This window comes from Halichoeres trimaculatus, unplaced genomic scaffold, assembly GCF_033239565.1.
Source record: "Halichoeres trimaculatus isolate MK-OKI-2021-1 unplaced genomic scaffold, fHalTri1.1 fHalTri1_scaffold_2, whole genome shotgun sequence".
In the NCBI taxonomy this organism is placed as follows: domain Eukaryota; kingdom Metazoa; phylum Chordata; class Actinopteri; order Labriformes; family Labridae; genus Halichoeres; species Halichoeres trimaculatus.
Window position 1 is genome coordinate 19,672,624 of NW_027437180.1, and position 144,179 is coordinate 19,816,802.

The window sequence follows — 144,179 nt, forward strand, 5'->3', positions numbered from 1 at the left end:
GCATCATGCAGCCACATTTGATATGACACCAGCTGTGAGTTTCCTTTTGAACAGCTACAGGGCACCTGGCAGTCACATGACCTGAGCTGTGTCTCTGATTGGGCAATCAAAAGATCCTAATAACTTCTAAACCACCACGTTAGAAAAAAATCACTCACCATACAGTGTGTGCTGATAGTGACAGCAGCATTTAAGACCCAAGCCATTATTTGAACCAGGCTCTAGTTATGTTTTTTAATGCTGTAAAAGTCATTTTTGTGGCTGGCTGTGTACTTTCGGTCTTTCTGCAGCCAGCCTCCAGTGGATTCTCGGTGAAGAGCAACTTTTAGCACTTCCCCATAGGCTTTGTTTTTTACTAACCGGATGTTGCCCCTTGCTCAGGCTAGACAAAACTTGCCCTCTGCTTGGTTCAGTTGCTGCATTCACATGGGAAATCTGATGATGCTGTAAGACAGCTGAAGCTGTAGGTTTTAATGCTGCACATAAAGTCAAAAGATTTATCAATTCTAATCTTCCTCTACGGACCTGGCATCAGAGTACCAGGTAGCCCCCATCCCCCATTTGAAGCACATTGTTTGAGCTGTTGTCTCTGAGAAATGTTCTGGGTTTGTGAAAATACAACAGGCAGATATTTTAAATATTTAATAGTATTTAAAATATGCCAAACAAAGCCACATTTTAACACAAGCAGCTATTGAATAGAAGGGCTGCTGCTTTGTCTTAAAGACCCTGGTTCACTGCTATGCAGGCCTTGTATTTGCCTGTATTTCCACAGTGAAACACTTGTGTTAAAACAAACTGACAAAGGAACATACAGTTACAAAGAGGAATGGCATTAACGACATCAAACCTCTTTGATATTGTCCATATGAGAGCTTGTGTGTCTCCAGCTAAATGTAAATGCAGCATCATCATTAAAGAGCACCACATGTTCACCTGCCCTCCTTCAAAGCCCTCCTCTCCTCACATCACATCTCTTATTCCAGCATTTTCCCATTTCTCTCTTTGCTTTTCATTTTCTCTGTTCCTTTTCACCTTTATTGCTCTGTGAAGCTGCAGCACAATGGCTCCTCACTCAGCTTTCAATTTGGTTCCCCTGCCTTTCATTTCATTTACTGCCTTGGCTGTTTTTCCACCTTCTTTTATTTGGAATTGTTTATCCTTTATCTGTTTTTGCCTCTTTTCTTCTGCCTTCAATGACGGCCTGCCTGTGATTTTCACATTTTGAAGTGTTTTTCTCAGGCCTGTCTAATGTTTAGAGCCTAATATTCTTTTCATTGCTGCACTGTGAAGTGCTTAAGAACCTCTCATATGGCCCCAACACTGGCAGGTTTGGGGCCATAAACTATTAACAGTACATGACAGGAGAAAATATTTCAAGGTTTCTGAGTATAGTTTATTAACCTATTCCTAATATTTCTCATGTTATCCTGACATGCACTCTCATTGAAGACCCCACTGTAAACAATAGGAAAAAAATAAGTCAAGAAATAATGTCATCATGATCAAGCATCTGTGGTTTGGTCATGTTTTAAATACCAAGGTGAAAAAAGAGAAAAGAACACCTTCTTCCAGTATTAACTTTAAGTGCATTCACCCAGAGACATCCTTATCTTTTATTAATTAATTCCTTTATTCTTTTCACAGGGACCATGCATATTAATCAAAGATTCTGTAAATATGCCAGTATTAGCCCAAAGGCTAGTTTCCAATACACAGGGTCAATGAAGGGTGGTAAGAAGAGGTGATGAGAAGGGAAGAGAAATTAATGAAGCTAATTAATTTCTGTGGTATCAGGTGGTACTCTATCTGCAGGTTTAAGACCCAAGTGCTGTTATCAGTACTGGACTAAACTAGGGTGATGAGTTCATAGCTAAAAACAGCTGCAAACATACAGGTCTGAAGTGAATGACCTGGAGAAATTTTTGATGAAGTTTTTGGACAGCCCATCATCAGGACAGTTAGGATAATCAATTCTATCTGGATTTGGAAAAAGAGAATGTTGATAAACCCACAGAAAAAAGCATCCCCTCCAAACAAGCTCGATGAGAAGAAAGTCCGGCCATTTTTCAAGACACAACATCAGCTCTGCTGGGCACATGCTAAAACAAAGTCTTTCATCTTTGTTTCCCAGAGGAAAATTTAGCCATTACATGCTAAGCACATAAGAGTGAATTATTGATGCTGTATGGGTAAAGTGTCTGCCTCCAAGGCCACGTCTATGCTATGACAGCTATGAGAGTGAACTTCCTCCCTAAAAGTTGTAGGATAAGTCACAGCTAAATATAAAGCTTGGCATCACTGAGGTAGGGACGTAGATTCAACAGATTATTCTCTGTGGGTCACAACTTCTTCTATACAGTCATGTTACATTGTTATTGTAAAGAAGATGTTCAGATTCCAAGTTTGCCTATTCAGAGGCACAGCTCAGGGCAAGTAACTGACAGGTGCCCTATCGCTGTTAGTGCGGAGACTCAAGGCCTGCCCCACTTACAACATGGCCGCACCAGGCAATTTGCTTCAAAAATCCATTTCAGAAACAGACAGGTGATGCCAGGGAGACTAAGGCCATTTATTATACAGTCTATGAACCTCAAACATCTGCTTCTCTCTTTGTTTCAAGGGGAACTTGATAGGACTTGATTTTCTCTGGCACTTAAGAGGTCCTTCACCCTTAACAGCTGCCCACTTGAGGAGCGAAAGGGCCAATATCTGTCACATTCTTTGTCCACAGTAACATGCTGTGTATATTCTGATGATTACTAAAGCTTCCAGAAGAAGAGTCCTAAAGCTCTAATTTTATGGCGCAGCGCAGGGGGGCGCAAGCCTGGCGCAGCCTGCGCAGTGCTAATTTTGTGCAGCGCACCACTGTGCGCTGCCAATTTGACAATTTGGTAGACCGTCTGCGCAGAGATGGGTGTGACTGCACACCAGGGGGAGTTGACGGCGCAGCAGGGGGAGGTGTCAGCAGATTCATGTTGCCGCAGTGACAATTTCGTGCCAAAAAAATGCGCTGAGAGCTCGCCAGCTCCAACCTGGTCTATCCACGGCGCAAGGCGGAGCACACGATCCGCAGCTGTAATTTGGTGACAGGCGCACATGTGCGCTCATGTCATCAAAGCCTCAGAGGCAGGTTTCCAGAGTGTCAGGCACATTTTAATGCAATTTAATGCTGGTTCTCTCATTTCATTTAATTCAAAGAAAAGAGGGAGAGAAAAGACGAAGAAAAAAGAGACAAAATAAATGTATGTCACTCAGGATTTACCCATGATTTCCCATATTTCTCTGTTTTAGTCTTTATTTTTAACGTGATCTAAAAAGAGTCCATTATTGTAAGGAGGATGAGGCGGAGACACTGGGAGAGTATACAGCATATCACCAAAGGTTCTGCTATTTGGCGATGACAAATCAGGAGTGCAGGGAGATCAAAAGTATTCTGAATGGATAAGCCAGCTGTGTTACTGTTTCTTAATTTTGTACTCCTATTAATGACAAAGGAACAGATTACATCTGTCCTGGGAGCTGGCCCACACGATGACGCGCTTTGTGTCCTCCTATGAGCCCTGCTGTCTGTTTTCCTGCTGCAGGGTCAGCCGCTCTGACCGTCTCCGCTACCTACACTGTTTCCGCGGTGCTGGAGATCAGTCAGACCAATCAGACGCTGCGCCTCGGTTGCAGGGTATTTAAAGGCAAGGAGAGGCGCTGATTTGATTGGTGAAAACAGCGCTCGGCTGTGTTGAACCCACTCACAGCTTTTCTCCTCCCTCTCTGCCATTTGCGCGGAGGGAGGTGTAGACGCGCAGCTCTGCGCCTTGACTGCGCCTCTCTTGGCACTGCAGGAAACTTGCAAAGTGCGCCGGTCACACCCTGTGCGCACGGGGAAGGCCGGCGCAGGGCAGGTGCGCCTGTGGTCTACGTAATTAGAGCCCCTAGAATCCAGAACAATACTCTCTGTAACCTATGTGACTGCTGTGTTCAATTTTTATTGACCACAACATTTAATAGCTATTTATTGGTGATTTTCTTTTGAAAAGGTAGAAAAAAAGCAATTAAATCCCTGTTTATTTATGTACTTATTTTTGAAGCATCCATTTTTACAGTTATTGCGTCTTATTTGCAAAATGATGGGCATTTTAACTCGTAGGCACATGAATGCATTTGGAGACCTTCCTTTTAGAGGGCCCTAAAACAATGAAGCTGCATCTTCAGATGACTGCCATGCAAACCTGTTTTTAACACTGTGCATAATTAATATTGTATAATTTCCAACAATTGCTGATCACTGTAAGCTGTTTTTTTTCCTGTTGGTTTTGATGAAGATATCAATTCTTCAACTTACAAATGTCACCAGAAAATCTGAATCACTTGTATTTTTCAAGCAGCTTATAAATGTCAGCTGATGAGCCAAACAACCATCAACCTCAAACAAACAAACTGTAATGCAGTCAATAAGCACTGATAAGCGTCAGCGACCATATTGTTGTGACAAAACAGAGATAGAAGCAATGCTAATGAAAATGATAGTTGAGAAAAATGACTCATGTAATTGTTCAGCAGAAAAAATCAATTTGCATTCTGTCTTTTTAAAACCCAATCACCTGTTTCCTCATAATTGTTGGTTTCTGCAAATCTGGGATATCTGTCTGTTACTGCTCACATGGTTCATCCTCTCCAATCTTAAAGCTGTCCAAAATGACAACACACCATCTCAAGTGATTTGCATGGATAAAAAAAAATCAGCATTATGTTGATTAAGGTTACAGTCTATAGGGAGCAATAGAAAGCTTAAGTTGAATGAAGACTGAATGGTTATACTATCATGGACATTTTAGCCCAGTAAAACAGTCACTTTTACCCTTCTGCACCCATTGCCCCACATTTACCTGACCATGTGTCTAAAAGATTTCTTTTTTTTTTTTTTCCTGTAGACCCACTTATGCTATTGTTTTCAAAAACATTTCTAGTAAAGTTGATTGATGCCAAGAGCTGATGATACAGTGATTGTGCTGTTGTCTCAAAGCAAGAAGATTCTTGGTCCAGGGGTGAATTTCAATGCCTCCCTTAACCCTCAATCTTAACCTTCAATCTCAAAAATGCACGATCCGCGAAGTGCCAGTGCTGTCCCGATTCTAAGAATGTTAATTTAAGGGACAAGTTTGAGGGCTGTCTGGCCCCTCAAATTGAGATTTTCTGGCACCACCCTTGGGAGTAAGGGCTACCCAGAATGCATTGCGTAATTTTACCAGCTTCAACGCAACCAACATGGCGTTCAAAATGTTGAACAGAACGAGCTACAAATTAATTATTTTCATCAATATGAAATATAAATTTATTACGAAAACAAATCATCAACAAATTAAAAAATTAAATAAAACAACACAAAGAAACCAATATGAGCCATAAAATCAAAGAGGGTGAGGCCATAAAGGGACAGAGATCACACAACTCTCATGGTAAATTAAAAGCCAATAAGTAAAAATTAGTTTTAAGAAGCGATTTAAAAGTCGGTAGGGTGGGCAGTGTTTTTATTTTGAGAGATCAGATCATTCCATAATTTGAGAGCCACCACTGGAAAGGCTCAATCACCCCAGGTCAGTAAACGGGTTTTTGGGACCACAAGGGGGAAGTGAACAGCAGACCTTTACAGACTTCACAGACATTTAAATTTTAGTTTGGATAGTAACTATGCATTTCACAGAACTATGATTTGATTTACAGTTCTGATCAGCAAAATACAAAGTTGAAGAGTCATCTATCTATTGATATTCAACCTCTGCAACTGGCAGTGCAACTAGCATGATGAAGTAATATTCATCATGTCTATTCTGGTCAAAGTGAAGATGAACAGTTTTCAAAGATGTTGAAAAAACATTTAACATTCCAACAGATCTGAAGTCACTGATGAGCCATCAGCAGGCGATTCCCTTCCCTGGATCGTGCTGGATCATATCAGATATTCAAACGCCTCTGCTAGAGCTTGATGCAACAGTCTGTGGGAGGAAAACTATGCAGCAGCCATTGATTATCCTGTGGGTGTGCTAACAAGCATTTTTTTTTCTTTTTGAAATAAAAACAATATTCAGTATAATAACTTTTGATCTACACTACCACATTTTAGCTACACAATTGGAAACATGGGGGGAACAAAATTTAACCAGAAAGAAAAGGTAAGGACAAAGTATGTGTTTTCCCAGGGCTTTTAAAATACCTATGCCTGCTTATAAGGTGTGCTACTGGCAGGGTTTGGGAGAAAAACAAGTGAAGCTGAAGCTCAAAATGTGCTCCAATTAATTATGTATTGTGAGCTTATCCAGTAAAATACCACAAAGCTGAGAAAGAATGAAGATAATTTGCAACCTGTCATTTCTGTCAACACATCAAGCATCAGCACCTATAGATGCTGTGTACACCGCATTTAATTAAAGCAGCCATGCAGCACTTCACAGATACCTTCCAGCTGTTAGGTAGAGGCAAAACTATTGCCCTATAAGGTGATCGGATAGTAAACACTGATTTATCAGCAGGTTCTGCAATGACTGCAAGGCAAAGGTGTCCATTTTGTAACGTTATATGTCCGGTATATGGGAAGTTCAATCAGGTTTTTAAAACACATCATTAAATGTAGACAATATTTGGACAATGCCAAACATTATAATGTGTTGCATAACAACCCACTCCAAAGCCGCGTTTCCACCAAGCAGTCTATTTAAGTATGGTTAGGTACGGTTAAGCCACAGCAAACTGTGCCCGCTCATGGTAGGTGGCGTGTAAGCCGAACGCCGAAAGCCACATCTGTTAAATAATGACGTGATGCCATAGCAATATGACACAGTGTACCCCGCTAATAAATCCAACAACAACAAAAAAAACGCCACATAGTAAACAAAGAGCAACTATGGCGACGACCACATCCAGCATTTCGTCCTTTTGTAAATGGCATGTGGCTCTTTGATACAAAGTGCAATCAAGCTTTGTTTCAGAGAAGACTGTGTGCCACCAGGAGAAATACAGCCGCCGTCACATGGTAAATGATGATTCTTTCGACCAGTCAATGGTCTGCTGTGTTGTAGATCCATTGAGATCAGATCGGTTTTGTCTGGCGCCCCTACGGAAGGGTGCCAAAAAGTGGGACTCAGTTATTCTGGGGTCTGTCCCGGGATCAGTCAGTGGAAAAGTCGTAAAAAGCGTGCCATGCTGAGATGAACTGAACTGAACCGCTTGGTAGAAACAGGACTTAAGTAACTGGGGGAAAAAAAGAAAAATGTAGGCGACATTCGTACTTAAAACACTATAATTTTGTCAAAGCAACTCCACAGAGAACACCATACAACAGAACATGACACACTGAGAAATGAAGTCAAAATGTTTCAGTTATGGGTTTAAAAGTGACTGCCAAGCCAAAAAAATATGCAGTAACAATGCTGTCAAAAAAAACCCAAAGCCAACAAAAGTTGCCTACAGCATTACAAGCCAACAAAAACACACCCATTTGGAAAAACTGGCATATACTTTCAGAGGAGCATCTAAACCTGTTCAACACTAAGCCCTTTTAAGTACAAACACACTAAATATTCAATGAATATGAAAATGAACAGAGAAACTTCAACGGACTGGAGATCCCAGCTGAAATACACAAAAGGCAGGAGCACACTGGGCATGTTGGTTCCAGCATTTCTCCCCTCTCTCTTTACTAACTTAAAATAACCAAACTAAGAGAGGAAAATATGAAACTTGGAACATGTAACACATACATTCTGCCTTCACTGCCCTTCATAGAACCTAACTCTGTTGGCTAATATTAGTCTTACTACATACCAACACCAGAAGCAAAAGAAAAACAAAACAAAAAAAAACTAAAAAACATAAACACTTTAAACGGTGTCTCTACCTACACATTCAGTAAAGGGGGAGAAATACTTGATAATGATGAGCCACTCCAGACGTTTTGTCTCTGTTGTTTTTAAGACGCAACAAAGACGCAGGTCAGACTTCAACTGCAGTTTGACATTTAAATGCTACATACCAGGCAGAAAAATACATGGTGTGATATTTAATATCCAGCCCCTCCATACACGCTGTCTCTTGTCCTCCCTTTTGTGCAGTTTTTAAGGAAATAATAACTTTCTGTCATACGATCTGGAGCACGCTTAAAGTTTTCCTTTGAAAGTCTTTTTCTTTGATATTTCCCTGTGATGTGTCTTCTCATATTTATCTTTGAGGATTAGTCGTGCCATAATGTTAACATTAAAGCTATATTTGAAAAAAATAGAAAACAATGTTTTTTTTTCTTACATTCACTACTTTTCTGTGTTCATTGGGATAAATGTCTGTTAGAAACCACTAAAGATGACCTTGTTTGACCCAGTTGTAGCTGTACTTCTGTTGTGTTGTGCCACTTACCTTTGGGTTTCTTGAAGGTGTGGTTGTTGTTTTTTTCTTTTTGCAAAGAGTTTACTAGCTACCGTATGAATCCGAAGAGAATCTGAACACCCGCTTCACAAAATGCATCCTGAATGCACTTGTTTCCTCTTGGTCAGTTGTTTCGTGTGAAGTTAAAGTGGCTGTTTAAGAAGTTTTTCAGCCGCAGAACTTTGTTTCATCTTAAGCACCTTCCGGAACTTTCAGTGTCAGTTAAATTTCATTGGCTCTTGACTGTGTAATACGTGTGCGTAGTATCCTTGACATCACCCATCTGTTTTTAATGCAGAGTTATGAAGTCTATCACTGGCGGAGGCTTTACAAAAGGGCTCAAGCTACAGGGTCTTCACATGTGAAGTCAGGTGGGCTGTGCCTCTGATCGGCAAACTGAGCATTTTAAAATCTTCTTAACTTCTACATATTCAAAGAATAAACCCCTGTGTTTGCTCTTCGACAATGAGGTGTTATTTATTTATCTCCCTCTGATTTTCTGAACATCCATTTCAAGACCTTGTCCAAACCTCATCCAAACATCTGGTTTAAACCTCTTCCAGACCTCCTAAATTACAATCTGCACAATCAGTTATCTTTAAAACCGTTAATGCACAACTTTTGAAGCATATGCATTAATAAAGTTTTTGGAGATAAATAGTTATGTGTTCTAGGTATAAGATTATTACAGTTGTTGCAAGGATCACATGGCTCCTAGTGACAGCTTTAGGGAAAAATATCTTGTCAGTGAAAACAATAGGCATTACACTCCATACAAGTCCAAGAATATGTCACCATTTGGGACTTCTTGGGTCAAAATTAAGATTTTGAGACTCTATTTTCACTGGCTGGCAAAATGAGTCATTATACCCCCCAAGACGAATCAGTTCAAAAAGAATATCAAAGACAACCATGAGAACAATAAAAAGATAAACAGAATCACTGAAAATTACAGTTGTACACAGAAGCACTCAGACCAGAAATAGAGTGTAGAAATAGCTTTACTAATTATGACCCTCCATTCTGTCTAGCTTCGAGTAGACAAAAAAATGTTTGTGTAGGTTTTTGTTTGTGTGTGTGGTAGGGTCACAACCTCCTTTCATTCTTCAGGCCAAAGTCATTATGACAGCTGGATCCTGTGAGCCACCACCAGCCAGACTTCTTGTGCGTGCGTGCAAATGTGTGTGTGTGTGTGTGTGTGTGTGTGTGTGTGTGTGTGTGTGTGTGTGTGTGTGTGTGTGTGTGTGTGTGTGTGTGTGTGTGTGTGTGTGTGTGTGTGTGTGTGTCCTCCTGATCTGTGCTGGACTCCCCATAGCCAATTTTCTTGTAATGTTCCTTCTTCCAAGCGATGCTTATTAGGCCAGCTGCCAACCATTAAAACTGCAATGCAGACAGCAAAGAGCAACGATAACAAAGCCTCATAAAGTTGGTGCACTGGCCAAGGAACAAAGAGGTACGGGACAGGGAGAAGAAATGAATTTGACTATAAGACCACTTGAGTGGGACTGCTGGTTTATCTCAAGCATTTGAAAGGGCTTTGGACTGTCTGACACCTCATATCAAATGACATTTGGCCACAGACTTTCAGAAATTTCAAATTGGGCGCCTCATCTAGAGTGAAACTGGGAAAGTTGTAGGGCAGCATTGCCTTTTTCTGAGCAATGCTTTAAATAATCTGATGTTAGCAATAGTGCTATACTCCAGTGGATCAGCAGTTTCTGAAATACTCAGACCAGCTTTTCTGGCATCTACAGCCATGCCGCATTCAGAGTCACCTAAAGCACCCTCCTTCTCCCGATGTTCAGTTTGAACTTTAGCTTTGAGTTCACATTATTTAATTGGCTGTTTTGATATTTGCATTAACATGCAGTTCAGCAGGTGTACCCAATAAAATAGCCAGTGAGAGTATGAACTGTAAAGCTACAAGACTGGACTTTTTTTTCATTATGATGACTGAGACTAAGCTGCTAAGTTTAATAGAGATCTTAAACTGATGGATGGAAATAAATGAGCAAGCCAAAACTCCAGTGCAAAACTCAGTTGGATGTATTATGACAGAAGAAAATTCTCTGTGTCAGTGTTGCTCGGGGGTCTTCTGATGTGAGGCCAGCTTCAGAAAACAGTCGCTGTGAAGAAAGCAGTGGAATTCATCGCTGTATTCACTCAAGTAAGACATTTTGTGTATTTTAGTTGATGTGTTGCACTGGGTGTCTGTATTCTGTATACCTAATGTCAAGCAAGAATGAGTAAAATATTAGTTAAGCCAAAAAAACAAAGCGAGCAGCTGAGGCTGCTCCCCCTGAAGTGTGTATGTGTGCACAAAATGTGTGTGAGTGCATGCTGAGGAACACTTTCTTCATCTGCAGCGTGACATCCCTGCTCAGCCAGGTCCCCCTTTTCTTCTTCTCAACATTAACAGTAACCACAGTCCCTGCCAGAGCCGGCTTTCGTCTCCTTTTTTTGCTCTCACTTGTGAGATGTGGTTTTTGAAGTGACTTTTCTCTCACAGGCTTTGATATTTCCTTTACTACATTATTTCTGTCATTACACAGCAGAAAGACTACAGTGAAGCTTACACGAGATGTTTTAATGGTGTTATTTTACTGCTCAAGCTGAAAGAACCTTCCAATGACTGCATTCCTTTCTCCCAAGTTTTGGCTTCTTATTTTGGCTACTGCAAGGTTTAAAATAGCAACAGGCAGCTCCAGGCTTGGACTTATTAAGAAGTAAACGGAGATTGCAGAACGTAATGACACCATCTACATTTAAATTGGTTTTGTACAAGCCCCACTTTCATTACACAACTCTATCTGCTGCTGGTTTCAATCTTCTTAGAAAATGAGAGGATAAAGGAATTAAGGAATGAACCTTCTTGGTATCCTGTGAAGCAACAAAATGCCTCATGTACTTGTCTGTCTTTGCCTCTCTTGTTTTCCCTACATAAGCTCACAGCACGACTGTTGTCAAACAGTGCGTCCGCTCAAAATGTCTATTGGGTCCCATTAGCTTCTGTAGGGCTCTAAAGAAAAAGACGATTCGTTCCTTCAAATTGGTTTAGTTCACCCAAAGAGCGCATAACATTCTAAAAACAATGACTAGGACAGATGCAGCTGTAGCTCTTTATGTTTTTACGTAAGTACGCCAAGGTGCACAGACACCGCATTTTAACAGCAATGGGTTGTTGAAGTGTGGGAAAACAGTAGAATTGACACTTAAATGTATGTTGTACACCTCATTCCAACAGCAGAAAGTTTTCAGTTTAATTCTGAGGGGCTGATCAGGACATATGACTTTGAAAACAAATTTATTTTCAGACATCACTGCAAGCGGTTAGCTGCTTCATATATACACTTAATTTTGGGAAGGGTGATCCTGATTTTTTTTAACCTAGCCTGGTTGTGGACATGTGACATCTTTCATCAGGATAAGTGGCTGATTTGAAAAGTAAACTCTGAACTATTTATTGTACGATAATAAAATGAGTACAATACTTACATTACTTAATATCACTTCTAATTCAAAAAATAATGATGGCAGCTATGTTAGTGAGAGATGAGAATAATTTCTTTAAGGAAGTAGTGAAAAGATGAGTATCAACAAATAAAAAAGGTGCTTTTTTATAAGCCCTTTATTGTATTTTGTATGGTTGCTGTTTACAAGCATCTTAATAACCCAATCTCATGCTGTCTCAGCTCAGTCTGATTTCTTAAGCTGCATGTAAACATACAAAGTGATAAATTCAAGATTGAAGCTGATCGTGTGTTGATATTGTTCTTCCCCACAGGAGAAGATCATAAACTGACAAATCTGTCATAAAATGTGTTTATGTGTCACATGTCTCACATCCTCAAAATCTACCAACATTCTAAAAATATTTAAGACTGGATCTGACATGATCTTTCTACTGCAGGCAAAACATACAACTGATTCCCTCAAGTTGACTTGTTTGCTGTACCACTTTGCTGCCGTGAGTCTTTGCCAGTGTGTGGTCAGTCAACAAGTGGCTTGGCCAAGAAAAGTTGGCCACAGTAATCAGCCAACTCTATGGTCATTAGCCACAGAAAGACAGTTTTGTCCTTATGATTCAGTTTCAAACTGGGAATAACAGGCCTGCACAAATCTCTACGTTTTTTTGTTTGGTTGGTTATTTAGTACTTTTATAGAAATTTCAGACAGATGATTAGATTTGGATTAAGAAGCAGGTGAAAGAAAGAAAGAAAGAAAGAAAGAAAGAAAGAAAGAAAGAAAGAAAGAAAGAAAGAAAGAAAGAAAGAAAGACAGACAGAAAGAAAGACAGAAAGAAGAGAGGCACCAGAAATATAGTCAAATGAAAAGACACATCTTAGGAGGTGGGGATTGTTGTGTTTTTTTGGTACAGACATAACAAGGCAACAATTATGCAGACAGGAGGATTCTCAGTGAGGCTGAATTACTGGTATAACTGGTTGTAATGCTCATGCTTTATTGAGTGCCCCACTCAAGCACTGGAATTGCCCCATATCTCAAACATTAGACATCCATTTTCTTGACTTGTAACATCTCCTTTCCCTTCCTGTGTGATTCAGTTTCTGACCGTAAATCATGAGCCACAGTAAGACACTATCACTCTACCTGGGAGCTAGATCCTTTTAAGCTGTAAACGGGATAAAGGAGCAATCTATAATCGCTGACTGACATGGGTTATCACAGAGGCAGGGGGTAAAAGGTCAATACACATGGAGTGAAACACAGACAGGAATAAAAGAGGAGCAGGGACACAAAGATCTCCTGTAAGGTTGAAATAGTGATCGACTCCATTAGGGCATAAAAAGCTCTGCTTTTCCATTCAAATGTAATGTGACACAGTTAGTAACTACGTTTATCCATGCAGCCTTCAGCTTGACCTTTCTTGGAAATCAGCCACTGCACTTTTATTAGCAGTGCTACAACCAGTGCAGCAAAAAACCTTTAACATGCTGCATGAAGAGGCTTGAACTGGGAAAACTCCAATCAGTGCTTTTGTTTGACAAATGGTGTCACAATATCCAATAAAGGAACACTACAAAAATTAATGCTAAGCACCAAAGATGACATCTGATGACAGAATGACTGAAACATGGGCTGGCAAACAACCTTAATATCCTTCTCTCGGTGCATTTGCGTATTTTTTGGTTCAAAACGTCACAGTGCTGTTGACCATGTTGACATTGAGGTAATAAATCAAGTCAAAGGGGTAAATCTGGTTAAGGAAAGAAGAAAGACACAGAACCCTTCAGCAACATGGTTACTGTAACAATCTGAATTTGTAAGCAGCCGCTCAGTAATCGCATTACTCCACTACAGTCAACCCTACTCAGGAACCAGGGTTGGTTTATTTTGCAAGTGTTCTTAAAAAAAAGACACTGTAAGGATTTCTGTGTACACTTGTCTCTTTTTTTTTCTTATTTTGAATTTCCACATTTTTGATACTATGCAGCTGCTATTAGAGGATGAGTTATCAACACGTGAAGTTTTTTTCAATTGTGTTGTCAGTTATTATTCCAACTGACATTGCTTTATATGATCAGTGAGGGACTGGGAACTTTCCCTCCCATAAACAGACTCTGTGGACTTTAAAAACAATCATGAGAACCAGGTCTGATAGCGTTTCTCAGAAGACTCTACACAATCATGTACGCTGGGAAGAGGCCGAATAACATTTCCCAAAAGACTGTGTATGTGATGGGTGCATGATCTGCTTGGCAGAGAAAAATGAGCAGTTCTACTTCCGTTTTACACTTTTCTGAAGAGTATAAAATTCATATATCAACCACAACACTGCCAACAGCAAAAAAAAAGCATCCCAAAGTACTGGAGGAAGCCCTTTCTCTTTGACCTTAAGGATCACTGAGCCTGAGACCAGATGTTAATATGGGAATCAACCATAGACGCAAGGATGTGCCATGCACCTCATGTACAGAGACCTTAAGCTTGGTTGATCTATCACGTTGGCACGGTTCACATGGTTCTGTGTGGGGAAATAACATCATTTTAGCAGCTTAGCCCCCTCGTGCGGTCCTAGTCAAGGAGAAAATTTCCACATTGTGCACCTCTGGAAATTACTAGTTTTAGTGTCCAAAGTACAAAATATTCTGGCATTTTTATGATTCATCACAGAGATCACTGTGATAACAGTATGATTAACAATTTGTAGCCTCAGATTGAGGCCACACTCTGCAGAGAAGAGGAAGTGGTGAAAAATAATGTTGTAAACAGTGTAAACAACTTCTTCTACTCTAGTTTACTACTGTGGTGGACGTGTTTTTCAGGTAAACCGCTCTATACGGTTTGACAATGGATGCTGCGCAGAGTGTTATTAAGTATAAAAGCCACACACGTTTTCTAATGGTGAATCTGCATGTCTCATTTCTGTGCGTCATGTTAGCATAACCCAGCCTGCCAGTTCTAACATGATGCCCTCTGCTGTGTATCATTCTCCACCCCCAAATGATAAAATAATACAAATATCAAAGGAAAAAAGAAGAGGAAGCAATCTCACTGATGTCTGCTGTTATTTTTTTTGTTTTTTTTGTTTTTGAAAAGGTATTAAAGCTCAATAAAGGTCATGGAGTGTTGCCCTAGCCTAACTTTTGATCAGTCTAACTGTACGTAAGGGGTTGCACTGAGGAAGGCTTGGGCCTCCAAATGGCAATAATCTGCCCATCTGTCAGTCAGTTAAGACACCCCCTGAATTTAGCAAATTTATGCCATCATTTGAGTCATAGTCTCTGTCAACCCTTTTGACCTAGAGATAGCTAAAAAGACTAAGTTATGATAAAAAATGAAAACAAATTAATCATCCCATTATAGTGCTATAAAAAATAAGCTTTTGAGGTTTCAGATCATGTACATTCCTCAGTCTCTGCAATAAGCCTCAAGTAGACACTTCAGGTAGAACTTTTTACTCCTCTACATTGGCTTCAGTTTTCAACACTGAGGGTATGCCACGTGTATATTGTATAAGCCCCAACTATTGAAGCAGGTTTTGCACTTGGATAATTGGGTTGGTTGTGTAGAGAGAAAAAAAAGCCTGTGTTACTGCAGCCACTCATATGTCAGCTGATCTTTTAAAAGCCAGACCTGGCCTCCTCTGTAAAAGTCCTGTGTTTGCTTAACCCATACACACAGAACACCTGACACTATACAGACTTTTTCTTGTTCATACTACACCATGCCCCCACTTTACTTTGTGTAACAAACCATAAATATTTATGTAATACGAAATATGTTTCTAATTGAAAGAAAGGACTTAATGACAAGCTGCGTGAAAGAAGAGAAACTGGGATTCCATGACCCCAGTTCAAGAGGCACTATTTTTAGCCATTTTATTGTCCATCCTGAAGCTTGGTTAGAAAACTTGAATGATAGTGATCTGCAAAACTTGTACTGCTTCCCTATTTGCTTCTAAAAGTTCTCATGGGGATTATTTAATACCCCAAAAATAGTTGAGTCACGCCACCAAAAAAGGCCAAGTTCTTTCTTCCTGCTAGTGGAAAACCTTGATTTGACCCAACTATGCAACTAGTACAACCTGGTGGGTTTTGTTCTTTTTTTTAGTCCACTAGATAAAATTACAACTTGAATCATAGACAGCAAGGTTGTGTATAGTGTGCAGGTGAAATGATGCAACAGCTACACAGATGGTTCTGAAGCAGAAGCAGAAATAACAGGAAACTGCATGCCAGTACAGTGGGTGGATTTGGTCTGGTTACAAAGAATGAGAGAGAAAGACCAGGGAAGAGGGAGAGGAACAGAATAGAGTGAGATAAAAAAGGTCTCAGAGCACTCAAATTACATGGTTCAAATACAAATCACCAAATAAATTAAAACCTAAGGCATTTAAACTCCAACATGAGCAAACATTCATTCCCGCTGTCGGTCTCAGTAGGCCGTGTGTCGTTTTTGCTTCATGGCTCCCTTGTTTCCTGGTGTTGCTCACCCCTCTCTTCTGTCTATCTCTCTGCGCTCAGCTTTGCTTTAATTATCATCTGGCTGCCACCGACACTAAGTAACCACTCCTGACAACCAGGTGTGGAATGACAGTGACATATAAACACACACGCACACACAGAGAATCACACTTTGGCAGCATGCATACAATCATGAGCCTCTATTAACAGGAACAATAGGAGACACCAGCAGATAGGACCAATAAAATATGTTTACTCCCTCTCTCTCTCACACACACACACACACACTCTATCAAATATAAGAGGAAGGGGTGGGAGCAGCAAACAAAGATGCTAATATTGCCGGCTGGTTGGGAATGAGAGTGGGGGCGAATGTGGATTAATTACAGGTACAAAAGAAATAAAGAGAAGAGTGAGAAGAGAGGACAGGGAGAAATAGGAGGGTGAAAGGAAGTTCATAAGAGCAGAGAGAAAAATGTTGATCAAAGGACAGCAAAAAGACAGCAAAGAGAGGAGAAATAGTTAAAACAAGCATTGCTTCATGACTTAAAGCTATGGTGTACAATTTGGAGGCTTTGTGCATCTTAGTAACACCATTTATAGGGCTGTTATGGTCCTATGGTCCAATCTACACAATATAAAGACCAAAAAGAACGAAAAAAAATCCATTCAGTATACCCGCTGCAAAGCTGCATACAAGTTGACCAATCCGAACCGCGCATGCCATGTGCGGTTCAGATTGGTCTGTGAGTCCATCCAATCCCCTGTCTCCCTCGCTTTGCACCGCCATGCCCATGGTCCCACTTTGTCCTTCCCCACTACCCCTCTCACGTCAGCTAGCTGCACAGCTACCTGCACAGCTACCTAAGCGTCATGGAGCCAGAGAAGACCGAAACCAGGAGGCTGTTACTGTTACCCTCCACAGGGAAGGGAAGAAAGCACAAAAGTTTCAAGGAACAGGCTGAAGCAAGGAAGAATTATGAGCGATACAGGTGCCAACAGAGACTGAATATTGGAGAAATGTACGACAGGTGGAAAAAGCTGCAGAGGGATTTGGGGCTGAAGACTGACGCCGAGACAGCTGAGTTTCTGTTGAACAGGTGATGACTTTGTTTACCACAGTGGGAGATGTCAGCTGAATAACTCTGGTTAGTCTATGCCTATACTGGCTAATGACTGAACGCTGCTGGTCAGAATGGGTCGGCTCTGTCAATAGATTTTAGCATAAGTTAGCCCCACATCTTTAGCATTGTAAACTGAGCTGGTGAAGACACACCGGGAAAGGTAAAGCCTCGCCCACAGTTGGCTCTGCTCTGATCAGCTGGCAGTGGTGTTGTGCCAAGGTAGCTACCCCCACCAGGATTCCTACCTCCTCCATGGCAGAGACCGCCCCAGGAGAGCGCCTGTGCTGGGTGACGACTACGGCGGATACAACAACAAATCAAACACTTCTAAGCTCACAAACCACTGCGGATACAACAACAAAAGCGCTTCTGCATTGCAAAAGTAACTTTGGAGCGCGCCTGCACTCACTAACTATGGCTACTGATGCATACAAGTTTTGAATTTTCATGTTTTATCATGTGAAGACTTTCTAGAGCCACAATCTGCTTCACATCAACACAAGACTCAGTTCTGCTTTGGATTGCGCCCACCAAGATGATTGTCAACATTTTTTTGATTGAATGCAGAAAAAAAGGGTCATTCCTGCAGCTCTGCTAATTAGATATATCTGCACATGCCTTGACTACAACAGCACAATATGTCGGCAGGTTTAGAGTTGGCCTATTGGCTTCACATCTTAGTGTTGGCAGAAATGAAACTTGTCCCACTTACACCTTATTACGCCTTATTACGCCTGTCTGATGTCTTGATTGAGATTCTTATATCATGCCATAAATGAACCTTCTGCAACCTTTGCCTTCAAAGATTTGCACAGCTGCCTGGTGCAGATGCTATTCTGCATTTCCTTTTTAGAATTGTTCTTTGCCATTAACATCAAGCCTCGATCACTTGGCACTTTCACCACAACTTGTAGTGAGATTACACAAGGCTTGTTATATATGGGAACTAGTAGAATGTGTTGCTAATGAAGACCTTGAAAGGGCAGAAAAGTGCAGGGATGGACAGAGGTTGACCACGTCACTTATTATTAGCAGAGATGTGAGTATTTATACGAGTCGGCTGGTAAAGTTTTGTTTGTATACAAAAACCAACATAAGTTGGATAAAAAAAGTGAAATGAAAAAAAAAAAAAAAACGTAAAACCACTAATGAACTGACAATAGATATATTCATCAATATTTACCTGGGTTTTCAACAATTTTAGTGCAAAAACAGGCCGAGTTAAGACACATACAGAACAATCTAACTCTTTGAGTGCACTTTTTTTTTTTCCAATTGGGTATTTTGAGCACAAGATTGCCCTTTTGTCTTTTTTGCTCGTTGGTTGCATTACATTTGTGTTACAAACTGTCCTCATTGCATTGTGTCCTCATTGTGTTGCATCAGATGGAAGTGCCAAACTTCAAAGATTGTCATTGAGCAACTACTTTGTGAAACACCACATTGAAATAATGAGAAGGAAAGTTCATACACACGTTAATATTAAAAAAAAAAAAGAGTATGTACTGTGATCATTCAAGCCCAAAGACTAAAACATACACAATATTTCAATGATTCAAGACCGCAGCTCAGTGAAAATGTGTATATGGCTGCTATGTGTGGGTGTACTGTAGGTTGTCTCAGGTCAGCTTTTGTTTACAGTTTAAATATCAGAGCTTCATGCATACTGATGTCAAATGAACAGATGCTGCTCTCCAACACTCCACTTTCACAATAGAAGCACTCTGCAGGGGGTTACAAGCAAAACAACCCTCAAAATGAATGAAGACCAAGTCACTTCAAAACTTTTTGTTACAGCAATAGATGGGACATTTAATAACGAAGGAGTCAGCAATAGTTAAAAGTAGAGACAAAGAGATATGTGAAGGAGCAGATACATTAATTCGTTGTTCAGCAACCTCACGTATCCTCTCATCTGGCTCTGGCTATATCTACCAAGTGGACCTAAAATCCCCCAGAGACACACACACAGGGTCCAATCAGTCAGTTAATTAAAGTCTGCTGCTGCCAAGAATGGGCTATGTCAGATTTTCTCTTACTTAAATCACTTTTACATAACTTGAGATACTTTTCCATGCATGCACAAAATTAAATAATCACATCCACACATAACACACATACAGCACTGAAATTTCTCTCTGAATATCATAAACTGTGGTCAACTGCCCGACATCTTCTGTAGATAACAAACTCAGTCAACACTTTAACATCTCATTTCACCCCCACTCCAAAATAATGAACTGAACCTTCGGTATGCCTAATGTAAACGCAGCACTGCTTGTAATCAACAAACTACCAACAACTACACAGTCTTGATCAAAACTTGACACCCTGCCACAAACTAGCGGATGAGGAATGTCCTGAAACAAAATACATGCTGCGTTGTCTCTTCAGCCTGGCTTTAAATGACCAGCAAACCTCGAGCAGTTAGCCAGTTGAGGCACCAGCAGAGCTCTGCCGGTGTCAACTCATCACAATGATTTGTGTGTCTCAGGAGCACAGCCTCCATAAATAAGGAAGACAGAGGCCTAAATATAGAAATGATGGAGGAAGACATATAAACAATCTATGACTGGGTCACAGACAGGACAGGAATAGCATCCCTCGTACACACATACACACACACAGAACCAGAAGCGATCATACATATTTAGACTAAAACTTAGACTAAAAGACAGCGTACATTAAACGAAGAGGCAACAGATATATTTGTAGAAATAGCATCAGGTGTCATTGGTTAGTTATTAAACCTAAAACTATCTATCTGTACTAAATTATTTGATATGAATTAAGAGCTACAATAATCATTTGCTGGTTGCTTTTTTTAATTCTTTTGCCTCATTGTAAATGGCATCTTTATGTTTTGGTCCATCAAAACCAACCATTAGATAGTTCTGCTGATGTGTGGAAGGGGCAGTGTTGGCCTTTTAACCCCCGTTTTCACATTTAGTTTGCTAAGCCTGTCTCACATCTTATAATGTTTGAAAAAGCAAAATAAACCAACCAAAGGGAATACCATTCACATTCAGGGGGTCCCTTGTCTCCTTGTCATTTGCTTTGTTCCTTGGCTGTATTCCCTGACTGCATCTCCTCCACCTGTCAGCCCCCGGCAAGCCATTCTCCCTGCACCACTGGGCTGCAATGCACTCTGTGTGTGAGCATGAGCGTGAGCGTGAGCGTGAGCGTGAGTGTGTGTGTGTGTGTGTGTGTGTGTGTGTGTGTGTGTGTGTGTGTGTGCGTGTGTGCGTGTGTGTGGCCTCAGTTTTTCCTGTGAGGATACTCAAAAGCCTTTTAGGATGGTTGGCGAAATATCGAAGACAACACCTGCGAATGTGTGTATGTGTGAGCCTCGTCTCCAGAGGGCAATAATGACGTGCAGTCAGGGTCAGAGGCCCTGATTTATGAGCACGCATCACTCCCAGCAGGTCTTGGAGTGATTGAGGGTTGTTAGTGCGGACAGTAGCACGCCTCACTGAGTGTTGCAGCTCAGTCAAAAGGTAAAGCCTTAGAAACGGTCTACAGTAAGTCATGTGGAACACCGTCTCATCTATAAGAGCACAATGAGAGCACATTGTTGTGGTGAGAGGCAACATGGCCAACCTGGACAACCGGTTTCTTCAGAGGCCTTCCACCACTGGTCATTTGAGATGATGAGTTATTTCTTTTGACAGTTGCTGGACAGTAAAAAGACAACCTGGCTGACCATTTATCAGCACTTGATACATCTCACATTGTTGGATTAGTATTTACAGGATAAGGAGGCAATGTGTAAAAAACAAAGCAAACATCTTGTGACATCTCTCGTCCAGCTCAGGGAAGCTGTTATTTGCATAATTATGTCTTAACTGATCTAAACAGACACTTGTTAGCTGCAGCATAATATATTCTAATGCTTTTGTCTTAATTTGAGGTTTTGAGTGTATAAAGGTTCAAAGGGCAACAGTAATGGAAACGTCCAACTGTCATCCCTCTGACACAAATATCCACTGTCATCACAACTGATGTCACTTTATCTCTAACTGTCACTTGAATTTGTCACTTCTGCATCACATGTCCCAAGTGCCTTGTATGTTTTATACTGGGTTCTAAATTTTTTATTTGCATCTAAACCTGATATTTATTTTCTCCATTTTAATTTCATTGTATATTTTCCCATTTCTACCACGGCTCTGATATCGGCAACAACCAAATTGCCCCCAGAGGGATCAATATGGTGGCCTGTAAGTATCGGACGATTTGAAAAGACAACACCACAAATGCCAAAGCAAAAGGACATTGCAAACAGAACAATACAAATGCAAAAGTGACAACACAATTGCAAACACCATAACACAACAGAAGTACAGCAGCAATGGAAAGACGCTATCAATCCCAACAGACAGACAAGTTGTGAAAGTAATTGACTTTCATTTATTAACTTCAGCTATGACAAATATTGCTCAGTCGAGGCGCCTACATGTCTTTATTTACCAATGATATGTCATCTTATATTTAGCTTTATGAATCAGAGTATCATATATATATATATATATATATATATATATATATATATATATATATATATATATATATATATATATATATATATATATAAAGTTAAAAAAAAACAGAACAATAATTGACTTATTTTCTCAACCTCTCCGTATCTATTGGAATAACTGTCCTTGTAACTTCTGTTGTGGCTGTATTTCTGTTTTGTTGTGGCTTTTGCATTTGTGTTTTTCTGTTTGCATTTCTTTTGTTGGTTTTGCAAATCAGCTGACACCTTCCGGCCACTGTAGATCAACAATGTGTCGCCTTATTTAAAAATATGTGCAACACCACCAAGCTAAGAAGTGTCATTTTTTCTATGATGGACTGATCAAAATAGAGAAGGTGCTGGACTTCTGATGTGAAATTTGTGAAAAACAGTGGCAGAGGTCAACACTTGGAATAAACAACTTACACTTTTGTTATTAATCTTGAGGTGAACTATAACATGACACATCAACATTGAAGCCTTGGATAAGGCCCAACAACCTTTCTACAAGAGCTTTCAAAACACCTTGAGGCAACAGAGGTTGATGAAAGTCAAATGGATGACTCTCAAACTGAAGATGATTCTGTCACAAAAACTCTTCAATTATTTAACAGCAGTAAAAAAATAAGACCCTGGCAAGGGGGAAAGGAGATTTGAAGGTTATAGCTAGCTAACAGGCAGGTTGCTGTAAGCAGAAATTTACAGGCTCCAGCAGTGGATTGAAGGACTAAATCAAAACCTCTGTGACACAGCCTCAAAAAAACCTCCCCTTCAAGAAATTCCCAAACCTGCTGTTCATGGCAGGGATGTCATTAAAAACTCTAGGCCAGGGCAAAATGACACATAAGCTGCTATCAGGAGTACAAAAGCTGAAGCCTTCAGCCCTGAAGAGATAATATGAAATTCTATTTGATCCTTCCTCCTACTTCAACAGGTTTAGAAAAGGCAAGGGTGCACTCAACCAACAGTGAACTGTTGCTCTATGTTTCTCAATGTGGTGTATTAGTAATGGTACAGGCAGCGGTCTCTTGGGAGCAAAGTGTCAAAACACTTCTGCAGGATCATGCACTCTACAACACACAAAGAGCCAATGATGTTTCCTGATGCAGTATTCCAAGTTCGTGCCCTCTGCACACTGCTGAACAAACCCGGTCCCTTTACTGTGACCACAACATTGAGGTTAAACAACAATCTTGGCTTCCAGAATAACCAGATTAGATTCTGATGGAAAGTTCTCAGGCTCAGCAAGCCAAGTAGATTTCCATCTACTTCAATCTCCCAGAGAGCTGGCAGTGTTTATTCTTAAGAGATGATCTGATGTGTTCTGACAGAGTTCAGGACAGGTATGACAGTCTTTCAAGGAGGACTGACAATGTTCTGGAGAGTGGCTCTGTCTCCTGAGACTTCTGTTCAACACCAGTTTCTAGTGTGTTGAACCAGTGCAGTGTGTATTTGATGGTGGAAATCTTCTTTCATGTTCCCAAACACTGAGTATAGTCTAGTTCCTTTATACTGCTTAATCTGTATTTTCCCATATGTCGGGGTTTAGGGTAGGTATGACAGCGTATGAGTTTTCGGAATGCTCAAATGAATGTTATTTAAATACCTCCATCATAGACAATGCATTATTTGCCTTTTACAAATGTGTTTCAGTAAGATGTAAAACATGAATGGAAACATGTTTGAATTCTGCTTGAATAGCAATTTGAATTATGCACCATAGTAATGGGGAACTCCATAAAGGGCAAATCTTTAGACTATGTACATGTGGACAACTTACGTAGATCCTCAGGTACTGGTCTGCATTTCATCAGATTGTTCTTTTGTGTAACAACTACAAAGGTTTGGTATTAATCATGTACATGTTACCCTGTACCTCAGATTAATAACTAAAATACAGAAGAACAGGTGAATAAAATAGAGAACAATGAGAGACAACTCCAAACTGTACTTTGCACTGTCTGAAACACAAATACTGACACACTTTTTTCAATGTATCCAATATTCAGGTCAGTTTTTCATCCATTATCACTCCCAAAAATTTAGCTTTACACATTTACACATGTGAAAACATTTTACAATAAGGCCTATTTCATCATCCTTTGGCTTACTACTAAAAATCATAAATTAAGTTTTATTCAAGTTCAAGGGTTGTGTGTTTCCATCACCCCAAGTTAAATCCTGGTATCTGTAATATATCTGTAATTTATTTGCAGTTCATTTAAAAGCTTGTGCTTAATGGAGGATTTGTTAGCAGTATGAGTACCAAGAGACAGGATAACTTACAGCACTACTAACTAGAGCTAAAAGTAAGTTGTGTCATTATAAATACCAGGAGCAATCCAAAGCAAAAACAATCTTTCGCTAAATGCACAAGCACTAACAATCCCCAACCCACCCTGGTTACACTTCCTTCAGGACAATATCTCTGCACTGTAGGTCGCACACAGCCTTCTTTAACCTTGATTGGCTCACAGTAATTGGCATGAGATCCCCACCCATTCCCCACCTCCACCATCACAGACACCAGAGAGATGGTTCCCGTCCAGTTTGATTCACTGGATACCCGATTAAATGCGGAGGACGGAGGGTCGCTGACCTTGGGGAAATTCCGGTTTGAGTGTGCTGCAGCTTGATGAGGAGCACAAGAACAAACACTTATTCCTTATTTCTGTAGTAACATCATTGCCAGCATTCCTCCACTCTTTGTCCTCATCCCTGAGCAGCATGTGGAAGGCCCTATTGTTCCTCGTGCAAGATAGTAACAGTGTCAGTCTCGTGCTCCCTGGTCTCCATAACAAAACCACAAACTGTTTCAATCACATTTTGTTCTACTTTTCCAAAAAAATGATTAATATTTCTCTCATATGCTTAGACACACTAGCACAATGTCAGCTTGTTTAAGAAACCACAGCCAGCAGTAAAACACATGATAAACTGTACCTTTCTCTCTGGTTTCCGAATGTTTCCAGCAACATCAAACTGTTGTTTCATAGCAACACCATTTCCTAACAAATCTTTGAATCCAACACTCAAGCAATTCTCAAAAGTGCCAAAAAAATTGTCACCTCATTTTATAGCTATTCAAAAGCACTGGATAAACTGGACACCAGGTGCAGAGAAAGCAACCCAACTGTTTTAGGTGTCTGTTGCTCATCTTGCTTGACTTCACACTAATTTCGACCAACCCCATCTCTCCTGCAGTAGCGAGGCTACCCAGTCTCTCAAAGGAGACCCACGCCAAGAGACTAAAGTCAGCATTAAGCCATAGCAAATCCAAACAAGCCTCAAGACTTAACATTAGTAGTTGTGTCTGACTTATGTTGCCTTTACTTCTGCGAGCCAGAACTTTATCCACAAATCCAGTAGTTGTTTATCATACTCAGGCTACCAACACTGAGAATGTGAGTTCAAAATTATCTGCATTACTCCTGAAGCTCACCTGGGATAACATAGTTTCTCTGAGGCTTTTTGAACTTGCTCCTGTGGTGACGAAATGGCTGGTGTGTTTTCACCATTTCATTTTCAGACTTGCTTCCTCCTAAGCTACTGAGGTTTTGCATCATACCAGACTTCCACCAGATCCATGTCAGGACCATCTTTTTTATTGCTGTGTGGCTCAGTACTCCATCAACAATCGCATCTTAATACAGCACTGAGCCCAACTATTACCCCTAATTCACACATAAAATGTGAGTGCCAAGAACTACGCCATACCAAGAAACCACTCAAGTCAACCATTGCATTCATACAGCACACACTGTGGTCCACCTGCTGCACGAGCCACCAACAGCTGCTCGTGTTTGTTACACTGCCGGTCTACTTTTGCTAGAGAATGCTGCAGAAACCTTTAATCTTTGCAGAGCAGTCCGTATCAAACACGGAAGACGACACAAAAATAGAGTATCTGGTCATTTCAAAATAAAGCACCATTTTCTGGCTCCTGAAAATAAATCTTATCTTTGTATGTTTCAAAAAACTACGTTACTGGCACATGGCCAGAAGTCATTTGCAGGTCAGATCCAGAGGAAATCTGATGTTATGGACGAGGAAGAGTAAGGGCCAAACCCAATTGTCATTCTTGCTCCTTCCCCTTTGTCTACACCTTTCCTTGGCCTTCTGTTATAAGGGCAAAAGGGAAGAGTAAAAAAAAAACATCTCAGAAACGAGACGCCAGTTGATGCCCGCTATATTATCACCTCCAGACACTTGCTGGCGCTGTCGTAGGCAGAGCGACTGTTTATTTACTGCCAAACAAATTGGTGTTAGCTACATTATGTAGCTTCTGAATACCATAACGTTGGCCTTTCATAGCTTGTGAAGTTGATGCAGCTCACTCATGAAACGCAGCGCACAGCAATGAAGTCTGTCCACTGTGAACCCATCACCCTAGCTGTTAGCTATAGTTGTAGCTGTTGCTATAGTGACATTAGGTAGATCGTTATAAAAAGAAATTTTAATATAAAACCAACAGTCCAAAACGTGGCTAATATTAATGTGAAGTAGCAAAGGAATGGAAATCTTATAAAGATATATATACTATATATTGATTTCATGGGAAATTTGTCAAACCCCTTGGTTTCAAGTGAGGTCACGGTTTGTCTTTGTTTCAAGGGCTGTGTCACCCTTCCCATTGGTCTTACGGAGAATTGGGACACCCCTTCACTACACATGCACATGCAAAACCAAGTGCTAACCCCCAATTCATATAAAGTGTGAGCGCCAATTCACACTGGATGCATCTCTGCAGTGCTGCACAGCTGGATACCAGAAATCACAAGATCACAGGAGAACCACATATTCCTGCAGGAATCCCACCCACGACATGTCCTTATAGAAAAGATGTGTTGTGTCATATACAATTATGAAGTTTTTCCCCTCCAAGAGTAACTTTTCCTTCTCAAAAATGTCAGATTTTCTCTGGATCTGAGCAGATGATGGCTTTTGGCCATGTGCCAGTGATGTAGTCTTGTTAAACAAGGATGAGATTTACGATTGGGAGCCAGAACACAGTGTTTTATTTTGAAATGACTGGATGCTCTGATCGCTTTTGTGTCTAATTTCCTGTTTGGTACAACCTGCTCTGCAGTAACTAATACGTTTCTGCAGCACAGATCATACCATACAGGATGTGGATTAGGGATGAAATTTAATGCATTCATAAAGACAACTTATCAGCTCTTTTAAATGTAAAACATTGGCCTCTGCTGAAATAAAGAATTCTTTTTCATTCCCCTAGTACCATCATCCCACATCATCTTCTTCATCACAGCTCGTAAATTCCACCCTCACATGCAGCTTCAGTTGCAATGAGTGTGTTGGCAGATGCATCTAGAGCTGTATTTCAATACCCTATGAGAGTGCATACTAAAATCAGCTTTAATGCTGTGTATTGTAGCTGCTTTCACACCAATTTCTTGAAGGAATATTTCCAACAAAACACTTAGGGACTGATTTGGGCCCACTGCTCAGTGAAAGCTCCAGACCTTCGCTTTCCATCAACAAAGAAAAATGCACATTCAGAGTTTGATTCATGAGTCTGATAACCCATCCACTGCTTTCCGTGCCCCTGAAGAGGCACACAATAGAAATAAAATAGTGAAGCAGCAATCATAGAATGGTGCAACAACTCCACTAGAACAAACATGTATTTTGTCCTTGCACTTAAGATGTCTGACAATTCTTTTTATGTCTAAATAGCCAAATAAATCATCGAAATCTGGTGGCAGTGGTTTTGGTCCACTGGCCTTCTCAGCGTGGAAGGTCATTGCAAATAAAGACAAAGATGTGTGAACTGATCACCTTTATCCAACGAGGAAATATTTCTATCCTGATGGAATTATTTCTAAATGCCTTCATTCATACAGAAAAAAGGTCACTGCCATGACAGATCCATAATTACGAGCATTAAACCTGGACACGCCAAAACAACGATAAGTTTATCATCTCTAAGATCAAGAATCTGAGGAATGAGACCAGTACTTCTACATTACAAGGATGAGGAAGAAAATAATGTGAATCGTATCACATTGAACACCAGCAAGTGATTTGGACTGATATGTTAGGTAACCTTTTTCTTGACAGGGACTAATTTTGGAACACAGCCATTGTTTTCTGTCCTCCCCATACACTGTAACAGTTTATCTACAGCATTTAAAATGGATTACTCATAGGAACTATTTTACTTTAAGTCTGGGTTACATGACAGTCACTTGTTTGCTTTCCCCAGGGAGTAAGGTTAAGTGACCAAAGGTAACCAATGGTAACCAAAGCTAATGGGAATATTTAATAGCCTGATTGAAAATTGGATAGAAGCATGGTGATAGCAATGGTAGCCCTAGCTAATGGCAGGTTGCTGCACTACAGGCTAGTCACAACTTAACACGGGCAGCAGTGCACCATCAGTGATAAAGAAAATCTGATTATGTGTTCAGTGATAATGAAAAAGGGTGACCATGCTTTACCATTTCGTTGACTTGCCACGAATAGCTCAAACTGTAGCTCTTTTAAAGGTGAGTTGCAACCTGAAATCTTACTACCAGTTTCCTTTCAGAAGCTGCAACCAAAATAGCCACATAAAATCAAACAAGAGCTGAATTCACAGGATTTTTTTTCTTTTCCTTTTCCAGGGGACTACCTTTAAAAACACAAACACACTACTTACAAACATTTTTTGCTAGTGGACATAAAATAAATCCTCAGAGAGGTGAGGTATAGTCAGATAAGATATAACTTTTTTGAGATATTAGTAATACAGTGTCGACTCTTGACTCGAGGCAACTATTTGAAATCTGTGCAGCCGTTTAGATGAATAGAAAAGAGCAATGTCAGTTCAGTCAGTGAATGTCCTTTTGATTGCAACATCCAGCCTTGTGTCCAGTGGTACCACAGTGATTAAACTGGGAAGTGGCAATGCTGCAATACCTATTTGTCCTTTTGTTCAAGAATTCTAGATTTTTCTTTATATCTGTGGTTTCTCCTCTAATATTCAGCAGTAAATGTGAAGCGACTTCACTGAGACCTTTGAAATCTAGTGATCTGCTTGAGGCCAGCACAGCAATGGTGAGATGAGAGCATTGGTCTTTTGTCCACCAATCACAACCTCTCTGGGGGTTTGCACAAGGAGCCTCGTGGTCGCAAGCTAAAACCTCCGACCTGCAAGCTTACAGCAAGGTATTAGGAATATAAAGGTTTAGACAGAGATGTAATGCTACTGTCACAAATATTGTCCTTGTTTGAGAAACCAAGCACGCACAGGGGGCCAAGTAATGAGTCAATTACACCACTCCTACTGATCACTCTTAATGAAGGGATGAAACGCCAGCCTCTGGGATTTTAATTGCCTTCTTATTCTTGCATCTTTCTCCTTTAATCGTTTTTCCCCAGCGGCTATGACATACAAAGTGTTGAGCTTACCAGAAAGCAAACTGCTTTCAGGATCTATCCAGTATCAATCCATCCATCAACATTTACTACAAATATGTGTGAAATTCAATAATAAAAACCTGTCTCATTATTAGTGCATCCGCTTTTTCTTGTGTTAATAAAACTGATTCTAGAGGGGAGGGACAAGCAAACAAAAGCAATTTGTTAATGGTAGTGTAACCTACAGCAGTAAAACCTCATGGGATTTAAAGAGGCTGTGCTGCAGAAAACCAGTTGAAACAGTGTCCCCTGTTGGCTGTTATGTCTCCCACATAGATCTAGGGACAGGAGAGAGAGCAGAGATTTGCCAAAAAGATTTGCCAGGGACATCAAAATGTGTACTTTATTCAGTCTTCATTCCTTTTTGCTTTCTATCAGAAAGACTAAATGGGGTGGGGTGGGTGGGGGGATGTGCCCCCGGACCTGTTGACCCAGGGCCTCATAAAAAAATAGAAAATTCATTAGCCACTGCGCGGTCGAACCAATGTGCATGGGCGTCACTTAATTAATAGGCGCCTTTGATTTTTTTTTTTTTTTCTCCTGATGAATTAGCTTCAAAAACAAGCAGAGGTTTGAAATACCATAAAAGTCACGTGACAAGCGCTATACATTCTGTACAATGAATAATTCACGATCTCAATTACGTGATCTTACAGTAAACGAAATATTATTGTTGCTCATAAATGTGATGTTGCTTTTAAACGCCATGCGTAAAGCTGGTCTTTGTAATTACCATATCGTCAAGTCACCAAAGAAAGGGTTTCCTTTATAGCTGATACAAAGAGTGTTAAAAGATAAAACTGGGAACATGTAGGAATGAATGTTTTCTTGAGGTTACGAAAAAAAAACTTGATTGTTAACATCACCATGAGATCGTTTTCAACCAATCTCACTTTATCTGTGCGTTTTCAATAGGAGCAACAGGATACATGAAGGGAAAATAGATTTTACCTTGTCAGACATCAAAGAAGAGTGCGTCTACAGCTGTTCAGATGAAGAAAAAGCCCGATAATCCGTAAATGTGCGCTGTAGTTTCAAAATTCCTTTCTCTTGCTCTCTGTTACTCCAGAGCCTCCGCTGTAACTCCGCTGAAGCAGTTTGATATCCGAACGATCCCCCCTTATACCCAAAGCAAATATCCAACCAGGAGCATTCCTGTGTTCAGACCGCTCCGACTGGCGTGTTGATCATGAACATTTTCTGAGGTTTTCGCAGGAAGCTGTAGAATGACACTTCATGCGAGGAGAGTTGAGAAAAACTAAGCTGATGAATTGGACACCTGCGCGCATCAAAACACGATCCAACCGCGCGCCTTGAGAATCCACGTGTCCATTGTGTCTCTCCTCCTCTCCCGTCTTTTTCTTTTCCTCACTGTGCCTTTCACTGACACAGGGGGTGGGGGGGTTAGTTTTGCAAGAGACCCTGGAACGATATCCAACTTAACCAGATAAGTAACCGCTCCAATCAGCGCGGACTGATGCGCTGCGCACCGGAGGCTGGAGATGTTCTGGGCATTTAAGATGTTTTCGTTTTAACAAAAAATAGAATTCGTCCAACAGAGGAAGAATAATTATTATCTTAGATGACTTGAGGAGTGTCCCTTGGCGAGCTCCTGCGTTCTTCTCTCAATCAATCCCCCTCACAACACCCGCGAGGTTCTCAGAAATTGTGTCGGCTGAGTCTGGAAATTCCTCAACTGCTGCGCATATGCGTCTCATTGCATTATGAAGCCTACTGACAGTTTTGATAAACCTGGCGGGGAAGACAGCCCACATGCATATTGCGAATGCTTGGAAGGTCTACACACTGCAGAGCGAAAGGGGTGATCAACAGTTTGTTGTTTAGTCTCCACAGGAGATCGACGGGTTTCGTTGGTGACTTCATATCAGCCAAGAGACATAAACGTTTAATGACAGAACACCCCCCTGCGATCCATATGATTATACATCAACCATAATATGAAGCCACAGCGAAAGGATGAGTTGATTACAAGGTTGAACAGTAAGATCTGAAAGATAATGGTGATGGATGAGATTATGGTTATGTAACCTATATGCTATTACTTTCAACAGCCACTGACCCCGTGGCTTCGCTGGGGGATCCAGGTGGGAGGCAAAATGGGCCTTTGAGGTCTTGGACATAAATATTTAACGGAGATGTGCGTGCGCGCGCGCGTTTGCCAGAAAGGGTCAGAGAGCGGGAGAGAGCTAGAAAGAGAAGGGGGGGGCAATGGTGAGTGATAACTTGCGGAAAAAAGTCATCACATCAGATGTGAAATGTTTTAGCTCACACTGAAAACAAATGAGTGACAGTTTCAGAGTCACATTTTCATGATTTATGCACGCAAGTCTTTTCCTGCTCCTTTTTTCAGCTGATCATAGGCATTTCCTCTGAAGTTTTCAACCAATCGGATTTTGCCCCGATCTTAACCTAAGGTTTCACCCTGCTGCTAGCATATTCTGAATAGTAATAGTTGTCACTTATAATTTAGATAGGGTCAATGCAGTCTCCATCTGTGTTGTCTCCAGTGTCCGGTTAGAGTTCTGGTGATATCTGTCTCTCATCTCATCCTGCACACTCTCTTTAAAACTACCACAAATATCTCAACTGCATCATGGTTGATATCTTATCCGACTCAGAGCCTCACCACTCCTTTGAAAGTTAACAACTGTTTTTTTTTTTTTTTAATTATCAGAGACATAGCCCATTTCTTATTGTTTTCTTAAAGAGCTTGTGTATATATTACATGTGATCTAAATTTGTCCATAGTTCCTGTGGCAGCCAGGGCCATACAAGGGTAATTCAAACGTACCCTTATGTCTCATACCTCAGCTGTTTAACAAATTTGTTATTTATTTTATTTGCAAACCTCAAACACATTACAAAATTGCATTTCTTTGAGATTAGTTTATTTCAGCATTTAGTCTTACATTGTTGAAATTCAGCATGTACTTTTTAACAATGCGATATTAGACACATTTCTGTTGCAATGATCATTATTTCTTTGTCTTAGAGTTACCTGACTGCTGGGGGAGGGCATTTCCTGAAATGGAGCAAAAAGGCACAGCAATAAGAAGACCCTCTAATGCTGGAGCCAGTCTATTGGAAGACTCCTCTGGTGTCATTGGGGGGGGGGGGGGGGGGGTTACCTAGTTTAGTTTTTGCATTGTACAGTGTCATTTTGTTTTACCTTTGTGTTTGTATTGGTTTGGCCAAACCATAGACTGTATAAAACATGGACGTAGATTCCCTGATGTCACTTGTCTGTTTCTGAAATGAACAATGAAGCAAATCGGGAATTGCAGCCATATTGGAAGTGGCAAGGGTTTTGCCTACAGCTATAGGGCTCTTGTCAGTCACATGACCTGAGCTGTACCTCTGATTGGACGAGCTCACGATTTTAATGTCCTCTGATCCACAGAGTTAGAACCCCCCCCACTTAGCACTTCTGCATTGTCTCATGTTCTTAGACCGGAGGTTGCTGCTTGATGTTGTCCTATTGTTTTATTATCCAATATAGGAGGACTAGCAATTGGCCATGTTTGACCACAGAGTGAGACATTGGTCTAACATTGACTGACACAATGCCATTTCCTAAACAACAGTGAATTTGATTTTTATTGTCAGAGGTGAACTCTGCAGGGAGTGAACTAATAGTCGCAGAGCCTGCAAGCTAAATTCAGATCAATTCATTTACGTTATGGCTGATCATAAATGTCAGCCACTTCATTGTTGTATTACCAACTAATTCAGCTAATTCAAATGAGTGAATCGATCTCATCAAAGACTGAAGTCCTTCGGGTCTTGGCAGAGCATATTAAAACAGAAGACATTATATCAATCCAAACAGCCCTGAGGGACTGATTGTACTCAAAGTTCTGACAAAACTGAATTGAGATGCAAATTTTTGTCAGTCATTTCACTGTTGATGGATAAATGAGCAGTGAGCGATGTGGAAATATTCACTCTGACTTTCGCTGACTTTTGCTCTCACCTTGACAAGGACTGGCTTTGTGTTTGGTGATTGATTCATTCTTTCCTCGAACTTCTTAATGTTAATGCTGAACAAGTGGTATGAGAAATTTCTGATGAGAAACACAATTGAGTGGGACCGAGCCTCTGCTCTGGAGTTCAGATGCTGGCCATCATCATTTTAATCTCCATCATCATCATCATCATCATCCTCATAACCATTTACCTCCTCATGGCTTCCCACATCAGTGAGCCCAGCAGCCCTTCTGTTGCTGCTTTATGAAGCAACTGTCTGCTTCACTGGAGCTTGTTGAGTTTTAAGGCATTGGGAGCAGGTCTAGAAATGGGTAAACCATGGTAGCAGTTTTGTACCTGATTTATAAATATGTTTTGATATTCAGACATCTTGTCCTTTATTATCTAAAGCTTCACCTTTATTATTATCTGACTTGGGTTCTTTGGATTATTTGGGTGAAATTCATCCTTTTCTCTGCAGCAATGGCAGAAAAGTGCCCTGTAATCAAGTTAGCAGAGAAGAAAGTAATTTTCTTCTAATGAATGATTCATTTTGTTCTGTTCTTATCTTCTTGATTTTCCTATCTGTTGCAGTTTCAGACCAAATTGCTGAAAATGATTATTGTTTTTTTTTTTTTCTTTTTTTTTTCTTTTAGCAGAAACCTAATACCTATGCTGAGGTCTTTTTTTCCTTACCTTTTCTTTATTTTTTAACCACTTGGTCAAAGAGTCTGTTGTTTGTGGGGGTGGGGGGGGGGGGGGGGGGGGGGGTGGGTGGGGGGGTTCCCATGGATGCTGTGGTGGGTTAGAAGGGAGAGTTTGTATTGAATCCTGAATGAGACCGGAAGCCAGTGGAGGGAGTGAAGGATGGGTGTTATGTGGTCGTACTCCCGCACCCTCATCAGGATCCTAGCGGCGCTGTTTTGGATATAGGTAGTTTCTTTCCCTTTGCTCACATTAACCTGGATCTGTTGCCCCTGTCAGTTTCCTTTCTTCCAAACTGTGCATCTGCCCTCTGTATGTTAGCTTGTTACTGACATCTCTTTTCCTAACTGCTTCCTTTGCAAGCTTGTCAGTTCTTCTATTTCCCAAACTGCTTAAAAACCCGCTGATACCCACACAAATATAATCTATCGTTCTTGTTTTTCCATTCAAGTTAACATGAACAGGATTCAAATTAACAGCTCCTGGTGTTTTGCTACAACCATTTTAATGTTTGACAGGACTGATAGAGTCACTATTTCCCTGTAACTTCTTTGCTTATCCTTCTGAATGCCACCTCCTTGGCAAACAGCTCACTAGGGTCATCTAGTGCTTTCTTTCTGCTGCCATAACTGAAATGCACCTGTTGAGTCTGTTTGAATCCTTCAACTCATCAAGAAATATCTGAGCCCAGTCCTTGTATCTGTCGCTTATATGAAAACAGAATTCATTAGTTGAATCAGTCTGTCTGCACTTTGCAACCTACCTCGCTCCTCTTTCAGAACTAGTCGGGCCTAACAGGCCTCCTTTTTCCACAGCACATCTGAAACACCGTTTTTAGTAGGATGGCTATTCCCATGCTCTTCCAGGTTAATTCAATAATGGGCCACCAGCTGGCATCCCTCCTGCCTCCACTTCAAGCATGCACACAGGTGAAGTCCTGAACAAATCCTCAGAGCCTGCACCTGGATAACATCCAGCCCTGCTAGTACTGACTTTATCGCTCACTTATACACAATAAACTACACAAGCCAAATGGATCATTATTAAAACTACATAAATCAGCAAAACTTGCTGCACTGCCAGACACCTCATGTTCATAACTTCTTTCACTTATTGATCTCCATGCTCCATTCAGCCACTGCTTTATGGAGGCTTTAAACACCCATGTCCAGATGAAGGCAAAAATGTCTTTATTGCATTTGAAGTCATCACATGTGTATAGTTGTTTCAATGTATCAGTTTAAATTTGTTTATGAAATGCTTCCCTCTCTGTTTTTTCTTGACAGTGTCAGAATCCTTACAACTTCCCATCTAAATGCACATTAAATGCAGGCCACGCTCCCACTCATCCTCTGCTCATCACTAACTTAAAATAAAAATCTTTAGTTCATACTGATTAGACTTTAGTTGTGCAGCCTTTCAGACAGCTTACAAAATGTGGATTTAAACAACATCTCCAGACTGCATGAAAACACTTCCAGCAAATCTCTGATGTTGTTAAATAAAAACTTTAAAGTTTACACTGTATGCGAAACGTAGGATTGACCCTAATACTGTACGGCCACTAAAAATGCAAACGCAGGTGATGAACCTACAGCAGTACCAGCAGACTCTGACACACCTTTCCCTCTTTATCTCACACACAGCCGCTCACAGCAGAGGTGATGGCATACTTTATCAAAATCTTATTGGATTTCAACTCGTCCCTGGCCAGTGCAAACAGAACAACGAAGGTCAAGTGGCCTCTAAGGTGCTGGTGAGCTATTCTACCCCAGAGGCAGAGCGATCCTTGTGCATCTCAGTCACGTTCCCACTGTCCGTTCAATGCCCACTTGTCTCTTTTCACATCAGCCCCTCATCCATACCTGTGATGGAGCACGAGGACCCACGAAGGTAGAGTGCTGAAATATGCCAAGCAGCCTGGCATGGCAGAACACACCCTGATTGATTTTTACTCTAAGCATGCACCCCGCATGCTCGTCCAGGACAGACTAACCAGGAGAAAACAAGCTAAAAGCAACTGAGTGGACGGACTGTGAAGGTCTGAGCAACAGCACCTGGAGAAATGAGTCAGTAGGAGAAATTGAGGGAAGAGCCCTTGCTGGAGACAAAGATACTTTCCAAATGTGTGTTTAGTCAAGGTGGGGTATGGTGTGTCTGGTTTGATCAAACCGTGTTCCTCATTTTTATTTTCTGCCAGTTGTTTTATGTAGAGAGTCTATTTATTTTAACTAAGGGGAAAAAACTAAGACACAACGATGAAGCCGGAGCAGAAGCATAAATGGCTACGGTTTCAGCTGTTTACAGCACACCCCTGAGCCCTTGACCACAAAGGGGTTGATTGTTGATCCCTATGGACCTCTGCATTGCAACGGCATTATTTCTAAAGCTAAATTCACCATTCCTATAGTCTGGTTATAGCAATGGTTTTAGTCGCTTTAGCTATTTTTCTTGTTCGAAAAACATGCTTTATGGGTTGACCAAAACATGGTTGAGGTAGGCAGCACAGCCCAGGGCCCTTGCAATGGTACAGTCTGCTAACAGTACAAAACTGGACGTTTTCCAACCACTCGAAGGTTTTAGAAATATCCAATATTTAAGCAGGATTCAAAACACAAAACAAAAAGTGCAGGGCTGTGCACAGGTCTCTGTATGAGTCATTGCCTGGGGAACATCAATGATAACACCATGTGAACACTCCTGTATAGTATGCAAATGTCAGCACATGACACAGTGAACCTTATGGATGGTGTTTAACAGGGCATTTAAAGGCAGCCATGCATCATGCTCACAATAGAGGTTCAATTCATCTTTCATTTGCAGTTTCATATTACCTTTGTATTTACAAGCTTGAAAAGTGCTGCTGAAGGTTGGCTCAATGAAAAGGTAATAAAAACAAAGACGGTTGCTCGCTTAATTGAGGGTAATGATAAAAGCATGCCAGTTCAAATGAACCATGAAATAAAAGTTTGAGATAGGAAGCATTTAATCAATCAAGGTTGATGCTTCAAAAATCAAAAGAAAGGCGCAAAAAGTGTTAAATGCATGGTATTAAAGAACGATGATTTTAAATGGCAAATCAAGCGGTACATCAGTGATATCATGATCGAACAAAAATTGAATCTCACTCAAATTTGCTACGCATTCACTCCAACTGCATTCTAGTCACGAACAGTGAGGTGCTGATCACACACAAAGAAAGGCCCCCTGAGGAGAAGTGTCATCACTGTATGTCCTCCACTCTGTCAACCTTTCACCCTGCAACTATGTGGCTGTAACAGTCTGACAGTCTGGGACCTCAACTAGGCACGTCTTCTATCACAGAAGCCACTTGAAGACATCATCGCCTTGGCTCAACCAAGCATTTACTGATGGCAAGTATTTCTAAGGACGATGAGTTTTTCAGTTACAGATATGGATAAAACGTAAATACATAGAACAGCCTGCAGAAAAAGGAGGGTGTTTTCTCTTTACCTCGAAGGGTACAGCATCCTCGTGTTGACAGAAGTTGGATGGGGCTGGCCTGATGAGAGCCCATTGAACAGCCTCAGCAGGGAGGGTCTTTGCAGATGAGCCTGTCCCTGCTCCATTACAGCTCACTAGTGGCTCTGCATCATTTGGAGTGACCTTGATGTGGCTGTGAAGTGTCCTCAAGATATGTTCCTATCCATGCCTGAACAAAGGACAGGAAAGAGAAACTCAAAGTAATCACTGATATATGGGAGGACATTACTCGGTGAGAGTTGGAATGCATGATATATTTGTTCATCAGTAACGACAGATAAAGGCTTAGAAATTAGATGCATATCTGCCCATAATGATAGGTTATGATACTGATAATTTGAATATTTCCTTCACCCTCCATGAACATCAGTCAAGTCTAGCACCTCTTAGCAAAGAAATTCACAGACATGTCTACACTAACCTGAAGAGACACAGCCAGCTTACAAGCAATTGTAAGAATTACAGGACGTTGAGGTATTTCTGGCTCAAAAAGTGAGGCAGACATTTGGTCCAAACTGTTGGCAAGGTTTAAGAGTCAGAGTATGAAAAGTACCTCAAAGGTCAGGTGTCTTAACTTGTCTTTTTTGGCAGGTTTTGTAAACTGAGAGACTGAAGGCAGCACATATGTGAGAGGAAGACAAAATAGTCCAATTTAGTTGAGACACAAAAAGCAGTGGAACTGAATTTTGTTAAATTGGTATTAGTGTAAGATTTTTTTTCTGACTTCTTTATAATCAGGAGTTCCTTTATTTTATATGCTAAGATTTTAGAAAAACCTGAATTTGAATAACCCAGATGGTTGAGGCAGGCATTTTACCATTTAGCAGGGTCCATCAGTGTGGTAGCATATCTGATATTAAGTATGCCAATTGATCAGCATGACATGAATATGTTTTGCCTTTGTCTTTTCTTAATGCCTTTAGCTGTTCCACAAAGTCTTTATCTTGTTTCTTTTCTAATCTTCTCTTCCTAAATCAGGGTTAATTTGTCCATTTGATGCTTGCACAAACATATTAAGCATTTGCCTGACTGCATACCAAATGTGTGCGATAAAATGTAACAGGCAGGCTGGATCATAAATATGATACACAACATCAAATAAAAAAGTCAGCAGTGTGAGATATGTAAGCAATGTGGAGTATCCCAGTTAGTTTGATAAAGAATTTTAAAAAAGCTGGCTGGTAACTGCTTTTTTTTTTTACATTTTTACTAGCAGCGTTAATACATTTTGTGAATGTACATTACACATATAAAACCCAGAACTGAGAACTGAAATAACCAACTATGAATAATAAAAAACTAAAGAGTAAACACATAAAAAAACCACTCCAGAGCGGACCACAGACCATCAAAAATATTTCTTTGTTATTACTTTTTTTATCAATAACTGTGACACAACACTGCTGACTGCAGTGCATGTACACACCAACACTCCAAACTTCTCTTTCTGCCTGTGTGTCAGGTCAGTCTCCTGGTTAACACTGCCAGCATTCCTCTATCCACTGTTTGATAGAGGTTTTAAGGGTTCAAACTAGCTATATTTGTTTATTTTTAACCAAAACATCCATTTACACATCTCCTGCCAACTTACCTGTAAAAGGTGCCCTGCATAAATGCTTCGCCATGTTCCACTGGCATCTTCAAAGAAGGAAACAGGGTGCATAGTGAAGACGTCACATGGTTGAAAAAATGTAGCACCCTGACCTGGTAACACAGGCTCAAACAAAAAGTCTGACTTTTGTAGGAAATCCAAAATGTTCAGCAGGAGATGTCAGTGCATCAAACACCACCTGGGACAACACAAGGTAAGGGAATCAAACAGAAGGCTGGGGACACAGGACAACAAATACTCTGGGTAACGATCTACAGGTGTGTGAGGACACAGGTGAAACCAATCAGAGGGGAATGGAAACACACAAAAGGCAGGAAGTAAAACAATGCATGCAACAGAGTGAACAAGACCCAAGATAAAACAGGGAACGCTTCATATAAAGACAGTACAGAAAACAAGGGTGAAGAGCAATACATGATACAAAACTTAACAAAAGCAGTATAGCTAGTGTAGCTAACAGAACAGAGTAGCTATGACACATTTTTGTATTTAGTGAAAGGCAACATAAAATGTCCGTGTTTGTAGATAAAGAGGTGATGAAGAAGAGAGAAGCTGTGTTCAAAAGAGTTTGTGTTTTTTTGTAGTTTGATATTTTCGAAAGAAAAGAGAGCAGGGCAGTGTTTCCACATGGAATCTGACTGGGTTTTTGATTATGTTTCCAGTCTCTACACAAAGCATCTCTTAATGTAAGAGCACTCACTTTCTTACTGTGTGATATGGCCGTCTTTCTTTCTTTCTTTCTTTCTTTCTTTCTTTCTTTCTTTCTTTCTTTCTTTCTTTCTTTCTTTCTTTCTTGTTTTTTTAGTAGTTTTTTTCCCTGTTATTTTGACATTCTTTTCTTCAGTTTGACAGCCTGCTTTGGTTTCCATGATTGTCTGAGGATGACTTGATGACTGCAGCGATAAAGATTTAATGTTCAGCTTCAGGGCTTTAATGGAATTTTATGGAATTTGCATCAGTCCATCATTTGCAGTACAAACTATTTGTAGTGGTTTATCAGAATTTCCTCTAATATTTCCTTTTGGTAGTTTATGATTTAAATAAAATTTTCATTGTGAATGATGTACATCATTATGCTTTGCAATAATTTGATGCTGTATTCTAAAGTATATAAAGACATGTTTCGATCAGGCCATGCCTTTTTAGTGGAATGGCTTCTCATTTTTTAAGGATTTTCCAGATACAAATAAGAACAAAACAAAACATTAAAATATTTTTTTAATGATAATAGTTTAAAAAGTCAAACAGCTGAATGATTTGTGTTTGACGTTCATTATACATGTCTTTGATTTTACAGTTTTTTTAATGATTAAAGATGGCTGTATACCTGTAACATAACAGTACTCATGTCTGTCCTACTAAATCTATGCTCTTAAAGACAGCATAAAAGCCATTAACAGTTAATTAAATCCAAAACAGTCAACTTAAAATGAAGTGCTCACCAACAATCACCTTTAAAAATAAACTTCTGATTTAGGAAAGAACTTCTACTTATCGGTCAGGTGAAATCAGAATTGGCCAGGACTTTTTCAATAACTGGAACTCTAGTTTGAGTATTTTCCCTTTCATCAGTCAAGATTCCCATCTTTTTTATAAACCTCCAAACTTTTTGGGAATAACCACAACATTTTTATCCACATACACACCTTATCTATATTGGACTGTTGCAAACAACTTTTTTTTTCCTTTGCACTGCAAACAAGTGATTCATATCACAAAAAAGACATCTCCCTTTCCTCATTGTTTCTTTTCTCTCACACCTCTCTTCTCTCCTTGCTAATGACACTGCACTGAGACCATGAGGTACATAATTAAATGTGAGACTCATGTTGCTTCCCAGTGCTCTGCAGGCCCTGATGGTAGGCTACATGTTTTGTCTGCGTGTGCCTGTCTGTTCTTTATCCATCTGTCATTTGTGTGTCCCAGCAGAGCCGAGTTGCTCTTCCTTGCAGCATAGGAAGACTGTTGGCTGCAGAGAAGACAGGATGGCTCACAATGAATATTAACCACAAGAAATAATGGGAGGTAATGCAGTGTTACATTCCTTTGCGTGATAACTAGATGGAGTCCAGGTGAAAGTCTGGCCTGTTTAACCACCTAAAGACACCAGTTAAATTAGAGTAAATGATAAAATCAGTAGTTGATCTAAAAAATCCACATATTTAGTGTAGATTCAGTACAAGCATAGTGCAACATTTCAAGAATTTAGTTCTTTTTTATTGTGATGATTATGGTGAACAGTGATTTGGTTAATTCAGAGTTATATTGATAAACAAATAATTTAATACAGAGAAGCTGGCCTTCTAAAAACCAAGTTTTTTTTTCCCTTTTTCTTTCTTTCTTTTTTTTTTTTAACCCACAATACTTTGTTGTGGCTCATTTTGCATGAACCACTGCATCAGTTCTGTTTGGCATCAGTTTGGCAAATGTTTTTGACAATGCGCAGGTGAAAAGGAAGCACAGGCAGCTTTGAAACTGGCCTTCAGCTACTAGGTCTTGTGTCCCTCATTATTCTCTAGACGATGCCCCATACATTTTCATTGGAGTTTAGGTCTGGTCAGTCAAGCACAGTAATATCATCTTTATCTAACAGGGCAGGTGCCAAGACCTGCAGAAAAATAAAGTCAGCGTCTCCTATCCTAGGTGACAGAACTTGGTTTCAGCACTACTGCAGAGTTGTAGTAAGCTGTCTAATGACTTGCTGGTTTCCCTCTTTTTCTCTGAATACTGAAAAGGGGCTCAGCAGATGTGTAAGTTAAATGTATTCTTATGACAATGTGATGGTGTACCTTAGAGGTCAATGATTCTTGTTGTTTTCAAGTTTTTTTATGTTTCTTTATGTATTCATGGCCTAAAACTTTATTGTTATGGTTGGAAAAGGCCGATGAACATTTTCCCTGTATGAAGCATTTTGTTGCAGCTGATATGGATGGATGGATGGATGGATGGATGGATGGATGGATGGATGGATGGATGGATGGATGGATGGATTCAACAGGACCCACTCAACTCACTCATTAATGGATGCTTTGCCCACACAGATACATCACATGCAGCTTCACAAAGTCCTGCCAACTTCGGACTCACCAACACCCACAGATTTGACTTACCTGGACACTTCCACACACACACACACACACACACACACACACACACACACACACACACACACACACACACACACACACACACACACACACACACACACACACACAACTTGCACGTGCAATCTCACACTTCCACGCTTCCTAACACACTTATTCACTGCTCCACACTGTGTGTGTGTGTGTGTGTGTGTGTGTGTGTGTGTGTGTGTGTGTGTGTGTGTGTGTGTGTGTGTGTGTGTGTGTGTGTGTGTGTGTGTGTGTGTGTGTGAGTGAGCAAACCTATTACACAATACACAGTTGATTTCAGCTAAATGTGTGTGCCTGTGGTAGCACGTGTCATTGTGGCATGTGTCCAGCACCATATACTCTTTTACCGTACGCACATTATACTTATTTTTTCTTTGAATTGTCGGAGCTGGCCTGACTTGAAGGTTTGCTTCCTGGCAGTGTAGTCCAGATTAGGGGCTCCTGACTGGTCTGTAATGACAGAATGAGTTATCCATTATCTGGAAGCTTCAGGAATTTGCAGGGCCCTGAGCTCTCTGGAAAAATTTTAGTTTTCTGTCGGGCATACACACGGTCATGCCCTCTTGATGACTAAAGCTAAGAAGCTGTCCCATCTTGAACGTGGTCAGATCGGTCAAGCTGCGTAAGCAAGGTCTCTTGCAGCATGCCATTGCTGCTGAGACTGGACACAGTAAAACATTCATTCTTCATTTTTCAAAAGATCCTGAGCATTATGCAACAAAAAAATTTGGATAGGTTTTTTTTTATCTTAATCTTTTGATCAGCTGATAAACAGCCTATTTCAGTTTACTTGTTGTTTTCAATAAATTACTTTATCAAAGTGCTTGTTTTCATACTCCCCCTTTTTGCTTTTGCATATTGTAGCTCTGCTTAAAACCTCATTATGATCCGAATGTGCAAAAGGTCAATTCAAGCAATTTTTCAACTGGTCTTAGGATTTTGATCAGGACTGTAAGTGTATATATTTCTGCTTTCTGCCGTAATCAGAGAGCAATCTAATGGCTGTGCAGGGGCTGAACCAGTGGACATGGTTAAACAATGGCTGCAACTTTAGTTTTTGGTGAATAGAAAACAGATGAAGTTATTCATTGGTTACTTAGCACAAAGCCTGTTCTTAATGATCAAAAAGAAACACCTGAAAAGAAAACGAACAGATTTAATCTTAAATGATCAGAACTCTAAATGTTTTGAAAAGATCTAGTTCCTTCTTACACAACTTTGTTAAGTTAAGTCTGATTTTTACTTTAAAGTTAATGGGCTCTAATTTCGTAGACCAGGCTGAAGCGCAGGCGCACCTGCCCTGCACCAACCTTCTTTGCGCGGACAGGGTGTGACCGGCGCACTTTGCAAGTTTCCTGCAGTGCCAAGAGAGGCGCACTCACTCCGCGCAAATGGCAGAGAGGAAGGAGAAAAGCCGTGAGTGGGTTTAACACAGCCAAGCGCTGTCTTCACCAATCAAATGAGCGCCTCTCCTCGCCTTTAAATGCGCTGTGGCCGAGGCGCAGCGTCTGATTGGTCTGACTGATCCCTGCCACCGCGGAAAGTGTGCTGGAAAGACCCGGTAGCGGAGACGGTCAGAGCTGCTGTCCCTGCAGCAGGACAATGGACAGCGGGGCCCATCGGAGGACTCGAAGCGCGTCACCTTGTGGGCCAGCTCCCGGGACAGATTTAATCTGTTCCTTTGTTATTAATAGGAGTACAAAATTAAGAGACAGTTACACAGCTGGCTTATCCATTCAGAATACTTTTGATCCACCTGCACTCCTGGTTTGTCATCGCCAAATAGCAGAACCTTTGGTGATATACTGTATACTCTCCCAGTGTCTCCACCTCATCCTCCTTACAATAAAGTACTCCATCTTTTTAGATCAGGTTAAAAATAAAGACTAAAACAGAAAAATGTGGGATATCACGGGTAAATCCTGAGTGTCATACATTTATTTAGTCTCTTTTTTCTTCATCTTTTCTCTCCCTCTTTTCTTTGAATTAAATGAAATGAGAGAAGTCAGATATATACTCAGCATCAGATGTTAAGGCTGTTTATTGTTTAATTGTAAGATGTGCATCAAACTTCCAGCTGCTGTCAGGTTAAGTTTCCATTATGACAAACGGCTTTAATCTGACATCGGATGTGACGGGACAGTTAATATAGATACAAATGTATATGCTGGTTCAGACAGTTACATTAAATAGTGATTGCTGTGATTGTTTATTGCATTAAAATGTGCCTGACACTCTGGAAACCTGCCTCTGAGGCTTTGTTGACGTAAGCGCACATGTACGCCTGTCACCAAATTACAGCTGTAGAGGGTGCACTCCACTTTGTGCCGAGCTGGCGAGCTTTCAGCGCACTTTCGGCACTATTTTTGGCACAAAATTGTCACTGCGCCAACATGAATCTGCCGACACCTCCCCCTGGCGCGCCGTCACATCCATCTCTGCGCAGACGGTCTACCAAATTGTCAAATTGGCAGCGCACAGCAGTGCACCCCACAAAATTAACACTGCATGGGGTGTGCCAGGCTTGTGCCCCCTGTGCTGCGCCATGAAATTAGAGCTCAATGAGTTTTTCATAAGCCACTTGGTAGCGGCACATTTCCTGCATTTTACAACAATACTGGTATTGCACTACCGGCAACCATACTTTCACTGGGTAACTGCTGTGGAATCAAAAGTTGTTAAATATTCAACATCTCCAATCCCAACACAATGCTCTCAGATTTAGTTGCCATCGTTTTTGGTGTACAAACATCAGAATGAAACAATTTGAAGAAGCTACAAGATGTTAGGCACACTAAGTTTTCTCAGGGCAACACTTTGTTGTGCTATGTGAATAGACTTTTTAATTTTTTTTTATTATTTTTATTTTTTTGTGGCACCAAACCACAAACTGTTTCATTGCCTTAGGATTAAAAAATTATAGCTGTTTAGTTTTTGAAAACATTTCTCATACTTTTACCAGTGTTAGACATTTTGCCCCACCTAACAGTTCATTGTAGTGTTCTGCATAAATTAAATGATAATTTGGCGTAAATGATGACTGAACAGCTGGATGAAGCTGAGCATGCTGAGGGCCATTTGCTGTTTGCAAAACAGCAGGATTGGTGGCAAAAAGGTCTAGAGAGTTGAAGCCTCTCTTTGCCATTTAGGAGGAACAGCATGTGAAGTCCTCTCCACATAACTTTTATACTGCAAAGGCCTGAACTTTCTTTTGGTGCTGTAAAACACCATGGTTCAAAGACAATCTGTCTGTTTTCTCTCAAAGCCCAATGATGTCAATGTGCTCCACATTTCTTTAATGTATTGTTCTACCCATTTGTTTCCTCTCTACCTCTCTAAAAAGATAAGTAGGGTCTCTCCTCTTTTGGATGTTCTCTTTTATGTTAAAAACCATTGTTTTTTTTTCCTTTCTCTTGAACTGTTTTTTTTTTCTCTTTTTCTCTTAAAATTTCACAATCCTCACTTACCTGAGCTCAGATTATTGTTTCCTCAAAATACGCTTGTTTTTTAGTGAGGTTTAAAGCTTAGAAAGAGACTATGTACTGTCCCTCTGATAGCCCTGTAGCTCTACATGATTTACAGCTTAAAAAAAAACAAAAAAACCTTATACTGCTGTTTGAAAAAAAAAAAAAAACCTTTTCCAATTTCTGTCACACATGCTTTTTTGCTGCTGTTTTTAAGGTGCTGTTTAGACAACACTGGCTTTAGGTTGAAAGGCAAAAGTATTGTTGCACTTTTTCCTCTCATTGAGACAGAGATGGTGTTTTATCCAACCTAAATTGGAAACTTTGGAGTGGAATTTTTTGTGTAACACTGATTTTTGTTTTTTTTTAGCAGCTAGCTAGACTTCTCCTGGTCTGGGAAAGGTGTGTCTCTACAGTTATACGGCCATGGGGTTTTTCAGTCCTTCAGGGTTTCTGCGTGAACACAGATTGATTTCACTCCTTTTTTGGCATTTTCCAACAACATGTAAGGGGCCCTTAGCCTCTTTTCTTTGATTGGCTGGCCCTCAAGAGGTCTGTAAGGGGCAGAGTTATGGGCAGACCTTGATGCTTGAAACCTGTCCCTCCAATGTTACAATTTAGATCTTTATGTGATGACCTCATCATTTCAGCAGGTACTGAAAAGCTCTCGTGAAATTCTTGCCAATTTTTAAAATAGTTTTGAGCTGTTAACAGATAAATTCAGAGATTCCTGCAACATATGAAAATTTGCTAATTTACATACTGCTTTGTTACTTAATGTCCATGTTTGAAATATGGGGATACTGATGTCCCTTGGTGTAGATGTGCAAATCTATAAGTAAAGGGCATTTTATCCTTTGAGAGTCTGCCCTGTGCAAAGTGCATTGGCTTGGTGACTTGTTGGAGCAGGGTGGGTCTCGGGGTCTGTATTGAAGTAGTACGATGGGGGATGGAAGCCCCATGGGCAAGCACACTCCTGTGGATGTACCATCTGGTGCCCCTGGCAAACAAGGGCAACAGTATGACCTGGACTGTGCAGACAACATAGAAAACATGACGAGCTGATTATAAAGACACAACAGTCAGGGGTTCAGGAAGTGTCTCTAAAGGGGGAGAGAAGTGATGGATGATTTGTGACAAACCACAAAGCAACTGGACATACACACAGGAAGAAGTGAGAACACAGGAAATGTTACCATGTGGACGTAAAGGACTCATGGGGGATACGGATGAGATGCTGCTTAAGGAGAAAGGGTGGAGGCATATGGTCACTGTATCATTATAATGGGACTGGCCCTGCTTCAGTGTTGAGGTTTAGCACATACACTGTAAAGCACTGAAAAAAAATGAAAAAAGTTTAGAAGAACCAATAAGCATCAGTCTTGGTTTATTATGAGCCTGGACTATCTATTCTCAAGAAAAGAGTGGAAAGAAACAGAGCAAAAGCTGTAACATCGTAGAGGCTAGTTAGGTTCTACTAAATGCTGGGAACACATCTTAATATTCATGATATCTTGAACACAAAACACACTGAATTTTAGGCGTCTCTCACAACATATTTCATCTCTTAAAGTTATTATAATTGGTGGTGCTGCTATGATTTTGATCTCATCCCTTCCTGGGTTTCTCTGTGTTTCCATTCCTTAGTCATATCCCAAAGAGGCTGACTTTCTACCAGGCAATGTCTAAGGTTTTCTGCTTGTGAAGAGGATGTTTTTCAAATGAATAGGCTCCTACAATCTTTTTAGTCCTCTGCAGGTTGAAAGTGAAAGTATTTAATCAAACTGCACAGCTCTATTGACCCCTGTTGGTCAACGTGAGTAGTGTCACATAACCCCTTAGTATACACAATATAAAAAAAGTCGGATTATATTTTGTTAGATCACATTGATTTATGGAACTAGATGTGAAGGTGCTGAATGCATTTGAAATGATAAATCTTTAGAAAGTCTCTTAGCGATGTAATGTGCTCTTTTGCTGTTGAGTCAGCAAACCTTAAAACTGAGTCACCTCTGGAATCCCAGTTTCCAGGTCCAACTCCTCAAAATCAAGGCATACGAGTTACTTGGGATTTACCTCTTGACATCAGATCTTGGTGTGGCACATTCAAATGGACAAGCAAAGTCTGTAGTTTACTCAAAGTTACTGAACAGACTAAGGCCCTGCGGTTCTGCATTCTGCTTTACTTTCACTTTCCAAAAGCAAAATTCACCAAACTCACACAACATAATATTTTGAACAGAACATACATGTGCTGTATGCAGTACACACTGCATCCACCATATGTAAGTAGTTTGTTGAAGGGGTTTTGAAAACATCCTCTAGGTTTCCTCCTTTGCATGTTGGCTCATCATCTCTTCCACTGTTCCTCATGATCTCTGTTCATTGTGGATTTTTCTTTTGGATCTTTTGAATATTTAGGGCTTGAATAAGTTTGTCTTTGACTTTTGAGCTTTTGTATGTTTAATCTTCATCTTCATTTCTGCACATTGCTCCTCCTCCATTGTCTTCTACCCAAAATAACATTTATCATGTTATCACACATGAAGTTCAAAAGCTACCATGAGTTTGATCCTCCCCAATGTCAGTAGTTGGAGCTATTTAAACTATCTTTAAGCTTATCCTTGTCTTCTATTCAATATTTATTTGTAATGTTAAACATGTTGCACTGCTTTTGCTTAGAAAGGAAAATATTCTCTCCGTGGCAACTCTGCATTTGAAGAAGATGGCACAAGAATACACATGCAGGTGAGCTCCCATGCCAGCCACTGCTCAAAACTCAACACTTATAGTACAGAACTACTGTAAAAAATACAATGAGAGTCATTATCAGAGATGAAATCCAAGTCCTGCTTCCATCTTTGAGTTCTAATTTGGTTGTCTTTACAAATGTAAAGCTGCTGCTTCGAAGGATCGTGACTATTGTCTTTCACATCATTCACGTGCTGTGCAACAATGTGTTTACTGTCTTGTCTCAAACACGGCTATTGTTTCACATTCCATGTGTTCCCACGCACTGAACAGTCTTCTTTCTTTCCACTTAGATAGAAATACCTACGTGACTGTATTTGGCCATGAGAACCTGTTAGTTGGTGTTTCAGCTGCTTCATGCTGTTGCAATAAATGATAAATGACCTAAAGCAGTCCGAACCCACTCTTAACAATGCTCATCTGTCAAGTGTGTGTTATGAATATCATCGATTACAGATTTTGTTTCTGCACTCAGGGGCCAGAAACTCATTAGTCTTCCTCTCTCATCCTCTTTTATTCCCCGTCCTCCTCCTGTCACTCCGATTTTCATGCCCCCATTTTCCTGATCCCTCGATCTCAGTTAGCTTTCAGTCCGTCTCTTTCTCTTTTCCTGCCAGTGTGATTCACCAACTACTCCAACAAGTGTTAGAATGGTGTAACACACCAGTGGTATCATCCAGTTAAAGTGATTCTGATTGATACAGGCCCAGTGATTTTGCATGCATGTCAAAATGCTCACAAAAGGTAAGTTACTCAGACAGAGTTGATACAAAGTGAAAGTGACAGAACAGAAATGAGAAGCTGATTAGATTTCAGACAGAGAAAAGTATGAAATTTAAGAATTTGGATTAATAAAGAGAGACAGAAGTGAGGATAAACAAATCTCACAAAAATGCACAGTGTTTTGAGAGCTTCACATGTAATCCATGAGGTCAGTGATAACACACTTCCTTTTATGTGGAGAAATCCAATTAAAACCAACAATAAAGTTATTCTATTAACAGATTCCCCTGTGTATTTAAAGTCGCATATTATTCCCTGTGTGCTACAGTGCTTTACTGTTCCCAAAACTATTAAAAACACATCTGTGATCCATCCTGTTAGACAGCACAACAGTATACTTTATTACCAGGAACAAAGGAAACTGCCAACATAAATATTCACTTCTGCTCAGTCCCTGGCGGACACACTTTTACAAGGAATGCACCCCTACATATTTTGAGCAAGCATTTAATCGCCCATATTCTGGTGAATATTTTCATAACCATATATTTGACTAAAAGTAACAAAAGGAACTAAAAAATGATTTCTATTCCCTATATAAAGCTCACATTCAGTAATGTTTGATCATCTGGTATTGTCAATTTTTTTTAACCTCTGAAACCTTTAACCTCTCAAACTTTAAACTTCTCTCTGAACACATTCATTGAATATTAAGTTGTTTTTAACCATGGAAGGCAAATGATGATAATTATTACTATGATAATTCTTTTAAAGTCATTACTTGCAGAGCACCAAACAGCATCTGACTTTCCTGACCACAAGTTCAAATGTTCCTATCAATGTTCCTATCAATAATCCCAGTCTTAACCCAGTCTTAAAAAACTAAGATGTGTGTCTGCATCTTGAACACAAACAGGTGAATGATAAAAAGGATTCTGAAAAAAACACCTCCAAAATTATATCATAGGTAGGGCCTGCAGGATTTTTTGGGCCTGCATGTGTGTGAGTGTCTGTGTCTGCCTTGAATCCTCTCCTCAGCCTGTATGTTGATGTATTGGTTGTATCAGGACATTTCTGGGCGGGGAGTAAGCGTAGTTACCTCAGCCAATCACAGTGTGCCCAGTACACAAGTGACTTTGCATGTTGTTTAGCAAGTGGAAGAAGCTATCCCAAGCAGCTATGATGGTGGAAGTAGCACGGAGCAAGAAATACAACCAAAGTGAAACAAAACACCAATCAGATAAAGCTTTTTCCTAAATGAGGCTGAAGTTTAACTTTCACCTGCTTCTGGGCACTTTTCACAGCAGAAATAAACACATTTACAGCCTGGTACAGCTGGTGAATGTGTTCACGTAATCACAGTTAGAGACTGTGAGTGTGCGCTGGCACTAATCCAAGGAGGAAGAGCCCAGTTTGAATTTGTTTACAGACCCTGTCTTTCAAGTGTTGCATTTAAAGATGGCTTTCCTTTGACCACAGTGTGACCCTATATAGAGTTTGTAAAAAACGTTTTAAATGGAGGACTTCCATAGAAAAAAAATCATAAAACTGATCAAGCACAGAATTGTTGATTAAAAAAGAGGATTTTTGGTATCGTACATTTCTGGAATATTCAACTTATCCCGAAATCTCTGTATTCATTTTCTGAGGGTTTGATTAAGTTTAATTTCTTATATTTAAGGCACTGTGGGAACTTTTTGAGTTAGCTTGAAATAGTCTAACTTTTATATATCTGCTTGTTCACAACACACAGTTTAAAATTATATAATCAAATTTGGTTATTTCTAAATGCTATTTCTGTTGGGTAGGACTTTCCTTGGAGAACACAAATCCGTTGAAGACATGAAGGCTGAAAGTCTTTTTTGACGACAATACACTGTATAGCTGTTCAAAGTTTAACTGTGAGAAGTGAGGTGACCGAATGGAATACATGTCTTTGTAAATCTTTAAGTGTGTCAGACTGTTTACACGTGTAGTTATGACATTGGACAAAGTATTCCTCCATTAATACAGACTTGTCAAAAAAAACATTTTTTTTTTTTTTTTTGTGAGACTGACAGACCACAATCCTCACAGTGCTGCCCTCTGAAAAACATCTCTGCTCTACTGAATTATTCAACTCCCAGGCCTAAAAGGAATCATGGACATGTTCGAGTGTGTGTGTGCGTGTGTGTGTGTGTGTGTGTGTGTGTGTGTGTGTGTGTGTGTGTGTGTGTGTGTGTGTGTGTGTGTGTGTGTGTGTGTGTGTTGCTCCTGTATAATTTTTTTTCCTTTGAAGTATTTTTTACTTTCGTCATCCCTTCTTAGTTTCATATCATCACCTCACCACCCACTCTGACCCGTCCTCTATTTGCATGTCATGCAGAGATGAATATGCATAGTATTGAAATGAAGGTCATTTTAGCAGTGTGTGCCATAGCTCTGACCACATGGGAACAGTGAGGAAGAATGATGAGGGCATTTCTTGCTGACTTCCTCATCAAAAAAACGGACACATTCAGCATCACTTCTGTTGACACTAAACACTGAAATTACAGACAAACATGACAACTAGGCTGGAGTTTTAGGATGCAGTTAGCTCACCCTCATTAGGTAAATTCAGATCCTCTGTGCCTGTTTTACCTGATTATCTGTCTTTGCAGTAGAGATACATCCATTTGTTTCACAGCTGTTCAAACCTAAAGGCATCATCAGTGTTCTGCAGCGTGATGCATGGGTATCAGCTGGTGATGTATGAGTCCACCGGATGAAGGGGAAATATTCCATTGACAGAAACAGACAGGCTCTTGTATATCATCATAGTCAGAGCAAGGACGGGTCACTGGATAGAAAGTGTGGCCTACAAATATATCATGCTTATTGATTCCTGAGGTAACATTATCATTTTGTCTGTGCACACGAAGGTCAGGGTCAGACACCTGGGGAGTTTAAGTTCATTCAGTCTTTTCTTTTAGAAGACTCCCACAGAGACCACGCTTCAGAGTGAATCTCAACTCAAAGCCTCAGTTTCTAAGATGGATGTGGGGAGAACAAAACACATACTACAGTACACAAGCAAGCTCAGGGATAAAAGAATTCACAGTTTGGTGGATATGTTATCAAACAGTTGTCAGGGGTTGCTTCTATATGGTATTGTGTTTATCTATCTATTTTTATCTATTTATTTATTTTTACTTTTTACCTTTGTAAAGTAGCATTGGGTGCCTTAAAATCCAAGTTATTATTATTATTATCTTTTTTGTGTTGTAACATCTTTTTATTTTGTAGTTCTTAAACATTGTGCGCCTGTCTGTTTCCTTTCACTTTGATTGCCCTCATTAGTTTCACCTGTGTCCACAGCTGTTGCTTGTTAACTTGTTTGTATTTAGTCTCTGGATTAATTTGAACAGCTATACTAGCAGTACAATGTGACTAGCCAAAACAGCCCGAGTGTTTTCCTGCTCCCATTGCGCTTTATGACTCTGCTTCTTTTGCTCTTTGATGTTCATTCAATCATTTTCTGAGCCATTTGGACTGGTTGGATTAGTCTTTTGTTTTAGAGGGGTATTTTGTGTCACCTTATAATCACTTTCATTTTCACTAACTCGAGCAGCATTGATTAACATTATTAGGATATCTCTGTCTTAGTGAACTGAACTTCAGAGCTTTCCTTTCTCTCTCCCCTTCTTTCCCACCCTCTGCCTCCCATGACTTGGACAAAACAGGAGAGCATACTGAGGAAAAGTTAAAGAAAACTAAACTTGATATTTTCTCACAGAATATCTCTCTTTTTAGACTCCTTTGTTTTCAAACATCTATCTTGCTTTTGCTCTCTCCTCTTTGAACTCTTTTTCATTCTTCAGAGTTAACAGGCAGGTGTTGTAGCGTTGTAACATGCACTGGCATGCACACAGACCCACATTGAACAGGCTGTTAATGCTGAATGACAGCTCAACATTGTGTCATAAAAGAGTCCTCTCTACCTGTTTGAGAAGATCTTTATGAGCTCTGTCATGGATTTTAATGTCCCTTTCTATCAGCTCAGACCATTAAACACAGGGAATAGTGTATCTCTTGCTCGCACACACACAAACACACAAAACACTTGAATAGTTACACCTGTACCTGTTTTGTTTCCCGTGAAGCTGCATAGTAATCAGTGCACATACTTCTGTAGGTCACCTTGGCAACAGTCGTTTGAGAGGAAAAGGACTTGTGTGGCATTGTAGAAATCAAATAGTAACACACACTCATGAACATCTGTGAGGCAACATAGAGTTCATTCATCAGCCCTCACACGATGGGGTGGCTGATTGCTTCGAGCAACTCTACATTTGTTTTTTAGCCCCATCATAGGACTCGGTCCCCGCTGAACACCACACTGGGATCTGAGCATTCAAGGCAGGTGGCTGCTGAGACTGACTGCAAATGTCAGATGTAGAGTCAGAAAAGTACTGCAGCAGTTGTTGCTTTCATTACCATTCACTGAAGGGTCAATGTGTTGCATTTTTTATTTATTTATTTATCTATTTATTTATTTATGGGGGGGGGGGGGGGGTAAATATTAATAGAGAAAATAAGCTCAAGCCTTAAACCCATGCACTTATATGTCTTTGTGGCTTGTTTATCAGTTTCTCTGACCACTATTCAGTCTTAACTAAAATTATTCTTCTTATTCAACTCTATCTCTGACAGATACAAATTCGTTTTCAAACCTTAGCTTTTATTATTTCCTTGAACTTCTTTTATCAATTCTTATGACACATTTTTTAATGACTGTTGATGTTAATTTCTTGTTTGGAACTCTAAAAAGCCCTTTGAATGCCTCTCTGAGCAACAGGTGCCTTTTTAATACATTTGCTTTGCCTTTACCCAATAACTAAGAAAACTGTACAAGGCTAGGACTTTTGATATTCAAAGCGTATCCTTATAAAATTCAAAATACAAAATGTACCCAACAAAATTGCTGATGTAGAGCCTGTCATGCTTGTTGTGAATTGCAGAAGTATGAAAGAATTGTGAAAGATAACTGTATTTCAGGTTGTAATGAATACAGGATTGACTTTTTGACACGTTTGTATTTAGGACCCAGAAGCAAGTAGTTGGTGATAAACAATGAACAGTCTTGGCAGAAACTTAAAGGCACAGTTCAGAGCGGGGTATGAACCCGCACACTTAGGAATGAAGGATGAGTGTCTCTTCAGTAGAGCCACACAGGAGACGTTTGGGACAAAGGCTCAGACAGTCTTTGAATGCAGGGAGTTGCGGCTTGAGCGGGGATCGAACCCGCAACCAGAGGATCTCTAGACGAGCGTTCTCCTGACTGAGCCACACAGGAGACGTACAGGCAAAGGCTCACGTAGTAGAAGGCCGGCGAGGGTACAGTAACCAGGCAGACCAACACGGAGAAGGATTCAGGCGATACTCAGAGTCGAAGACAGGCAGGGATCAGGTACCAGGTAGACCAACACGGATCAGGACAGGCAGAACTCGGCGTCCGAGACAGAAGCAGGATCGACAGCCGGGGACTCAGGCAGACGGGTGAGTGACGAACAGAAGCTTTAGTCGATACCTTGTAGTCAGGCCGAGGGTCAGGCGTAACAGGCAGAAACTGGGACGGAACTTGTAGGCAACAGGTAAGCAGTCCGAAGACAGGTCTGAAGTTCTCAGCGTGAGTGCGAAGACAGTCTGACAATGAGTGTGGAGCTGGGGTTTATATAGGTGGCCTGATGGCAGCAGATGAGGTGCAGGTGTGAGCAGGAGCACAGGTGAGTGGAGTCAGGCTGATTAGGCTGGAGACAGAGGCTGAGGCTGAGACTGAGAGTGTGACACTTTTGACTCTAGGACCTACTCATACAATATAAAAGCTTCATTATGGTCTAAGTATTTTATTACCACTTATTTAATTTAAAAAAATGCTGTTTAATCAGCATTATATTCAATGGAAAAGGGTTGATTATTACTTTGGTCATACCTCAACATGGAAACGGTGTTTTCAGAGCTGAAAATGAAAACTTTTGAAAACTGGTTTTAACACCCCTTTTTTGGCCATGAAATTCTGAAATCAGTTTCCTTTGGGTTTTACACCAAACAATTATCTGTGACTGTATACAAACTGTTCACCAACACCAACTTGAATCTTCTAAATCATTTACTCAACAGATGTTTAAGATGTACAATAAGAATAAAAGCAAAATGTTGTTTTCATCACTTTCCTTGTCCAAAATCTGACACTGGAAGTTTTCCTCGTCTTATAAAAAAAAAAAATCACAGTTCATATTATGTGATTTCTCAAAATGTTCACAAAATGTTTCAGTACTTGCTTTATATCTTGTACAACACTGCCATCATGTGGATGAAATATTCACTGCAGCAAGACCCAACCTTCTGCCGTTGTAGAACACACTTAAATTGAAACCTGTCAGATTTTCTAGCAATATGCAAGCATGTTTTTGAAAATATGTCCAGCAGACAGTTTAAATTTCTGACAACTATTATTATTATTATTATTATTATTATTATTATTATTGTTATTGTTATTATTATTATTATTATTATTATTATTATTATTATTATTATTATTATTCAGTCTGAATGAGTAGGGACAAAAGTAATTCTGTCATTCACTGTCACCTTAGTGTGGGGTTAAAAGATAAAGACAGACTAGAAACCATTTTTGATGTGCACACAAAGTGACAGACAGCAGAGGCTAGACCCAGTAACACAAATATAGCTAACCACGGTGGTTCTGTCACTCGTGCTGAAGGGCTGATGAATATGAGCTCTAACCGCAACATCTGTTTGTGGACAGGAGGTCAGCTTCCTGGTTTGAACTGCAAAAGTTAAAATGAGTCATTATTGCTCTCATTGGTGCATATTAGTCACCTAAACTTAATATTTACTTGTTTCATGAAGGGAATCTTCTTAAAATGGTTTACTTCTTAGTAATTCATTTATATGAGTTATTGATAAGTTGGATGATAGATTGCACATTACATCTTTTTAAATAAATTTATTTATAAATTTGAAAGGTCTTAACTATCTACACATATATTCCAACCTGTGTGACCAAAATGTAGCTCTCAAGCTCACCATTATCACAAGAGTATTATGAGATTAGTGAGCTTTTTTTTACTCATTATATACAGACTTTATAATTTCAATCTTAAGAAAATATCGGCAGGTGACCGTTCTGTCTGCGAGCTCCTTCAATGCACATTTATTTATACTCTCCAGTTAAACTTTTTTCATAAACAAGGCTTCTTTTTTATTATTATTATTGTTATTTTTTGCACAGTTAAGTAGTGCTTCATATTCTTGTTAGCTTGCCAGCACAAGTTTATTATTCACTGTGAGGATATTTCACTTTATTGAAATTGATATTTTTTACTTGACCATCCGCAAATGATAAAACAGAGCATCAGCATCAATAACAACTTTTCTCATAACATCATTATTTTTCAGTCATATTACTTATTGTTTTGGGGTTAATATACCAATTCTAATTATGATGGGACAATACCTACACAGCATTTTATTGTGGCATTAAGTCTGGTAAAGGTTTCCACTGGATTATACATTTACTTGCTACTCTAAAGCAGCTGAAAGACAACAGGCACTGCAATTCCCACAGGGGGCACCAAAATCAACACAAAACCTAACTTTCTTCACACATGCTTTTATTTTCATTGTGAAGATGTGTCAGATGAAGTTTAGAAGTCAAAACTTCCAATAAAAGACAGGCCTCTGTGTACTAACACCCTGCTCTATCAACTCAGCTACACAGGCACTGGTGATATATTGCTCCAAAATTTGGAACTTTTGCTTGTAGATTTTTGGTTGTTAATTTGTATCATTTTCAAAAGCATAAGAAATAGAAAGGTTCAGAATTGACCCATTCACATAGCACTGGTGCTCCTAATGTCTACAAGTTAGGGGCACAACTAAAATCTTAAGAATAACAACCTAAAACTAAAGAGCTTCACAGGGAGCCCACAATGTCACATCAAAACACTGTGCCTCTTAGTGGGCATTACTAAACAACCAGGATGACTGCAGTTTGATCATGTCGGACAAAAGCAGCTTTCCTCATTTGAGCTGACTTTCCTCACACTGTTTCCCGCCATACCAATAATTCCTTGTTATGAGTTAGTTATTAAGCTCCTCTTCCTGCAAATTTGCCTGTATGACATTTAAGGGGTGGGGCTTCTAAATAGCTTCATAAGAAAGGGAGTATTTGTTTGGCTGTTTAGATCAGAAAATAAAGCCTCACACAGAACCACACAACCCACCTGAGGTGAGTTATAACTAAGCTATAGCACTTTTTTGCCCCTGTACTAACACCTAGGCAGTTGCAACAGATGTTTCCTCCAGAATTTATAAAGTTATTGCAGACCTCAATGCTTTGTGCATGTGAGTACTAATCTGTTATTTTTGCACTTGTCTTTGTGAGCTCCTGTGACTGTGAGCAAGTGGTCAGCAGCTTCCTGTTGTCTGACAGCGGCTGTTGGTCTTTTCTATCTGTTAAACTCTATTTTCCCCGGGCTCTGCAGGGGAAAAAAAAAAAAACACACGCTGAGTAATGCATAGTTTCAGACTTTTTAACGAGGGAAATACAGCAATTTATTATGATTTCCTGATTCTCTGTTTACTGAGATCAGGGCTGTCTGTCCTCCAGATGCACCAAAGATAAATCACCAATCTGTTTGCACTTCCCATGAAAAAAGGGTATCTGGAGTCCTAGTGAATTATGTAAAGATAGCTTAATTGGTTCCCATTTAAAATTCATTTATGTGTGGTGTATATGGAAATATGGAGAGAAATAAGTTTTTTTATTCATTAAAAGGTATTTTTGGCTGCAAATATCTAGGATTTGGTGTTTGAAAATTATAATTATAAATACATCTAAACGTCCACCTTGTTTTACATCTATCACTACTGTGTGAAATAAGCAGATCTGTTAACTGTTTTAACCCTTTTCTTTCTTATATCCTTGTTTGTACTCTGAATACTGATCGATATGACTGTATCACAAGGAAATGTTTGGGCTAGAAAAAAAAAGTAGTCAAAGTCTGTTATAATTACATTTTATAGTTTGAACAGTATAAAGTTTGTTTATTAAATATTATATAATATTAATATGTTGCTCGATTTGTCTTCTTTTAGAGCTCATTTCATATGGAGGCTACGACCAAGTATGACTTTGAGGCTACAGCATCTGATGAACTCAGCTTCAGAAAAGGAGAGCAATTGAAAGTTAGGGACAACACACACACACACACACACACACACACACACACACACACACACACACACACACACACACACACACACACACACACACACACACACACACAGGGGCAGTATTTACATCTTTGTGTGTTACTGGTGTCTGCAGCACTTTTTAATCGTCCACTTTTACTTTAGCACTTTTTTTATTGGTTTTTTCTGCTGATTGATTGATTGATTGATTGATTGATTGATTGATTGATTGATTGATTGATTGATTGATTGATTGATTGATTGATTGATTTTGAGAAGAGGGGTCAAACTGCATCATATACAAATTTAGTACAGATTCATCTCATTATGACTTCTTTTTTTTATAGTTTATTTTGTTTTATCGTATTTTAAGCATGGCCTTTAGAATTCCAAAACAAAGGAAAGGTAATAAAAAATCAATGAACACCACACCTTTGAAAGACCACTCAGGTTAAAGTACCAAAGAGTGTGGATTAATGATTGTTTTGCTGACAGACAAGGATTGTATGCAGTCCTTCAAACTGAATTTAGCAATAAGTAACCTGTGCAAATACATGATAATATGAGAGCACAAACCTCTCAGTCATTAAGGGGCTTTTTACATACCCTAAAGATAGAAAACCACAACCACATACAAGCATTGACATGCATTTACGAGTAAATGTGTGGGAAAATAAATGACACTAAACTGTTTTTTTTTCCCCTTTTACTGCATCAATATTTAGATATTAACATGTTTATTGCTTGTCATGAAAGAACTTGAATGATTATACCCCACTGTTTCAGATTCTAAAGACCACTGGAAACTGGTATAAAGCCGAACTTAATGGAGACAAGGGGTTTGTGCCCAAAAACTTTATCAACATTCATCTGCCCAGGTAAAGTGACCTGAAAACTCAGACAATAAGTTCCTTTTTTTAAGGAGAATAAATGAAGTCAGCCTCTGATGTTAAAGCTCTTGTGAGGAGTCTTTCACTGTTATCGAAACAGGCTAAAAGTTAAAACTGATATTTGAAAATGTAAAACTCTGATGTTTAAAAATATATGTAGCTGAGCAGTGTAGAGCAATCACTCAGAGAAGTCTCTCGATGTGTTCGTGATTATCTGCCTCCTCTGACTCCAGCTGGTATCAGGACTGCAGCCGAGGCGACGCAGAGGAGAGGCTAATGTCACAGCCTGTGGGAGCCTTTATCATACGTGGGAGCCAAAGCTCTGCCCTAGCTGAGTTTTCCATCTCTGTCAGGTGCATTCAGCGTAGGTCTTTACGGAGTATGCAAGTGGTGTTGTATTACACTGCTAACAGATCCACGTTTTGTATTTTCATTTTTAAGTGAGTGCTACTAACAGTAAAGACAGCTTGGATAGATTTGTTTAAACATTTTTGTTTTTACAAAAGCATAGTCATTTTGAGCGTTTTAAGATGAAAATCATTCAAACACTTCTAAAGACACATTTTTGAATTTGTATGTTGATTGAAAAAGATAAACTGATGCCTTTTTCTCTCTTAAAAGTTCAAAGGTCATTTGTAAATTTTGCTATTTCAAGAGACTTTTAGGATGTTCCATGACGCCTGTTGTCACCTTGTCTGTCACTCTTCTGTACCAGTCGTCATCACTCTCTCTAGCACTCAGTTACTATAGCTCCATCAATCATGCATGATGACTTGTAATACTAAAGCTTCTCATGTATGTCACTCTACTGAAGACATGCAGAAGACGTGCAGCACTTCAAGGTGTTGAGGGACAGCAGAGGGCAGTATTACCTCTGGACAGAAAAGTTCCCTTCCATTAACCAGCTGGTGGAACATTACAAAAAGAACTCCATCTCCAAACAGGCTCAAATCTTTCTTACAGAGATGCAACAACAGGTAAGAAACCAAAGAGACTAAAATGTTTGTCTCAATTTAATGTTTTGCTCAGTGGTTTGAGTAGAAACATTCAGTGATAAACAATACATGGATCAAAGTTATATTTGTAATATTGGAAACTCTTCTAACAGCAAAAAGAAACTTTTGACTTGAAACCGCCTCTGCCTGCTCCTCGGCCACCTGATTGCTCACCTGTACCTGCACCACGTCGGGTACTGAATATATCTGTTTTTCTTTTGTTCCACATGTGAAGAAAAAAAAACGTTTTGATGCATGCTAACCTATTTATTGCACTTGCTTCAATAAGATTCATCAGAAACAAAGAATCAGCTTACAAAGATTCAGTTTTTCAAAAATAAAACTGAAGATCATAGGATAAATCAACTTTGGATATTACACAGAAAAATATAACCTGTAAAAATTCCAAACTATACAAGAATGACACAAAGATCAGAGCCACTTAGCTTATGCACTGTGTTAGATGATCCATTGGTCTGCCTGTTTATCATCATGCACATTTACCTCCTCTGTACCCAGCACAAACCTTCCCAGCTGCTGCAGGTCAGAGCTCTGTATGGCTTCTATGCGGAAGAAGCAGATGAGCTGGACTTTGATGCCGGGGACATCATCAACATCCTGGATAACTCAGACGAGAGCTGGTGGAGAGGGGAGCTGAGAGGAAAAAGAGGCCTGTTTCCCTCTAACTTCACAGAACCTCTCTGAGACGAACTCTATGGAAACAAACTTGTGCTATATTGCAGGAAAGTGTTGCAACTCTTACCCTTCCTTCTATAAGTCATAATCATAAACTGGACACAAAGGCAAATTATTTTATACGAGGCAGTGTCAGATGACAGGATGTTGATTTTGGCTCACAAATTGAACTCTGAATTCCTCTCTTTCATCATGACAAGTGTGCTATTTGTCTGTTAAATAGAAAAACCTTTAAACTCCACAGTTGCCTGTCAGTGACAGAAAAAAATGATTAAGAAAAGAGTGACACTACACAAGATTGTAGAAAATTGGCTTGATGATATGCACCATTAAATGAAACCAGGATGTGGTAACCTGCTTCAGTTTGAGGTTTTATTATTATTTTCTATTTTTCTTTAGTTTAATGGCTGATAGGATACTCCATTTTTAATGTTGCATTATCAGTATGGAACTGAATTTAGAAGTTGTTGCATAGTTTGTTGTCTAAAACCACTATTTCTATGTTTTTTGCAAAAAGTTGAAAGTGTTTCTGTGTAAAATGAAATGTGACACATTGTTAAGTCTGTTTGTATATTTATAGCCTCATGGGTATGCTTCATCCTAGTTGAGATGCACTGACTTAGAGATATACCGACATACCTGTCTGATTCACTTCATGCAGTCCAGAGTGAATTATTTTCAGTTCAGAAAATACAGGTTTAAACATTACAGAGAATTTACACGTTTCATCAAAGGAAACCTTAAAATTCCCATATACTGTGTGAAGACATGTAAAAGAAGCTATCTCTAAAAAAACAAGAACTGATTTTACATTCCCAAAGTTTATTACCTCGGATTGCTCTCTCTTTTTATGATAAGTAGCAAAAGGGAACAATGTGATGCATTCAAGGCCCTTTTGCAAATTAGAAATGATGCTGGAAAACCCTAACTTGACTTCAGTTTTCTATTTAGGACTATGACAGAAATAAAACTGTAATGCGATTTGTTCTTTATTTCTTAAAAATGAAATATTTTATTTAAAATCATTCAAATCTCACTGAGTTGGGGTATTCGTGCTCTGTATTTTTGATGATGAGTCAGAATTCATCTGTCTAACTTTAATAAAATAATTAACGAAATAATCCCAAATCATATAAAAATGTGTGTTGGCTTCTGCTGTTCACAAAGTTTACTTAGCTATAGGCTTTTCATGCCCTTTGCTGTATTTTAAGTGGTATGGGTAGATGTAACATGCAAATAGCTGACATCACTTATTTCACTTATTTTGGGCACTTTGAAACGGAAAGCCTCTATCTGCATACATGGAAGTGCTTTTTCCGTTGGTCCTTGAAGGCAGCGCGAGTGTTCTCCCCGAGCCCCACCTTCTGCCCCACGGCAGGTAACAAAACTTTCCCAGCGTCACTCATACCTGTACAGCGTCACTCAAGAAAGTACCCCACAGACGGTGAAGAGACTTCTTGAGCTCCCGGAGGGGGGGAACCGCCACTTATAGCCATGGCTGAATCCCAACTCATGTGCATGGAGGACGGCCACATCGGTGTCAAAGTCCCGGAGTCCAAACCCGAATTCTACTACAGCGAGGAGCAGCGAGCTGCTATCGAGGAGCTGCTCAAGAATGGTGACGGTGCTTTTAAAATGCGACTCAAGGATGACAACATGAAAGACTTTCTGTCAGCCAGAGAAGTGAAGAATTTATTGAACTCTTTTAAAACGTATGACTTGGGGGAGAATGATTGTAGAGGCAGCAACCAGACATCATCACCCGGTACCGACGCAGACTCGGGAATCCAGTCCACCTATTGGCCAGAGATGTCAGACACTGAGGTTCCAGAGCTGGACATCGGCTGGCCCGGTGGGAGTGTGTTCAGAGGGGTGACCCGGGTGGCTGTGCACACACACCCGCCCAAAGAAAATGGACCACATATCAAGGAGGTGGCGCGGCGTCTTATCCAGGAGGCCACCAAGGTGAGGGGAGTTATGTTAAAACTTGGGTTGGAACAGTTTTCCTAAACTTTGTGAATAGCTGAAGAAGTAGATGTTGGAAGGAACTTGCAGACAATTAAGTTGCTAAGTTAAGTTTTCACATAATAAACTGTTTAACTGACAAATGTCAGTGGACATTGTGAAAGCTGTGTCGTTTACTGTGCCAGTCAGCTTAACACACTTTTCAGGAAGCTACAATCATATCCTGTAAATCCCTGTTTCCTAGTTCTCAGTGCCCAGCCCTTATCCATAACACACCAAATTAATATCAGTAACCCTGAGAATGTTGCTTGATTGGATTTCAAATAACTGTCTGAAATCATTTTAACACAGTTTTTGGGATAGAAATTGTTTTGGTATATCTACAAAGTAAACAAAGCCTTTATTCACAAGAAGTATACCACAGTTAGGACTAATGCACAGTGCAGACATACTGTTGATCGTAGGATAAACCAAGCACAAACAGGAAGGAAATTTTTTGATAGATTGTGCTTTACACAAAATTGTTCTCTATGTCCCGTAGAAGTCTTGAGATTTCACATTATTTGAAAAAGGGGCCAAAAAAACACACTTTGCTTCAAGAGCCCTCTGTTTAATATTCATAATGTAATTCCTCTCCTACCTTAGTGTATGGTGACTAATGACCGCAAACTATCTCCAGGTCTCTAGCATTGTTTGCACAACTCTTTAGTATATCTGACCCTATTTAGCATCATATTCTGTTGCACAAGTTCCAAGTGAGTTGAATGAATCTTCGGGTGATTAATACCTCCTCACACAGCCATTCAAAGCCTTTAGTGGGCTTGTGTAGCTGAGCTTCTCATCCAGATGTTTACTCATGGACTGCCTGAGCTCGGCTGAGTCATCTGTTCCGCACGCTCAGTGTAACTCGCTGAGACCGTTTGCACATCAGTCTTTGCTTCCTGGTGGATCTACCCTTCAGCTATTACATTGCATTAATGAGCGTCTCACAGCTATTCAGGTCAGCTGGGTGTTATGTTAACTAGTTCAGCTCCTTTGTATTTGAATAGATAAGCTTTAGATTTGAATTTGCAACTTGTGATGGTAGGCGTTTCCCTAACTTGTCAGAGAGAGGAGGTAGTTAACTATACAGTGCGTTGTTAATTATACAGCGAGAAATGTTGTACACAAACTAGCTATGTTGTTTTTATCAGAAAGGCTGAAGCTTTTCCAAAACAACACACTCGTGCCAAAGATAACACATGTTGAACAACCAGTTCTCCTGGAAGCAGCAGTGATTGTCTTAGTTTTTTTTCCAGTTCAGACTTTACAGCACCGAGTCATCTCTTCACATGTGTCAGCTTTTATCTTTGTAATGACACACACAGGTCAGCTCTGCAGTTTTCCTTGCAGAGAGACCAGCTGGAAATGTCAGGCCTGTTCTTCCTGACAAAGACACATTTGTTGCAGTTTGAAAAAGAAAAAAAAACACTTTTCCATAACTTTGTTTTCTTATGGAACAGTCTCATCACACACATTTCCCAAACTCCCTCCTCTTACTCAGCTGAACATGTCCTGGCATGCTTACAATGACAAAGGTACACAGGCTCTCTCTTTCATGGGGCTTTTCAAAAGCACCAACTTCACCCAGGGAACTTTTGAGGAATTATTTGCATTTCAACAGCAGCAGCAGGGCCCAAATTTGGCTACTGGGTAGTTCTACTTGCTGAAAATGCCCTGTATGGGAGGGCAGTAGTACTTTCCAAAAGTCCAGAAACTTTTCGGGGCAGGGCCAGGGCTGGATACCAAACTTCGGCTTTTACTGGCACCAACAGAAATACTTCCGTGATGCCGAGTATAAAAATATGCCTTATCTTTCAGTGCCAAGCTTCAGTACCCAAAGGTTTAATCACATAATCAAAGTCTGATTAGGCCACGGGTGACTGGGTGTAACGTTACACACAGTTGCGGCACCCGCAACAGTAGTGCCAACTTAGCAACTTTGTTGCTATATTTAACGACTTTTGAGACCCATTTGCCTTTTTTTTTTCAACAAAGTGTCTCTGACAAATCTAGCCACTTTTCTGGAGTTTGGAGACTGACATGAAAACGAATTGAAATCTCCAGCACCCTCAGCTTCTCAACCTGCCCCTCTGAGCCCCTTTCCCATTTCAAACACTCACACAGAGAAGTCCTCCTTGCCTGCAGCAGTCCCTCCAAGCTGCAGCCAGAGCAGGGGACTGATGTTTGCTAATGAATCCCACTTAGGCTTGTCTCTTTTGGGTCACTTTTGCCAGTCTCGAGCTCAAGAGGGGTTTTGGGGATGGCAGAAGTGAGGGAAGAGGGTTGTCACTAAAAAAAAAAAAAAAAAAAAAAAAACTGATGGGAGAAATTTAATTAGTCGTCAAAAACATGTTAATGGTCCACTCAGTATATACTGACCTACCATGTATTTGCAACTGTTCTTTTGCACTGGCGATTATTTGTTGTTTACTTTTTATGTAAGAAAACAGAGTGGAAAAATACTAAAGCTGAAAAACAAAACTTAAGATTTGTACTGTTATGTGTAATTTAATTTTATTTTTTGTTAGAGTTGATATTATAAAATGGTAACGAAAAAGAATTGTTCAAAAACCATTACCAAAAGTGAAGGTTAGTTCTCGAGTTTACAAAAGAAGTTGATCCATCAAAGGTGGACTCAGCCGATGTATCCTAGCTTCATTTTAATCAAAAGATTCAGATTTCCTCTTAAGATTGGAATAAAATGACAAATGTAAAGACATTTGAGACTAATGGATCCAGCTGAAAGGCATCAGTTAGCAGGGGTGGGCTGCAAATCCAAACTTGGTGAAACACTGCCATGGCTTTTAGAATCTGTCTCTTTGCTTCAAGTTGAGCGTTTAAATCTGTTTTGTCTCCAGCACTTGTCTCCTATATAGTGTGATACAACAAAACCACCTACAATGCCATAAATCACCATCAAAAGCAGAACACACTGAATATCCTCCATACAAACATGCAAACTATCCTTTTCTTACTGTCTTACTCTTTTACTAGAGCTTGCATGCCCATTTTGAATAGTGCCCCGTAAGAAAACACTTTCATTTCTTGTTTAAAAATGAAATTGATCATAGATTTACAAACACTAATTGGGTGGGAAATTCATAGTGTATTTGTACTATTTACAAAGCCATGTTTGTATGACCTTGTGGCTTTTCCTCCCCAGTATCCCTGTCAGAGCAAATGTCTATCTTTTACCTTGGTTCCGACCAAAATTGAGTGCATAAAGGAAATAAAGATTGTTGCTGGAGATAGCTCTAGGATTTCTGTCAACCCATGCCTTAAAATGAAAACAAGTACTTTCAATAGGATTTGATGAGCTTTCACTTTAATCCAAGGAGTGTGGCTGAACAGACAGAATGCTGGTGCACTCCTCCCATTACAAACAACATCAAAGAGAAATTATGTAATATATGCCAGGTATTTTGGTGCTTGGATCTTTCTCTTGTGAGAAAGTTTGAGACAAAGGCGACCACACCTGTGTTTACATTCATGTTCATATCATCAGTCCGCAAAGATTTATGATGACAGCTGTACGCGGTGTACAATCCAGACTGCTCAGTTTATTAAGTGTTAGGAAAATAATTAGTGATCAGCATTTATAGTAAAACAAAAGCAAAACAAATTGCAACTTTTTTTTTTACACTCTGTTTCCTAACAGCTACTTCACAGTTTGACTTTTTCAAATATTGGAAAAAGTTGTAACTGCAAATTGAAATTTACAGCCAAGCATCAAATCAGGTGACATGACTGTCAAAGCAGTGAGTGACTATCCCTACAGTAATGAAAATGAAAAAAAACATGTTATAAGATAAGCCAAGTGTGACGTGTCAAACCTGCCTGAATCACTGTTGTGTTCTGTCTATATGTACCCAGCTTCTTGGCTTGCCCTCAAACAGATGTGAGCTGTATGTGTTGTGGGTGTGGAGGTGCTTAAGAGTGACGCTCCTGAACTAGTTGTTGAAAGTGAACTTTGAGTCCTCACTCTGTCAGCTGGTGATTTTATTTTGTCCTTGTTCGGAGGTAGGAGGGGGGAGTGTGTGTAAGGAAAATAATCTCCTTTACTCTGCCGTGTGAACTGTGGTGTGCCTTTTTGTTTTGGACTCATTTTTCCGATGAACTAAGAACAGGTCTCAGGGTTGCATGATAATTCTTAATTATCATGAAAATTGTAATATTTTGCCTATTAGATGGAGCTTCGCTTAGCCACTAGCAGATAAATTTGTGCCAGTTGACTCCAAAACCAGATAGCATGCTGGGTGATTAAGGTCATTAAAGAAAACTGTGGCTATGAAATACCAGAGGTGAAAATAATCACATCTGCTAGTTGGTCCCACAGACTGTTTAAAGAGTGGACAGTGTGGCTCCGCCATTTAAAATTGTACGGTTTTGAACCCAAAATACTGCCGTCACAGGTGCAGCCATTGGCAGCAATTGCAGCCAGAGTCTGCGCAGTAGAGACTGTGAGGGATTCTGGGAGAATCTGAGTGGAGCTGGGTAACAAAAATAATAATTATTCTTTTTCTTTCTTGAGTCTTATCACTTCTTGACTCTACCTCCCGACATATTTTACGATCCCTGGAAAAAAAAAATACACAAGAACAGCAGCTGTCAATCATCGTTAAAATGAAACTTTTCAAAACAAAGAGGACCTGAAGACAAGACAGCCAAATTATATTTTCAAATCACCACAACAGTCGGACCTGAGAAACATTTCTACGAGGTGTATAAATTTTTTTAAAGTTTGACCACAGCCCATCTGCTGTGGAGCTGTTTTTGTTACCTATACTGCAGCCAGCCACCAGGGGGAGCAGTTTTTGTGGAGACCTCACTTTGTCCATTTTTTTTACAATCTATGGTTGGTCCATGTGGGATTTAGAGCACTCAAGAGGCTAGAGCTAGATGAGCTGCCAGTTTTACTACGTGTAGTCTACGATCGAAGCTAGCTATACCACTAATTTTCACTTACATGACATGGTTTGTTTTCCATCCAACAGTTTGATTAAAAAGCAGGTATTGTGCTTTTCATTACATTTCATACCACCCCTCTGGTGTCTCCATAATCCCAACTTTTCCTCACACTGATGTTTTAGAAAACCCTTATTTCAGCCTCTAGCAGAAAGACTTTGCTTTAGCAACTGACTCTTTAAGACCTTACCCCCTCCCCACCCCTCAAAGACCCTTCTAATTGGCTAGCCCTATGAAGGCCTGTTGGGGGCAGAGCTATGGGCACACCTTGGTGTTTGAGGCCTGCCCCTCCATTTAGAGTGCACCAATCTGGATCCTGGTGTTGACTATCACTAGATCCAGCCCCTCTCAAAACTGGATTGGGTATTGGTGGGAAAGGATCTAAACTTGACACCCAGGCTAAATTGTGATTCAGTCTACATGGTATAACATGGTATGAAAGTTAACTATTTGATATTATTTTCACTAAGTTCTGAAGCATTTTTTATGTGAAACTGCTGGTAAAATTGTAAACACTTTATAATGTAAATAAATATCAGCTTCAGTAATTACATTTGCACTCTATTTTGTTCTCTTCTCAAACATTACAAGTCTCATCCCACAGTAGGACATATAGGTGATTATTTTAACACTGGTATTGGATCAGTATAAGTATCAGCAATCACCCAAGGCCCAGGTATCAGTACCAGAAAAGTTGGATCAGTCATCCTTTCCCTCCATTGTGTCATGGATCAGTGAGGAGATCTTTATGCTCTGATGTCTGATCTGGTAATGCTTTCTGTAGCGAGACGATTTTTGGTGCATGTCTTGAAAAAACTATTTGCAGTCAGCTCTGCTGTCCCTTTGTTAGTTCACCATTTGCTTGCATTTTTTACAAGTTGCAGTGAAGGTTAAACGACCGCTGTCTCTGATGAATCACCTTTTTTGGTCAGAGTGAAGTGTAATCCTCAACTTATTCAAACCTTGGCAATAGAAGAGCAGAGGCTGAAACCTTTCTGTAGACAGAGACAGATTTAAGTCTTCAAGTTCTCCTCTCTCCTTTTGTTGACAAAACTGTGCCTGTGATCTCTCAGCCTGACTGGAGCTCAGCAGCAGGAAATGTGGTGTTTTCCAGCAGCTTGAACTCTTTAATGTGGCCTTACTGTGCCCTCTGGGTTAGTGCATTAGTGGGAGACAAAGTACTTCAGTCAGACAGACTGTCTTCACCTGCTGGTTTCTTTTTATCTGCTTATAAAGAAATTCTTTGTGGTGCACTTTATAGATTTGCTTTCTTAGATACAGAAAGGTAACATAGTTCTGAGTCTGAGATCACACTTTTTGTTTTACTGTTTTTTTCAACCCAAGCATAATTAACACTCTTCCACAACCTTTATCCAAATCATATGTTTACATGTAACAATATCTGAACTAAAAGGGCTTCACAGCGTGGTCTGAAAATTTGCTGCTTATGTTCTGCTTTTCAGCATGTGTTTGGCTGTTGTCCTTTGAAACCCACAATGCCACAATTTTCTCCCACAGGGTCTGCAACTCTCTGTTTGGGATGCTGGAATGAATTAGTCATAGAGCTGCTTTGAGTTGCCACAGATTCCAGAGACAAAATTCACAGAGGGAAATTGTTTAAGTTGAAATGATGAAGAACCATAACACTCTGAAACCAATGAGGAATCTTTATGGCTTTCAGTGTCATATCATACACCAAAGGGAACGTTTGCGTGTCCCTGAATCAAGAAAGAACAAAGAGACAGTGGTTGCTCAGTTCCATCATTACCCTATTTCAAGTAAAAAAAAACAACAACCTCATTTTCAATCAATGCTCTAATACAGCAGCATACATAGCAGCAAAGTAACAATGCTGGATGTCCATACTAAACGTGTGCAAATTTTCAAACCTCTAGGTTTTTATATGTTGTAGAAATCTCTAAATCTGTGTAAACTGCTTAAGACAGCCTGTTCTAAAAATAGCACTGGATCTTTTTGACAACTGCAGAAGTCTTGCTGAAATGATGAGAACACTGCTGAAGGATCTCCTCATTGGTTTATGACATGTTGGAGGGGTGAGCCTAAAATGATAAGGTTTGTACTCAGACCACAACAGTCCCTCAGAAAACTGGCCAATCAGAGGGAAGGGGGTTTGTGGAGCAGGGAGACTTAGAGAGACAGTAGCTAAAACAAAGCTTGAGGATTTAGATCTGAGTAGCACAAGAGGTTAAGTGAGTTACTGAATCATAAATCAACCATGGTAAAATAGTTTCTTCTTGGCTTCTGTCCAGTAAAATCATTTTTGTTGCGCTCAACAAGTTTCTCTCGTCTCCTTCTGCTGCCTGTGGCTTTAAGCCTAAGTAAGATGGAGTCTCTAATTTTTAATTTAGTGCAGGTTTTGCAGTATTAAACTAAAGGTTGTTGTAACCAGACTTAGTCAAATAGCTGCTACCTGTAAGAATAAACATTTCAACTCTCTGTTTCTCAGGTAATTGCGATTGTGATGGACATTCTCACAGACGTCCACATCCTGCAGGATCTGATGGACGCAGCCTGGCGTCGCTCTGTGCCAGTGTACATCTTGCTGGATAGCCAAGGTGTACCTCACTTCCTGGATATGTGCTCCAGGCTGCAGATTGGCTCTCAGCACCTTCGGGTAAGACAACAGCATTGCATAAGAGTTAAATGTTGTATAAAATGTTGCAAGGAGGTGAATTTGGACACATTAGACAGATGAAAGCCAAATCTCCAGAAATCTTTCACCTGCTGTTAGTCATTGGTTCAAAAATTTCCAAGAGCCTGAAACATTCATTTCAGTCATGTCACAGCCCGCTTGTCTCAACCACGCCCACAGAGGTGAGCCATCTTGTGACACACACTACCCATATAACCATCATCAGGCATATCACATCCTCTTTATATCAATACCTGGGCTGAAACCAGCAGGTCTGTGCTGTTTACAGCCCTAGACAAATAATTCAGACTAGAAGAAAAAAAAAGAATTCTAAACATAAGAAGCAACAATTTTAAAGCTATAAAATGCAAATGTACCATTTCTGTAACAAAAGAAATAGCTGCGCTCTGGATGCCAATCAAAAAAGATGGACATCAGGGTCACTTCCACCTCTTCTGGCTTTTATTTTCAGAAAAGGTAGTTGAGTTATAATTCGACACTAAAGGCTTACTTCTATTAAATCTGCTCTACACAAACGTTTCTGTTTAAGGAACACCATTGGCTGTGTTTAACTGTATTGATTTTCTTTTCACTGCCTGATTGTGTTTCTCTGTTTCTGCAGAACATAAGAGCCAGATCACTAAACGGAATTGGCTTCAATTTGTCCTTCGGTAGACTACCTGGTTCCCTGTGTAACAGGTACATGCTGGTGGACGGTGACAAAGTCATGTTTGGCTCCTACAGGTGAGCTTCTATCAACAAATGGGCGTTGCTGTTAGTTTGTCCTTCAATTTAAGATCTAATTCTTGTGTTGACATAATTTGTGTACTGTATTACGCAAAGCCTTGCATGCAATATTAAATTCACTGCAATTTAAACTTGTTTTTGTTACATTTATTTAAAAAGTAAAAGCAACTTTAGCCTGCTGTGCTCTTTATAGGTCACTTCATTAGATGAATTATGACGTCACAAAGTATGACAAATTGAGACCAAATGGAGTGGAGGATAGTCCAGAGTCTTGAACAGATTTGTGCTTTGGGAAATGTTTCATTTAGATGGTACATGGTGAAATGAATATGAACCTTTTTCTATTCTGTTGTGCACAGAACTTTGTGACAATGTTTGGAAGACTTATGATGGTGTTTCAGTCCTGATCAACAGACATCTCCATCTATATGGCAAATGCTATTAGCATGACTTAAAACATGTATATAAAGTGCTAAAGAAAACATGGCTGTCTCTAATTACCTTTTTCAAGTGATACTGGCTTGCAGCAGTTTTAGGCATGTTTCACACTCAGCATTTTCATTAAGATGACCACTGTTTGACCAATGAGGACACAAAAAAGTTAATAACTGTTGTCAAACCTTGTCTCCATCCTAGTTTTTCCTGGTGTACATCTCGTATGGACCGGAACATGATCACTGTGATGACCGGACAGGTGGTTGACTTCTTTGACCGTGACTTCCGAGAGCTTTACGCCGTCTCTGATAAAATGAACCTCTACAAAGAGTTCCACGTCAGTCCACCTGCTGCTAACAAGACCGCAACACTACGCTCCAAAGTGGGACCTAAACGGCCACCTTTACCTGCCACCACCTCACGCTTCCAGGTCAGTTTAGGGGATTCACGGAAAGCTGACATCCAGGTGCCTGCACACAAATACTACAACCCCAAATACTCACTGGTGTTTGGGGACAATCCTCCACGTCCAACGGGGTCTTTGCAAGAGCCTGGACCTAAAAGAAAGCCCACTCTGGCAGAAGTTCTTGAGGAGCCGGACCCTGAACAGCCACGAGTAACGAGCAGTGATAAGACAGAACGGATGAGTCCACTTGCTCCAGTCATCCCGAGTGAAATCTTCAAGAAGCCAAATGGTGTCACAACGAAAAAAGAGGGAAGGCGGACACTGAAGGTCAACTGGAATAAACTGTCCAGTAAGGATCCCATTAACAACCTTACAGAAAGCGTGAGCTCACAATCCAAAGAGGCCAAAAAGAACTCCTCACCTGCACAAACGCACAGGAGCCCAACCCCAGATACTAACAGAACTGAAGATAGTGAAGAAAACTTTGAGGTGATTGTGAAAACCCCAAGCAAATGGAGGAGTAAGAGGCTGCCCAAAATGGGTCGGAGGTCAGCTTCTGAACAAACAGTTAGCACTGGACAAGACAATGAGAGTAAGTCAGACACATCACTCTTTTAAATCCAGAATAAAAATACATGATCAGACCCAGGTTTTACCAATATTTACTGATTTATGTCTTTTCTTCTTTAAGAGAGTCATGAGTTCCTCATTATGTCTGAATCAAGTCACTTTTATTAATCATTAAACTGTCATGTGCTTTTTTCTAGGTATGAAAAGTCGTCAACGAGGGAAACCTGGCTGCAAAGTCTCTTGAGGTGAACCAGCTGGTTCAACCATGGATCAAATTACATCCATTTAATAGTTTACAGAGTGTCTTTGTTAACACTAACCTTTGATTGTACAGTAGTGTAAATATTTTTATAAAGAGCACTTATAAAGAAAGACCAGATGAATGTACAGTCCTTTAGGTACTTAAACATGGAGTTTAATACTGAAGGATGAACCAACGCGCTCAGGTAAAACTGTTATCCTTGGGGGATGCAAAGGGCTTTAATGAGATTTCTTTTGATTTATTGTATCAACTGCTGGGGCTTCAGGGTCAGCACAAAGACATGTTGAAACTGGAATGGTTCAGCTGAAGTTAATGATGAATATATTAAGTGCGTAAAAAAGCCTGCACAAGCAACCTAACCTATTTTTTAAGGTTTTCTGGTGTTACAAGTTTCTACTCATTGATGGATGTCAACAACAACAACAACAATGACCACAACACTTTTATTTAAGGATAAGATCATTTGAGATAAAGACAAGCTCAATTTTGCTACCCATTTTTCATCTCAGTCAGTATTTCTGAGTGAATCCAGCAGATCTCTGGATAAGTTATAAATGAACAACAGGCCAGGACTGTCTTTACAGTGCCCTACAGTTTGGCAGTTGCTTTAATTTTTTCTGCCCTCCTAAAGACATTTTGCTGCATGCAGATGAAGCTTTCGTGAACGTGGTTGGTCTTTATCACTCAGACTGCAAACACAAATCAGACTTTGTCAGACTTTTCAACCACAGAAGATCAAACTAGCAGAGGGTTTACAATTACCCCCCACAGTATGCCCGTCCTATGGTCATTTTTCTTTATGTGTGTCTGTACTGCCTTATATTTTTTTTAATGTGGTATATTACTTTTGTCTGTGAAAAAAGTGCCGCCATCTTTTGTCTGTCCATTCACCCTTCTAATATGTGAGACCTTTGTGTTTTATTTCCATTAAAAGGTGAATAAAATTAACAGTTTAATCTCTTGATATGTAAAGCATGTGAGGAGCTATCTTCATGCAGAATCGGTTTGACAATCACGCTGTGCATGCTCTCTAAAAATAATTTCTGTGCATAACAGACTGACTTTGACATAGACCAGCTGGCAGCAGTAACATTAAAATAAATTACTGCAGTCAGTCTTCTTGACTGTCCTGTTACTTGCTTCTGTGAGTAAAGAGGCCTCACTCTAATTTTTTGTGTGTTTTGTAAGAGAAAGAAACAATAATTGTAACATGTATGAGGCTTAGATTTCAGAATGAAAGTGACTGACGGTCATACGCCTCACTTCTGGCATCCCTTTGATGAGAGCTCCCTCCAGTGGTGAGGCACTGTAGACTTCTATAGCGTTGCAGTTGGATGCTGATAATTGCTCTTCTCAAACTCTCCACTAGATGCCTCCATTGTTCTGTCTTCTTCTGTTTGTCTTCTCTGAGGACCAGCTGTTAGCGAACACCCAGAGAACCACCACAGGCCTGCAGGGAGCTGTTGTGGGGAGAGGTAGGTGGGGGATGTGGTGCAACACTGAAACAGGAAGTAAGAGATGCAGCAGGAAGAGGCGTCCTTGCTACAATTTATAGACAGGCTTTACTGAAAGACTGCAAGCAGCAATCAGGTCGAGTTATTTTTACTGGGTACTTTTTTCTAAACAATAAGCACAAAACTAAATAACTCATTTTTGCCAAATTTAAGTTAGAGCTTGTCAGTGAGGATATAATGTTTTTAAAATAGTTGTTAAGTTTAAAGTGCTAAGTAAAAAAAGTATGTGGCCCAATTTGGATAACATCTTGTATTTCTTTTTGAATTTTCTGTCTATAATTAAACTTATGAAACTGTAGATTGATACGCTCAAGTGTAGTTAATCAGCAGTCAGGCTTTAAATAAATCCGTTTTGCAATCAACTTTTTATTTAAGATTAAATGAGATGTGGACATGGCCCCCTTGAAAAAAAAAATCAAACCCAAACGCCAATCCCAGACCCTAAAATAAGGCTTATGCAGAAGAGTTGTTTTGCAGTAAAAATTAAGACTCTATCAGAAACAAGAGAGTGACATCACACACCCCTAGTTAAAGTTAAATAGATAATGAAGTGTAACTTTGTCGACCGTTACCTTGCGACTTGTCAAACCAAACAGGTACTACCATTAGCTATCAGAAATATATGAAATGAGCTATTAGAATTTTCTAACCCTGGAGCTTTTGAAGAAATCCCACATCTTGATGATATGTGGTCTCTTCAGGTGGAGTTTGGACACTCGGCAGCCAGTGTTGCGGTCAGGTCACCAAACTTTGAGTTCGAATTCATTCTCGAGTGCTCAGTTTTTAAGTTTGAGGCAAGTCCGAGTCACTAGAGATGAATCTGAGTTGCTTCCTCTTTACTTAAGTCTGAGTCATTTAGAAGGAGAGTGGCTGTCCGAACCTGGCCTGATTGTGTGGGTCTGTTTGGATGTGTGGAAACACATTTGTATTTATTACATGAGATTAAAATGAATACAGTCAAAATGTCAAAACAATTAAATTCCAATGAATTTATACTGCTGTGTCATGTGTTAATGCACATGAAATACCTTTAAACGGAGGGATGCACTTGACAAATCTGCAGCAGTTGGATCACTGCAGGTGCAGGACTCATGTTGGATTTAGGGTGTATTTTAATTTTTTGGTTGTTGTTGTTGTTGTTTGTTTTGTCTTGTTTTGTTTGATTTTGACAAATTTTCCATCTGTTATTTCTCAAAGTTCTGGCTTCACTTGGAATAGCATTTGTACTGTCCACTGTATAAACAGTGTATGGCCCCACAAAGCCGCTAAACTACATTGTGTAAAGTGAGGCAAATATTCTCCTGCTCAAATGCTACTTGTGGTCATGGTTGCTTCAGAACATCAACTTCTTTTTTTAATAGTTTATTTAATTGCCATGAAACCAGTCAAATAGGGGTTATTTTGTGTGATTTAGATATGCCAGTTTAAAGTAGTCAAGGTGGATACAGTCTGTCAGCAGAGTGATGCACACAGCTCCATGTCTGTAGTCAGACAAGCCTTCCTGGTCCAATCACACTGCTCAGTTGAAACTAACAGATGTATATCAGTGTCTATCACATAAACTAGGTCAAAGGAAACTGCCCAAGTTGTGTTATTTGACAAACTTCGATTTCTACACATCTTTTTGTGCACTAAACCACAACATGAGTTGAAGTGCTTCACCTTCAAAGTTCCTCACTAAGCGTGTGAGATGAGCATCTTGACATACACATACAAACTTGGAGGCAGTAAATAAGGAAGTGAGGTGTGGTCTTTTGGTTTCAGAGTGCATTCAACTAAAACACAGCTGTCAAAACCAAAGCCAAAAACAGGATCCAGTCTGCATGTCAATACAGATTTGAATACTTTCTTTATTAAATATATAAACTCATTACAATTACATCTCATTTACAGTGTACATTTTGCAGTGAAATCAAAGTGGATAGTATGCATATTGCACTTAATGTATTGCTACAAAAGTAGATGACAATGAAGCCTGCTTGGTCTTATGAAAACAGATATTCTAGGTCATCTATGAAATATTAGAAACTATACAACAACATCACAATTTCTCTCCTACAGTGTTGGAAAGTAACACAGTATATACAAAATTAAAGCCTTAGCCTTCTGTTAGGCAGGAAAAAAGGGTGGACATGAGTTGTTTTGTTTTTTTTATTTACTTTCATGTGTTCATTTTTCAGCCTAATGAGAATTTTTAGGAAGCTGAGAAATATCCAGTGAGACTTAGTTTCTCTTCCTGACTCTGGAAGTTAAATCTTGTGGCTTATATAGGAAAAAGCAACCCAGAGTTTATGTTTCATATTAGAAGGTTTTCGACACTGCAATAACTACATGGCAAGATTCTGAAAATAGATATGCCCTGACACGTGCAGACAAAGTTTCAGTTCATTTCAACAACATTTCAGCTCACGATCTTCTTGCAGCTTGTCACGACAACAGTGAGAGCACCAAAAATCAGTCACTGTTTTTTCACCCTTGACAGGCTTATGTTCAGTCAGCAAAAACAGAAGCGGAAAGAGAAGTCCTTCTTTTAGACTAGACACGTTTACCATCAGAGTCTAGCCTCCAGTGTCCTCTCACATCTGGGTTATTTGCTGCTTAAAGGAGTACACACACATCCCGCCGTGGGGAAGCACTATACATGTCCATGAAGGGGCAGTAGGCCACTTAGTCCTGAGGAGCTTGGTTTATCACCTTCTTTTTCCGGACTGAGACCAAGTCATAGAAGGGATCCTTGGTGATGCTTGCTCTGTTTGAAGTGACAAAGATCAAAATTATGAGGCAGCAGAGTTTGTGTGTGCACGTGTATGTGTCTGCGTGTGTTTGTAAAAATTCATTATTTTTGAGGACTGTCCTCTGAAAGACCGTTGACCACAAACGTGTGGTCCTTCACATGAACATTTACTGACAGGGGTTTTGAGTTTAGGGCTGTTTCATTCATCTACTTCTTTGATGATTTATTATTTTGCTTCCTGCATTCCTTCCTCTTCCCTTACTTGTATCGTTACTTAATGCCTCACTTGCTTATCCACTTACTTAATGACTGACTAATTAAAAAACAATTTAAGGCAAAGTACTCATGTCTTGCTTTTTGGCTAGCAACATCACTGTTTTGGCTACCATAAAAATCAGAATAAATACATAAAAAAATGAATGAATGAATGAATGAAACCTTTTTTACATCAAGACACAGTGCTTTTCTTTTTCTTTTTTCTGACCAAGGCCCTCCGCCCCATCACATCTGAGAACTAAGAGTCAAAGGTTAAAAAAGGGGTTTCCTCTCCCATATTTTATACATGAGTTAAACGTCAGCATGATGGATGTATATCATAAACAGGTGCAGATTTTCATGTCATAGAAATCCTTGAATCTGTCACTTAACTGCTGAAAATGACGTGTGAAAAGTAGAATAAAATAGATAAAAAATAATTAAGTAAATAAGTAAATAAATAAATAAATAAATAAATAAAAATAAAAGTAAAAAATAAATAAATAAATAAAAATAAACCACAAAATCTTTGGGATGTTTTTGCATAAGGATTTGATGTTTTTGCATAAGGATTTGGTTCATGACACATTGGTAGGGCTGGGTCACAAACTAAATACAAAGTTCTGCCAATAGCTCCCATAGCTCTGCCCCAGGCAGGCCTCTTGAGGTCTGGCTAATCAGAGGAGTGGAGCTCTGTGGAGGCTTTTTTTTTTTTTACCATGAGTATCTATTTGTGCGTGTGGGGGGTGCCACCCACACCCGCGTTTAGGTCCCACTTTGGAGCGTAGTGCGGTGGTCTTGTTAGCAGCCGGTGGACTGACGTGGAACTCTTTGTAGAGGTTCATTTTATCAGAGACGGCGTAAAGAAATTGACTGATTGCCTGAATACTTCATATGTGAATGGGGATGTTAAGCAATGTCAAGTTGTCAGAGTCAGAATGTTTTTACGAATTTAAAATCACCAAATCAATGTGACAATCATTACTATCAATCCATGAAGATAAAATTCCAGCTAAATTTACATTGAATTGAAATGTGATCACTGTGTCTCATAGTTAAATACGGATCTCATCATCTCTGTTCGTGGTTTCAAGCTGAAGAGACACACCTGACTTCCCCCAGCTGTGATGTTGGGTGTGGACTGATGTTTTTTACCCTAAAACCACAGAGCTTAGTGCTGCAGTACTTAGGGGTAGCTGACATAAGAACGTTAAGAATGGGAACAGCTTAATTAAGTCCTTAAAAATATAGAGAAGTTACAGAAATATAGAGCTGGTGAGAAATTCTACCTAATGTAATTGATATTTCTGGTTATGTATCATCACATACAAATATGTTTGTGTGCATCTGTTTTTGGTCTGACCTGATGGCCTCGATCCAGGAGTCTCTCTCCTCTGCGCTCGCTGCACAGATGGTATAGGACTGGTGCTTCCCCTCCACCACTCTGCCGTCTGTCTCTGTTTTGCAAGCTTTGATCTTCTGCCCGCGACTGTTTGGGTTGTACAGCTCCAGACAGTACTACACGTCACACCAGAGAAGTAAGTTGATCAAACATTATTACGTTTCTTCAAACATTAGTATGACATTCAGAGACTGCTACATTACTGACAAAGATGTTTTGTTACAACACCAGTCTCAAAAGATGCAGAAGTGCAGTTCAAGTGAAGAATGTAGATTCTTCAGTTTTTAAAGATAACTTGTATCTACAGAAAGATATAACTGAGACAGGAACCCAGAAAAGCCACAAACAGATGCTGCCAATAATTCCCTTTTTTTACCACAGTGGTTGAAACACTTAAAGTTTTTCTAGAACACACCTGTTTGAGACCCATTCATTCAAGATTTAATTGAAATTGTAGGTAGAACAAAAATCTTGACTTGGTAAGACATCACATCTTAGTTCTCGATAAACGTTAAGGCCTAGTCTCAGTCTCAGTCTAATCTTACCGGCTTGCGAGGATATGGCACTTCTCTCACGCACAGGTTCTCCAGGGGAATGATGCCTCTGGGCTCTTTGTCCTGCAGAAACAGGAAGGCAAGAGATGAGGGTAAAAGAGTCATTGATGATTTCGGGTACAATAATATATTATTGTGTTTGGCCAAACTCATGCTGTGGACTCTTGACAGCCCGTACTGTTAGTAGGTTGGTGGGGGGGGGGGTGAATAGATTAGCTGCTATACTCTGTGACTTGAATCATCAAATGGGGATTCTTGCAATTTGTTTATGTTGCATTAATATTCAAAGAGCAATGGAGGCTAGAAAAAAAGAAAAAAAGAAACTTCCCTTCATTTCTAGCTCTTCAGTTGTATCAGAAGCCAATTATGTCAAAGAAATGTGATGGAAAGTATATGAGAATGTATAAATCAGTTTCACATTAGAGATAAACACATATGTGAGCTGGATTTTCTCCAGCACCTTGTTTGTGTATACTAGGTTGAGATTTAATTAGTGTTAACTGTTAACAGTACTCCTTCAAAAACAAACCAACAAGGTCATTATAACCATCATTAAAAAGTTAAAAAAAAAAATCGCTAGATACTCAATAGAAATACTTGAAACAAGTAAAATTACATTGTAAAACAGCAATGAAATTACTTAAAGGTAACAGAGCGAAGTTTTTCTACATCCGCATAGACAACATTGCAATTAAATTTGGGATAAATGAGACTTATGTAGGCCTGTAAGCTGATTATAGTAAAAAGGAATAAAGTGATCAGAGGGAAGGTTTTAGATCAAGATTGTGAGAGCCTTACAGTGGTGAACTCAAAGTAGTATAGGCAGTTGTCGGTCAGGATGAACCACCTCCTTTTCCATGTCTTAACCCGACCTCCTGTGATCCAAGATGAAGCAAAGTTTAAAGACGTTAATGCCATTATTTTTAAATAAAACCAAAAAGAATTCAAAGTTATAAAACTGTACAACCAGCAGATCATATTAGAGGTCATTAGGTTTTTCTTTTTGGCGACTGAACTTCTTCTCAGCCTCATGTGATGAGGTTTGCGCGCAAGCACATGAAGGTATACTCCACTGTTGGGTCATTCTCTGACTGCTTCCTCTGTAATTTCCTGCTTTTAGCCTTGTGTTACAGCTTTAAGTAGAACAGAGCGCTATGTTTTTAATATTCCTAACTTAACCTCAAAATGTTGGCCATTTCTTTTCAACCGCACTCAACCATTATGTGAATAATTAAGTTAGATTTTCGCTGTCATTAATTTATCAAGTGACTGATTTGCAGATATGTTACCTAGTTTGAGGAGCCAGCCTTCTCTGTCAGGGTTGAAGAAAGTGTGCGTGAGATCATTCCCATCATCCTCTGGGATCTTGAAAGGCTCGTTGTGAATGCTCTCATACAGTTTCTACATAGAAAGGAGAAAAAATGTTTTTTCAAATTGTTTGCGACCAAATGCACCAACGTGTCTGTGCGTGATTTCAGTTCAAAGTGACACTGAGTAAGCAGAGTGGGACACAACACCCCTGTCTTCAGCCCACATTATGTGTCACTACCCTCCCTGGACCACTGATCACCGACCTGTGGGTGGTTACTGAGCCTGAGAACAAGCTACATGTGGTAATGCGTGTATGTGTTTCTGTTCCATGTGATGTGAGATAATGTCAGCGGTATCTAAGGAGGAAAAAGTGACAGTGACCAACAGTTTGAAGTAAGATGTAAATTTGTTCCAGCTAATCCTCCAAAAAGCAGTATTTTGTTTTGATTTATCAAGATCCAGAGAATCCCAAGTTTCTCCTCAATTTGTTATCATTTGATTTATGACTTCCTGTTGTCTAGTTTGTGCTCTGTGATTGGCTGGCAGGTCTCACCGAGAGCAGGTCATCGGGTAGATTCTCCCCGTTGTTGATGCCTCTGTTCATGGAGATGAAGCGCTCCAGAGTGGTCTTGTCCTTCACATTGGGGTTGTGCAGGCTGGTGTTGAGCATGATGATGGCAAATGACAGGATGTAGCACGTGTCTGGTGTTGGAGAGGAAATTAACACACAACTCAAAAAGAGGAAGTAAAAATAGTCATCATCAAATTCTAAGAAACATAGCTCACTTAAATTCAGAGTCAGTAAAGAAAGACATGAAAGAAAAGGAGGAAATGAAAGTCACAAAGGTTTAAAGAGAGAGAGACACGGAGATGTTGTGGTCACTGAAATGTATCCACATTGAGAGCGTGCATTTTCTCACACACTTGTGATTAGGCCTGCCTAATCGAAAGGACAGATGTATTTACGGAAGCTCACCTGTAGACTGGAACACATCGGTGTTGCAGTCACAGTAGCGTGTAGCAAAAGCCTCCATCATGCGGTCAATCTTCTGGGCCTCACCTGGCAGGCGAAAACTCCACAGAAACTGCCTGTCCCACACAAGAAGAACAACATTTAACACAACGTGTAACATATTCATGTTTGAGTTGACAGGCGTACATTTTGCAGCCAATGAGCTAGCATTCCCACCATGCATTTTCAGAAATACTTAGACCAAGTTGTGAATAGTAAACTGTAACGACTTATGCTATAGGCTTCATATTTTTAGACCAGAGTTGGATGCTTAGAGACCACCCTAATGACATCACAAATACATCATTAAGGTCTGAGGAAGCCGATCTGCGGCCAGTGGACAGTTTGTTTAATTCCAAATCACCCCATGGTTGGAAAACAAAGATGCTTTTCTCGACTGACTCAGACTCGAATGCGAGGCTTTTTTTTTCCACTGATGTGTCTGGTGGTGTCTCTACAGAAACAGCAGTCCCTGTCTGACTCTGTGCGAGAACTGACTCAAGTCTGTGGCCACTGTGTGCGGTGAAGGGGTGGTAGCTGACTGTAATCTTGATCATTCTGTTACATAACTGATCAAACTGGTAAGTATAACGGAAGATAATAAAAAAAATAATGATTAGAAGGACATCCCCCAAAAAAGTCTCTCTGTAAAGTAACACTGAACTTTTAACCTCAGCGGTGAACCTTGTATTATTGTTAGTTATTGTAACTTTAACTAGCATGTGGTGACTGAAGTAAGCTCACACAGTAATGGAATGTTTTTGTTCTTTCCTGTATTTATTAACTGATTTATTTATTAATTCAATTGTACCACGCAGTGGTGACAGTATGAAATCAAAACTTATAGAAGATCAGTGGGGGGTCGTTCACACCATGTCATCCTTGGGGACATTATTGGCTTTGAAGACTGACCCAGTGGGTCAGATGAGGGGTCAGTCAAAAGGACTACAAACACAGATCTCTCTTCTACTAAACTTTGTCGGCTGGCATGGTTTTATCATAGGGACTACTTGCTGTAAATCAATCCTTCCCAACTGGGAAACTGAGAAATATCATTTAGAAATATCCTACTTTGGTACTGATGATATCTTATGTTTTTGTTGTTATGTTGTGGATTATGGATAGGCATAAATCTAGAAATGAGATTTTTTTCAAGATCACTCACATGGACTTTAAGTGTGCATGTTAAGATGTTGACTCACTGTTCTTTTGAAACATGATTGGTTTAATTTTCTAATTTGAGTTTCCAAATCAACTCCATAAACTGCAGTCAAGTTAAACATGGATGACCCATTTGGTAAAAACCATCTGCTCAAACAAAGTAACCAGGTCTACAGCTGTTATTGTTCACATTTAATGGAAAAGCGTTAAGAAACAAGGATAAAATAAGGCATCCAACTTTTCTTTTTATCCATGGGAACCATTTTTTGTTTTCAAAACATTTCATAAAGAAGAGGGTAACTACATTTTTGAGTTAGTTCATTCTCCTGTCCCTGTGAAACTCACACCTCAGCTAAAATCTATATGTGTAAGTGTCAGGATGACTGATGATGACAAATAAATCCCATGGGAGAGAGGAGGTAGAAAGAGCCTACCTGAGGGCCTGGACCAGGTTGAGGTCTGAGAACTCGTGCAGCTCCACAAAGGCCTTCAAAGTCTGCAAGTGGAGCTCCTCCCTGTGGAATAGAAAGAAGACACCTGAGACCGGAGATAAAGATGTACTCTTCTACATTTTTTGAACTGTATTATCTTCCTCCTTTTATTACTCCTTTCCCTTCTCTCTTTGACTCTTTTACTAACTTTGAATATTTTTTTCTCTTTTTTTTATTTTTCCCCCTTTCTTCTTCTTTATTGATTAATTTTACATCTACTCTTCCTTCTTCAGTCACCTTCTCCCACTGGTCTTCAGTCTCCCATCCCCCTCTTGTTCTTGTAGCTACTTCAGCCTCACCCTTTCACCCCCTTTCCTCATCATTTTAAAACCTCTCTCTTCTTTTTTCAACTTTTTTTTTATCTTCCTCTTTCCTGCTCTTCACCTTTCTCCAAGAAACTCTCCAATAGCTGTCTTGTTCAGTCCCTCCTCCTTGTAAAGGAACTCGGCGATGGATTGGGCACTTCGGTCCAGCAGCTTGTTATCCACCAAGTAAGAGATCCCCTGCGTTGGCACACACAGAGACACATTTGTAGAACTTGATGGTTTTCACATACAAATTGCATATTCAGTCTTTCAAAAAGTGGTTGAGATACAAAACACACACTGTGCTGTGGTTTTAGGGCACTTTGTTTCACAATGATCTCATCTCCGGTTGATCTAATCGAACAAGTGCACAACTTCTCAAATACCAATTCCTTAAAACAAACTTCTCTTCCTCTTTTTCCTCCATTGCAGCACATGGAAAAAAAGACTTGTTAAAAATAAATCTGCTGTGGGCATAAAAATCTGAAAACCTCTTAACATTTCCACCTAATTGCGTTCAGAAAAAGAACTCTCACTTCTTCATAGCTACAGATGTGTCATTTTAGCCTCAGAGCGAAACAAAGCGTACCTGTATCTATGAAGAAAAGAAAGTACTGGATGTAATTTGAACATATTTTTCCTCTTCCTCACTCTCACATTAGATAGGTTGACTTTTTTTCTTGAAGTATCGATGAAGGGGTTATAAGTGTTTTTTCCTGTATAGCAGTTCTTAACGATAACTGATGATGTTTTCCTGCCGTTTTGGTTGTATCTGAACTTTAAGTTTGAGTAAAATTTTGGAGCTTACTTGGGTATCCAACCCTCTTATGAAGATTTAGAAATGCTTTGGGGTCACATTAAAACTAAAGATACAGTGTGTCAAAGTAAAAATATCCAGCGATATTATGTGATCAGACTGAAAATCTGCCTTTACCCCCCTCTCACCAGATGCAGAGTATGCAGGGGGGGGGCTCATTCTGAGTAAATAAAAGCTAAATGATTATCACACCCGTGATTTGACAACAATCTAAACATATAATTTATACTTAGTCTGTTTTGCTCCTTTAACACAACCTAGACGTTGAGCAATTTAGGTCCTACTTTATCATTCAGTAAACCCAGTACACTGACCTCTATCAGACAGGCCCCATTAAGCATAGTAGTGATACTTAAACCTTTGTGCTGCAAATCTTTAACAGCATGACGTGCCATTAAAACCACAGAAACTGCTCTGAAAAAGCAACAACGTCAGCTTACTGACTAACAGCTTCTAGTGTGGTTTAGGAGAGGAAGTCGACCAGCTAGAGTTGCTTACTGAAGGACCAAATAAAAAGAAATGCTCACAGACGCTTGGTGAGGTGTATGTCTTTTTAAAAACTCTGTATTAGTCTTAAGACAGAATTTTATAACAGCATAAACAGCATATTTATCAACAGTCTATCTGAAAAATGTTCACTTTGTTAATTTGTGTGTCGTTAATATCTAACACACAAGTGCACACTATCCTTAACTCACCTTTTTGGGGTCCATGTTGAATTTCTTCTTCCCATTTGAGAACTGTTTGCTCCTCTCTATGTTCTTGCTGCGGGGAAATCAAAATTGTAGAAATTCAAATAATTAATGATTAATCATATATATATCAGTGGGGAACCTTCAGGGACTTCTAGGCCTTCAGAGAAGGCCTTAAAAAAATCTGGACCAAAAAATATACGTATCATCTCTATATATATGATTTCTCATTTAGCTGAATAAAATACATTTAATACATCATGAAAGTTTTGAAATTAAGTGTACTGCAAAGTTCACTTCAGCAATGAAAGGGTTACTGTCTTGAAACATGTTATCTCTATCGGTAGCCCAGTTTGCTGGCTAGTTTAGTGGTTAGGACTTCACGAAGGCCAGGCTGTGTTTTGGTTTGGAGAGAGACAGAAAAATTGACCAATCACGATTTGATTTTTTGGGGGGCGGGACAAAAACAGAAGAGCATAGGCCTTCGTGAAGTCCGAACAGTGGTGAGAGCGGTGAGAGGAATGGCAGAAGACGAGCGAAGTTGTGGCTTGCTTGTTAGCATTTTTTCAGCGTGTGCGAGTAAAATTTTCATCTGGTCGTGCGAGTGCGAGTGTATATGTCTTAATACTTCATCTATCACGGGCACTGTAAGGGACACTGTTGTTTGAATTATCCTCTCTTTCACTGGCTCAGTCAGTCTCCTCCACCTGAACTCTCCCCTGTTCTTAAGAGAGAGCGCTGTCGCGTACACACGCAGCGCGTATGCGCATCACACACCGAAGACAGAAAACTTCACAACGACACACGTTTCACTATTCCAGAGTCAGCCTTCTAACTATATGATTCACGCTGCTCCAGATTCTCCTGATTGGAGAGGATGCTACGTTAGAGCAGAGCTACGTTAGTTTAACTCACGACATGTCAACACCAAAAAAGAAAGATAGAAAACAGCTAAGGCTGTGATAAACTCTTCATATCAACAAGTGCAGCACAGTTATCTGTCTCCGTCTCTGAGGTCTCCTGCAGCGTCTTTGGATAAAACCAACTAAGAGGGAGGGGGTGGATGGTTTTTGAGTTTTTGATATAACGCCCAAGTACGGGACTTGATTCACTTTCAAAAAATATTAGCGATCACAGGAGTATACTTAAAGTTGGGGAACAATCAGGAGAAATCACAAGCCAGGAGAACAGACAGAGAAGGGGTTTAAAAAATGGGAGACTCCCTCCATATTCAGGAGTGTTGGCAGCCTGCCAGTACTCTCGATGGGTAAAAGTAACGATGTTATGTATGACACAGATTGACAAAGATAAAAACTAAAGACATTTTCTTCATCATTTTAGGTTATTAAATTAAGTTTTGTAAACTCACTTAATAATGTTAGTCATTGTTTTATGTAAAGCCTCTTTTTTATTTTTATTTTATTTATTCAATGAAAATGTTTTTTGTTAACTACTTTTTTCCGCGATGATTTCTTTTCTGGGCTGTGAGGGCTGAGGTGAAGGCCCAGCTGTAGTACTCACGGTTCGACACTGATATATATATATATATATATATATATATATATATATATATATATATATATATATATATATATATATATATATATATATATATATTTTTTTTTTTTTTTTTTTCAGGGCTTGATGCAACAAACACAGTTTTATCTGTTTAAACTACATCCTTTAATGCTCCAAGGTTACTACTTTAAGTTCCCTAAAGTTGTATTTACTCAGTAACTAAGAGGTGGGCGAAAGTGTTGCAAACAAATGTAATAGTGAAACTGAATCATATGCCACAGAGAAGTAAAGTGGGAGATTTTTGTGGGAGTTCTCATAGACAGAAGAGAATGAGTGGTTTGTCAGACAGGCTTGGGTGTTTTTAAGATTCAGACTCACTTTTCCTCTGCATGCTCAAAGCTGAGGATTCCTGCCATGACGTTGTCTATCTCCATCTTTAACTTCTGGAGAGGGCAGAATGAAAGACAGGTCTTAGGTCTTTAGCACGTGTTTACTCAGTCTTTAAAGAGCAAAAACTGCTATTTTTCCCAATAAGACCCAACAGTGTACAATATATTAAAACTGGCATGTATAATTATAGAGCATCTGTGTAAATATTTGGTTTTACCTGAATGTCATCTAGGAGGTCTTTCTTATACGTCTTGATTTTCTCGATCTCCATCCTCTCATCTGCTGTGAAATCTGGGGAAACTGCAAAAATAAGATCAAAGTGACTTTAGTTACATCCAGTCTGAAGGTATTGAAGCTCAAAAGAAACATAAAGAAACATAAAACAGTATCCTCTCTGGTATTCCATTGACAGACCTGTTGTGCTAAATGATTATATAAACCTAAAAACAGTGTAATTGTGGTTTTATTCAAAAAAAACCAGAGCTCAAAAAGTTTTCTTGAAAACGTGTGTTAGACAGGTGGTGTGGTTTTCACTGGAAAGATATCTGTAACCACAGAATATGACCTCAGATACGAGTTTGAAAATCACAAGATATCAGCTAACTGGCTCAGTGGAAGAACTTCCCCACTGTAAACCACCATCTACTCCCACATTACAGTGTCTTTGAAAGCTGATGCATTATGAATCATAAAAATCCATGGAGCTTCTACAGTAGGTTCACTGACTGCTTTTTAAAGCAAGTTACAAGTTGCTTGGTAACAAAAAGATCCATCGACAAACGTGCTTGACCTTAAATTACATACAGGGATTCTTGATGCTTGATTCCATGCTTAATACAAAAAATTGCACTACTGAATGCTGTTATTTTCACAGTTATAAGTTTACAGATAGGGCTGTTAAGTTTTGATCATAGAGTGTATCATATATGGACTTAGGCTCTGTGACCTCATCTACTGATCCTGAGCAAAGTAATAAAGCTGATTGTATGTGGGGGCAATACTGGAAATAGCAACCAACTAATCTCTATAGGGCAGCAGATCTGTCAGTCACCTGGGCTGTGACCCTAATTGGACAAACTCATGATCTTTATATTTTCGAAGCTGCTGAGTTAGAAAAAATATCACCACCTGTACAGTGTGTGCCGATAGAGAAATGAGCATTACTGCTTTACTAATGGGTCTAAGATCAAGGTAGCTTGGGTAAACTGATGCATCCGATTGATGTTCAAGTTTTTTATTTCATTCATTCATTCATCATTCACTCATTTTCTGAACCGCTTACCCTGTTCAGGGTCAAGGGTGGCTGTAGCCTATCCCAGCTGCCTTCGGGCAAGAGGCAAGGTACACCCTGGACTAGTTTGCCAGTCAATCACAGGGCTGACACAGACAGACAGATAACCTTTCACACACACTCACACCTTCGGGCAATTTAAAGTGACCAATTAACCTGATGAGCATGTTTTTGGACTGTGGGAGGAAGCCAGAGTACTTGGAGAGAACCCACGCATGCAAGGGAAGAACATACAAACTCCATATATATATATATATATATATATATATATATATATATATATATATAAATATATATATATATATATATATATATATATATATATATATATATATTTATATATATATATATATATATATATATATATATATATATATATATATATATATATATATATATATATATATTTATTTATTTATTTATTTATGGGGGGTGGGGGCTTGTTTGTTTGTCTACTCTCACAGTAATAATTTTGGTCGCAGCATGTCAGACTGAATGTACTTGCTGAATACAAACATTCACAAAGGCGAGCTGAACCTCTTGGTGGCCACAGCATGGTCGTCAGTGTCGGAGGACTATCTTTAACATATGCACAGCGGTTCAACAATGCAAAGCCAGAACTATTCTCTCGCTATCAGCAGCTATTTTTTTAATATATGATTGATGTTGTAATGTGACATCAGGATCTTTTTAATGCAAAGAAATGTTATCCTTTCTCATGTTATCCTCCAACAGCATCACTTTGACAAGCAACTTTTACTTGAATCAATGTCTCAACATCAAATTCAGCATGAAGTAATAATAAGAAAAATAAAATAAAATAATGATAATAAAAAAAAATTGTAAAGCACTTTTCATCAAAATGAATTCAAAGTGCGACAGTAAGGCAAGATTAAAAACAAAACAAGATTACAAACAGGTTAAATGTTTCACATAAGTTATAAATGAAGCATTGCTTCAGTAGCTGCAAGCAAGTCTGTCAACTGTGAACGCTAAAGTGGTTGCCACAGCTTTTGCATATAGAGAGCTGAAGGCAATATGAAGGGGCCAATTTTAACCTCAGAAAGCAGAGAGTGGCTCTCACATTGCAGAAACAGAGGTAATATAAATACTTTTATCATCAGCATAGAGGATTTTAAAATAAACACAGGTCAGGTATTTTTTTTTTTGTTTTTCTCTGCCTGTAAAAGTACACACAGAGTATGAGCTCTCTAGCGGCCCCTGTTGCAGAGTCAAGAAAAATTCCTCCTCATGACAGACATTTAACAGTTTAGCCAAGCACCAAAGTTTCATCCTCACCGACCATGACCCCGGTGTGAAATTACCAAATGTGAGCTGCGACTTCCCCACCCTTCCTTTTACACATCTTGTGCAAGAAAGCTGACACGCAAAAAAAAAAAAAAAAAAAATCATCGAAGATCTCCGATTTTGTGTTTTAATCTGACCCACCACCATAAACAAACAGGAAAAGGCTTGACTCTAAAGGTGGGTTGTTTAGCCTTAAACTAAATTTAGCAACTTCTGTTTTTTATATTAAAGTCAGTGGCGTGTGGTCCTGTGTTTTAAGTGTGACTGCCTCTTCCCTATTTTGACTGAAGCTCACACTGTGTGACCCATGCTTTGTTTCTCACAGTTTTCACATGAGCAGTGTACCCACAACCATGCTTTATAAAAGTAAATACTTCAAAAAGTACCAGCAATTTTGACACAATTCAAATCCAAAAAGTGACATTTTTGAGCTAAAAAGTACCATGTAAAACAGCATGAATGGAAAAGTGACATATCTCATTGTATGTAGTAATGAATACAAGGACAGTTTTGCGGATTAATAGTGTCACTCAGCTAATATACCATGGGGAGGTGTGTTATTTTTCAATTTCAGAAAAAAACATTTAAATCTGCAAACAGAAAATAAAAGATAATAAATATTTTCTTAATAAAATTCTGAAATCAAGTCTTAATTCCTATGGAAACAAAACAGAGAAAGAAAATCAGAGCTTACCCATTTGGCAATCAGTCATTTATATCCAAGAAGAAAATAAATATGATCAATTCTTGAGCGGTACATAGAGTTTGCTCAGGCAATGCAGATAACTTAGACTACATCAGTCTGTGGTGCAGTAATACTTGAATGAAGTAGATGTTTTGTTTGACTCCACCTCTTCCTCATCTGCCAAAGGACTTACATCAACATACAGAAAAAGGAAGAGAAGTGTGACCAACTTCAAAATAAAGCCTACTGGGTGGACCGTGAAAAACTGAAGGGTTGGCAGATTTTTAGAATTTTTTGACGTCTCTCCACCGTAACAGATGTCAAAGACTAGACAATACTTCATCTGCATATTTAACAGAAGCACTTCACAGAGAGGAGAGAGCAGCCCAACACATACAATACAACAAAAAGTTTCTCAACATGCGTTTAAGGATTTAATATGACATCTGGTAGACCTCAGATTTATTACAACACCGGTACATTCGTCATTAGAGCGGTTTAGAAACTTGGTTAGACAATGAAACTTGCAACAGTGTGCAAGTCAGGAAGTAAAATTTGAAACAAGGAAGCTTGTAAGATGTTTGACGTCCCTGAAATTTATCAGCAGTGCTGCTATTCAGTGATCATTTGATGCTTTGGTATAAATGATTGAGACAGCAATTTGTAAATAAATAAATAAAACACAAATAACTCAAATTTAGAACCCCTTCTTTACACACCAAGGCACAAATGAACAAAGCAAGCAATTGATAAGCATACAGTTAGTGAAGGTCCTAATGAGCCTGAGTAAATAACAGATTAAAGACAAGAAGGAGAACTTACTTTACAATTCTTATTGAAGTATCATGAGAAAACGCCACACAGTTTAAAGACAAACAAAAAGTTAGAATTTTCAAAGCGATCATATGGACAAACAAACTAAAATAAACAGTAAACAAGAAAAGATGAATAATTGGAGCGCAGGTGGCCTATTGGTCTAGGTCACACTCCATGAGGTTTTCCCATGCGCAGGAAAAAGTAGATAAATATTAAATAAGAGGGAAATAAGTAACTTAGTGACTGTGTCATATCAAACAGCTGATAGGCTGGCCTGGCAATCAGACATACTGGGCATTCCCCTGGTTGACTGACAGATATGTCACCCTTTTCCTTTTTTAAGATATCTATGATCAAAAATAAACAGCAGAGGCAGCCACCCATTTGTGCATTTCTATATTGCTGCTGATCTGATCGTGTCTGATTATATCCGTCAAAGCAGACTTTAGCCCACCCACCTCAGTCCTCTTTTGAAAGCAAGAGTTAGTGAGGATGTGTAACAAAATTTTTGAACCCAGAGAGTGGATGCTGCAAAATATCCTGCTGCATCTTCAACATGTTGTAGCGTACTCTACATGGAAGTAGAGAAAGGAAAGTCCTATAATAATAATAATAATAATAATAATAATAATAATAATAATAATAATAATAATAATAATAAATGTGCACAAATAATAGAGTAATTCTCAATGTAGAGTCCTATAAACAAAAGTTTATTTTACAGGACTTTTTCCAGCGCTATTTAAATGCCAACCTCAGGTTTGTGTCATAATAATATGGATACTTCCTACACTCCATAATTTGCAAACATTGTCACAAACATTTGTGCTTGTTAGTATTGAAGCACAATGGGGAAAAATATTGTCACAAAACTGTCATATTCCAGTTTAGGCATAGAACAATTGGAATCAACACGCTGAAGAGTAAAGGCATTATTCCAGTGATTAAAGTAAGATCTTACTGTAGTATTTTATACTAAAAGCCAATCACTTGGACTCTGTGTTGGACATCACGATGAATAACAAAATTAAGCTAAAGCACCATCTAGTGGTTAAAGAGAAGCATCACAAGTTTCTTCCATGTGGGTTGTTGTGCAGGTTGTTTACAGCTTGTCCAACTGCTTAAAAACTCAATTTAAAAGTATTGCACATTTATCAAAACCTTACACCCAAGGAGCAAAACATTGGCCAAGATTTTAACTATGTCAGCTTCACACTTTATGCAAAACACCAAGGACACTTGTATACACTGGACACAGAAGTATATCATGATATCATTTCCCTTAACTCCAAAGCATTGACTGTCAAATCACGGCAAGTCAACTGATAAAAAGAAAAAAAAAAAACAGCCAGCAGGTGCACAAACACAATTGCTTATTTATAGTCACACCAAATGCAACAGGTGAGTGGAAGGTGTCAGAAAAAGAGGAGTGATGGTTAGAGGGTGAGAGGGAGAATCTACAAAGGAGGATGAGGAAGACCTGTAACAGGAGAAGAACATGCTCAAAGAAGAAGAGGACAAAATTTATCAAATAAAACTCAACACTAGTTGACCATGTTGTGTGCCATGGATTGATGCTGGTCTAGGAGCTTACCCAAATCTTAGCTTTAAAGCGGCATCTGTCATTTGAATATTTTGACAAGAAAACAGTTTTTTTTTAAAAAAAGATCTGTCTGTAGTAACTGTAATCAGCTGCTTGTTGTGTGCACCATATCAGCACTTTTGATACCTTATCCTTTAACATTATACAGTAGGTTCCATGTACTTTTTCTACATAGGCTCGAGGGTCGAGAACGACAAAGCTGGAAAGGGCCCATATTCAAGAACAAGTGATAGATCATACACATGGTTTTGGCCACTGATACAATCAGGATCAGAGAAATTCAAGCCAATATTATCGGTGACCATGCCATTTTCAAAAAGGTTCATCAGGTCTTTCAGTCAGCACGTGTGTGCATCCTGAAAAGACATCAGGTTCAAAATGAATCAACTTTAATCAGTGCCTTTTGAGTGGAACTCATGGGGGGGTCAACAGCTGTTTTTTTTTGTTTGTTTGTTTGTTTATTTGTAAGTTTTTGTTTTTTACTGTAATTGTACCCTCTGATGTATACAGTGTTTTATGTTTGTCTCATATCTGCTGAGCTTACAGAGTTATGCACATTACTGAAGTAGCATGGAAACAGGGAAATGTTTGTTGTGATTCTCCATGTGTTTGGGCAGCCTATATAGAGAGAAGTAAATGTTAGTTTCACCAGTCTGCAGCTTTGGTCTTGTGAAGTGTTGGTGAACTGACTGTATATTCACACATATTTCTGTGTGTACTTCACTAAAACTGCTTTCTGAGAAGTAGAATTACTAAAAGTGTTTTCGGTTAGTATCAGCAGTAACTGTTTTAAACAGAATTAAGTCAAATGAAACGTGTTTTTATACACACATACAATTTAAACTAAGCTTAAAAACTGAACTACAAAAAAAGGATTTAAAGTACATCACAAATGAGTGATTTTGTGTATAATAGTGGCATTATTAGAATTATCTGTAAAGGTTGAACATTATACTGTAGTTTTTTTGCTGGTTAATTTCCACTTTATATACTTTCACTTCATTGTTGGAAAGTGTTTTTATTCAGGGGACTAAGTGCTTCTCCCTGTGGTGTATATTATGAAGTTTAGAGTTCTAGTCAAGGTGAGTGTAAGGCTAAAGGTGTCACACGGAAATGAATGTCATGTTCTCTTAAGTGATGAAATTTTTACAATGTGTGTGTGTGTGTGTGTGTGTGTGTGTGTGTGTGTGTGTGTGTGTGTGTGTGTGTGTGTGTGTGTGTGTGTGTGTGTGTGTGAAGAGGAAGTTTCAAACAGGCTTCAGTGTTTTTTTTTTTTTTCTTCTGCGTCTTCCTCTTTTCAAAATGCCATTTCACAGCCCCTTATCTGTCACAACAGTTTCCACACCAGTTATTTCATAAATCATCGACCTTACATACCTTTTTTTATACAAACTATTTGGTACTGTGTTTGCAATTGTTCAGCAGTTTAGAGGAAGCAAAAAGCACAACAAAACCGGAAGGAGAGATCTGTAAAAATGAAGGAAGAGAGACTGAGAAGAGAAAAAAAAAGCGTCAGTGAAGGGTGGGGAGTGAGGGAGGTGTAAGTTTCCTGTAGATGCATGCTGATCTTTGAGTCTGTTTCTGTCAGAGCGAGGAGCACAGACGAAGCTGAGCGGAACAGGATGCAGGCAATCAAATGTGTGGTCGTTGGAGATGGGTATGCTACATTTTATTTTACCTACTTTGTACTTAGAAGTAAAGCTGCCTTAAACTACTGAATCAAAAGGTGTACAGACAGTTTATGCTTTGTGAAGATATTTGGCCCCAGGCTAAGAGTTTAGAGTTGCTTGGTTAAGATGTCAGAGGCTTTCAAAAGGCCTGAGCAGCTCCTAGTAACAACCCTTACTAAACTTTGTGAAGATTTCTTTTTGCTTTTCATGAAAAACTCAAAGCTTCTGTACTTTTAAACATGCTGAAGACAAACAGTTTCTCCTGTGTTACAAGCACTGACATTTAGGCGTGTGTTTGACAGCGCTGATTCAGAACGGAACTGCTGGATGGTGCAGGCCTCAACATGCAAGAAAATGCAGCAGCAAGCTCAGAGCGTAACCCCTTCTCTGTGGGTAAAAATACTAGAAATGCAACAGGAGGAAAAAGTTTCTCATGAGATAGAAAAGAAAAGAGAAAATCAGGGGTAAACTTTGAGGCTGTTGTGATCGAGCTGAGCACTACGGTAAACTTTGTGTTAGAAAGAACTTCAGGCTAGAGGGTCAAGTTGTCCTGAAGGGGGAAATAAAGAAGCGGAAGTTGTTGCAGCAGGAGATCAGTAGATAGTAAAAGAAAAATAAAATGTCAAAAGGTATGAGTTTTAAGCTTTCTGGTGTTTAAGAGAGTTAAAGAGAACAGAAGGACTCCTCAAAACCCTGAAAAGGGCATTTTTACTACATAACTGTATCACAAAATAAAGTTCCCATTGGTGTTACAGTTGTTTTTTTCACCATCCCTGGAATACATCGGCAATTGTATGCAACACTTGTTTGAAAATAATGTGTCTTTTGGTATACTGAGACACTTTTTTTAAAGGTTAAATGTCGATTGATCTCGCCTCACTCTTGGAGTGGGGGTCAACCCAATGTTTCCACATTTCCAAGACTTTATCTATTGTATTTCCCATGTCAATAAAACCCTATGTTCCCACAGCCCAGAAATAATCAAAATCACAATAATCTCAAGAAAAAATGAAAGAGTTTGATTGAAAAGGGTTTTTGTCTGAAGCAGAGCTTAAAGATCCAGAACACTTAAGGCTGTGAGGAGTTTCCAAGTGGTCTTGAAAAAGTCTCCCTTCTACATATATGCCCGATTGTAATCCACAATTTAAAATGAGATTATCAGCTGAAAAATATCATTTCTGAATTTTATTTCTCAGCTTCCTGATCAGGTCAGACAGGACTGGATTGATTTACTGCACATCCAAGTCTCTATGACAACAACACGCCAGCTGACAAAGTTTAGCAGGGAGAAGAGAGATCTTTGTTTTTCTCTGCTGAAATTAATTTCTTGCATTTATTTTGTAGCGATGGTGGACATGAGCTGAACTGTCAGATAGAAAAAGGACAGAAGAGCAGAAGAAAGCTAAATGGGAGAGTGATAGAGCACGAACTAAAGGCTAAAACAATGGCTAAACTGTTGGTGATAATGTCCTTTCCAACCCACAGTCAGCAGTTATCCTGCAGTGGTCTGTTCAAACTTGAGAGTCTATCAATAGAATGAGGAGTGAATTTATGTTACCTCTGCTAGGTTAATGAGCTCAGGCAGGACATCATGGGGATTCGCAAACATTTCGTGTTACAGACATGTCTCGGAGGCAGGCAGTGAGCTGTACCATAAACCATGGTACAGACTGACAAAGTTTGCTTATTGTCACATTTCTGATAACAGGGCTATATAACTGTTGATAAAGACATTACCTCGTTGCGTTGTATCCGGTAAAAAGTTGTCTTGAACAAAGTAGTGTTAAGAAGATCTGATCTCCATTCTTCAAAACAAACAAACAAACAAACAAACAAACAAACAAACAAACAAACACACGCTCTGTTAAGAGTCATGTCATTCCAGCCAAAGGTGTTGCTACACTCAACTTCAAAAGATAGTCCTCCCAGCCTTTTTAAATCGGACAAACAAAACCAAGTAACTCTCCTTTTGACTGTTACTTAAAAGAAATTAGAAATAGATATAAAAAGGTGTCATTTTTTTCTTTTCAATGTTTTTTTTTAAATGTTCCCGAACCACCAGCCTTTCCTGGCAGAAAAGGCCCCCTGTATGAGAGCAGAAACTTTATCCCGTCAACCGGTCAAACTAAGGGCTAAAATATTCTTTGGCATTCAGTTGCACTAGCTTTGCAAGGCTTATGACGTAGCCTAGTTTTGATATAATTTGTAATTTAGGATGGGTTTGCATGCTACGACCATTGCAGGGCTTGCACCAGCTCAGATAGTACCTATCCACCAATCTCAATCTCCTATCCACCAAGATGATTCCCTGGATTCCCTTGGTTGTCGCTGAGTACTTCTCGACTGAGTGAAATCATTGTTTTACCTTGCACTTGAAAATTAAAGGAAGGCATTTAGTATGAAATTAAAAGGCTGAACTGGATGGAATCAGTTCTCATCCAAAACAGAAATCGATTCCCATTCCTGGAAAGCATGTTTTCTGCAATGGACGTCATCCTGAAGAAACACTTTTCTTTTCACTAGTTGAGATTAATTCATTTGTTGTTGACTAAAGTTACATCAATGTATGTGACACTAAACAGCTTCACTACTGATTCATTGTTGTTGGATTGCAGTAGTTGAAGGTTTGTTATCTCTTTTTTTCTACACATTTTCTGCACTTTAGTCACTGTTAAGTTAAGGTATCCGTTTGTTCAGAGTAACCAGTGTATTAGGAAAAGCCATTCACTGATTGCTCTAAGAAGGGAAAAACTGAACTTCTGCATCAGCATTTTGGTAAGACTGTATCTCCCCCAGTTAAGGTCTCCCATAAAATCCCATGCTGCAATCAAACCCTGACACAACTAGTATCAGCATTTGTTTTGGTGAGGACTTTTAACCAGGCACATGTTTGTTTTGGCACAAAGTTTCCTTGTTCAATACAACTATTTACTGGATACAATGCAATGAGGTAAGGTATTTATCAGTGTAGTGACGTAGTGCTGTTGTTTGAAACGAGGCAACATGCAAAAGTCATAAGTTTGTACCGTACGTCAGTTGCCAGCTATATGTAGCGCTGCTAGCAGCGTGATGCTACAACATATCTGCAGGCTAACGTGACATCAAGCAATGTTGTCGGTAACATGTAATGTTGGTGTATCCTGGTTATGTCCTGCCAGTCATCTACCAAGCAGAGCTAACGTAATCTCACTCTTCATTTTATTGATAGACTCTCAAGTTTGAAATGACCACTGCAGAATAACTGCAGCATGTGGGTTGGAAACAACCTGAAGCCCTTCTAGCCTTTAGCTTGGGCTGTATCACTCCCCCATTTAGCTTTCTTCTGCTCTTCTGTCCTTTTTCTATCTGACAGTTAGACTTGTGTGTCCACCTTCAGTACAAAATGTGTCCAAGAAATAGTTTTAAGCAGAGAAAAACCCAGATCTCTCTTCTCATTACTAAACTTTGTTTGCCGGCATGGTGTTGTCATATATGTACCATAAATCAATCTGGTCCTGCTTGACCTGATCCGGAAACTACAAAGTGTGGTCTACGAAGCATTTTAATATAACCTTGACTGGTGCTGTTGATGTCATTTTGAAGTGAGAATTGCAATTCAGCATATATCTGGAAGGACGACCTTTACAGGATCACCTACAAAACCCATTTCTCAAGGTCGAAAACTGCCAACTGGTTGTAGTGCTGTACTACTTGCTCTTGCAAACACAAGTACATATCCGTGATGAGTATCTCCTCTTGAAAATCTGCATCAGCAGGAAATAAGCAAAATGGGTCAAACAGCTTCCTTCTATCTGTGTTATGGGACCTGAAGACACAAAGGGATTTTTTCTGTATGAGAAAACATCTTCCATGTTGAGCTGTGTTTTGGAGATACAAACTCTAAGTCAGTCCTCTCTCCTTGTCTAAAAGAAGGAAAAACAGCTGTTCCCTTCTGGTAACCATGGAGACAAAGTTGCCCAAGTCATAATTTTACAGTCCCACTGTTGACTTAACCTATAAGTCTCCTCAAACCCCAACCATAGTGGTATATGCTCTTTTGACATTACACAGAATTGTCAGTCTCCCTGTGGATGACTGGATATGGGCTGTAGAAGCTTCTGCTGACTAGGCCCACAAAATCCACAAATGTTGACAAACGTAAATTTGTTTTTTGGGTCTATTGGTGAGGAATTTTTTTTTTTCTTTTTTTTAAGTGCATCATCAGTACAGATGCAAGCAGATGAAGTAATGTGAGGAATGTGAAGAAAAGCATTCGCAGAAAGCCTGGAGCTCTGCCAGGTTTCATACCTGTGAACACCTGGTCAATCAGTGCAGAGAGTACTGGTTTGCCAGTTTGGATTAGTCTCCTTGAACTAGGTTAATAACATCCACAACCCCCTAGCTGAGATGTCTTAAAATGCTCTACAGATGGTCCAAACATCCTTTGAGTTTTGGGCTCTGTCAGTTTCCCAGTAGGTGGACCTTGTAGATACAGGGCAGTATTTCAAATCACACACAGCAGCTGTTCTATGTGGTGACCACGTGCGTGTTTGTCTGTGGATAAGGCTAAACTTGGATATCTAAAATGGGATATAAAGCTTCCAGTAACACAGAGAGAAGAGGAAGTTTGTCTATGGTTATAAGGAAGTCTGCTATCACTTAAGTCACAGTATACACACTAACATGCCACTGGTTCATTTATGACTATTGTGACTTACTTGAATTGCATTGTGTCTATCCTTGTGGTCTCATGTGCTTTGTCCAGCATGTTTACTTCCAAAGTTTCATAAACTAAAAAGAAAGCCAATACAAAGAAAGCCATAAAGTTGCGTTATTTCTCACGACCAGTGTGGGTGTTTCAAATGTTGCAAAATGTCAAAAGCCAATTTGTCCCCATTTGATCTCACTGGGGGAAAAAAATCATTTTATTTACTACCTGGGTCTAAAATGCAGCCAAGGTTTTACCCTCTCTTTGACTTTTCATGTTGGAGAGAAAAAAAGTCAGTCCATCAACCATCATGGTTGGGCTTTGGGATGCCAATGGCTGAAGATGCTGAGATTATGTTTTCTACAGTCAACAATTTTGGATTGTACCAAATGGAGCAAGCCAGGGGTGCCATTCAAAGTATATCTACAAAGTTAACTGAAGTTGATATCAGCTGACAAAGAGCATTGTTAGCAGGACAAAGAAAATTAAATTAAAACAGACAGTGACAGAGTAAGGCTGTAGGTTTTCTTTTTCCTTTTAGTTTGGCTGGTTCCTGTTTTCAGTGTTAACCGGTGCTTGTGAAACAGATCAGTTCCTATTTGACTCACACTGAACCACGAAAAACACCAATGCTTGCACTTGCCTTACATTTAACACCCCCATTAATCTATAATCTGAAACAAAACCCTCACAAATACACATCTAATCTCACCCTACAAATACCATAGAGCCCTCATAAAGTTATAACTATACACATACACAAACACACACACAAACACACACACACACACACACACACACACACACACACACACACACACACACACACACACACACACACACAGCTTTTCTTATCTGTTAGCTGTCTACTGAGTTATGTCGTTACTGTGCTGGCCTTAAAGAGAATTTCTTTTTACAAACATATTTAAACCATTTTGATCTAGTTTTTGTTTTTTGTACTTTGTCTTTTTAAATTAAATTTGTAAAAGTACTGAAAATTAAAAAAAAAAAAAAAAAAAAGAAAGATCATTTTATAGAACAAAGGTAAAAGATAAGGAAAAATGTAAAAGGTTGTCACACAATAAACCTGACAGAATGAAGTTGTCCTTTGAAAGACTTTTTTTTCAGTCTGTTTTACTAGAGAGTTACCTACAAGTTATGGTGTTTCAGGGTATTAAAATTGTATTGATTCAATTTAAAGTGAATAATAATAATAATAATAATAATAATAATAATAATAATAATAATAATAATAATAATAATAATAATAACACCTCAGTAGCCATCTAGTAGCCATAATTTTTGCTCAAATGTTACAAATTGATTATTTTTGTTTAGATTTTATTTTTATTTATAAAGGAAAGGAAAGTACTCAAAGGCTTATAATCCAACATAATGAGCCTTTTGGAAGAAGTCGTATTCTGCCCAATCTTTCTTGGCTCAACAGATAGACAGCAGGCTCAGAAGGCTCTGATTTAGATTTTCTTGTCTAAAGTTTTACCTTAGAGCTGTAAATTGAGCATACAAAGCAATATACATTAATCTTATACAAAATATTTATATCACATGTATTCAGTATGCTATACACCTCCCTCTGTACCAAAAAAGATTAAGAAAAACAATGTGCTAGCTTCATGCTAATGTATAAAGGAAATTGCATTAACATGCTAGTGGTTAGCATATAATCATTAAACCCAGGGTTTCATAAAAAAATGTTCAACTCTTATCATAGAAACACATCACATATCCTCTTTGATAACAGTACTGAGAACTCTCTTTGTAAAAATACTCACTGGCTAATGTGTTTAAAACAAGATGGTGGAAGAAATGTTCTGACTCATTGCTAACTTCTGCATAACTATGGCAAGTCAAGGTTAAAAACAACTCAAAGCATTGCCACACCCAGTCCTAGACACTAGCTGTCCTACTTCAGTTAATTACTTAACAAAGCAATACAAGTAGAAAACCAAAAATTAGCAGTTAAGTGACATCCTAGAGGAGACAATGATCCCTCAATAACACAGCTTACTCTGATAAGTCTCATGAATGATTTGGAAAAGCCACTTTGGAACACTAGCATAGAAATAAAGTAGGATTTTGACTACTCAAGAAACTGCCAGTTTCTGCTTTTACGACCATCCTTTTGCTCACATTGCTGTTGTTTTCTTACCATGTAATCAAAAGCTGTAAAGATTCTATAGACATTCCTCTATTCACCTGAATGTGAACTGTGGCACCAAACTTTATGGCTGATGTCTAATTTTAGCTCAAACTTATTTTAAAGTGCTCAAATGTTCTTTTTGATGACGTCAGAGCCTTTAGACCCAAAGATGTTGCATCGCAGACAAAATTTCTACCACTTTCAAAGCCTGTTTTAAATGCATGAAACCGAAACTGTCCACATTGTGAGACACGTGTAGGTGTCAACGGTTCTAACTTGTGTCTGTGATGTGAGTTAACTTGCACTTAACACGAGCAGGTGTCCCAGACCAAAGTTATTTTACTCTTTAAGTAGTTTTGTGATCTGATGTGACAAAACTTTACCTTTGTGAAAAGGGCTTCGACAATGGCAAACCCCTTGCCTCGGTGCTGCACACACACTGACAGAGGATGGCTCATGAATCAGTTTTACATAGCTGTTGTGCTAAGTTGACTATTTTTGGACAAACCCACACTGAAATGTACTGACAGTAAAGTACAAAAAGAAGCACAACAAAAAATAAATAGATAATTAATAAATTGACCAAGTAATTAATTATTATCCAGAGTGAGTTGCACTTTAGACTTTATAAACAAAGAAGAAAACTGTTCAGGGAACACTTATGTACTTAAGCTGACCCTTCTCCTCTTTGTCCTCAGGCGTAGAGTGAGTCAGAAGGTCTCAAACCCAGCTCTATGTGAATATTTACTGATCATTGGCTACATTATTGCATGGGGAAAAATAAAAAGATAAATATAAAACAACAAAAACAACAAAATCTTTCTGCACATAATGCTAGCACCTGCAGTCAAACAACTTGTAGGAGTTTGTTGCACTTACTAAGGTTTTCCCTCCTGTCAAAATTCTTGCTTGTGTTAAATTTCGCACTGGACAAAAGTGTCCGCTAAACGAAACTGTAGAATTGTAGAAAAACACTCATATTGCAGGTCACCTGTCTTCATAGCAACCATTTGCTCTGTTTGCCCCATCCATTCAGTCAAAGCAACAAAACTCCTTGGAAGTAGACACTATACAGCAGCAGACACTGTGATCTGCTCTGTTAGTGCCTTTGTGAAAGATGGTGCAAGGTTTCTGGTGTTATTGTTGAACTTGCTGGCAGCAAAGCTCTGGAACAAAATAAGAACGGGACCAGTCGATACTTGTTTGATCATCTCCTGCGTGCAGCCATGTGGTTTCATCGCTGTCGATGTTCAGATAAACTGTGCACTGATGAACATTTCTTTGGCCCATTGCCTTCTTAGGTTGCAAAATGGGGTTTTGAAAGAAGGGATTTAGTGGAAGGATGACATCCAGCCCTGTCTTGCAGCAGTTTTTTGAAATAGTTATAAAAGTTATGGATTTTTTTCCCATCCTTTTTTTTTATTTTTTTTATTTTACTTTATTTTATTTTATTTTATTCTGATGTTTGCCTATCCTTATACTTCTTCAAAAGCTGACATGTTCTTAAAGTCAGTTTGCACTAGGAGATGGTCATGGTAGATAAACAGGCCAAACAAAACTTTCACCAGCATGACAGTAAATCAAACAGTGAACTTGACCAGACAGTGAATAGAATCCGAATATCCCAACAGCTACTCTTTCTTCTACTCACATGAAAGTAAAGCTTTATTGGATCAGATTTATAGACAAATTCACGAACCTGAGTTCATTTCTCTCTTTTTTTTTCACCCTAACTTTTCCACCCCACCAAGTGAGGGTTTACTCTGAAATAAGCATTGATTTCAAAGGAGAACCGAGGAGCTGCTAGGTGTTAGAAAATTAGCAAAATGGATTAAAAAAAAAAAAACAAAAAAAAACAATGAGAACGAATGTGATTATGTGTCTGGTGTCTTGTCGTTAGTTTTAGCACACATTTCTTTTTTGCATTGTGCTCAAAATGAGCATCCTATGGCTGAATGATTTTTCTATACTAAAGCTTAAAACGTCATTTCTTTGTACTACTTTTGTCTTACTGTGTGTTTTTACTTTGTGATCTAGAGCGGTGGGTAAAACTTGTCTGCTCATCAGCTACACAACCAATGCTTTCCCCGGGGAGTACATTCCTACTGTGTGAGTAAAACGTGCACACACACACACACACACACACACACACACACACACACACACACACACACACACACACACACACACACTCACACACACACACACACACACACACACACACACACACACACACACACACACACACACACACACACACACACCTCACTTTTTTATGCATGTTTTTGCATGTCTTTTCAAACATGTGTTGATTTGATTGATTCAAAAGATAATTGTGTCAACTCAAAGTAACACTGACTCTAAAAATCCGCCTAACAAACAGAAACATTAAAAAATCAAATAACAGGAGATCTGATCATGTTTGAACTAACAGATTTGAGCTATTGAAGAAAAAAGAAAAAAACATTTTGCTCTATATTTGGGCCATCTTTGTGAAAAGAAAGGAAGCTGACACAAACGCAGAAGTAAGGAGCGTGAATTAGAAAAGGCTTCACCTGCACAAAAAGATCAACAGTTACAGAATTATCAACTCAGAAAAATGTAATATACCCAAATTGAATAAAGACCACAGGAAAGGTCATGACTAGTTGCTCTAAAGATATAATGAATTATTGAATATATAGTCTCCTTGGTAGTTTAAAGTCTACATCTCTTACTGCAGCATTTTCACCACTCGTATGAGATGACTGTAAACTGTAAAAGTCTGAGAAGAGAGAAGCAGGATATTACTGTAACAGAGCTGAGTCTACCAGTTAAGATTTTGCAATACCAAACAATAATTATCAGAGAGAGATCAAGTTAACTGAAAGTTTGTAGTTTTACCCTTCCTTGTTATTGTGTTTCCTGGAGAAGGAACCAATAAAAGCTACAGATGAGAAAGTAGTTCTTAAATTGACCACAGGAGGGCAGTGTTGCTTTATGATTTTTATCCAAATCATGAGCTGTCTGATGGTAAAAGGAGTTAAGTATGTTTAAAATCAGGAGCATTATCACCTTGTGGGAAAAATGAAGAAAATCAGTATTTATTTTCTTTAATCATCAAGAAATGGACTCAAGGAGTCAAAAGTAAACAGCTTTTGGGGTTGAAATTGAAATAAAGTTTTATATTGTTGTATGTATTGTATAAATGGAAGACACCCTGTGCTCCTCACAGATTCGACAACTACTCAGCCAACGTGATGGTGGACAGTAAGCCTGTCAACCTGGGCCTCTGGGATACAGCTGGACAGGAAGACTATGACAGGCTCCGCCCACTGTCCTACCCACAAACAGTAAGCCTCAACTACAAGCACGCACACACACAGTAAAACATCGGAGAGTTAAATTGCAGCTGTACATTATCCATGTGTTCGTTTTATTTTATTTTCAATTTTTGATTCAGAAATGAAGATAAAAATGAAATAACAACAAAACACACTTACATGTTAAAATGCTTTGCCAAGAGAACCACACTCAAACTGAAGAATTGGTATCACTGATCTTTTTGACCCCTTTTAAACCAGATATTAACTCCACACTGAATAAAACACCAAAGATGCTGCAGTAAAGTCCTGTAAACATTCTACTTGAAAAAGACAAACTCCTGGCTCCATCAAATCTGGTCTCCATCACTTCACTTTGTTCCCTTTGTTCCCAGGATGTTTTCCTGATCTGTTTCTCCCTGGTGAGCCCAGCATCCTATGAGAACGTCAGAGCCAAAGTGAGTACATTGTCCTTATTATAAGAATTTCTCAACTGCATTTTCTTTCATCACCTGGCTCAGGAGTTGAAACAAATACAGGAAGGACATTAAAGATGATTAAAAATTCCAATGATTTATTTTGAAAAGGTAAACAGCTGAAGACTGAACAATAAATGTAGAGCGTGTTGAGCCTGGCCCTCACTAAAAATTTGCAATGTAATCTGCTGAGGTCAGATTTCATGATCAGTTTTCTGTTACGTGGGTCACTGTTTTGCCTTCACTGATTTTTTACTCATAGGTTATAATGATATACATTTACTTTAGCACAATTTCCTTTCAGTTGAATGACCAAGCAACAAGTTGTTTTCTTTCTCTCTGCTGATCAATGAATAAATTATGTACCTGTACTATAATTTCCTGCCAACCCCCCATCCTCATAGCATCCTGCTGTCATTTTTTTTCTAAGGGTCCTCAAAGCGGCAAAAGTCAGTCTTCAGCCCACATTAAACGCTAGGTTGCATTACAGAAAGCAAATCGTGACAGGATCTTTCATGTGCAGCTCTCTGATCTCTAGTGCTTCTTCAGTTTTGCTTGCTAGCTGAATCCTCTGATTCCTGCTCTGCAGTGATGAAAAGAGTTCTTCAGGATCCCTCTTCTTAAGAAAACCACTTAAAACCCTCTAAATATGCCACACGGTGAACATCAATACAACACAAGAGACAAAATAAGAGGAGGATTGATTGGATTCGCTTCAGTAGTCTGCTTTGGAACTTATGGGGATTACCATGGCAACAAGGGACAAGACTGGTCCCTTGAAAGTGGCAGTCGTAAGATTAATTGGTTGGTAGAGAAGAAAATGAAAGAACTGTGACCTGATGGAACACACCTTGTTATAGTTTTACATCTATAACTGGAGAACTAAAGCTGTATATGTGCTTTAGTTTACTGTCACAACACTCAAGTGTGAACAATTTAAAACATTTTTTTCACACATTTGATCGCGCACGGCTCAAAAATGCTGCATTCTGCAGGTGAGTCGTTTTCCACTTGTGGTAAACATCTATGACTTTTTTTTTATGATATGTTTCTTTAAATGTACCCCTTTTATCTGTTTAAAGATTTTGTGTTATGTGTGAAAGCTGGGTTCTAAAATAAAGTTATAAAAAAAGTTATTATCAAAATTAATTTACATCTTACATATAACTTTTAATATCAAATGTAAAATATTCAAATTACAACCTCAGTGAGGAACTCTTGCTTTCTTTATTCTCCTCAGTGGGGCTTGCAGTCTCAATTAGTTTACCAGCAGTCCAGATCTGTTTATATATAAAATGCTAGAGCTCAATTTGTAGCAACGACCCAAAATGTAACAATGGCCAGAAATTAAGTTTAAGAAAAAAAAAGAAAAAGAAAAAAAGAAAGAAATGCAATAGGATCTGAACAATGGAACAAAAGTGTTGAGCCTGAAATGTAGTAAAAATAGATAGATAAATAAACAAATAAATAAATAAATAAATAATTCCCCCAAAATGTAAACAACTTGTTAAATTTTAGTTAGACTATTAGATCAATATTTATTTATTGTATCACATTTCAGGCCAGTGTGTTGTTTCAAGTTGTTAAAAATCAAGCTCTAACAAGGATGATAGTTTTGGAATTTATAAACCTATGTGACTCACAGCTGTCATGCTATTGTGTATGAAAGGTGACATAAAAACAATGAGACTACAATGAAACAATTTTGGTTCTCCACCAAACTGTTAGCTAGCACGCCCTGACCCTCATGGTTCCCTACCCTCTAGAAAATGTTTCCTTCAAGGTTGAGCTGTTTTAAGAGGGTGGGTCGGTTACCTCAGAATTAAATTTAGACTCGAAGATTTCATCAACCAAAACAAGTCAGACAATCATCAAGTAAATTTTGAATATAAGTAGTGAGTCATGCTTTGAATGAGTGTTGGAAATAGAAATAACATGAAAAATCCTTACCAAAACAACATGCCATATGCAGGGAAAGAGAAAACCACTTAAGAAGAAAAAGATAACATATATTTCTGTTGCACAGTGGGTTTAAACCTCAGCCGTACACATCTAAAACTGCCCTAGAAATATATCACTTGAAGAAGAAGTGGTGGGATTCATCTGGTAATACCCTTAATCCCAACATGCCAATCACCTTACTTGTGAGCAGACTGGTTTATAGAGCGAGGTGGATTTGTCAATCAAAACTACAACTACCAATTAATTCTGTCAGCAGATAGCATCTCTCATTTTCTTACTGAGGAAAATGTTTGGAGAGAGGACTGAAGAGCCCTAAAGCGGAGCTAGACAGTAGAAAACTTAAATGGGTAGGTATGAGGTGAGACGAGGAAGCTGGAAAATACATTTTAGAGGCACAGGAAGGGGAATATTTTAGGCTGGAGGATGAGCAATGTCTCGTGTAGAGGCTGTGGCTCTTCGAAGCATGCAGCCCTTATCTTCCACTCAATTCTCCTGCTCTGTCCACTGTCTTTTACTCCCAATGCAAAATAATCCAAAAGATGCTAGATTCAACAGGAGCAGGAACATGTTTCATTTAGGTGTAAGGTGTGGTCATCAAATAGTAATGTTCAAAAAGTCTCAAAAATGAAAAGAAACCTACCAGAACACAAACCTCTGCATAAGGTCTTTTTTTTCTTTCTCTCTTCTCATTTCTTTTGCCTGTGACGTTATCCTCCTACAGTGGTTCCCTGAGGTCCGCCACCATTGCCCCTCCACACCTATCATCCTGGTGGGTACCAAGCTGGATCTGAGGGATGAGAAGGAGACCATTGAGAAGCTGAAGGAGAAGAAGTTGGCACCAATCACCTACCCTCAGGGCCTGGCTCTGGCCAAAGAGATAGGTGAGCCAAATACAATTTTGGAGCCTAACGATTGAAGGCTTACTGAAATAGACCAAATATAATACCAATGACTTCAAATTACTCAAAATCAAAGAGCAGACTATCTCCTAAAAGAAGTTATTGTTTTTTTTTTCTGTTTTGTTTTTTGTTAAAGCTCAGAGGGGACAAACCTTTTTTTGTCGCCGTTTTAAAATTGTGGAATAAGCTCCCCCTCCACATAAGAAAAGCCCCCTTACTATCCATTTTGTTTTTTGTTTTTTTTTTTCTTTTAAATTCTTAAAACCCGTTGTTATTCCTTGGCTTTAAACCAAGCTTTAGACTGTGCTCCTGTTTTATTGTTTTATGGATTGTTATTTAGTTTTTAGTAATTGTTTTTATTGTTCTTGAATTGTTTTTAGAAACAATGAAACAATTACAGTCCCTGAACTGGCACATTGGCACATCTATTGTTGTTCACTTTTAAGCTTCTTATTCTTGTTTCTGTGCTTAGATTCAGTGAAGTACCTAGAGTGCTCTGCCTTGACCCAGCGTGGTCTGAAGACCGTGTTTGATGAGGCAATTCGAGCTGTGCTCTGCCCCCAACCGACCAAGAGCAAGAAGAAGACCTGCACACTGCTGTAAATGGTAAGACTGAAGCAAACACTGAAAAAGAGGAGACCAAAGAAAGGGATATGAGAGTGGTACTGATGCAGTCTAAAGGGCACTACACCACCAGACAAGCAGAGGGCAGAGAGGCAAAAGCCACGTTTTCACCAAGCAGACCGGTTCGGTTCGTCTCGGTACGGTGCTCATTTTGCGCCGTTTCCACTGACTTATCCTGGGACAGACTCCTTAAAAAACGGGATGAGCCATCCCACTTTTTGGGATCCTTTAGCCACACAGTGTGCAGTGTTTTGCTCCACCTTCCGAGAGTGGATCGGTTCAGTCTGGCACCCATACGGAAGGGTCCCAAAAAAGTAGGCTGGCTTGTCTCGGTTTTTAGGGATATGTCCCGGGATAAGTCAGTGGAAACGCTGCAAAATGTGCGCCGTACCGAGATGAACCGAGGCTGTTCTTAAAGGATGACACCGTGATTGAGGCTAATACAAGCCAACATTTTTATGTGCGACACCCTCGTTAGCCTGTTAGCATGGAAGTTATTCAGCCTGTGCTTTATTTCACTGCAGATCGATCGACTGGTTCGACACTTAGAAAGAGATAAGTGAAAATGTCAAAGCCCTTTCAGAAAAACTTGTTATTTTCTGCCATCTAAAGCATGATGAGGGCAAAAAAGCATGAAAAAATGTGAATGGTGGATTTTAAATTTGTAGTCCACCCACAATAAGCTGAAAAGTTTTTGCTGTGGGCTGCATATGAATTCTGTGAGCCTAAGTGAATCAATTACAAAGTCAAGAGTTCCTTAACTGCAAGAGCACAAACTCCTTTTGCAACATGCAAGCCGGCTCTAAAGGAGGCAACAATTGTGCTGTTGCTGTTGTTTGGTTTCCAACCCTGAAGAGCTTGAAAAGGTGAATTGGTAAAAGTTGTTCACTGGCAAGCTAATGAAAGAAAGCCATGATTGTACGTTGAAAGCTAATGCTTAGTCAGATGTGTGAGAGAGGACAACACAGAGACATGATGCAAGACACTGACACTTTAAGCTTTCAAGCCTGGATTGTTGGGAACAGGGCAGGCACTTGATGTAGGGAGAATGACTATCATTCAGTGAGCCTGAGAATTTTTTCCCCTGGATGAGCGATAAATGGCAAATGACACCAAAATTTAGAAAAAGACTGTCATTAAACTCAGCCCTCTGTTTAGCAGAATGGTGTATATTATGAAGTTTAGAGTTCTAGTCAAGGTGAGTGTAAGGCTAAAGGTGTCACACGGAAATGAATGTCATGTTCTCTTAAGTGATGAAATTTTTACAATGTGTGTGTGTGTGTGTGTGTGTGTGTGTGTGTGTGTGTGTGTGTGTGTGTGTGTGTGTGTGTGTGTGTGTGTGTGTGTGTGTGTGTGTGTGCGTGCGTGCGTGTGCGTGTGTGTGTGTCATTATCACAGATTCTGTGAGGACCTGGGATAGGAGAAAGAGAGAGATTAAGACTGCTGACCCTGGGTAGGAAGAAGACACTCTGGAAGTTCTGTAATGTGTCAAAGAGAGAGCTATTTTAACTGAATATCCACTAGTTAAAAGATTCAGCTTAAACCATCACCCATGAACTGTAGCAAAACATTCTGTACAGTATACTTTAAACTGTTTTTAAGTACATCATAGATAAAGCAACAGGGAGAATTTTAATTCTTGAATAATAAAGTCTTCAGTTAACTCAGAAAAATGTGGATGGCAAATTGTGCACTGCTAGACCAGTTGCAACATGCTTGCTTCATCTTGTGTACCAAAACCCCCAAAAGTGCAGGTGTTTTGCGCATGCTGCGACAGTCATTAGATCAGTTCAAAGTGACTTAAAACTGTTTTTCAGAGAGTGATGAACACCGATAAAATAAAAGGATCAAGAATGTGTTTTTTTATGGGCAGGGAGCTGATCAGTGTTTTATTTGATAAAACCTTGTTAGCAAATGTATTATGTATTCATGTGATATTAAAATAAAGGACATTTGATCAAATGGTACAAAGCATTCAAAGAAAATGTTGTTGAGTCAAAGTTAATGGTAAGCTGCATTTAAACACACAAATGTCATTTTCCAGCGATGAAAAGTTGCAAAGACTGCCTTTGTGCAGCTCAATGGATGTGAAACGATACAACATGATGGGATATGATGTGACACAAAGCAACATGATGAACATGAAACCACATGATATAAAGAAATTAAAAAAACACTGCATTATATGATATTGTACCATGCAAAGAGATACTGCGCAGTATGATAACATACAGTATGACAGAACAGGATATGATGAGAACAATATACCAAACGGCAGGACTTGATACTGATCAAGATATGAAATCGCATGATATTTAGTTTAGTTTAGTTTAGTTTAGTTTAGTTTAGTTTAGTTTCGTCACTTTGAACATAAAAATTCATATATACAATGAAGTAAAAATGAACAATTGTTGAGTTAATGCCACGTTATTACGTTATGGACCTATTACATTTTTAAAAGGCCAAATTTATTACATTATGGGTTGTTATTACATTATGGGTCATTGTTACGTTATGGGCTTCTACATACCCTTTTCAACTCATCTTCTACTCAGCTTACTTTAGATTTGAGGAGAGCAATAAGGTAAACATAATTAAATACTCAAAAGAGTATTGGCATTTATTTTAATGATGCTCTCATTTTCATCATCCCTTAACAGTGGATCGACACTTTCTTTGGCTAGATTATAGCCAACATTAACAATTAAGTGACTGGTCGTTCACAGTCATGGAATCTGGATAGCCAGACTTCACTGTGCTGTTTTTAATTATGCTGTTGAGCACCTTACATGTCCCCCCGGTGCCATTACTATGTTGTTTATTAAAGTAATCATTTTTATTTTGTCTTATTATACTGATAAGTTTATTTTTGTATCCCTTGTATTAACTCTCTTCTTCATAAGTTCTAGATTACAGAAATCGCTTGCATAGTAGGTTTTTCTTTTCACAGGCCTTTTCTAATCCTTTGGTTACCCAAGGCTTGTCTTGATACTTATTCAGCCTTAGAGCTGTTTCAGGACAGTGTTAATCTTAATGTGGCACAATAATGTAGTGTATAACACAATACAATATGATACCAAAAGATTTTGTATGAAATGGTGTAAACCACATGATGCATCTGTACAAACTCATATGATACCACACACTGAGCTACAATAATTGTCATAATTATGTTGCTTGATACCTCAAGTTAAGATACAATATCATAAGATGCATTTTGATACAAAATACTAGCTTCATGTAATTTGAAGAAAATTTTACAAAGAAAAATACACTGTCAAGCATTTGATCCAGGAAAAGAAATGAGTATGGGCACATATTAGAAAGAAGTTGATATAGGTTGTGTCTAGATGTTGCTGGATCAAAGGCAGCTTTCAGGGCAAACAGGAATGAATCTAAAATGATTTTTGAAAGAATGCCCTACTTATCACACGACTGCAGACCAATTCAGGATTACTTATCCTTCCGCCGTAGTTATTTGCAAACTTGTTATCAGAAGTTCTGCTCCATCTAGGTTTAGACTGGATGGTCAGGAATGAGTGACACTGTTGCTCAGTGGTGCTCCAAAAGTTGAACCATTTTCAGCTGATAAAAATACTGTCCTGCCTTGGTTTTGGAAAGAAAATAAATGCTAACGGTGCTAGAACAAAGTCTTTAGTAGACACAGGCCCTAATGAATTGAATAAAACATTTCCTTGCCCTTCAAGAGATATAAAATGACTCCTACAGATGCTTCATAACATGGCTCAGTCTGTCAGATGGTAAGAGTTCGCACCTAGAGTGGTGGATATCAGACGAGCAAGATCATCCTTTATACTCTTCCCTCTGTACAGACTGCTCATGACTGGAGGGCCTGGTGTTGGATTTAAGGTAATACTGATTAATGTGACCACTTGACCACCATCTGTTACTCCTGTCTTACTTTGCTTCTCCACAGGGCAGCACATCATGACAACATAATTTATCTGACTTATTTGTACAGATGATCATTAGCTTATTGATTGATAGTGGTCATTAGGAAAAGGTTACAGTTCTCACCATGTTAGATATATTTCTATATAATTGTTTGATTGTATGTCTCTTCTTTGATCAATAAGGCATGAATTGCAAAGTTTGTGAGACATTAGTATTTGGGGTGTAGCTACACGTAAAATTTCAAACAATAATCCAGGTTATTTTTGTGAAAATAAAGTTATTATTCACAAAAACTGTTATATATCTCAACAAAAATTAGATTATAGATTATTCAATTTTTGCACAACAGCAAACTACATGTCACATAGCAGGAATAACCTCCTTTGCTCAAGGAAACACTTCTCTGCTTTTTATCAGTTTGTGTTTTTTTGTTTTGTTTTGTTTTGTTGTCATCCTTGAGCCTGTTCAAAGGCTTAGCGATTTGTCAAACAGCAGCCACTTAAAAGACTTGGTCTGACACAGTGAGGCAGGCAGCCTTTTTAAACCAGGTTATTATTGACTTATGATTACAAAGCACTTAGACCTGACAGCTTCAGGGCCAACACTTTTCTACTTGAGAATGGTTAAACACTTTACCCAACTATGGCTTTAGGAAAAACAAATGGGGGAAAAAAAGACCCAGGATGACCCTTAAAGCAGTTCAGAAACTTCTTCACAGGAAAAATACACAAATATATTTACTTACACACTTATATGACCATGGCATTTTTATTTTTTAAGGAGTAAATCAATATAAGCTATGTTAAACTTGCTCATGTTGATAATAATTGCACACACACACATTATCCAAAAACCATGAACAGCAGCAGGGTTCAAATTGTAATCCGAGCCTTGCATGGGTCTTAAAAAGATCTTGCAACAGTCGCAGGGTTAAACCATAGACTGTAAAGAATAATGAACGTCCGCTTGCTCGGCTCGAAGTGAGGTCTCCACAAAAACTGCTCCCCCTGGTGACTGGCTGCAGTATAGGTTTAAAAATATGGCTTTCCAGCCATTCCAGTTGGGCTGTGGTCAAATTTTAAAAAATTATGACACTTCGTAGAAATGTTTCTCACGTCCGTTTGATGTGGTGATTTGAAGATATTATTTGGCTGTCTCGTATCCAAGTCCTCTTTTTTTCTGAAATGTTTCGTTTTCATTAGTTATACGAGGTTAAAAATGGGGTTTTATGTAACGTTTAACGATGATTGACAGATGCCGTTTTCCTGTATTTTTTTTTCGGGGATTGTAAAATATGTCGGAGGTAGAGTCAAGAAGTGATTAGACTCTCATAAGAAAAAAAACAATTATTATTTTTGTCACCCAGCTCCACTCAGTTTCTCCCAGTATCCCTCAAAGTCTCTACTGCGCAGACTCTGGCTCCAACTGCTACAATGGTGGCGCCTGAGACAGCGGTGTTTTGGCTTCAGTTTTGGCTTCAGAACCGTACATTGATAAATGGCGGAGCCGCACTGTCCACTCTATACACAGTCTATGGGTTAAACCAGCTACTGAAAAAATGATATATATAAAAAAAAGTAGGGTCATTGTTTTTACAGCCAATGATTGTATTTAAAATATAAAATATAAACAATTACACAATGTGCCTTTATTTTGGCCCATAATAATTCTGTAATAATTCTGTAAAGTGTCTTGAGATTTCAATTGTTGGGATGTGACAATTAATAAATCAAGATTGATTCAATGAACGCAAAAGAGTGCCTCTACAGGGGCTGTCAGTTATCTTTTTAAATCAAATAGCTAAATGAAAATTTTAAATGAAATCATTGTATTAATATAAAGACAGAAAACATCCTTGAGAAGAAAAAAAAAAGAAAGTTGACGTTTTCTTATTTTTGAGTGTGACTTCTGTATCCACTGTTTTAAGTATAGGGATGTGGTTTTTGACCTAAAAATGCAGTCTCACAGTAGGGGGAGCTCTAAGTGTTTTTGCTTCATAGTTAGCACTGATGACAAACACACACACACACACACACACACACACACACACACACACACACACACACACACACACACACACACACGCACACACACACACGCACACACACACACACGCAGATGCCCACAAATGCCAGATTCAGCGCGTGCACCCAAGACACACTTCAGATAGTACAGTGGATTGTTCTTAAACAGTAGAGCAAACACACCAAACATCAGTAACTCTGACTTTGTCAAAACTGCATGGGGTGTCGCTGGTGTCTGACTTTTATCCGTCTCCGTTAGAATTCATTTCCTGCTGTTGAGAAATGCAAAAAGATGGGCTGGGACATTTGATAAGAGCTCAAAAACTTTGCATGGGTGCAGAATTAGCAGCCAGGGGTGTTGTATTGATAAAATGAAGCAAGGTGATTGGACAGAGACGGGAGCAGCTGAACAACATGGACCACTGTGGCACCAGAAGGGCAGAAAAATGGGTGACATGACACGTTGTCTTCTTTTGCTGTGTGCTGGTGAGTGTCAACAATCTTTGACATGTCTTCTGCTTACCTTTACTCTTCTACCAGATAACTGCTATCAATAGCTTCACAGAAACAAGATGAAGACTGTTTTACAGGCTCAGTGAGCAGCATTTCAAAGTTGTTTTTGTTTTCTTTTTTTTTCCAATAGATTATCTGAGAAAAAAAGAATCTTGTCAGACTTCTCGAGATGTTTTACATTGTTATCTCACTTAAACAATGTAGCTGTCGTTAAATGTTAGTGCAGGTCAAAGAACCCAACGCATTCATAAATAGCAAATAGCTTCACACACACACACACACACACACACACACACACACACACACACACACACACACACACACACACACACACACACACATATATGTTTATATAGTGTGAATGCTGTTAACAAAATCTCTAAATAACGTTCAAACTCTAACCTTTGCAAAAGAAAGTATTGAGAAACCTCAATTCAGAGTTTTGCTTGTGTAAGGCCACAGCTGACTTGCCGGTCAGGTGGGTACCCTGTAGCTACCTTCAAAGAGAAAGCTCGCCTCTTTGCCTTATTCAAACTCTGATGAAGCTAGGCAGAGTTAAGTCTAGCTCTTGTTATTTCGGAACGGCTTTAAAATGCTGTATCAGACATAAATGAGTGTTGTCACAGACATTTTGTCACACATTATAGATGCAATGTATAACAGGCCTGAAAAGTTGTTGACCACGGTGGTTAGTTTCCTCCTGCATCATCTCCCTTCTAAGCAAAACACACAGAGATAATAAAAACCCCACAACATAGTACACACACGTGATTACTGTAAACATAAACTAGTGCAGAACTGAGGTGGATAATTTTGCCTAATTGATTAACCCCCCTCATTAATCTCTGTTCTGGATTTTTGAATAGTCAAGTCCAAATCTAATCACTGTTTTCAGTCAGTGTGAAGACTTTCTTTTTCAGGTGTCACAGTGAGCACTGCTGTGGATCCACAGAAGAGAATCATTCGAGGTCAGCCATGTGGAAGTGGAGAGCGTCAGTACCATGTGAAGTTGATAGGAAATAATGGGACCCATAACTTCCTGTGTGGTGGCTCTCTGGTCAGTGACCGCTGGATCCTGACAGCAGCTCACTGTGAGCAGCGGTGAGAGAGGGACAATTTTATTAGAAAAAAACACAAACAAGAACAAATGTATATGTCATAAAGGTGGAGTTGCTCATACTTAGTGATAGCATGTCTATGATACTAAAATTTGATGCATTTGTGCCGATGCTGTGATGTTTTTCTTCTTTCTTATTTGTAGGACCATGACTGCATACATAGGTGTTAATCCACCCCCAGGACAACCAGAGATAATAACTGAACCACCTGAGATCTTCAGGGACAACAACCACAGGCAGCATGACATCATGTTACTCAAGCTGCCTGTCCAAACCAGTTTTCCTTATGTTTCACTACCAGACTGTAATAACCGTCCAAATGTTTAAGTTGTGATTAGGCTCCTTATAGAAGTCCTGAGTTCCTAAGAACAAAATATATTGTAGAGAAAAGTCATCAGAGGTGAAGGTACTTTGTGTTTGGATTGATCTCATACTTAAAGGGAAAAAATGTTTTGTTGTTTCTATTGTTTTTCAGTGGTGCCCTGGTTCAGATTGCAGGACATGCATCAATAACCCTGGGTCCTAACAATAAGAGACGTGAGATGACTACTGAAAATGACTGCAGTTTTGGAAACATTGCTTAAAATTATATTTAATTTTTTTTCTCAGTAATTACAGTAAAATCTGGTATGTAGGACATCCTTATAACACTTTTATCACATTAAAAGTGAGCTGCACCATATATACTGGTACAACCAACACAGTACAAAATGCAGAGGGAGCTGCTTTGTTATGCCCTATCACCCAGAGGATGCTGCTCAAAGAAGCATGCATCTGATTCAGATCTGTAGTAAGAAAAACAAGTCCAGTGCCAGTTTATAACAACGTTCCTCCCTCAAAAGCTTGATACCATGCAGCTTAAGAAAAATGTGGTTTACTGTTTGGAAAATAAATCTTGTGGAGTGCTGGTTTGATTGGCTTCTCGTTTTGAGACAAGTGACCAGCAGAGGGGGGTGACATGAGTCTCAGCATTAAAGTCCAGGCAATGGGTCCATCCCACAGCTTAAAGCTTGCAGGCTACAGCTAAAAGCTATTAATTAGCATTGTTTTGGTAGCTCCACCAGTTGTTAACAGGATAGCTAAAACTGATGAAGCTTTTTCAGCTTTTCTCACAGCACAGAGACTACATGTTGTGTACTTATAGTTAAATGGATGTAACAGAGGGCTCCCTGTAAGAAGATGAGTTAAACTCTTTGCTGCCGGGACACCCCAAAAACTGACTGCATGTTACACATTCACTGGTGTGACTTAAAGCAGCACTCGAATACGTTATGTCTCCTTAAAAAAAAAAAAAAAAAAAAAAAAAAAAAAATTACTTTTTAAAGTAGACTGTTAATTTTTTCAGCAATCCTCTAAATACTCAACTATCTCAAAACACATATGAAGAAAAGGAAAAACAAACACATTCATCTTCAAACTTGGCTACATTCATGTCATTTGCGAAACTGGTTTACTTTGGTATTAAAAATAAATAAATAAATAAATGAATAAATAAAAGCACTGTATGTATTTCCCAGCAGTCTTTAAGGTAACATTAAGAATGAGGATAAGGGGGAGAGGAAGGAAATATATTGCCTCCTTGTGAGTGTGAGGAATTGCTCTGTTTCTCTGAATTAATGAGATTAAGAGCCTCAGCTGTGCTCAGTGGGTATCATGTATTTTCAGCAGCTGCTTAATTGTCACTGTTACTCTGCCTGGATGAATTTCAGAGTTATCATCTTATATCAATGAGGGCACAACAGCACCCTGCCTCTATGAATACAAACTCAAGTTCATACCAATATGAGATGAGCAGCTATGCCTCAAACCTGAAACAAAATGATTCTGGGTTAATACTTATGGCTGAGGCACGGTTTCCTTTTTTTAGCAGCTTTCTGAGGTTTGGGGTAGCCCATATCTCTTCAAATCACAAAATTAAAGATCATGTCCCCCTCTGCTAAGTCTGTATCTTAAGCAATGTTTTTATAGTAGCAGAGAAATAACATTTTGGTTTTGGCTTTTGTAAGTCAGCTGCTTGAAATAAACTAGTTGAAGTGGAGTAATTTTGATTTAACAGTGTAAATTATTTATCCTCTTTTCACCCTTATTATAAAGTGTTACCTTAAAAATGAGAAGCTAAACCAAAGGTTTTTGGTTAATAATTTAGAGATAATGCAGATATTGTCTTTTTTGATAATATCGTTTCTTTGTTTTGAACCAGGAAACGACAGATCAGCTGATCTTCAGTGTGCAAACATCGGAGTTATCGACTGTAATAACTTCAGGAAATGTTTGCAGAACAGAAACCCACAGTTCTACCAGCTCCATGGCTATCAGCACTGGTTCTGTGGCCAGTCTGCTTGAGTGGATATATCCCTTGTAAGCATAAATGGCTCCTGCAGATTTTCTTTCTTTTGGATACATAAGTGTTCAAAGCAAGTATGAATCCTTTTGAGACAGTTACATCTCTATGTATCTATCTATGTATCTATCTATGTATCTATCTATGTATCTATCTATCTATCTATCTATCTATCTATCTATCTATCTATCTATCTATCTATCTATCTATCTATCTATCTATCTATCTATCTATCTATCTATCTATCTGTCTGTCTGTCTGTCTGTCTGTTTCAGGGGGACTCTGGTGGAAGCGTCGTGTACAATCAGATGCTTTATGGGGTCATTTCATTCACAGGGGATGGTTTAACAGCCTGTGTTGCACCAGCAGCATTTATGGACATTTGTGAATACATGACATGGATCAGTGAGATAATTAAAAGACCATAGAGAGGTTTTTTCAGCTATGCTGCTTTACCTGGTACCAGGCCTGTTTGTGTGGCAGGGCAAAGTAATATTTAAGGTTTTAGATAGCTGAACCAACAGCAACACAGAGGGACTTACACCACAGGAACTACAATTAAGATGTTATCGATTACTGTAATTTACTAAGAACTTGTAAATGCAGTGACAGTGTTTCAAAAAAGTTTTTAAAAAAATGTGAAATAAAAAAAAGGGGAGTCAAAACTTGAAAACTTTACCTCACCACAACAAACAAACTCAGTTGGTAAACTACACTAAATTGATAAGTGAAAGAAAAAAGAAACCAAGTATACTGATTAAATAATCTGATTTACAGCAATTTATTGCAAATAAAGGCAAATGAAGAAGCTAAGTGGGGACAAAATACCAAAGCAATGAGAAGGTAGAGGGTCAAAACAACCAGATCTATCACTTTGTAGCTAAATGCAGGGAAAAACAAGGACCACAGATACCAACGGGCCCAGCTTCAAAATGATCAGCCAGTCAGCAGCAACACGCCTACCAAAGGCTCCAGCTTAAAATAAGTGAGTTGACAAGAGTCAGGAGTGGTCAGAGAGGGAGAGAGAGGGAGCTGCATTCAGGAGCAGCAAGGAACTTCCAGTGCAACTCCTGCCACATTTGCATTGCATTTATTGCCATAACTGAAAAACAAAACAATGACACAACACAATTACAACAATGATTAAATAATATAAAAAAAGCTGACTGACATTCTGTTTTATTATTTTGAATACTTTTATTAAAAAAAAAAAAAAAAAAAAAAACAATCAGCACAATTGCAGTTGTTATTGATCAATTATTTAGAGCTGTTATGTTTTGTTTTTTGAGAGAAGCCAAAAAAAAAAAAAAACATGCTGGATTAAAAGGAATGACTCATCACCACATTTTCATCACACAAGTGTTGTCAATAGCAGCTTTATGTTCTGTACTCTCCCAGCAGATAAGGGGCCCCATTATTATACATTTCGAGTGGTGTCTCTGTTAATTCATTGTTACAAGGGTAGATAAGAGCAGGCCCTTGATTTACTTGTTGGTGTTTGTCAGGAAATTGGTCCTGAATTCTGCATTTGTAATTAAAAATAACAGAAGGTAATCCAGGTTTATTTTAAAGGGGACTGAGGTCTCTGGAAAAGAAATGGAAACTTAGCCAAAATTGTGTTTTCTTGGAAGGCGTTTTATGTGCCCAGTGGAAGAAGAAGTTAAATGTTTCAGCTCAAACCTGGTGTGTGAAAGTATAGCCTGAAGTTTGCCTTGTAAAATGCAACATGCCAAACAGGCACACCTGGCTCATAAAGGTGATGAAAACACACGCACTGTGGCAGTCTGTCTTACTAGACAAGTGTGGTCAGACATGACCAAACTTACTTTACACCATGAATTTGAAATAAACAATGTTTTTGGATCATTACATAGGAGCCTCAAGTTTTTGCCAAAGAACTGAAAATACACAAGCTATCATTTATGACCAAGAAAGCCTCTGGACTGTTAGGCATTTCATACCTTTTGGATGCAGTTCTGTCATGCTAGACTAGCATGGGACGATCCACAATTGTGTGTGTGGGGGGCAAGAAAATGAGACCTCATGCACTGTCTGCTAAAATCACCAAAGCCATTTTGAAAACAGCCAGTAAATTTAACGATGTGCATTAGGTCATGAGTAGGGATGTGTACCTTTCACATTTGAAATAATATATTACCAAGCCCGGTACCTGGCAATCCATATTGGTACTCAACCACCTGATCCATATATAAACCATATATAAACTTTCAATTCTGTGTTCATGTCCAACATGGAAAATCGCAGACTCTTCCACTTCCTCACAGTCACAAGGCTGAGTTTAGGTACCTAGTTGATTTTACTTGAAGCAGTTCTCGGTACTACAGACAGAATTAGGTCAGTACCCATACAAGTACCTAACTCAGTACCTATCCCTAGACACCAGGGACACTTTTAATGGCTTTTTAAAAAATTCTTTCATAACCATTTGTGTTAAAAGGGAAATATCAAGAAAAAATAGTCAGTGCCTCTCGGTGAGGACAGTCTCTTACTTTTTCCAGTCATGGTCAGGCTGTATAATCACCAATAACACATTTTTACTCTTTTAATGCTGAAACCCTGAATCCTCTTCTAAAAATTACTGGTGTAATTTAAAAACTGGGGCTATCTTAAACATTACAATACCATGTCACCAACAAACTTAACACTACTTTTTGCTTCTGTAACTCTGTAAATTACCTTTTTACAAGACTAAAAAAGGAAAGTTTTATCTTATCTTATCTTTGGGCATTTAGAGTTTTCCTTTACTCATAAAATGAGAAACACACTAACTCAGTCCTTTGTTTGTAATCCATCTCTGTCTGGAAACACATAGTCTGATGGCCCATCTAGGGTCTATTTTTCTTATCGATGAGCCTTACCTTCAGTGTGACACTTTATCAAAAACAGTCATGGATCAACCATGAATTAATTTAAACTATTATGATATGGAGATCTGAATTTTACTTGTGGCTGAGCATTTTTAACATTTTTGCCTGCATTATTTTACCTGCTGTAATCTAAATCACTTTTTGAACTTGTAAGGTAGATAAAAGTGATATAGACATTACTTAGCTTTCCCTAGCAAGGATCCCGCCACCACAATGTGAAGTTAAAGATTTAATGAAAGAGTACATAATGAAAGAATGTTTGAGGGACGAAACAAGGATAGATGGAGGATTTTGTCTTGAGGCTGGTCCGGCGGGCCTACTGGATGCTGGGCAGAGGGAGACTCAGTGTGGGGGTTCCGTCTCAGCGTCTCTTCGCCCGAGCTGATATTGGACCCCGGACTGTTCCTAGAGAGAAAGGTGTAGGAGATGATATTATAAAGAATAAGAGGAGTTGTGATGAAGAAAAGGGGAAAAGGGGAAAAGGGTTGGGTGGGTTGAGAGATCTGAGACTTACAAGGCCAGATGTGTTAGCCAGGTATATGTAGACTTGTCAGGTGATTAGAGGCGGGGTTGAGGCGTGACCCTGCTCCCAAAACCTAAGTTAACATATAAACTTCATCAAATCCACATTAGGTTGATCTCCACCTCTCTCACCATGGCAGGCCAAAGTAAACAAAAAAATGGATAAATAAAAAACAAAACAAAATAAAGTAAACATATTATTATTATTATTATTATTATTATTATTATTATTATTATTATTATTATTATTATTATAACAAAATTTTACAAAAGTAAAAGGTAGGACTCACCATGTCACCTAAACAGCTGATTTTGTACATTTAAAGATGATGTGACATGGCATTGATACAATCAGGTAGTTTATTCTGTGTTGTTGTAAAGCATTAAGAAAAACGACAGCATTAAGTGTGAGTAATCTTTATTAGGAACAGAACAACTCAATGATCTGACAAATGACAATATTTCCAATTCATTGACAAACTAATGATAAACATAATCAATGTGCACATCTATCATTTCATTTTACAGTTTTCTAACCGTTACAGTAGTATTACAATCAATTTTGACTCAGGCACAGCTGAAAAAACAACAAATTGAGCTGTGTGACTGTTTGTCTTTTTTTTTTAAACTGATTAGAGAAAACTGATAACTATTCATTTTGATCGAAGCAATTGTCCAAATGGGGATGCAAATCACAAGAGAAACATTAAGGTATGCCTGCAGTCTGTTTGATCCATGGGAGATATTCACAGACATCCATAAATGCAACTGGACTAACACAGGCATGAGTGCCACTACCACCAAAGGAAATGACCCCATACAGCTTGCCATTGTACACCACTCCTCCACCAGAGTCACCCTGTAAGACAGATATGATGAAAAACAGATATGAGCTTGGCATGGCTGCAGAAAACATATAGATAGAGGAACATATTACTCACTGGAGATGCATCCACAACACTAGACTGGCCACAGAACAGGTGCTGAAAGCTGTGCTTCTTGTAAAAGTCCGGCTGGTTGGTTTTCAAGCAGTTCAAAAAGTTTTGGCAGCTGACCACATCAATGTTTGCACACTGAAGAGTAGGTGATTCATCTTCCCCTGCAAGAAGATTGAGAAAATTATTTACCTTTATGAATAAAAATAAAACCAAACTTTTCAACAGCAGCTCAGTTCGTTACCTCTTTCTTTATTGGGACCCATGGTGGTAGATGAATGACCTGCGATTTGAAAAGAGCGACTGAAACGCAATAAAACAAAGTAAAATATAATAACAGTTTTATTAGAAGTTGTGTTTTTTCAGTGTCAAACCTGTAGAAAAAATATATAGTTCACAAACCTTTCTCATCCTAATAGCTCTACATTTGAAAACAGTTCACCTGAAATGTCTTGTTCCTCTTAAGCTCAGCTCAAAGCTTTTAAGGGATAGGATCAAAACTCACATATTGTGACGAGTGTTGCACTCCTGCTCAGTTGGAAGAGGCACAGGTGCAATTGTGACAGGTTTACGAAGCTTCAGCAGCATGATGTCGTGGTTCTTCTTTGTTATAATGTTCACTTTTTCCTTGTAGGTCTTCGGCAATGATGTGATGGTCACTCTTTTCCCTGGGCCAGGGTGCACATCTAAAATCGCTTGGGGAAGCCTTTAGATAAAGAGAAGTTAAAGATATATTTGTTTTGTAAACTGTAAAAACATCGTTATTTAAACTAGGAATTAGCTGCTTTTTATCAACATAAGTTTCACTTTTAAAAGTGATAATGAAATTTGAATTGAGTTTATGAAATATTTTCTCTCACAGTTCCCTGCAATGTGCTGCTGTCAGAATCCATCTGTCACTGATCAGAGAGCCGCCACAAATGAGGTCACCAAGAAAAGAGAATTTCACATGGTACTGGCGCTCGTTTGGTTGACACACTTGACCCCCAACGATTCTCTTCTGCAGATCCACTGCTGTGCTCACTGTGACACCTGAAACACAAAGTCCCACAACAAGTAAATGTGAGTTGTACAGAACAACTTGTGAAAAATGTAGTCTACATGTTGAGAATACTTTGTAAAGAACAATAAAGTGGACAATCCAACAAAAACAGCTCAAACCAAAATTAAAAAAAAAAATCCTGACCACTCACCAACCCCCAGCAAAAGGAGGAGAAGACATGTCATGTCGCCCATCTTTACCTGACTGCCCTCCTGGTGTCTCAGTGGTGAGTTTTTAAACTGCCCTGCTGATGCTAGAGCCACCAATCAGCACACAACAGATAAATGTCAAATCACATTGTCATCACAACTTTTAATTTTCTTCAGTCGTTGAATTTCTCAACAAAAGGAAATGACTATGACATACGAGGAAAATCTCACCTTAGCTGCCCTTTGTTCAGCAGCAGGATTACAGATAAAGCAAACAAAGAGTGTTGAAGAAGATTAAAAATATTGGTCTAAGTTTGTGCCCAAATGTTTTACTGTTTGAAAAGGGTTAAAAGAATGAATGCTGTGTTTTTGTACACAAGACCCATTACAAACAATAAGGTCAGACCCTTCAATAACTTCAGCACATTTTTGCCTGATTACTTTTCTGGCCCCAACTTTGCTTCAGTTGGTTTTACATTATGTTAGCTGGCCGGGAGAGTAACAATTTAACTGTAATACAGGAACAATTAGACGCTGTTTGTATTATTGTCAGCATCATGTTGCTTTTAATCCAGCCCCTGTTTAAATTTTTTTTTTATCTCATTTTGGATCTTTGTTAACTAAAAACACTTTGTTTGGGATTAATTGTTATGTCAGGTTAATTTGTTCATGATAAGAGTCTATAACCAGATTAAACACACACCTATTACACTGTATCTAGGATTCTATAAAGTGTACGCAGTCAATGAAGTCGCTCAAAGATTTTAATTTAGTTTCCACAATGATTGGTTACTCTCTTATAAACTTTTAAACTCAACTACATGGAGTTGTGTGTATCTTATTATGTATTTAATGATTGTTTCTTCAGGCACTGATTGCAGGATGAAAGTTGAAATTAGCAATATTTATTTATTTATTTATTAACTAGTTGATTAACTGGTTTATTTCTTTTTACTTTTTTGGGGGGTGCAGATGCATACAAAATCATATCAATATCAGTTAAAACAGATATTGATATGGTTTTGTATGGTGCTGGTATAAAAACTTAAATTTCTGGTACCATGACAACTCTATGTATAACATCACATATCCCAGCTGGCAGAGTAACCTCGAGTGCAGCCCTGCTGGCTGTGACCAGATCAGGGTTACTGTGAGGAGGCCCCCAGTGAGTTTTTACTTTGGGCGCCAAACATACCCTTGAATTGCCAGTGCATATTATTAAAATTTTGTTACTGAAGTACGACATAACCTTGGAAGATTTACATTGTCAAATTCCCTTGGGAGTTTATTTTCTATAACTATGAGAACTAGTCAAATTCTAATAGTTTACATTACTTGTTACCTGGAACAAGCCATCTGACAAAGAAACAATGGTCTTCCATGAACCTCTATGACTGGAAAACAATGACTGAATTTCTGAAAGTCATTGGCATCACAACTTTTTATCTCTTATCAATTTTTGCTTCTCTTTTTTGGATTTCTCAAGAGGAGTTTACGTTGACAGCCAATGACTGGCATACGAGAAAAATGTTGCAGTCAGAGTGAATCAATGTAAACTAAATATTTGCCAATTACATCTGCTTCTTTCCTAATCTCTTTTAGTTAGTTCAAAACAAGTTTTTGCAGAGGAGTTCAATTCATCATTTAACATGTGCAAAAACCTCAACTCCCCCACTACCATCCTCAGTCACAAAAAACCCCGAGGTCCAGTAGACTGAACCACTACAGACATTTTAACCTGACATGTGAACTATGTCTTTTGAGGCTCTTGATCTGGAAAACTTTAAACACCTTTTACATTTTGTATCAACATTCTTCCAGGCTGTTCCAATAACATTTGGAAATGTCTAAGAATAACACTTAGGATCAGACCTTACTTCCTGCTCCAAGTGCATCTAATAGTTTTTTTTTTTTTCTTACATTATCCTTGGAAGCCAGTGAACAGCAATGGTCACAGCTTGAGTTTCCTTTTGAGTTCACCGGTAGCTTTCTGCATGCAAGGGTACTCACCTGGTGGATTTGTGGGGAGAATTTCACCAGTTTTCGGGATAAGACTATTAAAAGACTCAGATATTTGGAAAAATCTTTGTCCTAAATGAACAAAGCTGAAAATAAGTAGTGAAACAAATTCTCTTGTCCCTGTGCACCAACAGCTGCACCTCCAGTCATCAGTCCGTCAAGCTCCTTAGGTTCGCAGACAACACCACCCTCCATGGACTCATCTCTGGTGGGGATGCGTCTACCTACAGGTGTGAGATTGACCATCTGGTGACCTGGTGTGACGAAAACAACCTCGAGCTTAGCACTCTAATGACAGTGGAGATGGTTGTGGATTTTAGGAAAGTGCAACCTCCCCCAGCCTTATCACCATCCATGAATCCACAATGTCCACTGTGGAGTCTTTCCGCCTCCTGGGGACCATCATAACTCAAGACCTCAAGTGGAAACTCAACATCACCTCCCTTACCAAGAAGGTCCAGCAGAGGATGTACTTCCTGTGGCACCTGAAGAAGTTCAACCTGCCAGAGACCATGATGGTGCACTCCTACACTACCATCAAAGAGTCCATCCTATCCTCCTCCATCACAGTCTGGTACGCTGCAGCCAGAGCAAAGGACAAACACAGGCTGCAGTGCATCACCTCTGCTCAGCAGAGAAGATGATCGGCTACAACTACCATCTCTCTCCAACCTGTTCACCTCCAGGACTCTGAGGCATGCAGGCGAGATTGTGGCTGACCCCTCTCACCTCGCACACAGACCATTTGAGACTCTCCTCACCGGTAAGTCTGCTGTCAATCAGGACCAGTTTCTTCCCCTCTGCTGTCAGCCTGATGAACAGTGCCCATGACCTCCTTCCTCCTCCCCCATGAGACTGTTCCTACGTCTGATCATGCGTTACATTAACGCCCACTGAACTTCAATTACACAGCTCTAGCTGCACCTTTTATCCTCTTTTTCTCATAATAATTATTATTGATATTTTTTCTGTAAATATTCCTTAACTTATTTTTATCTTAATTTTATTTTATTCTATTTTTTTCCATATATTTTTTGTATATTTGTATATTTTCTATCTTAACTCCTATATTCTATCTGCATTTTCATTATTTTCTTGTTAATTGTTAGTAGCAACACACCAAGACAAATTCCTTGTATATGCAAATGTTCTAGGCAATAAACTTGATTCTGATTCTGAATCTGATTCTGCCTGGTTGTGGCTTTAAGCCTTCAGGTGACACTGCATTTAGAAAATAAACATGACTCTTTTGGAAACTGCTGCATGGGCCAAAATTCCCTTCTCAAAATTACTGGGCCTCATTTACTCATTCACCTCCATCTCCCTATTTTTTTTTTTGCCTTTACTTGTATTCTTTTTTAAATATGTTATAATTCTTATTTTTAAATTATCATTATTATTTTAACTATGAGTTCAAAATAAAAGTTCTAATAAAAAGTCGATTAGATTCATGAAGCTGTTTTTAAGTGCAGAATTGTTCTCACATGTGTTCTTAAATTGCATGCTATGTCCTCATTTTGTAAGTTGAAGCTTGTGCGGAGTGATCACAGTAAGCATAGGCATACACTTCTTACTGCCCATATAAGGGCATGAGACTGCAGTGTTTTTTGCACACACAAAACAACACACTGTTAAAAAAAAATGCAGAAATATACCAGGAACATTCAAATTTAATTTTAGATGGATCAACATCGCAGTCTAAGGAAAAACATTCTGTGACAGCTCTGCCATGGCCTCCTCAAGTTTCCAGTATGCCACCTTTGTGGCCTCATCACACCTGTTTTCAGGTGTTAGATGGCTTAATCTTGCTGTTTAACGTGACGTGGGCCCCAGGGTGGCAAACATTACTGTAACTGTGCTGATTGGAAATGAATAGAGACACTCTGCCCAGGACGCAAGACAGGGCCCTGAAACCGAGTCCAGCAATAACAATGTTTACTTTTAAAAATAGCTCTGCTTATTTACAGATGTATTTGTGGAGCCATACATGCATCTAAAAGTTTTGTCTGTGCATGTTTCTTTGCTTGTGTGTGTGTGTGTGTGTGTGTGTGTGTGTGTGTGTGTGTGTGTGTGTGTGTGTGTGTGTGTGTGTGTGTGTGTGTTAGTCTAATCCCCTATTTATTTAAGATAAACACAGACACAATCAATCATTTAAACTGAATTCAGATGATTGTAGTTCATCCTTGCCTACATGAATTATTCATCTTCCTACAGCTTTGTCTTTTTCTGTTCCACAGTTCTATAAGTTTAGAGGTTTTTAATTGGAGGTCTTTCATGTTGTACAAGGCTACTGTATGTTGCTGTTTTTTTATTGTCTGTTTTGTGTACAAACTATGTTGTCAAATGAATAATGTTATGTACAAACATTGAGTGTATAAAGAAAAGAACAAAATGTAGACACAGGTAAATAAATGAGTCACTTGTGTTGAGAATGTTGATTTATTGCTGCTGTGATGGTTTAAAATTACAGATGAACAACAGCATTTTAAAACAAAAAAAATGCTATAGAATCATCAAACTGTTTATTTATTTGTCTTGTTTGAATTTCAGATAAGACAGAATTTTAATATTGACTTCAATAAAAGAAAAGAAAAACTCATTCATCAACCACAGCTTGCAACTCACATATGAATGCCTTTTTGTTGATAAAACATCTCTAGCTCATTCTTTGTTGTCTTTTTTAATTTTTAATTAAGGTATGCCTGCAGTCTGTTTGATCCATGGGAGATATTCACAGACATCCATAAATGCAACTGGACTAACACAGGCATGAGTGCCACTACCACCAAAGGAAATGACCCCATACAGCTTGCCATTGTACACCACTCCTCCACCAGAGTCACCCTGTAAGACAGATATGATGAAAAACAGATATGAGCTTGGCATGGCTGCAGAAAACATATAGATAGAGGAACATATTACTCACTGGAGATGCATCCACAACACTAGACTGGCCACAGAACAGGTGCTGAAAGCTGTGCTTCTTGTAAAAGTCCGGCTGGTTGGTTTTCAAGCAGTTCAAAAAGTTTTGGCAGCTGACCACATCAATGTTTGCACACTGAAGAGTAGGTGATTCATCTTCCCCTGCAAGAAGATTGAGAAAATTATTTACCTTTATGAATAAAAAAAAACAAAAAAAAACTTTTCAACAGCAGCTCAGTTCGTTACCTCTTTCTTTATTGGGACCCATGGTGGTAGATGAATGACCTGCGATTTGAACAGAGCGACTGAAACGCAATAAAACAAAGTAAAATTTAATAACAGTTTTATTAGAAGTTGTGTTTTTTCAATGTCAAACCTGTAGAAAAAATACATAGTTCACAAACCTTTCTCATCCTAATAGCTCTACATTTGAAAACAGTTCACCTGAAATGTCTTGTTCCTCTTAAGCTCAGCTCAAAGCTTTTAAGGGATAGGATCAAAACTCACATATTGTGACGAGTGTTGCACTCCTGCTCAGTTGGAAGAGGCACAGGTGCAATTGTGACAGGTTTACGAAGCTTCAGCAGCATGATGTCATGGTTCTTCTTTGTTATAATGTTCACTTTTTCCTTGTAGGTCTTAGGTAATGATGTGATGGTCACTTTTTGCCCTGGGCCAGGGTGCACATCTAAAATCGCTTGGGGAAGCCTTTAGATAAAGAGAAGTTAAAGATATATTTGTTTTGTAAATTGTGAAAACATCATTATTTAATCTAGGAATTAGTTGCTTTTTATCAACATAAGTTTCACTTTTAAAAGTGATAATGAAATTTGAATTGAGTTTATGAAATATTTTCTCTCACAGTTCCCTGCAATGAGCTGCTGTCAGAATCCAGCTGTCACTGATCAGAGAGCCGCCACAAATGAGGTCACCAAGAAAAGAGAATTTCACATGGTACTGGCGCTCATTTGGTTGACACACTTGACCCCCAACGATTCTCTTCTGCAGATCCACTGCTGTGCTCACTGTGACACCTGAAACACAAAGTCCCACAACAAGTAAATGTGAGTTGTACAGAACAACTTGTGAAAAATGTAGTCTACATGTTGAGAATACTTTGTAAAGAACAATAAAGTGGACAATCCAACAAAAACAGCTCAAACCAAAACTTAAAAAAAAATCCTGACCACTCACCAACCCCCAGCAAAAGGAGGAGAAGACATGTCATGTCGCCCATCTTTACCTGACTGCCCTCCTGGTGTCTCAGTGGTGAGTTTTTAAACTGCCCTGCTGATGCTAGAGCCACCAATCAGCACACGACAGATAAATGTCAAATCACATTGTCATCACAACTTTTAGTTTCTGAGGAAATTTTTCTTCAGTCGTTGGATTTCTCAACAAAAGGAAATGACTATGACATTTGAGAAAAAGTCACTTTAGCTGCGCTTTGTTCAGCAGCAGGATAACTACTATGATTACTAGGATGAATAAAGCACAGATGGTTTAAAGGAGGGCTAAAATTTTTACCAAAGTTATTTGTTGTTTGAAAAGAATGATGATGATGGTATTTTTGTACTCAAGACCCTTTAGTTCTTCATAGTCTGTTCTTCTCAGGTGTGCTCACTACGAGTCCTTAAAGGCAAAAACACTCCACTTGGTGATTGTGTGCTCGAACAAGGCTTCAAATTCATTGATATATGATAATGGTCTTAAAATCACCACAAAATTGCACACTTCATTTGGGGATTAAGGAATAACCCAAGAGTTCTCTCAGGAACACGTCACGTTCAGGTTCGTTAAATTCAAAGGATTCTTTAAAAGCTGCTCTACAATTACTCAAAATTACTCAATAAAACATGAACAGGAATAAGCTGAATGTGGTTTCACACTCATTTGGTTTGTCTGTCATTGAAACTCGCAGTATTTCCATTTTTTAACTGTCAGCTAAAGATCAAACATTGAGGTTTTGATAAATTGACAAGGGAGTTATGTCACATTTAAAACACAAAACTCAGGCACAGCCCAAGCACTAATGCTTCACAGTCACTGTATCTAACTGTAAATTCAAATCCCTTTATCTCATAGTGAAAATGCAAAAGGATCTTTTTTTTTATTCACATGACAGAGCCCCTGGTAGCTTAAAGAAACACATCAAACTGTATATTTACTAGGATTGTACTGTACCATTTGATTATTCTTACCTCACCGCCAATTTTGTATATCAGAAATTTACATTTTATATGACAATGTTCCACCCCTTTACTTTGTCTTTGTCATATACATATAAAGCCACATCATTACATTATATCACATCTTTTTGAGGACTCAGGCTCTCCCACTGCCCTGCTCAATGCAAAGTATTCACAGGAGGCAGAAAGTAGGGTGACCTTTCTGAGACCAACATCTGCCCTCCACCCTTTTTTCTTCTTCTGGCTTTTAATTTGACATTTAAAATTTCAAACTGTACTTTCTTATACTATGTTACTTACAACTGGATGTCTTGTTTTGAAGTAAGAGTTAAATAAAACTTGCACAATGACTCCAGAAGCAACTGTAGTGTATTAATTTATAAATAAGGTTGAATACAAACTGTAACAACAAATTTTGCAACACAGATTTATTGGGGTATACATCCTGCAAGTTAAACTTTAAAGAAAAAACTTGAAGTAAAAAAAACACTGGAAAAAAGTCCCCCCCCCCCCTCCAAAAAAAAAAAAAGAAAAAAAAAAGAAAAGAAAACCACATCATTTGAAGGGGAAATCTTGAAAAACACGATTGATTGGTTCAAGTCCAATCTTCTCAATAGAAAACAGTGTGTAAAACTCAACAATCCTTTTTAGAGAAGCACAGTGGGTATTCCCGAAGGGTCATTCCTTGGCCCTTTGCTTTTCAGTCTTTTTATAAATGATAAGCCCAAAATGGGGAAATGGGTTCAGACATTGGCATCCAGCTTTATGCTGATGATGCAGTTATCTATGCTCCTGTTAAGTCACCTACTAAAGCAGAAGAGATCTTGACTGACCAGATGCATGGAGTCCAACAGTGGCTTGAACTCGATCATCTTGTTCTAAATCTCAAAAAGACTGTGTCATTGTGCTTATCCATATGGAAGCTGTGTTTGCGCAAACATTTTTAGTGTGGAAAAAAAAGACTAGAAAACTACAATGAGTCGATGAATTCAAATTCTTGGGGTTAATTGTAGCTAAAGAGCTCAGGTTTTATAAACATGCCAAGAAAATCACTAAATCAGTAAGGAGCAATCAAAATTGTTTTAAACAAAACAGCAGTTTATACCGACTCAAGCAGCTCAGATATTTATGCTCCCCATGATCTTCTTTCGTGTCTCATATTGTATGACAGTTTGGGCTCAAGTTTCATCTCCAGCTATTAGAAATCTCTCATCCCTGTACGTTAAAGCACAGTGAACGGAAACTGTACAATTCAAAAACTTGATCAACATTTGGATAGTCAGCCTTTTCTGTTAACGGTGGTAAACTCTAGAATTCATTACCAACTGAAATCACACTAAACACAGATATAAAATCTTTCACTGCTAAGGTCAGGAGCTGGCTGAAAGCACAAAAGCTGTGAACATTACTAGTCTGACATTGGGGGTTGTTTGATTTGCTTGTTATTTTACAACTATTCTTTACACTTTTTGCCATTTTATTGCTTCTAAATGTACATTTTAATGATCTAGTTATTTAAAGGCCCAGCTAGGCACAAGAGTTGAAAACTAGCACTTGCTATACACTTTGTAGCACATCAGATTCATGCCTTGTATGAAACCATGTTAAACTGCATCATCCCGGTCAAACAACTCAATTCAAATTCAGATAATTTTTTTTGTATTTTATCAAGGCATCTTTTTGGTTTAAACTTCACACATTTACTTAATGTGTTGCAGGACAAAATACTGAATTTGGTTTTCACTCGGCTGATTATATTTTGACAGCTAAAAACAGAACATGATAAATCAACTGGAATATGTTTGACTCTCCCTTTGAGATACAGTTAGATGGTTTTTACATGACCCACAGTGTCACCAGCTCTGTCCTTAACAGATCTGCCTCTCCAAGGTATGGGGGACACTTTTGTTGTATAGCTTCATCCTCCCTTCACCCCACAGTTCCCCAATTCAGGAATAAACTTCTTTCAAAGAGCTTTATATTTTGTATCCTGCACCACCACAAGTATTTATCTGTAGGAGAGTAAATGAACTTTGCTTTGAATTCAACAATTCCTGTTTAAAGCAATGGATGAACTATTTTTCTGTCATGAATTATCAAGTTTGGGTCCTTTTTTTAAGTTCCATGGCCTTTTGACCAAAAGGTCAAACCTGAATAATTTAACAAACCAATAAAGAGCTAGTCGCTGACTGGATTTGGATACTTGCTACAACTACCTGTGATTCATCTGAAATCAATCTGGTGGTATTTTTACAAGGGAGCCAACTTGCCTGTGGACCTGTGTTGAGTACCTGTCACCTAGTGGGTTTATTGCAGTGTGCTCACCTCAGATCAGTCAAACACTGTTGTCTTTCAACAGCAGGTGTTGTTGTTTCTCTGCTCTTAAAAAGAACAAGAGCTGAAGTGAAGAAAAAAAAAAAAAAAAAATATATATATATATATATATATATATATATATATATATATATATATATATATATATATAAATATATACACACACTAGAGGACCTGACTGTTCCCGTGTTGCTCACTGTGAGTTATGAAATGTGGGGATGAAAATATTCTTGATTCTCTTATTGACTGGAATACACATTTGTGCATTTTAAATGTTTTCAAACAGCACTGATGGTGCTCAAACTCACCAGCCATAAACAACAGTTTATAATTACAACCATGTTACCTGTGCAATTTTTTTTAGTCACTTGTTGAAAGGTCCTACCCTTTTATGGCATTGACCTAAATTGGCATGTGCTGGACACATAATAATGTGAAAAAGGAACATTTTCCATTTTCTTTCTCCAGAAAAACAAGAAAAATAATAGCTGAGTCACCTTTTTATTTGACTTGGTGCAAGGAGGGGCATTACAGAGTTTGAAATGAATCTGAACATCTATAATTCAATAAACTACAGTCACATTACAGAACCAATGAAATGTTTTTAACAGAATGCTTGTTTTATTTATTTATTTTTTTTTCAAACAAGACACCTCAGTCAGTAGTTAGTTTATCAGCTATAATTTAAAGACTCACCCTTGTTTAATTAGGGAGAAATACCTCTTAGATTGCAGGCTATTTTCACATTAACCACAATTTAGACATGATTTTGGTCTTGGATTAATTATCTCATTGATCCATGGGAGGTATTCACAGACATCCATGAATCCAGCCGGGGCAACACATGCATAGTCAGCATTTAATGAGAAAACATGGACGCCATAAATCTTGTCATCGAACACCACTCCACCTCCAGAGTCACCCTGTGACAGAAATGAACGTATCATTAACTGATTGTATTGTTTACTGTTTGTCATAATTTAATCAAACACACACATATGTGCTAAAGTAGCAAAACATGGTGACTCAAGGAAATATAGAATCAAGGTATTCCAGCATTCAACAAGGTTTTCCTACTAACCGGGGATGTGTCCCTTTGAGGAGCTCTATAAAGTGACCAGTGTTCTTTGGCCTTTTTTCTTACACGCCTTGAGTTGCTGTTCTTCATACATTGCTTAACAGCTGTGCTGTCCATAATTTGAAGGTCAACACACTGGAGTGTCGGTGAGTCACCAGGTACTGAATGAAAAAGAAAAAAAAAGTCCAATTACTCATTAAACATAAAACAAATATATCAACATTACAAAGTCACCTTGTAAAAAAAGGTTTACATAAAAAATAAGCTAAGTTTTGTAATATATTTTATCCGGAATAAGATTATTGACACTTATCCAGAGTTAAGTTTGGAAGGAAAGTATACTAGCATATTTTAATTCTATGACTACAGTGTATGTGCATAAAATTTTAGAAATAAGAGAATTTGTTTATAAAATAAAGTACTGTAATTAGCATAAATAGTGATTTAGAAGAAAAAGAACTAAAGTAATCTCACATCTCTCATGAGTGATAGGATTCATCATTGTCGATGCATAACCTGCAACCTGAACAGTGTCACCACTGAAATAGAAAAGAAAGAAATTAAATTGTAATTATGTTTTTGACAAAATGTAAAAAATATATTTAAAACACAATGTACTTTTGCATTTGATATTTTTCCCCTTTTTAAGTTTACCCCTTAATTTCTTATTTAAAGAGACTAAAGAGCTTAGCTTTAAGACGTCTTCCAGAGAAAAGATCACAACTCACACATTTGGATGAGCTTCACAGTCTTGTTGGTTAGGAAGTGGTATAGGTGGAACTTGATTGGGGTCTATGGCGTTCCTTAGCTCCAGCAGCATGATGTCATGTTTCTTACTAAATAAAACATATTTCCATTTCCTAAAGATCTTGTGTGATTTTATCTCCTCTGGTTGTCTTCCACCTGGACCTGGATGCAAACCCAGAACTGCTTTCATACCCCTAAAATAAGGAGAGGTGACAGAAGAACAACACTCAAATACTGTGAACACACAACACTTTGTCATCCTGTTGGAAATGCTATCTTGCAAATCATTTCAAAATTAGTGCAGTGCAGTTTTATTAATCCAAATATAAGAAGATGTTACTCTCTTACCTCTCCCAGCAGTGAGCTGCAGTCAGAACCCATTTTTCACTGATCAGAGAGCCACCACACATGAGGTTATTGTTGCGATCAATCAGTTTAACATGGTACCGACGCTCTCCGTTTCCACATATTGCCCCCCCAATGATTCTTTTCCGCAGATCCACAGGTGTGCTCACTGTGACACCTGTAAGAGAAAGTCCTCTGCCAGGTGAATGTGTGTCAAAACAAGGGTTGAAAACAACTTTGAGGTCAACAGTATATGTTAATACATATGATATTTTATAGCCAGACCAATGTTACAAATAATAACCTCAAACATAAATAAATAAAAAAATGATAATATTTAGACACATCAAGCTGAGCAGCATTTTTGAAAAGGACTGCTGACCGCTTACCGACCCACAGCAAAAGGAGGAGAATCTGTGGCATGTCACCCATCTTTCTGTGACTGCCCCTACGGTGCCACAGTGGTGCATTTTAAATGTTTTGACACTGCCCTGCAGGTGCTTTAACCACCAATCAGCTCTCAATGATTTATCAGTACAGTCCTGATGGCTACTTGGTCTAAACTTGTACAAATGATTTGATCACTTATCAAGTGTTACTTTGCTCTTGGTTCTTTTAAGACTAGTATGTAGCACATCATAATGGAGCTGAATTGTAATTAACTCATTCGATAAAGACTGAAATAACTCCACAGATATCTTCCAAGTTAAACATTAGCAACAGCTAGTCTCAAATTAATACTTTCAAAGAAAATAATAATTCTATTCAATTAAATGCAAGTTTTCTTGTTCCTGATCATATCATTTTATATTTGTATTGAAAAAAGTAGATGATTGGCAACATTCAACAAAAATGCGATTAAAAAGAAGAAAAAAAACAGTACAGTACTGTTAAAAAAGTATCAGAAATCAGAAAGAAATGGCTAAAAGCAGAGAAGAGATACACCCTGGTCTATGACCTTTGCTCATTTACTTCAGTGGAATCTTAAGCAATACTTTTTAATTTGTATGTATCCTTGTGTGTGTGTGCAATGTGACAGTATGCATCTGTGGTAGAACACGTTAAATATAATATTCATTTGTCTCCTGGTTGCCTTTTCTGTCATTAGAAAGTGTCAGAGTGTATTTATCAGTAACCCTTCAGTGAAGATTGACCAAAGGTTTATATCGTTTACTTAGTAAAATAGCTTCTCTGACAAAGGCCTCATTAAGACAGGAGCTTGGTTGAGCCAATAGAGGTTGTTGGATTACTCAATGTCAGTTTACCGTCAAGTGATAGTACTTCATATTTCAATATATGAAAACTGAGCACACGACTGCTTTTATCCTTTTAATAGACGTATACAAATATGTATTTACATTACCCTATCTTATAACTGTTCACTACTAAGTCTTGTTAAGGTGTTGTGGGCCGAACTTTACAAAACACCAGTGTCAATTTGGCTCTGACCCTGAAGCAAAACATCAAGTAAAGGTCTCTCAGAAAAGTATGCCCTTCAAGAAGTCTGTGATTAAGTGATATTGTAAAAGCAATACATAAACAGAGGTTAAAATCTTAAACAAAGAAAAGTCCAAAAACAGAAAGAAAAGGGTGTACACTGGTAAAGCTGGACATCGGGTAAATTGGGTAAGTTAAAGATAACAGCCCAGTGTTTCTGCTTAAAATCAAGAGCATTTAATGCAGACAGCTTTCTTTGGAAGTTGGTGAACAAATTACATGACAGAGATGCTCTGACATCACTTGCCAGAGTGTGACCAGCATCAAACTGGAAGTTGACCTATAAAAGTACAAGGTAAGAAAAATGACATATGCTTTGTCTCGATTCCAGTATAAGGCCAAACATTAGGCATGCATTTTATATTGTCAATACAAATTATGTAAAAATATGAATGGTGTTAGGTGCGTCTATAACCCCCCCCCCCACCCCAAAAAAATAATAATAATAATAAAATAAAAAAAATAAAAAAATAAAAAAATAAAAAAAATAAAAAATGGGGTGTTCATATTTTGTGATTCAGGTTATTTTAGTGGTGTCCTGATTTACCAGACATGGTTAGGTAATTTAAGACAGCATGTTTTAGGTCTTTTGGGGCACTGATTACATGCTTATACCTTAACACTTCTGCAGCATTTAATCAGAGTAACTCGATAACTATCTCCTCAAGCACAGATTTACAGAGAGAAAAAAAAAAAATAACATCATCTTTTAACGATCTATGTACAGACTTGAATCATATGTTGTTCCTCTCATTTCACAGTTATGGAATGAATAAAAAATGATACAAAAAGTCTATTTGACTTTACTATTTTAATGTATTCGGTTATGTAATTCAAACAGCCTAACCAAAGCGGGGCTTGTATGTTTGGTGAGAAAGTAAAGCAGCAACGAAAAATATTATAATACTACCTCTCTTTTTCACTCTCTCTCTCTCTCTCTGCGCTGTGTGTGTGTGTGTGCGTGTGCGGAAGGGGGGTGCTTCGGGGGTGGAGACAGCAGTCAGATCTCTCTGTACCTGCAGACAGAGCGCTGAAGCGCAACAGTCTTGAATCTCATCCAGTCTCCTGTTGGCTCATCTGGACCCTCGCGATGCTGCTCGGACATCAAACCGCGATAAAGCTGCTTCTGGTAAGTTTGACCAGCTCACTGTCTGTTCTGTGTTATCTGTCCTCTAGATACAGTGTTTTATCGCTAACTTACTGATTACTTAGTAAAATACTTTCTGTAATGACTGGCTTATCACGAAAGGAGCGTTAGGCAGTAAACGTCCATAAATTTAACGTTTCGAGTTTTTATTGTACTCACTGTTTATTTATGTTTTGATTAACAAATATCAGCCTCAGACCACTCGTGGAAGTGAAAATCCATTTGAATCTCTTTTCATTATCAATGATGTTCATGTTCACTGACATTTTATTATCGTAGGTGCAAACCACACGTGTACAATTCCCCATGACAGATGTGTGTAGCCTGAATTTTATTCGCCCATCCTCACACAGTATTACATTCGCCTGAATTCAGTTGGAAAAAAAAAACACGACTGTTGAACACAATCTAATTTTTCTCTAAATGTTTTTGATGGCAAATAAATGCCTTGGGACATTTACGAGCATAAATCTCTCCTTTTTGTTAGAGTGAAGCCAAACATGTGACCAATATCCAGTTACATTTACTCAGGCACTGTTTACTCAAGCATGCATGTAGACTTAGGACTTAGTATTATACATTACACAAGCATATAGTTTTATAAATGACAAGGGAACTGTGGGTTTATTTTTTTTTACAATTTTAAGGCAAACTTTGCACTTTTAAATCAACCTCATTTACTTCAGATGGAAAAGTCACACTCATCATAGATTTTGATTATTAGTATTGCTAAACAAACATTAGACTATAACCTTGTTTTACTGATTAAAGTACTTTTAGCAGATAAAACTTGACCCATATTTACTGCCTGAGAATAAAAAATATGATGTATATTTGCGTTGTTCTGCCTTACATCTTAGACTTCTTGTATTTCAAGTAATATTTTAACACTGACGGTTTTGCACTTTAACTGCATGACAGCTTGATTTGCACCCCTAACTATTTGTAAATGAATTTAATTCAGTTTATTTATTTATTTTTTTTTGAATAATAATGAAACAGACTGCTGTACTTTACTCAGGTAGTGTGCTCGAGCATAAGACTTGTTTGAAGGAATGATGACTTTATCCTCCTCTTCATTCAATTTTGAAGGCATATATTGTACATTAATACTCAATGAATTCATTTGACAGCTAAAGTCACTGAATTGATTCATATTACCGTAAATGCTATATCTGCTATCTGGAATTAAAATACAGACAAAAATGTATTCTGCTGCATACTAACTACTATTACATCAAGGGTAAAAGAAAAGGAGCACATAATTGAGGAAATACTGTGAATCTAATCAACTCCCTTCTCTTTCACAAGGCTTCCTTCTGTTTGTGTCTTAAATGAATGAATGAATGAATGAATGAATAGCAGCCAAACAGAGAAAATTGTCTCATCTCTCATTAACCATCCTCTCCTCTTGGTCTGTCTTTGTTTCTGTCTGGGTGATCCTGGGGGCTTTTATTTTGAAAGGTAAATAACAGCTCTGTTGCAGCTTTTAAGGCTTTTTATCCTTTTCTGTTCATCTGGCCAATTTGTCCTGTAATTACAGCCATTTGTGTGAAAACCTGTTCTCCATGCTGTGTGGGAAGAGTTAATTGTATTTAATGTTGTGTTCAGAAGAACCATGACAATGAATGACAACGAAATAGACACATTCTCAGAAGCATTGATATACATTTTACCTAACCAAAAACTACCTTTGTGTCCCCTGTGGGTTCTATGCTTTATTATCTATGTTATTTGTGATGGGTTATTTTATCAATCCATCACAAAGGACAGAATGTCTTTTTTAAATATGTTGTTCTCTGCTTGACGACACCCAGGTATGCATGCAGTATGTGCTGCAAATCACATTTAAAATGGTTGAAGGTAAATATCCTCATGTGTATGACTATCTGATAAAAGTATTGATCAGAGTAAATGCTAATCTGTGAGCTCTTGTTTGTCTTGTGTGTGGCAGCAGTAACATGTCACAGACCTGATCCTAGCCTGTAACATCAGTTAATTGCATGGTAGCAAACGGGGTAGACTCCCGAGGGGAATAAGACTGATGGGTTGTCAATTAGCCGATGGTGTGTCTCTCTTCCTCTTATGTCCTCCTTGTTCTAAAGTGGAACCATTTCAGGAAGAACAAGTAAGGCAAAATATGTTGTCCATGGTTTGACAGCTTAAGGACATATAATTACAACACATTTTGTAAAAGGGACTTTACTGCAGAGTTGATCCTTCAGCTGCTGCAAGAAAGATTTTTGTGTGTGTATGCGTATGTGTGTTTGGCAGGTTTTCTGTATTTGCCAGGGGACTTAAGCTATTTACTGTAATGTTTCTGTGACGTGACTGAGCAATCAGTGTAGTGGCTTTTGTGCTTAAATCCTGTTGGACCCAAGTCTGGCAGAAAATGGTGCAAAAATGTCAATATTTGTTCCCCAAGGAAAATTCCCCATTTAGCTTTAGCATTTTAAATGGATAATGGTGTGGACATTAAGCAGATTACGGTCCAAATAATCCATCCACCAAGCATTAGGCCTCACATCTATTTATTTTGAGTTCACTAAATTTCTCTCTCACCAATGGACAGGTGAAGTTTGTGACCAAAACACCACAGCCTCTGCCACGTGCTGATTTGCACTGCTCCAACAATATTACTGTTGTTGGTTGCTGGACTCAGCTCCCATCTTGTGAGGGCATTACAGAACCTTTTATGCTATGTTTTATCTAAATGCACAGCAGGGGTAGATGAATCCTGGAGCTTGGTAATAGTCTTGTGCAAAAGGGTGTGAAGGATTCATGCTCTGGTCGCAGCATGTAAGGTACACAGTTTTTGCCCTGCACCTTGTTGTGCAGTTGCAAATGGTCAAACTCTTAAAGCTGCAACCTGTTTCAGGCATTTGCTACAGAACATATTATTCTACTGCTTGTCTGACATTTAGTTGGTTTTTGTTTTGCTTTTAGGGGGAGTATAGCAAGGAAAATGGATGAAATGGAAAAAAGTATTGAAATACTAAAGTTACATCATATTCTGGGCTTTTATTATGCATTTGTGTCAAAAGGAAAGAACAGTGCATCGCCTGGGAAACAGGGTGTTGAGTGTAGGAAAAGGGGCAGTTGTACATTGGCTGATTGAGGACAGTCCCAGATTCCAGTAAGTTTGCTAAAGTAAGCAACTCACCTTGAGCTCAGGAAAGCCTTTCTAAGTTTGAGCTGTTAAAGATTAAAGAGGGGATGTTGCGCTTATTAATTGCCAAGAGATTCTCATTTAACCCCAAGGACTAGTCACAGGGAATAGTAACCCTGCATTTGCCTGTTTTAACTAGTGTTACCACGGTCCCTGAGTGACCTGATTTCTGACAGGGATGTTCCTTGTTCAACAACGTTAGCAATTTTTAGCAATTTAGAGTGTGCTATGTTTTTACCAGTGTGTTGAATGTTGTCTTAGGACTTTGTTCTCTAATGATAATGATATTTTAGCTGCAAGTGCAGCCAAACCACTTGTTTTCATAGCATGTAGAACATTGAAAGCAAATAGAGGTGTCTCAGCAGGTGTTACATGTGGGTTAGCAAAGCGTTTTGTAACTCTGTTTAAAGGGATCTGGCCTCTCTTATTCTAACACAGATGACCCAATCACACTGTTTATGGCTGCAGTATGCTAGGCCTAACATTAATCACTAATCTACAATGTGCCCACCAGTCAGTCAAATCAGCCATATCTCTAATTAGGCCATACTTCTAAGTTTAAAAACTTTAAGACTAACAATTTACTAAAAGGAGTAACACCTCATTCAGTGTGTCTGCAGATGAGCAGTAATGAGCTACTCTAACTAAAACTGTTACTTAAACCTGTAAACCAGCCTGTTTATGACATACACACACAAACCAGGTGACCACTGTTAGGGTGTACTCTTTGTCTTTTTTTAATGGCCACATCAGTATCAAGACAATACTTCTTAATGTGTGTAGAGAACAAAACGCGTATAAACAGAGGACATACCACTTTGTCCACAGGGGTTACTGAAGTTTATTAAAAGTTACCTTTCATACTTTTTAAGAAACCTTGTTTTATCAGAATGTATGCATTTTTATTTCAAACCACTTTCCCAGAGGCTTTAATTGCTACACATTATCTGTGATAATGCTATGCTAATTCATTCTCAGCATTAAAACTGGTCTCTGAAAGGGTCCAACCCTTAATTACAAAGGCAGACGAGGAACAACAAAATTAAAAGCCTTAAAATGTATGTTCTGGAAAAAAAAGGGCATTACTAGCTTTTTAAAGCAATCATCCTGAATTAATTTGCACGACTGATTGTTAACTTGACAGGTGTTTGGTTTACTGGTGACCTTGGTGCCTTTCCAGCCTGTTTTTGTGGAAAGCTGTGGCTTAAAACTGTGAGGTTGTTTCACAGGAATTGAGTGTTATCAGAGGGTGGCAGATTATCAACCGCAGTATGAACAATGTAATGAAGACCATTGTCTTACATAGCAATAAAGTAATACTGTCAGTATGACACTATGTACCGCTTTCAGAAACCTCAGCAATTAATGTGTCAAAAAAAAAAGATGTTTTGTTTGCCGTCAAAGATTTAATTATTCATTTGGTTTTGAAAGAGCAAATATTGTGACAGGCAACGTAAGAAATTTCAAGTTATCGGTGCTTTAAACAATACTTGACAGTCTAGAAAGTTTAACCATATGCTGTATGAAGGTATTTTTGAAACAAAAGGAGAGGAGATTAAGAAAATCAATGTGGCAAAAGTGAAAGCTACTAAGTAGACGTCCTTTGCATGAACTTTACTGCACCACACTGGAACTATGAACTGTCATAAATATGGATCATGAAGCTAAAACAGAGTCCAAGGGCTCTCACACACCTACCAAATGGTTTTGTTTTATTTACCAAAATAAAAGCGGTTATAATTAGGGATGGGTACCTTTCACATTTAAAACGATAGGGTTAGGGTTAGGGTTACCAATACCTGGTACCTGGCAATCGGTACCGGTACTTAATGGTACCAGTTTTCGGTACTTTTTTGTGTTTATGTGGTAAAAAATATCAATTTCTTTGATGATAATGTATAAAGTTTTTTTGAATTTAACGTATTTATTCTCTAATATATAACTCTGCAGTGCTGTTTTCATGTCCAGCATGGAAAATCGCCTACTCTTCCACTCCCTTACAGTCACAATGATGTAATGCAGTACCTAAACATGGTACCTTTTGATTTTACGTGAATCGGTACTCGGTGCTTTTGACAGAATTCGGTCGATAACTATAAAAGTACCCAACTCGGTACCCATCCCTAGTTATAATGTTGCATGGTTATCAATTTGCAACATATTCAGTGTTGAGAATAAATGCTAAGTGAAGTAGTTCTGAACAAAAGTAATTTATGTAGACAGTGTTATTGTAGAATGTACAGGTGTCTCAGACCTATCAATCATGGATCCCAGGCTTCGCTGATTGGACTTTGGTTTTCTTCAAGACTGATACCCCCATGGATGATTCAAAAGACAACAGTGTGAAAAGAAATTTGGCTGAGTAGCATTAAAAGGCTATTGAATGTTTTAAAAAACTCTTTGAAGTTCATATTTTATGCTATTGAATATTTCTTGAAGTTCACTATCTCACCACTTGTAGCCCCTTAAAGATTATTAAAAAAAGGTTTTGATT

At 38.8% G+C, this 144,179-nt stretch overlaps 7 protein-coding genes, 1 long non-coding RNA gene and 1 pseudogene across 9 annotated transcripts in view; 5 read left to right on the forward strand and 4 right to left on the reverse strand.

Annotated features, from left to right (window-relative positions):
* Positions 1-10,492: 10,492 nt before the first annotated feature.
* LOC141802474 (uncharacterized) lies at positions 10,493-39,405 on the reverse strand. 2 transcript variants are annotated; one of them, XR_012599497.1, is made up of 3 exons: positions 39,193-39,405; positions 37,572-37,770; positions 10,493-10,535 (listed from the first exon to the last, which is right to left on the reverse strand). It is a non-coding gene; the product is annotated as an uncharacterized LOC141802474 (long non-coding RNA). The 2 variants fall into 2 exon arrangements; XR_012599498.1 differs by lacking the exon at positions 10,493-10,535 and adding an exon at positions 36,966-37,481.
* A 1,820-nt stretch (positions 39,406-41,225) lies between these two features.
* On the forward strand, positions 41,226-61,115 carry grap2b (GRB2 related adaptor protein 2b). Its single transcript, XM_074661823.1, has 7 exons — positions 41,226-41,238; positions 58,430-58,519; positions 59,312-59,403; positions 59,649-59,768; positions 60,230-60,392; positions 60,524-60,604; positions 60,930-61,115. The coding sequence occupies exons 2-7, from the start codon at positions 58,442-58,444 to the stop codon at positions 61,113-61,115; spliced, it is 720 nt and encodes a 239-aa protein (XP_074517924.1). The 5' UTR covers positions 41,226-41,238; positions 58,430-58,441.
* Positions 61,116-62,475: 1,360 nt separating this feature from the next.
* Positions 62,476-74,070, forward strand: fam83fb (family with sequence similarity 83 member Fb). The gene is made up of 5 exons (XM_074695571.1): positions 62,476-63,071; positions 70,546-70,713; positions 71,354-71,475; positions 72,115-72,911; positions 73,087-74,070. Exons 1-5 carry the CDS (start codon positions 62,601-62,603, stop codon positions 73,131-73,133), a joined length of 1,605 nt encoding a protein of 534 aa, XP_074551672.1. The 5' UTR covers positions 62,476-62,600; the 3' UTR covers positions 73,134-74,070.
* A 2,467-nt stretch (positions 74,071-76,537) lies between these two features.
* On the reverse strand, positions 76,538-90,742 carry cyth4b (cytohesin 4b). Its single transcript, XM_074688968.1, has 13 exons — positions 90,601-90,742; positions 87,525-87,607; positions 87,296-87,360; positions 85,406-85,472; positions 83,970-84,088; positions 83,529-83,609; positions 81,898-82,010; positions 81,475-81,623; positions 80,900-81,011; positions 80,409-80,485; positions 79,602-79,673; positions 79,018-79,172; positions 76,538-77,414 (listed from the first exon to the last, which is right to left on the reverse strand). Exons 1-13 carry the CDS (start codon positions 90,617-90,619, stop codon positions 77,333-77,335), a joined length of 1,194 nt encoding a protein of 397 aa, XP_074545069.1. The 5' UTR covers positions 90,620-90,742; the 3' UTR covers positions 76,538-77,332.
* Positions 90,743-94,513: 3,771 nt separating this feature from the next.
* LOC141807915 (ras-related C3 botulinum toxin substrate 2) lies at positions 94,514-110,749 on the forward strand. Its single transcript, XM_074694111.1, has 7 exons — positions 94,514-94,667; positions 103,566-103,637; positions 104,743-104,860; positions 105,226-105,288; positions 107,990-108,149; positions 108,640-108,773; positions 110,190-110,749. The coding sequence occupies exons 1-6, from the start codon at positions 94,570-94,572 to the stop codon at positions 108,768-108,770; spliced, it is 642 nt and encodes a 213-aa protein (XP_074550212.1). The 5' UTR covers positions 94,514-94,569; the 3' UTR covers positions 108,771-108,773; positions 110,190-110,749.
* A 4,427-nt stretch (positions 110,750-115,176) lies between these two features.
* Positions 115,177-119,130, forward strand: LOC141800030 (serine protease 1-like; annotated as a pseudogene).
* A 3,490-nt stretch (positions 119,131-122,620) lies between these two features.
* On the reverse strand, positions 122,621-124,285 carry LOC141811331 (anionic trypsin-2-like). Its single transcript, XM_074699348.1, has 6 exons — positions 124,241-124,285; positions 123,908-124,079; positions 123,553-123,753; positions 123,292-123,350; positions 123,054-123,211; positions 122,621-122,971 (listed from the first exon to the last, which is right to left on the reverse strand). Exons 1-6 carry the CDS (start codon positions 124,281-124,283, stop codon positions 122,819-122,821), a joined length of 786 nt encoding a protein of 261 aa, XP_074555449.1. The 5' UTR covers positions 124,284-124,285; the 3' UTR covers positions 122,621-122,818.
* A 4,551-nt stretch (positions 124,286-128,836) lies between these two features.
* On the reverse strand, positions 128,837-136,369 carry LOC141800039 (uncharacterized). The gene is made up of 12 exons (XM_074682499.1): positions 136,262-136,369; positions 135,876-136,050; positions 135,509-135,721; positions 135,255-135,319; positions 134,784-134,941; positions 134,466-134,625; positions 130,374-130,475; positions 130,042-130,213; positions 129,687-129,887; positions 129,426-129,484; positions 129,184-129,341; positions 128,837-129,101 (listed from the first exon to the last, which is right to left on the reverse strand). The coding sequence occupies exons 1-12, from the start codon at positions 136,302-136,304 to the stop codon at positions 128,949-128,951; spliced, it is 1,659 nt and encodes a 552-aa protein (XP_074538600.1). The 5' UTR covers positions 136,305-136,369; the 3' UTR covers positions 128,837-128,948.
* Positions 136,370-138,373: 2,004 nt separating this feature from the next.
* Positions 138,374-144,179, forward strand: part of LOC141807035 (somatostatin receptor 3) — a 16,463-nt gene continuing 10,657 nt past the window's right edge. The window contains exon 1 of the mRNA XM_074692800.1: positions 138,374-138,498. The gene's annotated coding sequence lies outside the window, so the exon portion shown is untranslated. The remainder of the gene's footprint in view (positions 138,499-144,179) is intronic.

What these genes read in the sequence shown, in the direction of transcription:
- LOC141800039 (XM_074682499.1), bottom strand. Translation starts at nt 136,304, where the DNA reads ATGGGTGACATGCCACAGATTCTCCTCCTTTTGCTGTGGGTCG. An exon ending in TCCTATCACTCATGAGAGAT is followed by an intron (nt 134,942 to 135,254) that starts GTGAGATTACTT and finishes TTTTTCATTCAG; the next exon opens with TACCTGGTGACTCACCGACA. An exon ending in TGCAACACTCGTCACAATAT is followed by an intron (nt 129,485 to 129,686) that starts GTGAGTTTTGAT and finishes ATTGCGTTTCAG; the next exon opens with TCGCTCTGTTCAAATCGCAG.
- LOC141811331 (XM_074699348.1), bottom strand. Translation starts at nt 124,283, where the DNA reads ATGGGCGACATGACATGTCTTCTCCTCCTTTTGCTGGGGGTTG. An exon ending in TGCAACACTCGTCACAATAT is followed by an intron (nt 123,351 to 123,552) that starts GTGAGTTTTGAT and finishes ATTGCGTTTCAG; the next exon opens with TCGCTCTTTTCAAATCGCAG. An exon ending in GGGTCCCAATAAAGAAAGAG is followed by an intron (nt 123,212 to 123,291) that starts GTAACGAACTGA and finishes ATCTTCTTGCAG; the next exon opens with GGGAAGATGAATCACCTACT.
- grap2b (XM_074661823.1), top strand. Translation starts at nt 58,442, where the DNA reads ATGGAGGCTACGACCAAGTATGACTTTGAGGCTACAGCATCTGATGAA. An exon ending in ATCAACATTCATCTGCCCAG is followed by an intron (nt 59,404 to 59,648) that starts GTAAAGTGACCT and finishes CTCTGACTCCAG; the next exon opens with CTGGTATCAGGACTGCAGCC. An exon ending in CTGTACCTGCACCACGTCGG is followed by an intron (nt 60,605 to 60,929) that starts GTACTGAATATA and finishes CTCTGTACCCAG; the next exon opens with CACAAACCTTCCCAGCTGCT.
- cyth4b (XM_074688968.1), bottom strand. An exon ending in ACCTCCTAGATGACATTCAG is followed by an intron (nt 87,361 to 87,524) that starts GTAAAACCAAAT and finishes TGCCCTCTCCAG; the next exon opens with AAGTTAAAGATGGAGATAGA. An exon ending in AACCTGGTCCAGGCCCTCAG is followed by an intron (nt 82,011 to 83,528) that starts GTAGGCTCTTTC and finishes TGTGTGGGACAG; the next exon opens with GCAGTTTCTGTGGAGTTTTC.
- LOC141807915 (XM_074694111.1), top strand. Translation starts at nt 94,570, where the DNA reads ATGCTGATCTTTGAGTCTGTTTCTGTCAGAGCGAGGAGCACAGACGAA. An exon ending in GGGGAGTACATTCCTACTGT is followed by an intron (nt 103,638 to 104,742) that starts GTGAGTAAAACG and finishes TGCTCCTCACAG; the next exon opens with ATTCGACAACTACTCAGCCA. An exon ending in GGCTCTGGCCAAAGAGATAG is followed by an intron (nt 108,150 to 108,639) that starts GTGAGCCAAATA and finishes TTCTGTGCTTAG; the next exon opens with ATTCAGTGAAGTACCTAGAG.
- fam83fb (XM_074695571.1), top strand. Translation starts at nt 62,601, where the DNA reads ATGGCTGAATCCCAACTCATGTGCATGGAGGACGGCCACATCGGTGTC. An exon ending in TTGGCTCTCAGCACCTTCGG is followed by an intron (nt 70,714 to 71,353) that starts GTAAGACAACAG and finishes CTGTTTCTGCAG; the next exon opens with AACATAAGAGCCAGATCACT. An exon ending in GTCATGTTTGGCTCCTACAG is followed by an intron (nt 71,476 to 72,114) that starts GTGAGCTTCTAT and finishes TCTCCATCCTAG; the next exon opens with TTTTTCCTGGTGTACATCTC.